Source organism: Narcine bancroftii, chromosome 2, assembly GCF_036971445.1.
Source record: "Narcine bancroftii isolate sNarBan1 chromosome 2, sNarBan1.hap1, whole genome shotgun sequence".
Classification (NCBI taxonomy): Eukaryota; Metazoa; Chordata; class Chondrichthyes; order Torpediniformes; family Narcinidae; genus Narcine; species Narcine bancroftii.
In genome coordinates, this window is record NC_091470.1 from 278,208,197 (window position 1) to 278,331,023 (window position 122,827).

At 41.7% G+C, this 122,827-nt stretch overlaps 2 protein-coding genes across 2 annotated transcripts; one reads left to right on the forward strand and one right to left on the reverse strand.

Moving 5' to 3' along the window:
* Positions 1-45,389: 45,389 nt before the first annotated feature.
* epdr1 (ependymin related 1) lies at positions 45,390-56,241 on the reverse strand. Its single transcript, XM_069921066.1, has 3 exons — positions 55,925-56,241; positions 51,072-51,280; positions 45,390-46,404 (listed from the first exon to the last, which is right to left on the reverse strand). The coding sequence occupies exons 1-3, from the start codon at positions 56,224-56,226 to the stop codon at positions 46,214-46,216; spliced, it is 702 nt and encodes a 233-aa protein (XP_069777167.1). The 5' UTR covers positions 56,227-56,241; the 3' UTR covers positions 45,390-46,213.
* A 14,733-nt stretch (positions 56,242-70,974) lies between these two features.
* Positions 70,975-118,291, forward strand: LOC138755305 (secreted frizzled-related protein 4-like). Its single transcript, XM_069921065.1, has 6 exons — positions 70,975-71,416; positions 71,696-71,767; positions 72,461-72,526; positions 86,676-86,874; positions 105,509-105,572; positions 116,847-118,291. Exons 1-6 carry the CDS (start codon positions 70,975-70,977, stop codon positions 117,027-117,029), a joined length of 1,026 nt encoding a protein of 341 aa, XP_069777166.1. The 3' UTR covers positions 117,030-118,291.
* Positions 118,292-122,827: the final 4,536 nt, after the last annotated feature.

A 122,827-nucleotide genomic window follows, 5' to 3' on the forward strand; every position in this document is an offset into this window, starting at 1 on the left:
CATCGCCTTCCCAAGATCGTGTTCTGTGGTGAGCTCTCCACTGTGAACCGAGACAGAGGTGCACCAAAGAAGAGGTACAAGGACTGCTTAAAGAAATCTCTTGGTGCCTGCCACATTGACCACCGCCAGTGAGCTGATATCGCCTCCAACCGTCCATCTTGGCGCCTCACAGTTCAGCGGGCAGCAACCTCCTTTGAAGAAGACCGCAGAGCCCACCTCACTGACAAAAGACAAAGGAGGAAAAACCCAACACCCAACCCCAACCAACCAATTTTCCCTTGCAACCGCTGAAACCGTGCCTGCCTGTCCCGCATCGGACTTGTCAGTCACCAACGAGCCTGCAGCATACCCCTCCATAAATCTTCGTCCGCAAAGCCAAGCCAAAGAAAAAAAAAGAAAGATCAATGAATTATGGACATTGACTCTCCAGATATTGTATATTGTTTGTGTTTAGTCAAACTTCAATAGTATGTCTTCACTTAACTCTTCTGCAAACTCATTCAACTAGGTTCAGAGTTTGCAAGCTTGATGAAAGCTCACTTTTTTTTCAATAACTTGATTTGGAAATTCTAAAACTGATTTATTTGTCATCAGAAAACCCACTGGCCAAAAAGCATAAACAAATTTCTGTTGACTACAAGTTAGTAGGAGAAGAAGGCAGTGGGGGAGAACTGATGACAATAAGAAGCTAAAGTAACCTTTCTTTCAATACCCCACTGTGCTTTTAGATCCTGGATTTCATAATTTCCAGACCCCATTGGCAAGAACTTCTCCACAATTTCCATCAGCACTGGAGCACCACCATTGAGAACATCTGCACAGACATTTGCTATTGGAGAGCACCAACAATCATCAATGATTCATACCATCCAGGACATGCTCTGTTCTCACTGCTGCCAGCAGGAAAGAGGTACAGGTGCCACAGGACTTGTACCATAAATTTCAGGAATAGCTGCTAGCCCTCAACCATCAGACTTCTGAACAACAGATTCATTTAGAAATTAATTTAAGGACTTATTCTTTGCTCGTTATTTATTACTGAATATTTATATTTCTGTATTTGCACAGTCAGTTTGTTTAAATTTCTTTCTTCTTGAGTACAGTTTACAATTGCCAGTAATTAGAAATTCTGCCTGGCCTGCAGGAAAAAGGATCTCAGGGTTGTATGGAATGTGATGTATGTACTCTAATAACAAGTTCAAACTCTGAATAGATTCCATTTAGAAAAACTACCACAATATCTCAAACATAATTCATGACAAGTTATCTTTTTTATTTTCTTAGAAATTATACATGATAGGCTGGTTTTAATTTCTCCGCATCTTTTCTTATCAGCATTAAACAGCAACATATAGACATTCAGCTGTAACTTTAACAGCCACTCCTTAGTAAATACACATGACCTATCCTTACTTTAGCCACTGGATGGTGCTATTTACTGGTAAACAAGAAACTAGCAGTAGATGAGCATACTGACCGGTAACTCCTGTAAGCAGGAAGGGACATTGGGTTCAGTGGGTGAGTGGTCACCCATATTATACAAGGGAGAATAGTATTGTGTGCAAGTGGGACAACAAACACTCCAGGATTCTTTGCAGCTGACACTGGCAGGAAATTCTTAGGGAAGTGTTTGATGGGATCCCATTTCCTGCACTTTTCACCTCAAAATAGTAAAATTATGTTCCCTTTGCTCTGTACCAATTATGTAACTCTGCATACTTGGTGTGCTATGTATGAGATGTCTACTGGACTGCTCTCAAAACATCTGTCACTGCATCTTGGGATATGCGACAATAATGTGAACTTGACCAGTATTGAAAAAAATGGTGATAACTTTACAAGATTTCATATATTTAATCTTTTATTATGATATGAAGTTATTTCGTTCATTGTGTCTATATACCACATATATAGGTTCTAACAAGTGCTGTGTGATATGTCCACATGACGTCAACAAATTACATGGTGTTTTCTCAGAATTGTACAATATTACAGCATGTTGTCATGGCATGCACATTTGCATAGGTAGAGCCAATGACCAAGGAATTGGGATGCTTTTGGAAATAGAAAGCTGATCTCCCATTATTGATTATACTGTGAGGTGCCAAAACATCAATATGTCTTTGGTATTTCTGTTCGAAAACAAACTGTCATTGAAAATATGTTTGAGGAATCCCAGCGGAGTAAATATACATATTATTTTTATGTATATATTTGTGTGTATGTTTTAAGCTCATAGATGCACACCTTCAATGTTATCATGCTAAATATCCATTAGTATTGAAAAATATAAAGACGCATATGTTGGGATCTTGAGCAAACAAAGCTACAAGAGGAACTCAATGGGTCAGGCAGCATCCATGGCTAGACATAGTCAGTCTCTTTATGGAGAAAGGGTCCTGATGGAGACTCAATGAAGGGTCTGCATCTGTCTGACCATTTCTTCCAATGGATGCTGCCTGACCTGCTGAGTTCCTCTTGCAGCTCGATGCTTGCTCAAGATTCCAGCAACTCCAGTCTTTGTGTTTCTCTCTGTACACCGGCTCCATCTTCCGGTCATCTCTACATTATCTGTTTCTGCCTATCATGTATCAGCCTTTTTCCTCACACCTTACTCTCATTTCAATATACTGGTTATTTCCCCTTTGTCTCCACAAATGGTGCCTGACCCACCAAGTTGTTCTGGCATTTCAGTGCTTTCTTTTAGAATACTTACCTTAAAATTGGTCAAGAATTGCAAGCTTAAAATTAGTATTATAATGACTCCTTGGGAAGGGAAAGATGAACACGGCACACTTAGAGAGCAGACATTAGACAATTACAGTGAGGATGTGCAAACACCCAAATGCAAGTTCCCTTAAATGAGCACCTGCAACATTTGCAAATGGGAAGAACTGCCTGCATGAAAGTGTTTAGTTTCTGAGATTAATTCTAGATATAGGAGGCACTAGATTTGAAAAAAAAATGAAGTCAGCTTGTAAATCATTTGTAAGGCAAATAAATTCAGAGAATTTAGTCTTAGAATTTGGAGGCTTCTGAGAAAGTCTTGTTACAAAGTCCAGTTTAAACAGAAAGCTGAAGCAGTAGTTTAGGCTTCCTGTTTTTGATAGAAGTCTGCATTCATTTTGTTAATATAATTTTTTTGAATTTATATATATACAATGGCTGTAGGGTAAGGTATACCAAACTCATGAATAATTGGAAGATTGTGTGGTGCCTTAAGTTACCATGCACTGTACAAGTGATTGAAGAATTAATGCAGGAAGGGTAATGTCAGAGAGTTTGAGAACCTGTCCAGGATAAAACTGCACTATTGCACACCCAGAAAGGATAAGTAGTGCACATTTTCAACCTCAGGAGCCTTCTCTCTGTTCCTTTAGCTCCCCCTAGTCATCCTACTAGTGTGTGCTCACCCTGTTACTCCTCATGCCTTGACAGCAGTTCCTCCCTGTGTTCCATCTCAGAGTCAATGGCTGATCTCACCTGATGGCCAAACACAACATAAGAAACCTTGGTTGGTGAGTATTTGGCATGACCCTTTCACAGTGTGATACTAAGTCTCCACCATACTTGCAGTAATGGCCGTGAGAAATAGCTGTGACTGGCTAAGAATGAATGAAAAATTCAAGCTCTATCATTCTTGGAATTGACCATTGCAAGGAACCTATGACATTCTACTACTGACTGGACATTGAGAGAAAGCACTCCCTTCTGCTAATGGGTATTTATGAATTATGAAGAGAAGCTCCAATGTCTGTGATTGCTTCCACTTGGAAGAGTAAGCAAAAGCAGCAAGTGTCCATGCCTATTTTGCCTGCTTCTGAGGGCTCAAGGAGAAATAGACAGTCTCATCATCTGGTGTAGGAGTTATCAGTGACCTCCAAAATGGTAAACAGGAAGTTGTCACAAGGAGCATACATCACCATGGATGACCTGGAATAATTTTTTAGGTTGAGGGAGATGAGTGCGACAATGACCTGTCCGAGTAGTCAAACGACATGTGCAAACATACATTTGAGATCTTATGAGATAACAGGTATCAGTGATAACTACCTTGTGGTAGTATAGCCAATTAACCTGTTGGTTCTCTGAGGTACCAATGAATGCTGGGTAATTAAGCTTTTTATGGTGATCAGGTTGGAAAATGCAAACTTAAATTCAAATTTGGATCCAAATTTGGCTTGGCTATAGGAAACAGGGGGTGTGGTAGGGTTTGCTTTTGTGACATCTCACTTGTCCGGAAGGTGCAACAGCGATTACATTTCCTGAAAAGTCTGCAGTGGGCAAAACTACTGGCCACCATCCTGTCAACTTTTTACAGGATCTCTATTGAAAGTGTCCTGGCTGGCTGCATTCCCCCCCCCCCCCCCCCCCACCCTCACTTCATTGATATGATCTACTGGGTTGTTGTCTGAAGAGGGCTTGCAAAATCATTAAGGACCCCTACCACAGCATCTTTCATCTACTCCCATTGGGAAAGAGATACAGTAATATCGGAGGCAGACCACCAGGCTGAGAAACAGCTTCTTCACATGGGCAGTGAAACTGCTGTACGACTGCTGAACTACTTATACAAACCCCTTAGCCACTACTATTTATTTAACAATATTTATTTATTTTTATATATGTATGTATTTATCGTTTGTATGTGTGCTATACCAGTGTGTGTTGGCCTGTTTTTACACCATGGACCTAAGAATGCTGTTGTACTTATACAATTGGATGATAATGAATATGAACTTGATTGGATGCCTGTGACTCAGGTGTTACACAGGTTTTCACTGCTGAGACCTTTACTGTTTGAAATAAAAGTACTTTCTGGAATAATGTGATACTGAACACAGCAGTGACTGGACGTACAAAATAAAGGGGAATGCTTGAAAAAAAATTATCAACCTGTAATTTTAATGCTATTTCTTCTCCAACAGATATTGGTTGAATGTTACAAATGACTGCTCATGGAAGAGCCCTTCTTACTTTATCAGGAATAATGTGACAAATAAACATAAACTTTAAACCTTTCCCAATATTCTGTGTAATTTCAGATTTCTAATACCTATTGTGATCAGTATTTCTCAGAATTATTGGTTTTTATTTTTTCTCTTTCCCATGTTCTCCCTCTCTGCATTTGCTCCCAACAGATAAACTGCCATTAACATGCCTTTATTTTGAAAAAAAAACATGCCTTTATGGCCTTCCCTCAATTTATACATCCATTTCCTTTTAGTCTTTACCATAACACAGAGACTTATATTTTCCCCTCTTTTCCTTTTCTGTGACTTTAAAACATATTTGCTGGCACAGTTAGTGTAGCGGTTAGCATAATGCTGTTACATTGCCAGCAATCAGGACTGGGGTTCAAATCCCATGCTGTCTGTAGAATTTTCCTTCCTGTGTCTATGTGAGTTTTCCCCAGGGGCTCCGGTTTCCTCCCACCATTCAAAATGTACTGGGGGTTGTAGGTCAAGTGGATGAAAATGGGCAGCACGGGCTTGTGGGATGAAAGGGCCTGTTACTGTGCTGTATGTTTAAATTTAAATTTTACATTTTAAAGTTCCAAATTCTGACAAAGAGTCATCAAATTTAAATGGCGAGAGAAAGGAGCCCAACAAAGCAGAGAAGTCAGTTATAATGTCATCTACTTGGATGGTGCCCACATAGAATAACAGGTGTTGTTCTTCCAATTTGCAGGTGGTCCCAGTTTGGTAGGGCATGAGGCAATGGACAGACTCATTAGTGTGGGAGTGGGAAGTAGAATTAAAATGTTTGGCCACTGGGAGTTCCCTGCTATTGTAGAGTGAAGATGGTCAACCAAAGAATTTCAGATTTATTGTTAGAGTATACGTATATGACATCACATACTGTGCAACCATGAGATTCTCCCCATGGGCAAGGCAAAATAAACTGTACTCAACGTACACATGTAAACAAAAAAAGAAATGTAAAGAAACTGTGCAATACAGAGAGAAAAAAATCGATAAGGTGCAAAGAAGTCCCTCAATGGTTCCCTGACTGAATATGTTGTTGAGGAGTCTGATGGTGGAAGGGAAGCAATTCTTCCTGAACCTAATGGTGCGAGTCTTGTAGGGCCTATACCTCTTTTCTGACGGTAACAGTGAGAACTGGGCATGTGCTCAATGGATCCTTGATGATTGCTGCTGCTCACCGATGGCAGCATTCCCATAGGTGTTCTCGATAGTGGAGAGGGTTTTGCCTGTTGTGCCCATTACCTTTTGCAGGGCTTTAGGCTCAGGATTTTGGTTCCACATACCAGACAATGATGTAGGTGATCAGCATACTTTTCACCATACATCTCTTGAAATTTGCCATGGTTTCCAATGTCATACTACAAACACCTGAGGAAATAGAGCTACTGACGTGCTTTCTTCACCATGACATTAGTGTGTGGGTCCAGGAAAGATCCTAAAAGATTGTGACTCCTGAGAACTTAAATTTGCTCACCCTCTCCACCTCTGCTTTCCCAATGATCAAGGGATCATACAACTCTGGTTTTCCCTTAATTAAGTCAACAATCAGCTTCTTAGCTTTGGTGACATTGACTGTGAGGCTGTTGTTGGTGCACCATTCAGCCAAGTTTTAAATCTCCCTCCTGTATGCTGAATCATTGCCCTTTTTACATCACCCACTACCATGGTATCATCAGCGAATTTGCTGATGGTGTTGTTGTCGTACTGAGCCACACAATCAATGCTGTATAATGAGTAGAGCAGGGGGCTAAGAATGCAGCCCTGTGCTGCTCTGGTACTGATGGAGATTGTGGAGGAGATGCTCTTACCAATCCTCACTGATTGTGGTCTGGAGCTGAGAAAATTCCAGGATCCATTTACACAGTGGGTTGTTGAGTCCTAGGTTTTGGAGTTGGCTGATTATGTTTGAGGGGTTGATGGTGTTAAATGCTAGAGCTGCAGTCAATAAAGAACATCCTGATGCATCAATCTGTGCTGTCCAGGTGCTCCAGAGGTTTGTGTGTAGAGTCAGTGAGATGGCATCTGCTGTAGACCTGTTGCTATGATAGGCTAATTGAAAAAGATTCATGTCGCCGCTCAGACAGGAGATGATGTGCTTCAACACACCATCACTGTAGATGAGTGCCATGAGTTGATAGTACCAGTCTGCATCCAGTCTCTCTGATGTAGGGAGGCCATAAAATCCAAATGCAGTGGATGGCCTCTGTAGATTTGCAAGTGAAGTGTTGCTTCACTTGGAAGGACTGTTTAGGGCCCTGAATGGTGGTGAGGGAGGAGGTTTGGGGTTGTGTCTTGTAATAGCCAGAAGATTTTGGCAGATTAGGAAGTGAGTTATTCACTGTGGAATCTCCTAACTCTGAACCAATTCCACAATTAAGTTAAGCATTTAAGTAATGAATTGTCCAGAATTTTGATGATTTTATCATGGGAATGCCATTACACATCAAGAAGAAGTGACTAGATTTCTCTTAGAGTAATAGAGGTACACAGCATGGAAACTAGCCCTTGGGACAAATTCATCCATGCGGACTAAACTGCCTGGTCCCGCTTACCTGCATTGGACCCATATCGCTCTAAACCTTTTCTATCCATGTCCATGTCTAAATATGTTTTAAATGTCATAATTGTAATCACCTCTACTACTTTCACACAATGTCTGTGTGAAAAAATTCTCCTAACATCACTTTTAAACCCTTTCCTTCTTACTTTAATTTTTTGGTCTCTATTTTTATACCCTGTGAAAAATTCTGTAACCATTCACCTTATCATCAATGCCCTTCAAGATTTTATAAACCTTTATAAGGCTCTCTCATCTTCATACACTGCAGGAAAAAGTGACAGTCTATCCACTCTCTCCTTACAACACAAATCCTTCAGTCTCGGTAACCTTCTAGTAAATTTTTTATCTACTCTATCCAGATTAATTAATCCTTCCCTATAGAGCCAAACTGCACATATTACTCCAGGTGCTCACATCTCGTGCAGTTGTAACATGATATTCCAATTCTTAGACTCGGTGCCCTAACCAATGAAAGCAAGCATGACAAATTTCTTCTTCATCACCCAGTCTCCAATTTCATGGAACTATGAACTTGTACTATCAGTTCTAAAACACTTACCAGAGAACTGCCACTTACTGATTTAACTTCCCAAAATGCCACACATTTCACTTGTTTGATTCAAGTTCCATCAGCATTCCTCAGCCAACTTCCACAGTTGATCTAGATTCCACTGTAATCTTAGATGTTCATTTGGTAAAATGTATGTTTAAAAACAAATCAGAACATACTCTGGATCTTCAGAGTTATCCATTCAAGGTCTGTTCAGTTGTGCATTCAACAGTTGAAGTTCATTTACTGTCATTAATCTTGTGGCTACATTAATCTACACAGTCAAAATAACATTAAAATGGAACAGACTAAATATTTTTTTACCTTCCAGTGGTGTACCCTTTAAAAATTATTTGTATTTTTTACATCTGTAAGAAAGAAATTGTCATGTAGTAATCAAACAAAGAATCCACAATAAACCTACATAGACTGCAGCAAAAGAGTACTTAAGTGAAAGCTGAAATAATCCTATTCATGGAAAAGATCTTTAATAGGAGGGTTGAGAACTGAAATTATATTAGCTATCTGTTAATGTTAAATGGTATGATTTATTGTGAATGTTGTCCTGGTTACGACTTTTCAGTAACTGCAAACCTTGATTGGCACTTTAGATGTAGTAAGCTTAATTATTTCACATTAAAAGCATGGGATTTTGATATTTTTACTGGAACATATTACCTGACCACTGTCTAATGGGTTGTGATGCCTGATCAGCAAGACACAAGTCCACATTGATAAAGATATTGCAGCTAGTGCCCAATGCACCTGCTCCACCCGTCACCAGAGGTTAGGTTTGTAAGAATTTTAAAATAACTTTGGAGTTTAATAATTCACTTTGACAGCTTGTCAACTGAACTTATAAATGTTACTGAAACTCAGAGTCTGAATATAATTTCTTCAAGGTTTAATCAAGACATGCATAGATGATGGAATTGAAACAGCACACAAGGAGGCAATTCAGTCCATCAAATCTGTGCCAGCTCCTTTTAGGTCATTCCCATCATACTCAATTTCCTGAACTTCTCCATCACCCAACAAATTATTTTCCCTCAGCTGCCTATAACAATTCCCTTTTGAAAGCCTAAATGTCTCCCTGTTCAGAACCCAGAAAGACATTGAATTCTAGAACACTTCAATAAAAAAATTCCTCTCACCTCCCTTTATTGTTTGCGTGAATTTTTAAACCTGCCCACAGAATCCTTCTCTTTACTCTTAAAAGTGTTATGATTTTACCCACAGAGATCAAACCTTCCCTCAACCTTCCTATTAAAGTGGTAGCGTGATTTAATAGGGTGGTGGTAAATGGAGTCATTGACGTCCAGGAATGATGACTATTCAGTATGGAACCAAATAAAAGAAGTATTATTGTAAAAGCAGATGAAAACACAAACATTAGCAGGTAAAACTAAATACTGTATAAAAGATTAACACACGTGACTATAGTTATTTGCCCCTTCTCTTTATTCTTGTTCCACTAGTCGTATAGTTTATGACATTCATCAAGCTGCACAGTTCAAATCCAAAACCTCTGGGTGAAATGTCAGTTAATCCTCACTCATCACTGGTCATTTGCTATCAATTGTATTGATGTCGAATCTGCATTTTTGCCTTTAATTTTAGTAAATGCTCATAACTTGCAAGCCACCTACCCTTAATTGGACAATATCGCTATATGTAGCAAGGACTTAACTGATCATGATCGGAACTAACAAAAATTTGTCCAGGTGGCCAAGCATCTTCACTTAACCCACGGGGTAATGGTCAAGTGGAGTGCAGTAATGGTGTTCCTTGTGTGGTGAGATGGCGGTGTAGGAAGAAGACGTGCAAAACCACCTCTCCCCAGCTGAACTATTTAATGCTCGAATTAACAAGTTTAGAAAGACTGGAAAAAGTTTCTGAAGATATCTGAAGACAGAAGATAGACAATGGCTACAAATGTGAAGAAAGCTAAGACTCAATTACAAAAGAAATTACCTTTTAAAAGTGCCAAGGAATTGAGGCCTAGTTACCAGAAAGAAGCCACGGAGTCGACTGAATCTGCTTCCAAGCCACAACATACTCATGGCAGGCCGAGTATAATGCCAGCGCCTGTATTGCAGCCACAAGATGGCGCCGGCTCTGTTAGTCGCTCGGTTGAATTGGAAACATGGGTGCGTAGAGAAGCAGCTGAGTGGCGTCTAGCGATGTCCTCCGTAAGCCAGTGCGAACCCGCTAGCGTGGTTGGCGGTTCAGCGGTCTGCAGTGGTGTGTTGGAAGACACACTTATGCGGCTGTTGGGGTTCCGAGCATGCGCGGAAACATGCGCGTGCGCGACCTGTTGGAGCGGGTTTGGACTGTGGGGGGACCCAATCGGCGTCATGCCGAGGAAATCGGCCAGACATTGGCAGGGTCCAAACCCGCAGTCGAACAGCACGTCCAGCAGCAACTGCAGGTGAAGAGGAGGAAAGCCCTGCTCTGCTGGGACAGAAGAACAAGAAATTTTAACTACAGCAGCCACAGTTAAGGAAGGTAGGCCTCAGAGAGGTACTTTAACTGAGATGTCTCAAGGAGTGGAAGAATCAGGAATTTAAGCTGTTTTTACTGTTTTAGAAGGTATTGCTAAACATGGAGAATGTCTTTTCAGATGACTTCACAGATGAATCAAGGATTTATGGACATGAAGGCTAGAATGAACAATATCTGTGAGGAAGTGTTATCTGTAAAAAAGGATGTGTCCACTGTGAAGACTGATATTAATAAATGTTTGAAGGCAGTTGATATAGTGCAGGATTATTTTAAGAAAATTGAAGGGGCATTTCTTGAATGTAGAGATCAAGTGGAACAAAATAGAGAAAAAATGGAGAAAGTGGGTTGGGAAATTCAGAAGAGAAAATTGTTGAAGAAGATTGATTCTTTGGAAAATCAAGGTCAGCGTAATAATGTGAAGATAGTGTGACTTCCAGAAGATATTGAAGGCTCGGATCTAATTAAGTTTTTTAAGAAGTGGATTTGAGATATTCTGGATGCTGAATTTTTCCCGGATGACTTGAATTGGATAGAGCACACAGGGCATTAAGGAAAAAACCTTATCCAGGTCAGCCGCCTCGGGGTGTCCTAATTTGATGTTTGAGATATCAGGATAGAGAGCGCAGTAATGATATAATCTGGAAAGCTATCACTCTTGCACTAAAATCAAAAGGTCTCCCCACCAGCCGCTGGCAAGAGATGCTGCCAGAAGCTTTAACTCTATCCATACACGGCTTTGTCCAGCTCCCAATGAGACCTCTCACCAATGTCTTTTTGTTTTCCCTAGAAAATCGAAAACTGGATCGACTTTGCCGACTGGGCCCAGAGAAGTTATATTAAAAAAGTATGTTAGACCCAGCAAAGCTGACCCGCTTGTAGAGTGTGTTCAACTGCTTCATGCTAATCCGTAGTATGCTAAAGTTATTTTTCCTGATGGAAGAAAGGACAGTTTCCCTTAGGGATGTAGCCTCGCCTGGTCTACAAGCTGCTAGCCCTTCCATCGACCTGACTCCCCTCCCCGTCATGGGAAACACTCGAGGAACAATACCCTCTTAATGGGAATGTTTCCTCGTGCTCTCCACTCCCTTCCACACCTGGCAACAGAAGTCCTTCGGTTAGATATAAGACTCCTCCATCTGTGCCCTTACCAAGATTAACACGAATTTCAAAGCTTCCTCAAAGGCTCTGTTATGACCATTTCTAATCTTAGCCATAATTACGGTGAGTGGGGTCACCCTATATTATCTCAGGCTTGCAGCCTGTTTTTTTTTTGCTGTGTTCTCATTAATTCTGTTTGTAACTCTTGATCTTGCATGATTTTTTTTTTGCTTTTGCTTTTGCCATTATTGTATTTTATTAAAATTGGTTAATTTGGGGGGTTGAATCTAATGATGTAATGCAGGGGGGGCTTATTATACTGACTGCTTGCTATTGGCTATGGCTGTCGAGATACTCCACCCTACTGGAATAACAAATGGAGATGCTGTCCCACTGGCTAGTTTAGTGGTGGTTATCTTCTTTCTTTCTTCTCTTTGGCTTGGCTTCGCGGACGAAGATTTATGGAGGGGGTAAAAGTCCACGTCAGCTGCAGGCTCGTTTGTGGCTGACAAGTCCGATGCGGGACAGGCAGACACGATTGCAGCGGCTGCAGGGGAAAAATGGTTGGTTGGGGTTGGGTGTTGGGTTTTTCCTCCTTTGCCTTTTGTCAGTGAGGTGGGCTCTGCGGTCTTCTTCAAAGGAGGTTGCTGCCCGCCAAACTGTGGTTATAGTCTGTTAATAAAAGCCCAGTATTAGTATAACATTTGTCTGGTCCATGTCTATAGCATATCAGTGCTCCACAGTTTTAAATTTGTAATCAGACAATTCACATATAATTAAAGGGCACATTCCAGATTTTATTCAAGGTTATTGGTTATTTTTATACATTTTGGATGGATCATGTAGAAATTACAGCACTTTTTATACATAGCCCCCTCATTTCAAGGTATCATAATGTTTGGGACATTTCACTTCACAGGTAAACACCTGTAAGTACTCAAGTATGTTTAATTGCTTCATTGGTGCTTGCTTCTAAGCTTTTAATCAATTTTTGAGTCTGTAGGTGCCATTTGTCAACATGAAGATCAGAGTCAAAGAAGCCATTATGAGGATGAAAAACAAGAAGAAAACAGTGAGAGATATCACTCAAACCTTAGGATGACCAAAATCAGCTGTTTGGAAGATCATTAAAAAGAGCCTACTGATTAGCTCAACAATCACAAAGGGACTGGTATTCCAAAGAATTCTTTTACTGCTGATGACAGAAGAATTCTCCTCATAATAAAGAAAAATCCTCAAATGGATGTCCGGCAGATCAGAAACATTCTTCGGGAGGCAGGTGGGGATGTGTCAGTAGCCCCTTTTCCATTGGCACCCTGTCCCAGAAATTAACTGGGAATTTACTGGGACAGGGACCAGTGGAAAAGGAACACTCTCCGAATGCCAGCATCAAATTACATCATTTCACACTGGAGATTAACTGCCTCTATCCCTACTCACATATTCCCGCCATTTGCTGATGCTGATGTGGTGACAAAACCAGTGGAAAAGGGACAGCAGAAAGTTGCCCATTTCCATTTGAAGGTAGAACACTCCGATCCCTGGAGATGAGTTGTGTTCAGTGGAAAAGCAATTAGTGTCCCAATTGAGAGTGGCTCAGTGGAAACAGCACAAAGGGCTTCCTATCCTAGAACACTGTACTGCCAATTAACTGGGATGCCAGTGGGATGCCAGATCTTGCAGTGTAGCCTCTGTATTTCTGTTCATGAAGTTTTCTGAGTACAGTAGTCATTGACACATCCCCACCTGCCTCCTGAAAAGTGTTTCTGATCTACCAGACTTGCGTTTGAGGATTTTTCTTCATTATGATGAGAATTTCTTCTGTTATCAGCAGTGAAGGTCTTCCTTGGAATACCAGTCCCTTTGCGATTCCTGAGCTTACCAGTACACTCTTTCTTCTTAATAATGTTCCAAACAGTTGATTTTGGTCATCCAAAGGTTTGGGCGATGTCTCTTACCATTTTATTCTCGTTTTTCAGCCTCATAATGGCTTCTTTGACTTTGATCGGCACAACTCTGGTTCTCATGTAGAAAAATGGCAACTATAGCATCCAAATGCGATCAAAAGCTTCAAAGCAAGCTGAGCCCTCATACCTGCACAAATGAAGCAATTAAACATACCTGAATACTCACAAACACCTGTGAAGTGAAATGTCCCAAACATTATGATGCATTGAAATGAGGGGGGCTATGTATAAAAAGTGCTGTAATTTCTACATGGTCATTCCAAAATGTATAAAAATAACCAATAACCTTGAATAAAATCTGAAATGTGTCCCTTAATTACCTATGAATTGTTTGATTACAAATTTAAAACTGTGGAGGACGGGAGAAAATAAAAGGAAAAAAAAGGTGTCTTTGTCCCAAACATTATGGAGGGCACTGTATAAACATACACGTACACATCTTAAAGTTTGAGCAATGTCTCTTGTTGCTTTATTCTTGTTTTATAGCCTCATTGTAGCTTTTTTGACTTCTGTCCTCATGTAGAAAAAGGACAGACTCCAAAGGTGATCAAAAGCTGAAGCAAGCCTAGCTCTCTTATACCTGCACTAATGAAGCAATTAAACATACCTGAGTACTCACAAACACCTGTGAAGTGAAATGTCCCAAACATTATGGTGCCCTGAAATTAGGGGATTATGTATACAGTAAAAAGAGTTGTAATTTCTACATAGTCAAAATAACCTTGAATAAAATCAGGCAAGTGCACTTTAATCACATATGAATTGTTTAATTACAAATTTAAAATTGTGGAGCATGGGAAAATAAAGGAAAAAAGTGTCTTTGACCCAAACATTATGGAGGACTGTGTGTGTGAGTGAAAAGCTAGGGTGAGCAATACTGTAATATAATGATCAGCATTTATGTGTCAGTTGACCTCCCTCATCAAGATCAGTGATGAAATCCCAACTATCAGATCCTCCCCAACAGCACCTTTCCACTCAACATCCTCAGGTTCTGACATTATATAATGGTACTGTAGTGAGTGATGCAGTGAATAAAGTTGTCTGTGAGCTGAACTGACAGAATTGTTTAATAGAACCTTCGCGGCAGTTTAAATAATTACTGTTGGCAATCACAGACTTCTGAAGTCTCACGCCTCCCAGAGTTCTTTGTGCCACCCTGGCCACGGGAACTCGATCCTGCGGGAGCCCACAACTATGGGCGCTGGTTTGATAATGGAGTGGCAGGGTTCACCAATGTACATACTTTGTGCCCATTCTTGGTGACTGAGGGCTGGAGAGCATCATACTATCTGGGTTGGCTTGCACCAATGATACACCATGTTCCTTCCCTCTTGTCCTCACATCAGAGGAGAGGAATAACCTTGGTGGAAGTTCTTTATGGGGCTCTACCCTTCATATGAAATTGTGCATGCATCTCAAGAACTGACAGTAATTGCCTTCACTATCGAGAAGCTAGCTAATGAAACAACTCAAGCACTGATGAGCTAGAATTGTCAGTACCACAATTGTTGGCCGAACTGGTGGTGATCTGTGCAGTGGCCCTACAAAATAGGATGACATTGAATTTCCTCTTGGTCCAACAAGGAGGCACATGTGCTGTTGTCAGAAAGGAATGTTGTACCTTTATTCCTGACCTTGGCAGTGCCCTTTCTCAGTCTGCTTGGCTGAATGGTCATGATATTTTGTGTGGCTAATTAAGAGATTAATTCCTCTTATTTTTTTTTTCACTCTGTGCTTGATAATCACTTTGTCTCTTTAAATGCACTTGCTGTCAACTTGCTGCTGTCCATTTGAAAGATTATCATTAAATGATAAAAAGGAGTAAATGTGGAAGTGTCTGCTTTTACAGTTGGTTTTACAAGTCTTGCAAGGACTGAGGTGAATGGAAAGTTGCTTGGCTAACAATAAAACAAAATGAGCATGGCTATGCAATGGGCATGATAAGAAAATGAGACATTGTGTCTTGGTGGCAGATGGGAATAGAAAACAACCCCTTTTATGATAAGAGGGTGGCTTTGTTGAGAAATACTATAATTCATGCTTTAATTTGACCGACAACTACTGAACTGCCAATTCTTGCTCATCAAGAGCTTGAGTTGTTTCGCTAGCTAGCTTCTTGATAATGGAGGCAGTACTGTCAGCTCTTGAGATACATGCACAATTTCATATGAAGGGTAGAGCCCAATAAAGAACTGTTCCACCAAGGTTATCCCTCTCGCCTGATGTGAGGACAAGTACACCTCACTTCCTGTGAGGGCTGGCTGGTCTTAGGAAGTGACATCAGCTCGTCGTGGCGTCACTCCTCGTCCAACAGCACGCATGTCCCCCAGGCAACACGTGTTGCCAACCGTGGGCTTCTCCTTGGAAAGGAAGGGGGGGCTCGTGCTATCTTGTGTCGGATGACTTGGGCAGCGATTCAGCCCATCTAACTGTGCAGTTGCTCAGCCCACTACACTACCTCCCCCAGAATCGCTGCCACCCTTTAAACAAGTTACCGTACTGTCTTTGGGCAGGCGGCCCCTGTGTCTGACCTGGGGATCTGGGGCGGGCTGGTTTGAGTCCAGATGCACAGCCTTGAGGCAGTCAATGGTAAACCTTTCCTGCTGCTCGCCAACGTCCAGTGTTAAAATGACACCATCCCGCTGCAACACCTTGAATGGACCTTCGTAGGGGCACTGTAGGGTTGTGCCTTGCTGTCCTCTCCATACGAAAATGAATTTGATGACTGTAGTTTCACAGGGATGTGGCAGGGTGGAGAGCCCTGTTGGAAAGGTGGCGGAGGTTTCTGTCTACCCGTTTGTTCCCTCAATCACTGGAGGACATCTAGAGCACTGGGTTGTGGGTTGGGAGGGTTGAAGTGAATGTCCCCTGGATGGTAAGCATGGAATCGTACACCATCTCAGCTGACAACGCTGGTAGGTCTTTTTTTAGTGCTGTGCGAATTCCTAACGGCACCCATGAGAGTTCATTCAACTATTTAGGGCCTTATTGTCAAGCTTTTAGGGCTGCTTTCAGGTGGCGGTGAAAACGTTCGATAAGACCATTTGTCTGAGGATGGTAAGCCATGGTGTGGTGTAACTGGCTGCCACAGAACTTGGCTAGGTTGGCCCAGAGCGAGGACGTGAACAGGGGCCTTCGGTCCAAGTTGATGTGGGTCAGGACTCCAAAGTATGCGACCCAAATGGACAAGAAAGCTCTGGTGAAAGCCTCTGTGTCGCATGTGGGCAGGGGTATTCTGGCCAACGGGTAAAACAGTCGATTACTGTGAATAAATACCACATATTTTGGCTCACGGGGAGTGGGCTGATGATGTCTACATGCACATGGTCGAAAAAGCGCTGCACCAGGTCAAAATTCTGGAGTGGGGCCTTGGTGTGTCTATGCACTTTGGTGCATTGGTAGTCCAAACAAGTCTTAGCCCACAGTGTTACATCGCGGTGGAGGCCGTGCCACATGAACTTGTCAGAAGCAGGTGGACCATGGACCTTATGGAAGGATATGACAGACTGTGTATTTGGTCAAAAACCCGCCATCACCAGGTCGCAGGAAGGATGGATCTGGGGAACTCCAGTGAAGGACAGAAATTGCTAATCTTCAGGCTGCTGATGGCAGTCTAATAGGGCTGGACGTCCACATCCTCTGCTTATTCTTTAACTAGCTGAGCAACATCGAGCCCTCCTGTAGTGGTGATGGCCAGTCTGGAGAGCGCGTAAGACACCATGTTGGATTTGCCTGTGACATGGTGAATGTCTGTTGTATACTTAAAAATGTAAGAGAGGTGTTATTGTTGCCTCACTGATCACATGACGCTAAACCAGCACATGGCGTGGAGCACCACATTGTGATCACCAGGCCCGCAGTGTATATATGAGCATGGTGCCTACAGCAGGACAAACCTTGCCGAGTGCATGGGTGAGTGGTTTGTAGTCTGTGTAGGTGATGAAAACCTTTCCTTCTAACATATACCGGAAATGTTGTATTGCCAGGTACAGGGCCAACAGTACATGGTCAAATGCGCTGTACTTGAGTTCTGGTGTCCGGAGATGTTTGTTGAAGAAAGCCAGGAGGAACCACTGTTCATCAACTCACTGCTCCAGCACCGCACTGACCGATCTGTCCGAGGCGTCTGTTGTAAGGGCCAAGGTGGAGGAAGAGATTGGATGGGCCAAAGATATGGCCTCCACCTGTGCCGCTTTGGTTGCCTGGAATGCTTCAAAGGTTTTGCGTGTCCACAGAGTGCATTGTCACTCAGTTTGATGAGGTCAAATAGGGGTTGCATAAGGGTAGCTGCTCCCAAGATAGAAGTTCACCATCCCTAGGAATTCTTGTAGGCCTTTGATTGTGCTTGGATGGGAAAAAGTTGAATAGTTTCCACCTCATCCGGAAGTGGTGTGGCCCCCTCTTGGGTGTCCCAGGAAATCGATAGTTTCCAGGCTGAATTGGCACTTAGCCAGGTTCACCGTGAGTCTGAACTCCTGCAATCTGTTGAAAAGGTGAATCAGGTGCATCCTGTGTGTGCTGGCGTCAGGGCTGGCAATGAGAATGTCATGCAGGTAGACGAAGATGAATTGAGGTCCCTGCCAACCACATCCATGAGACACTGAAACATCTGGGCTGTGTTCTTTAGATCGAAAGGCATCTGAAGGAACTCGAAAAGGCCGAAAGGTGTAATAATGGCCGTATTTGGGACATTGTTAGGAAGCACCAGAATCTGATGGTAGCTTTTGATGAGGTCCACCTTGGAAGAGATCCAGCAGCCCTGGAGTCTGGTGGCAAAATCCTGGAAGTGTGGGATGGGGTATCTCTCAGGGACGGTAGCATCATTGGGTCGTCTGTAGTTGCCACATGGGCGCGAACTGCCGGAGTTCTTCTGGACCATGTGCAACGGGGATGCCCAGGGGCTGTTTGAGTGGTGGACGATACCCAACTCCGCCATGGCAATGAATCCGTTCTTGGCTTGAAGGAATTTGTCCTGCTGTAGGCACCGTGCTCATATGTACACTGCGGGCCTGGTGATCTCAGTGTGGTGCTCCACGCCATGTGCTAGTCTAGCATCATGGAAGTTGGGTGCCAACAGTGACGGGTACTTGGTCAGTAGGAGGGCATATTCTATATGGTTCAGAGCGTGGATTCCTAACAGAGGAAATGAACATTGCCGTAGAGTGAGGGGATTGATTGGAACATGGTAGTATTGACTAAACAGCATATGTTCATGCCCTGAGCAAATCTGCTCCAAGTAAGGCTTGTCCCACGGATGCAATCGTACACTTCCAATGGAAAACTGTGTCCACGGTGTGGATTGTGACCAGGCGGGTGCCAAAACTCGGAATGGAGGAACCATTGGCTGTCTGTAGGGGTAGGCCCTTGGGATTGTGTTTGAGTTTGAAATAACTTGGTGGAATTAGGCTTATCTCTGTGCCCATGTCGACTAGGAAATCTCTCTTTGTTCACTGGTTCCTGAGGCAGAGTAGGCCTTTATGTGTGCCAACTGCCGAGGCCATTATCGGTGGCCTGTCCATTTCCTACTGCCGCACTTGACTTGGCGTTAAGGTTCGAGCATGGAGGGATGCACTGCTGGATGTTACAGCCCCATCTGTGGTGGTAGAAACAGTAATTGCTCTGTTTGTCTGAGTGCTTGTTACAATGTGGCTGGGGAGCCCAGCGGGAGGGGGGGGGGGGGCTGAACCGGCAACACTGATGGCGTAGATCGGTTGCTCATGTATTGAGCTCTATTGTAGGGTGCGGAAAAGGCTGTCTGCTTCTTTGGCTACCAGATGTGGGGCACTGAAATCAATGTTGGATATTGCTGAGGAAACGACATCAGTAGCTTGGAGAGGAACAGGGCCTCAAACAAGAAACAGTTTGTGTGTCCGTCCGCTAAGGCCACCATTTTGTGCATGAGCTCGGAGGGGTTCCTATCACCAAGGCCTTGCATATTAAGGATGCAGATGGCACATTTGTGTCGGCTGAATTCCAGGGAATCGAGGATGATTTGTTCATACTTACGCTCCATTGGAGGATTTTCCATGAAGGAGCTTACTTTTGCTGTGGTAGTGGTGTCCAGGATGCTGATGACATGCCAGACCTTGGTAGCCTCCAAGACAATGCCTCCAACCTGGAACTGTGACTTGGCTAGTTGTAACCAATTCCTTGGCTGATTTGCCCAGAAGGGCGGCAAATGCACACGCACAGCGTTGGTTGCAGCCATTGCGACTGTAGTGGTAACAGCATCTTGCATTCTGTGGATTTTGAGGAGGGCTCCAAAGACGTTGGAACTGTTGGGGTCACCACTGTAGCATCCGCTAACGGCAGCGCTACTGAAATGACAGACGTCCACACAGTAACTGAACCAGTAACCGAACTTTATTTTGAATTGCTCGTGCTGTAAGAGGAGACAGCCTACTTCCTGTGAAGGGCACGCTGGCCTTAAGAAGTGACATCAGCGCATCACGACATCATTCCCTGTCCAGTGGCACACAACATGGAAGCGGCGTTTTCCCCTGGGCAATGCATGTCGCCAACCTCAGGCTTCTCCTTGGAAGGGAAGTAGGGCCCGTGCCATCTTGTGTTGGATAATTGGGGCAGTGATTCAGTCCATCTAACTGTGCGTTTGCTTGGCCCACTACAAATTTACTTTATTTATCAATGTTCAATGTTTTCTTATAGTTCAAGAGAAGTTTGGAAAGCAGCACGGTATGACAATGGTACCAACCAGAGACTGCAATCAATACTGGATCACCTATTAGGGAATGAAACAGGATAGGTGACATAGTATGTATAGGGGAACACTTTGGGTCCAGTGATCATACCATTAGTTTCAAGATAATTATGGATAGGATAGTTCTCATCCTCAGGTTGAGAGTCTAACATTGCACAATGCTGTTACAGCACCAGCAAACGGGACCAGGGTTTAAATCCCATGCTGTCTGTAAGGAGTTTACATGCTCTCCCAGTGTTTGCGTAGGTTTTCCCCAAGTGCTCCAGTTTCCTCTCACCATTCAAAATGTACTGGGGGTGTAGGTCAATGAGATGTAATTGGATGGCACAGGCTCATGGGTGAAAAGGACTTGTAACCGTGCTGTAAGTCTTAATTTTAAAAAAATTGGAGAAATGCCAATTTTGAGGAAATGAGAAAGGATCGAGAAAGTGGCTTCATGATATGAGCTGCTCCCAGAAGAAACTGACAGTAAAAATTTACCATTCCCAAGAATTTCTGCAGTTTTCTAACCATTGCAGGTCTTGAGTACTTGGTGATGGCCTCAACTGTGGATGGCAGCGGAGCCACTTCTTTCTGAGTAATCCCATGCCCCAAGAAATCAATAATTTCTTGTCCAAAAACGCATTTATCCAGATTGATGGTCAGTCTAAATTCTTGAAGATGAATAAAAAGTGTACAAAGATGTTCCAAATGTTCTTCTTTAGTCCCACTGTTCACTAAAATGTTATCGAGGTAAATGAAGACATTGGTCATACCACATCCTAAAGCATCTGTTACCTGTTGAAATGTCTGAGCGGCATTCTTTAATCCAAATGGCATTCGTAAAAATTCGAACAACCCAAACGGGGTAATTATTGCTGTTTTGGAATGTCTTCTAGCTCTACTGGTACTTGGTGATGGCCACACACTGTCTATATTGAGGAAGATCTTCATTCCATGCAAATTAGCCAAGAAATCCTGAATAAGAGGTATTGGATAACGATCCGGGATGGTGGTGTCACAAACTCCATTGTGTTTTGGGAGCATATATAATCGAGTTGCCCAGGGACTGTTGGACCTACAAATTATGCCTAATTTCTCCATCTTGAAAAAAACACTTCCTTAGCTAAGTGCAGCTTCTCTGGATGCAAGTGGCACCCTTTAGCATGGACAGGAGGGTCCTTATTAGAAATGCAATGAGTAACACCATGCTTTGCAGTGGAGGCAGAAAATTGTAGGGTAGTAATCTCAGGGAAATCTCCCAACAGTTCGGAGAATTCATCTACTGGTTTACTTAATGTTTGAAGATGCAGAGCAGGGGTATAGACATCTTTCAGAGGAAAAGTCCTAAAAGTAGTTCCAACTATTAGCAGACACCCTTAAATTGTGGAGGAATGAATGAGCCCAAAGAAAATCTGCACCAAGCAAAGGTCGGGATACTGTTGCTATAATAAATGGCCAAGTACAGAGATGATTCTCGAACTTGACATTCATCTTCCTGGTGCCAAAAGTTGGAATGTTGGAATTGTTAACTGCTCATAGTTGCAGGTCCGGGGTAGGATGGTGTGTGTCAAAACCGGTGGGCAGAAATACACTAACTTCTGAACCCATGTCCACCAGAAATTTTCATTGGGACAACTGGTCCTCTACATACAGTAGGCTTGGAGGTTTCTTGCCAACTGCCGCAGCCCTTACTGGCAGTTGGCCTGGACGTTTCCCGCAAACGGGCAGGGTAGAAGGCACTTGTGGGCATTTACTCCTTAAAGTTTGTAGTAATAACACCAAGATGAGGTGTCCACAGGCTGCTGGGACATTGCCTGCTTGTAGGGAGTGATGTGCTAAAAAGCACTAGACTGTGACACGGGGTCAATATTGGAAGGATTGGAATGTCAACTTGGAAAGAGAGCCTGAGAGTACAGCAATGGTACATAGAAATGAATAAATGTATTCCATTGGAAAAAATAACATATAATTTAAAAAATAAAGTCACATTATTTGAACAAATTTGGGGACTGTACATGGAACACAACAGAGAGGGCCTACCGCGGACCTCCACCCCCTAAAATGATAACATTATAAGAAGACAAATGAACTGACCCAGTGTGTAAAAGTAGATGTCACAATTTTCTTGTTTATTTTCATTGTGTGATGACATTGTTTAATGGTTTTATTGTATTGTGTATGTTGAACGTTTAATGGGTTTGGAGGGGGGTGGGAAGGGGGGGAGGGAAGGTAGGGGGAAAAAAGGGGGAGAAAATGCCACTGTGTATATTTAAGAGGGAAATGTTTGTATGTATTTTGATTGATATGGTTCATAGTGTGAAAAATTTTAAAAATTTAAAAAAAAGTATTGAAGGGATTGGTTGTGCAGGCTTGTCTTTCCTTCATGTGCTTTTTAGCCAGCTATAGAATGTCTGCCTCCGTCACTACTGCCCTTGAATTGCCAACCAAAGTTCTTTGATTCTCCAAAGGAAGCTATAGCATTTGCTCAAGAGCTGCCAATTACTCAGTTTCAACAGAGACATAGTCCGCCGCGATCTCTAAGGAGACAAGAGATGGAAGAAAAGAGCCGTGCTCCAAGAAGGAATGGTTGTAATGGTGACTTGGCAGTTGGAGCTGATTAAAAGAAGAGTTGTCCTTTTTTTTTCTAATTTTTTTTTAAAAAAAGGGATATTAAATAATGATGATGTTAGTTTAAGATGAAGTGAGAGTTGGGGGAGAGAACTGGATAGGCACTATTTCCTGAAAGTCATCTGCTACATGTGAGTTATCTCACACCCATTTTTTTTTTGGGACTTACCGCATTGCGCGGTTTAGACAGGAGGGGGTATTTTTAACCTCCTACCCGTTTTTTTACCTTTTTTTTGTATTATTAGATTAAAGAGTGAAGGGGTTTTTTTTTGTTTAAATATAAAAAAAAGCATAAGAAAGTATTTGATTGTTTAAAAAACTAAAAATTGATGTGGTTTTTTTTGTAAAGTTTATTCAGTAGATAAGGAATATTTGAAATTTAAATGTGAATGGGATGGATAAATTTTTTTTATATTTTTTCTTTAACTTTAAAGTGAAAGGAGTGGTAATTCTGGTGTATATTATTTTGTTATTTTAGTTATAGAACAAAGGGAATAATGGTGAAAGTTATAAATTGAATTGTACAATTCTTAATGAGGCTTGAATTTTGTTTGTGGTTTATGCTCCATTTGTTGAAGATATAGATTTCGTTGTAGATGTGTTTTTATTATTTGGATATCTGAATTTTAACGTAATGATTGGGATATTTAAATGTGGTATTGGAGCTTTTATTGGATAACTATTCAAGAGTAAAAGGGAAAAATGGTGGATTAGTACTAAAATTGAATTGTACAATGCTTAATGAGGTTTGAATTTTGTTTTAAGATGGTGGTTTATGTGACTAATATGATGATAGATGTGAAGTTAGTTGATATTTGGTGAAGGTTTATCTCTATAGAGAAAGTTTTTTTTTCATGCTACAATTTTTTTTTAAGAATTGATTATTGTTTAAGAATTTTTGATAGATAATGTTACTAACTTTACTAATTTTTATATTAAGTTTGAGTTAAATATATGTTTCATCTTAACTCCATTTGTTAAATATATGCATTTAAGTTTGATTTAAATATGTTTTTTAAGTCTGATATCTTAGTATTAATTACTTTTCTTTTTGTTAGTATTTTAATCGGTTATGTTTTTGTTTTTTTTTGTAAGTGGGTTTTTTTCTCACATATTATTAACTTTATTAATTCTTCACTCTTTATTTTGGGGGGGAAAGGGGGGGTTGGACTAATTTGAGTTGGATTATTAATGTGTAATAATTATTGGGGAGAGTATAGTTTATTTAGATTACTGATACTGTATTGTAATTTTATTATTTTATTCTTAATTTTTTTTAATGTAATCCTATATGTTATTCATATTATAAAATCTTAAATAAAGTTTAAAAAAAAACTACTGCCCTTGAAATTTGGATAACATGAGCCTAATATCACCTGGTGTTCACTCTAAAAAGAGCTGCTCAAATAACATACTGGGCCTTTCGCCAGCTTCTAGGAACAGCATTTCTTCCATTAGTTCTGAAGGGACGCGATCTCCTAACCCATCAAAATGTAGTAGTTCGGCTGTCCTTTACCTACAAGACATACCATATACATGTAATAAAAGTGCTTTTAAAGCGTTATACTTGCTGGTATGTGGTGGATCCTGGAGGAAGTCGCTGACCCTCTTTGCGATGCCCTGGTCAAGGGCACTGACAAGATGGTAATAACAAGTGCTGTCCAATTTGACTTTGCGAAGGTGAAATTGTCCTTCAGCCTGTTGGAACCACAGTTCAGGCTCAGCTGTCCAGAAAGGTGGTAGCTTCACAACAACGGCTGCAGAGTTCATGTTTGTCCAAAAATATGTTTTGAACTCGTCGGGGTCACCAATTGTGGCCACTGGAATCACAGTGGACACGATGAAATAGCCACACAAGGCATTTCAAGAGTTAATCAAATGGATTTACTCTTCATCACCCGCACAACCTTTTAAAAGCCAGATTCACATGCTCGACGCGTGTTGACGACATCATGCACTAACATCACATGGCCAGTTCAATGCCTCCTGGGAGTTGTAGTGCCACTGTAGTGCCACCATAGTGCCACTACAAAGGCTCTAAAAGTAACCAAGGAAATTGTAGGCTGGTGAGCTTGACCTCAGTAGTAGTAGATAAGTTATTGGGAGGTATTTTAAGAGATTGGATATACAAGTATTTGTATAGTCAGGGCCTGGTTAGGGATAGTCAACATAGTTTTGTGCATGGTAGGTTGTGTTTAACAAATCATAGAGTTTTTCGAGGATGTTATCAGGAAAGTATTTTAAAATAATTGTTTACTTAGTATTTCACCGTGAACCACGTCAGTAACAATACATACAAATATTCAGTATTAAAATATACACAGTGACATTTTCATTTTTCCCCCTTCCCCCACCCTCCCCACCCGCTATAACTTAAAACAGGAAACAAAAGAAAAGGGAGAAATAAATAAACGATAGAGAAGAAAAAGAAAAAGAAACCATGTTTTCCATTATTTCATATTTAATTCTTTTCAACTTGTAACTTATCACGTCAAGAGATGGAGGCCTGAAATGGCGGTTTCTAATAAACTCTAGGTACGGTTCTCAAATTTGTTCAAATAGAGCATATTTGTCTTTTAGATTGTAGGTGTTTTTTTTCTAATGGAATACACTTGTTCATTTCTATGCACCATTGTTGTATTTTTAAAGTTGCTTACGTTTTCCAAGTTATCATTATGCATTTTCTTGCTGCTGCAACCACAATCATAATAAATCTTTTTTGAGCCCTGTCTAATTTTAGACCTAATTCTTTATCTTCTATGTTATTTAACAGGAAGATTTTTGGGTCTTTTGGTATCCTATTTAATATTAGGTTTAAATCCTTCCAAAAGATTTTCACTTTTATACATGTCCAAATTGTGTGTAATGTTCCAATTTTTTGTTTACAACAGAAGAATTTGTCTGATATTGTTGGATTCCTTCTTTTAACTTTTGAGGTGTAACATATAGTCTATGGAGCCAATTGTATTGTATCATACAAAACCGAGTATTCACTGTATTAATCATTGGTACCTGCACTTAGTTCCTTCTATGTTTCATTTTTTATTCTTATATTTAAATCTTTTTCCCAATCTTGTTTGGGTTTATATATTGCTTCATCATTTTCCTTGTATTGCAATTTTCTATACATGTTTGTGATAATTTTTTTTTTAATGTCACAGTGTCTGTAATTAAGTATTCATAGCAGCTACTCTCAGGTAATCTTAGACTAGTTTCCAACTTTTCTTTTAAATTAGTTTTCAACTGATAATATGAAAATATTGAACCATTTGATAATCTGTATTTATTTTTTAACTGTTCAAATCTCAATAAATTATTTCCCAAAAAGCAATCTTTTATTCTTTTAATTCCTTTTCTTGCCCATTTCTTAAAAAAATAAATTGTCTATTGCAAAAGGAATTAATGGGTTTTGCGTTAATAACGTTTCTGGTATTTGATAATTTATCATCTTTCACTCCAGATGTATTCTCTTCCATATTTTTAGTGTATGATGTAGTATTGGTCGATTGTTATGTTGCATCAGTTTCTCACCCCATTTATAGAGTAAATGTTCAGGGACCTTATCTCCTAATTTATATAATTCTATCTTGAGCCAAACTGGATTTTCTCCTGTATGATAAAAATCTGATAGATAGGTTATCTGTGCTGCTCTGTAATTTACCTCTGTATTTTATTTTTATTTCCTTTACCATAGGTTATTTTCTTATCAGCTCTGCCAATGGTTCTATAGCCAAAGCAAACAGGGAAGATGATAATGGGCATCCCTATCTTGTTGACCTACTCAATTTAAAGTGGTCTGAAACATAACTATTTGTTACCACTTTTGCCAAAGGACAGTTATACAGTGCTCTAATCCAATTAATAAATTTTTCCAGTAATTTGAATTTCTGTAGTACTTTAACAGGTAACTCCATTCCACCCTATCAAAAGCTTTCTCTGCGTCAAGAGCTTCTGCCAGAGTTGGTGTTTTATTTATTTGCACTGCATGGATTAAATTAATAAATTTACTAACATTATCTACCACTCTTCTATTTTTAACTAATAACTGAAATAAATTTCAGTGCACAATCTGTTAATCTATTCGCTAGTAATTTTGCAATTATAGTCTGTATTTAGTAAAGATATTAGTCTATATGAGCCAGTGACAATGGGTCTTTTTCTGTTTTTGCCATTTTACATGAATCAGGCAAATTCTGGGTCTCTTCTACCTGTTTCATTACCTCTAAGAGGGGTAGAATTAATAGATTATTGAATATCTTATAAAATTCTGTGGGAAATCCATCTTCACCTGCTGCTTTATTATTTGGTAATGTCATTAGTGTATCATGTATTTCTGTAATTGTCAGGGGCTTTAGTAATTTATTTTGATCTTTGAATTGTAATTAAGGTAATTCAGTGTTTGACTAAAACTCATTTATTTTTTCATTCTTCCCTGGGTTTTCGGTTTGATACAATTGCTTATAAATTTTTGTAAAAATTTCCATTAATCTCTGTTTATCCTCCTTCCTTGTCGCTATGATAGTTCTTGTTGCTTGTTCTGTTTTTTAGTTGCCAAGCCAATATTTTGTGGATTTTCTCTCTTAATTCATAATATCTTTTCTTTGTTTTCATAATATTTTTCCCCACATTGTATGCTTGCAACGTTTCATATTTAATTTTTTTCTGTCAACTCCACCCACCTGCTTTTTACCTATATCCCTTAATTCCTTTTTTGATGTAAAAATCTATCTAACTGAACCTGAAATATGCTTAATGAAGTAACCTCAACAGCTTCCCTGGGTGGAGGATTCCACAGGTTCATTATTCTCTGGGAAAAATAGTTTTCTTCATCTTTGTCTTGAATCTAATCCCCTGAATCTTGAGGCAATGTCCCCTAGATCTGGTCTCACCTACCAGTGAAAACAATTTTCCTGCCTCTATCTTATCTATCCCTTTCATAATGTCATGTTTCTATAAGATCTCCTCTCGTTCTTCTGAATTTGAGTAAGTATAATCCCAGACGATTTAGTCTCTCCTCATTGATCAACCCCCTCATCTCCGGGATCAACCTGGTGAACATCCTCTGGACTGCCTCCAAGGCCAGTATATCCTTCCTCAAGTATGGAGACCAGAACTGCACACAGTACTCCAGGTGTGGCCTCACCAGTACCTTGAATAGTTGCAGCAGAACCTCCCTGTTCTTGAATTCAATTCCTCTAGTGATGAAAGCCAATATTCCATTTGCCTTAATAACCTGTTGTACCTGCAATCCAACTTTTTGCGATTCATGCATAAGTATTTCCAAGTCCTTCTGTACTACAGCATCTGAAGTATTTCACTATTTAAATAATAATCTGCTCTTCTATTTTTCCTGGCTTTCTGGGAGAAGCCAGAGAGTGGTGGTGGATGATTCCTTCTTTGACTGGAAGCCTATGATTAGTGGTGTGCCTCAAGGATCAATGTTGGGCTCCATTGTTTGTCATATATATCAATGATCTAGATCAGGGGTGTCAAACTCAAATTCACAGAGGGCCAAAATTAAAAACTTGGACTAAATCCTGGGCCAAACTAAATATTTATTGAAAATTTTCAACAACATCTGCATGTTTTCTCTTCTTTCAACATATGTAATGCTAAACTTTTTCTTATTAAAATAAATGTTTAATAATAGTTTTGGTTAAACTCTTTCCAGAAGAAGCATTAACAAATGAGAAATAAAATATTCAATAAATAATATTTCTCTATAGCCTTTAAGCTCCTTTTAAATGTATTTTTTTTCACAAGCCAACAAGTCAAAAAAATAACAACGCTTCAATGACAAACAGGTTTGTCTTTTAAAATGATGAACATATAGTCTGCCTCCCACCTGTCTTGAAAGGTCCTGTTTTCTGTCTTTCGTTTGGCCATTTTCCGTAAGGGGTTTATTACATGTGAGTTGGGCGACAGGTCGCAGATGCTAATGAAAGTAAAGAGAGGAGGTGGGGGCGATTAGCGGGCTGACGGGCCGGCGCCAACACATTTGCAAAGCATTCTGGGATTTGTAGTATTAGCTGTGCATGCACTATACTGGCATGGCGGCCAGCGGGCCAGCTCTACTACATATTTGATATGATCTTGTGGGCCAAATATAATTATATCATGGGCCAAATTTGGCCCATGGGCCTGAGTTTGACATGTGTGATCTAGATGATTACTGCTACAAAATAGTGATCCCACCAGAGCTGCTGCAACAGCAGCACTGTCGCCGGTTGGGAGTGGAGACACAACACTCCAGGTAAAACTGTCTGGTCCTAATGCTGATGGGAGCATACAGGCTATAAATAGCCTGTTAAAGAAGCCAATGGTGTTTAAAATCCTGCTACCGTGAGTTCTGTGCCCAAGATGACAGCATCTCTGCTGGCAGCGGCATCAAAGGGGTTGCAGACTCTGGGGAAGTAGCAGATTGGCATACGGCACCAGAAATGGGTAGAACACCTCCCGTGAGGAGAAGCATTGGAGACAACCCTACAGGACTGTGACCACAGTAGCAGACCAGCAAGGGGCTTGGTGGCTGAAGCACCCACACAGACTGCTGGAAATTGTCTTATGGGAACCAGATATCGGAACTGGGATTCGAGACGCTGTTGAGGGCAATAAAGGCTCATGAAGGGCCGATTGTAAGGGAGGTTTCGATCTGGAGCTTGGTTTGCCAATGAATAGAACAGGTCTCTGTGCGGTGGCAGGAGTGCAGGAGGTGAATCCACAGTCACTCAATGACTCTGAAGGGACTCTTTTTGCTTCTCTTTCTCTGACTCTAAGAGGTACCAGGCAATACTAATAACGACTTATGGCAGACTGAGGAAATTTCATATCATTGCATGACAAAAAAAATTGATTGGATCAGTAAGTTTCCTGATGATGCAAAGATTGAAGGTGAAGTGGACAGTGAGGAAGGTTTTCAAAGCTTGCAGAGGGATCTGGATCAAATGGAAAAATGGGCTGCAAATTGGCAGATGGAATTTAATGCAGACAAGTGTGAGGTGTTGCAGTTTGGATGGACAAACTAAGAAGAGACATACATGGTAAGTTACAGGGCACTGAGGACACTATCAATCTGTGCAACAGCTTTGAGTATCCTATGGACATGGACCCCAAGATCTCAGTTTGTCCAAAGCTCAAAGCCCTCTAGAGCATTAACATTGTATTCTGCCTTCAAATTTTATCTTACAAAATAAACCATTTCACACTTTTCTGGATTAACTCCATCTGCCACTTCTCAGCTCAGTTCTGCATCCTCTCAATGACCAGCTGGCAACCCTCCAAACCATCCACAACATCTAGTTTTGTGTCATCTGCAAATGTCCTCATCCAGGTCATTTATAAAAATCATAGAGGTGTAGCCAACCACTACAAAGAAACACACACACACACAGTGTGGCAAGTTAAGCTCACTCACTTTATTAGGGTTGGAAAGGCTGTTTTTATACTGTTCAAGTTCCAGCCATTTTTTTTGCTGATTGACTGATCCATATGAATAACAATAGCAGGTGGGAACAGCCATGCATATGAATGCCCTTCTTCCCTACCCTGTTTCTACTGAGTTAGCTGGGCAGCTTGACCAATGCCATTTTAGGGCTGTTAGTCTGATCCTGCCCCAGCTTCTACCCCCCCCAGGTTCGTTGTCCCAGGAGTCGCTTTAGTGATCTCTGTCCATGTCTGCTGCCACGCGATGTGATGACCCGATCTCTGCAATTGCAGGCCGCCACATGACCCCTCCCCTAGAACCGGCGTTAGTCAATAGTGTCCGTAGGTATAGTCCCCAAAATCTTTTGTGGTCTGCCTCTGCATCAAGGTGTTGGTCTCTCCACGGGTTCTGCTGGGTCTGTGTGGGCAGGCTTGAGTCTATCTGTAGTGAAGACCTTTGGTTTACCACCGATGTCCAGCTCGAAGGTGGCTCCATTGTTCAGATGACTTGAAAGGGACTTTCATATGGCTTCTGCAGTGGTGAATGGTAGGGTCCTCTGCATACAAACACGTACTCATAGTCCTTGAGTTCTTTGGGGATGTTGGACTTGGCTTGTCCGTGTCTGGAGGATGGGATCGGAGCCAGGTTACTGACCTTATCGCGCAGCAGTCCAGGAAGGTGGTTGTCTCCTCCTGCTACCCTCTGGCCTGTGGAACGAAATCCCTGGGAACCGTGAGTGGGGCTCCATAGATGAGTTCAGCAGAGGATACGTGGAGATCTTCTTTCAGCACTGTTCGGATGCCCAGTAGTGCCCATGGTAGCTCATCCACCCAGTTGGGGGCCTTGAGTCTGGTCATGAGGGCGGTCTTGAGGTGCCTGTGGAAACACTCCACCATGCCATTGGCCTGTGGGTGGTATGCTGTTGTATGGTGTAGCTGAGCGCCCCACAGTTTGGCAATATCGGTCCACAAATTGTGCGCCTCGGTCAGAAGTGATGTGCTATGGCAGTCCGAATCTTGCAATCCAGGACGAGAGGAGTGCTTCGGCACAGAACCTGGTGGATGTGTCGGCCAGGGGGATTGCTTCTGGCCACCGGGTGAAGCGGTTGACCACTGTGAACAGGTAGCAGAAACCCTGAGAGACTGACAAGAGTCCCACTATGTCCACATGAATGTGGTCAAACCTGCATTCCGTTGGCTCGAAGGGCTGTGGGGGGGGGGACCTTAGTGTGTTGCTGCACTTTGGCTGTTTGGCACTGCATACGCGCCTTGGCCTACCCCTGGACTTATTTCTGCAATCCATGCCACACATACTTGCTGGCCACCAGTCGGACGGTAGTCCTGATGAATGGGTGTGCCAGCCCATGGATGGAGTCAAAAGCTGAGACAATAGGTCGAACCTGCCTGGTAGCCACGTCGCACAGGAGGGTGGTAGTACCTGAGCCGACTGGAAAGTCCTGAAGCCGAAGGCCTGTGACAGCGGTCCTGTACTATGGGAGCTCGTCATCCTGCTGCTGTGCCTCTGCCAGTACTGCAAACTCCAGACCATTGACCAGGGAGTGGATGCTGTGTCTTGACAAGGCGTCCGTGACCACTTTGTCTTTGGCGAGATGTGCTGGACATCGGTGGTGTACTCTGAGATGTAAGACAAGTGTCTCTGTTGGCGGGCCTACCAGGGATCGGAGATTTTAGCCAGGGCAAAAGTCAGTGGTTTGTGGTCCGTCAAAGCCCTTCCCTCAAGAAAGTACCGGAAGTGGCGGATGGCTAAGTACAGTGCGAGCAGCTCTCTATCAAAAGCACTGTACATTAGTTCAACGTGGCCGCAGATGTTTGCTGAAGAAAGCTAGTGGGTACCAACTTTCTTCTATCTGCTGCTCCAGGACTCCACCAATTGCTGTTCCTGAGGGCCGTGGGTGCATCTAGTCTGCGGTGGGCCAGGAGTGCAGCTTTGGCCAGGGCTTCTTTGGTTTCTACAAACAGATTCGTCATCCCAGGTCAGGTCCTTCTACTTGCCGGACATCAGGATGAACAGAGGGCGCATCACTCGAGCAGCTGCTGGGATAAACCTGCAGAAAGTTTATCATCCCCACAAACTCCTGCAGACCTTTGGTTGTACTGGGCTTCGGGAAGCTGCGGATGGCCTCTACTTTGTCGGGCAGTGGTGTGGCCCTGTCCTTTGTAATCCTGTGGCCCAGGAAATTGATGGTGTTCAGCCAAAATGACACTTGGCCAGGTTGATGGTGAGGCCAAACTCCTGCAGACAACTACAGAGATTTTGGAGGTGCTGAAGGTGTTCCTGTCGGATTCTACTTGCCACGAGGATATCGTTGAGATAGACGAAAGTGCCGTCCAGGTCTCGGCCCACTGCGTCCATCAGTCGCTGGAATGTCTGTGCCACATTTTTAAGCCCGAACGGCATCCTCAGGAACTCAAACAGCCCAAATAGAGTGATGATGACCGTCTTAGGGATGTCATCAGGATGCACCGCGATCTGGTGATATCCTCACTCAAAGTCCACTTTTGAGAATACTGTTGCCCCATGCAGGTTTGTCGCAAAATCCTGGATGTGTGGCATGGGGTAATGGTCCGGAGTGGTGGCTTCGTTGAGCCGACAATAGTCACCACATGGACTCCAGCCCCCAGTTGCTTTAGGCACCATGTGCAGGGGCGAGGCCCATGGGCTGTCTGACCATTGAACACCCAACGCCTTGAGCTTACGGAAGTCTTCCTTGGCCAGTCGGAGCTTCTCCAGGGAAGTTGTCTCGCCCTTGCGTGGAGAGGTGGGCCCTTGGTCAGGATGTGATGTCTGATGCTGTGTCGAGGCATCTCCGCTGTGAACTGAGGGGAAAGGATTGCCAGGAATCCCACTAACACCTCCGAGCTGTGGACAGAGACCAGGTGCATTGCTGGAAACCTAGATCCCCTCAGTGTGATGGTCTGGTAGGTCTTGGTGTGGATGAGTCGCTTACCCTTAAGGTCCACTAGGAGGCTGTAGGCTTGTAGGAAATCCGCTCCGAGGAGTGGTTGTTCCACTGCAGCCAGCATGAACTCACACGAGAAGTGACTGCCCTGAACTGCATCTTGGCCCTACAAGTGCCATAGATCCGTATACTGCTGTTGTTGGCAGCCCTCAATGTGGGTCCCGCTAGCCTGCGCCTAGTGTCCAATCCTGAAGGGTGTATCATGCTGACCTCTGCTCCTATATCCACCTGGAAGCATCTGCTGGACAGGCAGTCCCAGGCGTACAGGAGGCTCTCTTGGTGGCCAGCCGTCGAGGCCATCAGCGACGGCTGGCCTTGTCGTTTCCCTGGAACTCACAGGAGGACGGGCATCGGCGGGCCTCGGTACTCCATTATACAAATGGTATAAGCACCATTTGTCACATCTGCCTCTCGTCTGCTGTTCCTTGCTTGGGACTGCTCTGGTCTGATTGCGGGGCTTCTTTATGAGTCCCACGGTAGCCAAGCACTTCTGTTTCTGTTTCCACAGAATGTCTGCTCATGCTGTGACTTTCTGGGGGTCGGTGAAATCCTCATCCTCCAGGAGCAGTTGGAGGTCTTCAGGCATCTGTTCCAGGAACACCTGCTCGAACATGATGCCAGGCTGCTCATCTCCCAGGAGGTCCAGCATCTCGTTAATGAGTGCCAGTGGGGATCTGTCTCCAAGTCCATCTAGTTAGAGCAAATGTGATCATCGCTCTCATCGCGAGAGTCTGAATGTCTCGGTTAATAGCTTCTTGAAGGCAGTGTAAATGCCTTCCAATGGTGGCCTGTGGATAAAGTTGGCCACTCTGCAGTCTGCGGATCCTGGGCACTGACCACATGGTAGTACCAGGTGGTCTCTGCTGTGATGCCCTGGATCTGGAACTGAGCCTCCGCCTGGTCGAACCACACGCCGGGTCTAACTGTCCAGAAGGTTGGGAGCTTCAGGTCGACTGCGCTGACTGCTGCTTCGTTCTCCATCATTAGGTTTAGCTTCCTTCTAAACCATCGGAGTCACCAATTGTAGCTGACCATCGGAGTCACCAATTGTAGCTGACCATTGGAGTCACCAATTGTAGCTGACCGCTACAAAGAAACACACACACATACACACAGTGTGGCAGGTTAAGCTCACTCACTTTATTAGGGCTGGAAAGGCTGTTTTTATACTGTTCAAGTTCCCACCATTTTTGCTGATTGACTGAGTCAGCCAAATTAATAACTATAGTGGGCAGGAACATCCATGCATACGAATGCCCTTCTTCCCCAGCCTGGGCAGCTTGACCAATGCCATTTTAAGGCTGTTGGTCTGATGCTGCCCCAGCTTCTACCCTCACTGGTTCATTGTCCTGGGAGTCACTTTAGCGATCTCTGTCCGCGTCTGCTGCCGCGCGATGTGATGGCCCGATCTCTGCAATTGCGGGCCGCCACAGAGGCATCCCAGAACAGATCCCTGAGAACACCACTGATCACTGATGTCAATGCAGAATATGAACCATCTATGACTGTCCTCTGCCTTCTCTGAGTAAGCAAATTTTGTATCTACCAAGCTAGTCCTCCTTGGCTTCCATGTATCCTCACTTTCTGAATGTTCCTTACATGGGAAATCTGACCAAATGTCTTACTGAAATCAATATACACTACATCCACCACTCTAACTTCATCAATGTGCTTTTTTACCTTTCAGAATTTAATCAGGCTCATGAGACAGGACCTTCCCTTGACAAAGTCATGTTTACTGTCTCTAATCAAATCATGCCTCTCTAAATGTTTGTAAATCCCATTTCTCAGTATCTTCTCCAACAGCTTGCCCACTACTGAAGTCAGATTCACTGTTCTATAACTTCCTGGGTTGTTATCTCTATTTTCTTTCTCAAACAGAGAAACAGCATTTGCACACCATCAATCTTTTGGAACTTCTCCTGTCCCCAGTGACAACGAGAAGATCATTGCCAGTGGCTCAGCAATCTCATCCATCACTTTCACAGTAGCCTTAGTTAAATCTTGTCTGGTTCTGGTGATTTATCTAACATCATGCTTTTCAAAAGCTTCATCTCATCCTCCTTCTTAATGTCAACATGATCAAATGTTTCAGTTCCCTTTAAGACATCCTTACAATTGCCAAGGTCCTTTCTCTGGTGATTACTGAGGCAAAGTATTCATTAAGGACCTCCACTACCTTCTCCTACTCCATGGATACATTTCCATTATCATTCCTGATGGATCCTTTGACACGACTCATCTATTTGTTCTTCAGATTTGCATGGCACTCTGTCGAATGCTTTGGGGTTCCCCTTAATCCTGCTCACAAACGCTTTCTAATGGCCCATTTTAGTTCTCCCAAGTCCTTTCTTAAGCTCTCTCCTGGCAATCTTGTAATTCTCTAGAGCGCTATCAGTTTTAATAATATAACATGCATACAGCATGGTAACAGGCCATTTCAGCCCACAAGTCCATGCCGCCCAATTACACCCGATTGATCTACTTCCCCAGTATGTGTCTGAACGGTAGGAGGAAACTGGAGCCCCTGGGAACAACCCACATAGACACGGGGAGAACATACAAACTCCTTACAGATGCAAAGGATTCGAACCCCGTGGTCCCAATCATTAGCGCTGTCAAGACATTGTGCTAACCGCTATGCCAAACATGCTGGCCTTCTTAAATTCTTAAACCTCTCAGAAGCTTTACATTTTTTTCTTAACTAGACTTTCAACATCCTTTGTACATCATGATTCTTTCACCTTACTGTCCTTTCCCTGCCTCAATGGTGCAGAGTGCCACGCAAATGATCTCTGAACATTTGCTACATTTCTGCTTTATTTTTCCCCCAAGTACCTCTGCTCCCAAGCTCCTGCCTGCCCCAATTAAATGTTTTCCAAAATGGTTTATTCCTGTCCTTCTCCCATGCTGTGGTAAAGGTGAGAGAATTGTGATCACTTTCTCCAAAATGTTTGCCCACTGACAGATCTGACACCTGTCCTGGTTCATTTCCCAATACCAGGTCAAATATAGCCTCTCCTCACATTGACCTATCAATATATTGTGTCCAAAAACCTTCCTGAACACAACTAACACATTTCACTCAATCTAAACCCTTTGCTCTATGATGGTGCCAATCAATATTAGGTAAGTTAAAATCATCCATCACTCCAACCTTATTACTTTTGCACTTTTCTAGAATCTGCTTCTCTATCTGCTCAGTGATGTCTCTGTTACTGTTGGGGAGTCTATAATATACATCCACTAAAAGTTATTGCCTCCTTCCTATTCCTGAATTTCATCCACATTGACTCAGTAGACAATCCCTTCACTACTTTCCCCTTTTCTGCAGCTGCGATAGTATCCCTGTTCAGCAATGACACCTCTTTTACCTTCCTGTCTGTACTTTTGAAACATCTCAAGCACAGCACATTCAGCAGGCCATTCCTGCTTCCGAGGTAGCCACGTCTCTGTGATGGCCACAATGACGTCATTCCATGCATTGACCCATATTCTAAGTTCATCTGTTCTATTCCTAATGCTCCTTTCATTAAAGTACCTGCATTTCAACTCATCCAATTTCCTGCATTTATGTTTTATCCACCACCTGTTCTTCCTCAGTCTCACTACACATGGCACCTGCCAGTTCACCAACCACTCCATTATTTGACCTAATACTATGGTTCCCATTCCCCTGTCTAGTTCATTTAAATCCTTATCTAATCTGCCCACAAGTATATTTGTCTCTTTCAGGTGCACCTGTCCTTTTTGTACAGGTCATACCTTCTCCAGAGGAGATCCCAATGGTACATAAACCTGAACCCTTATCCCCTGCACCAACTCCTCAATCATATATTCATCTGCCATAACTTCTTATTCTTGTCCTCACTAGCACGACACAGGCAGCAAGCCCAAGATGACCACCTTTGAGGTCCTGCTCTTTAACTTCCTTCCTAACACCTTATAGACACACTTCAGTACCCCATCAGTTTTCCCATCTATGTCATTGGTACCAGGATATAGTACAACATCTCACTATCCCTCTCAAGAATTCTGTGGACTTGATCAGTGACATCTCTGATTCTGGCACTTGGGAGAAACATACTATCTGAAAGTCTCAATCTGTTCCACAGAATTTGTCTATTCTCCTCACCAATGAATTCCTTATCACTATTGCTCTCCTCCTTTCCTCCCTTCCATTCTGAGCCACAGCGCCTGACTCTGCACTAGAGGCCTGGCTACTGCAGCTTTTCCCTGTTAGGTTATCACTCCAACAGTATCCAAAATGGTCTATTTAATATTGAGGGGAACAGCCGCAAGGGTACCCTGCACAGACAGCCTATTCCCTTTCCCTATCCTGACAGTCACCCAGCTACCTGCTTCCTACCTCATAGGTGTGACTCTCTCCCAATAACTAGTTATAAGATAGAGATAAGGAGGAATTCTACTTTCAGTGTTATGTATCTTTGGAATTCCAGGCTCTAAGCACAATCAGTAAATATATTCACAGCAGCCAATTCTAGCAGATATTTAATCTCAGGATAAAGGGTGAGAGCATTATTGGTAGTATTGCGCCTATAAATGCCTGAACCACGAAGTGAATCTTTTTCAAAACTGAAATTAATTAATTTTGCCAAAGATTAATAAGAGTAAGCTTGAACTGAACCAAAGATTAAAAACTGAACAACTCTGCACAATACAATGTCCATAGATTCTGATTATACTTCAAGGATAAATTTTAGATCATTAGGATCTACTATTAGACCTACGACTGTGTGGCTTGGTATGACAATAACACCACGAGTCAGCATACAGGTTGGAGACTGAAAACTTGTCTGAATGGTGCACCAACAACCACCTTGCACTCAATGTCACCAAAAAAGGAGCTGATTGTTAAATTTAGGAAAAGAAAGCCAGAGGTATACAATCCAGTGATCACTAGGGGATCAGTGGTGGAAAGGGTGAGCAAATTTAACTTATTGGAAGTCACTATCTTAGAGGATATTTCCTGGACCCAACACACCATTGGCATCATGAAGAAAGCACGTCAGCGGCTCTACTTCCTCAGAGTTTGTGGTGATTTGGTATGACATTAGAAACCCTGGCAAATTTCTACAGAGGTCTGGTGGAAAGTGTGCTGACTGGCTGCATCATGGTTTGGTATGGAAACACCAATACCCCTGAATGTTAAGCCCTCCAAAAGGTAGTGCACACAGCCCAAGACATCACAGGCAAAACCTTCCCCACTATTGAGTACATCTACAGGGAACACTGCCGTCAGAGAGCAGCAGCAATCATCAAAGACCCTCACCACCCAGCACACACACTATTCTCGCTGTTGCCATCAGGAAAGAGCTATAGGTGCGACAAGATTTGCACCACCAGGTTCAGGAACAGCTGCTACCCCTTCACCATCAGACTCAACAACAAACTCAACCATTTAAGGACTCTTACTTCTGCCCTTTATTCATTTTATTTTTGTTTTCTCTCTCGCAACTAGTTTACAATTGTTATCTGTTTACAGTTGTTTGTTTACATGTTTAACGCTGTGTAGTTTATATTTTGCACTATCGATTAATGGTAATTCTGCCACACCACAGGAAAAAGGAATTCAGGGTTGTATGTGATATCATATATGACATTAAATTTTAAATCTGAGTCGGAGAATAGCAAATTAACATTAGGTCACACCTTGGTAGCATTATATGTTATCACTGATATGCCATACTGGAGTAATCTTAGAGGGTGGGGGGGGGGGAGGGGGATTACTAATTTTTGCTTATGCCTCTTGTACATTTTGGCTTGTTTATTAGATGGTTTTACTGACTTTTCCATTTCCCTTCTTGCTGTGATTCACAGCTCTCTGCGACAGAGTTCAAAATGTCATAATTCTCAGAGGAGTTGGAGAATCTTTGTGGGCTTTTGATCAATGGTATCAAACAGATGCATATTAGTTCTGCTCTTGCTATGCAACTCAGTTTCTATGGAATGTAAGGCAATTTGGTTCTATCTCTAAACCCTTCCCCTGCATTTTCTGAGCCTCCCAACCAAAATGACCAATTGCTGCACCCATTTATACTTTTCTATTGAGGCAGTCCTGGAATTTGTCACCACTAAACACAAGAAACGGAATAGGAGTAGGTAACCAAGCCTGTTCGGTATGATCACATCTGTTCTATGATTCTGTGACAGATTAATACTCCTTCAATCCTCTGATCATTCAAAATTGTACTTATCTTTACCTTAAATGCTTAATGATGAATTCCTTAATTCTCTGGGGCATCAAATTCAGAGATTTGCCATTCTCTACGAGGGTGGGCTGGTGAAATTCTGCAATTGACTTCAGAACATGGGAATTTCTGTTCACCTCGGCTAATTACAATTTTAAGAGAAAATGTAAGATATTAAGTTGGTAACTGTTGTACAGATTTTACTTTGAATGTAGAGTTCTTTCTGGGTCCTAATTTCTAACTTCGGGATCCTCATGACTATATTCCTCTTTAAAATACATATGCATTTGAAAATGTGTTTAATTATTGCAAAAGAACACACGGCAGTCCCCACCTGTTGATGAAATTAATTTCTATTTTAGTACTGCTTTGTAATAAATTCCACACTAAAATCAGAGAGTGTAACTGTTGTGATTCTTATAAACACCCTGTTTAATGACTTTGGTAATAGAAGACTTTTTATTTGAATTAGTGCAATCACAGCAGGAGTCCTCCTTGGTTAAACACTCTGCCTAATCCCTTGGTGAAAGTTCCGCAGATGGTGTGAGCTCATTCCTTTTCATGCTGAGGTGTTGCCTTGTTTCCACAGGATATAGAGTATGAGCTGATGTGAAGAAACCAGTGCAATCGGAGCTACTGCCCAAAAAAGAACCACAAAGTAGAACATTTTATGCTGCCAATACATAAAATAGCTTGGATTCTGAACATTAACGTGCATCAAACTCACCTGATAAATCCACATACTAAATTCAGCTTTTTCAACATTTATATTATTTGTGTGGAAATATTAAGATCAGCCTTCATTCAAATTGATGTCTAATTGTCCATGTTAATAATACCTATAAACTTCCAATTTCCCGGCCCCCACTGCCTCATCTTCACCATGGATTGCAATCCCTATTTACATTCATCCCTCATTAGGAAGGTATCAGGAGCCTCTTTCTTTCGTGAAATCAGATTATTCAGTTCCCCGTTCTTGACCTTCACAATTTCTTTCAATTCCTATTTTTCCAAATCCAAGGTGTAGTGTTGAACACATGCATAGGTTCTAGCTATGCCTGAACTTTTGTAAGTTATTGGAATCCTATTCTGATATCACTCCTCAACTCCTTTCTCCGCTACATTGGTTCTGGTACCCATGCAGAGTTCAACAATGTTATTAACTTTGCTGCCAGCTTCCACGCCACCCTTAAATTTTACTGAGACTATTTCAGATACCACTCTTCCCTTTCTAGACTTCTCTGTTTCCATGGAAGGAGACAAATTATCCACGGGCATTACAAGCCCACTGAGACCCAATTACCTGAACTATTTTATCCCACCCTAAATCTTACTAGGCCACAGTGCTGCTCCAAAGGGTTTTTTTAACTAATTAGTCTTAATGCTGGAAGCTCCCCACAGGCTTTAAATGGCCTGTTAAAGGAGCTGCCCCTATAGGTAGTGGAGGCAGATTCTCTCACACCATTTAAGACAGATCGAGGTAAGCATCTAAATTGGCAAAATTTGAAAGACTGTTAGTAAATGTGATCCATATGGATAGGTGCTTGATGACTGGTGGACCAAAGGGCCTGTTTCTGTGTTGTATGACTGAAAAATTGACATTTTAATTCTAGCCTCCCTGCTTGCTGCCATTTATTGTTTTGCTAACTTCACCAAACATATTTGCCAAAATAGTCTAAAATTATTTTCAACATTCAAACTATAAAACTACTTGGGGTTGTTCATGTGCCAACTATATTGAATTAGTTTCCTGGAAATGGTATCTTATTATCACTATTAAACAGTACCTTAAAGAACCATGGACCTGCAAGAGCAATGGATCATGCTAGAAAGTGGCTCTATTTTTCATTATCTAGTCATCGTGGGTCTCCTTTCACATAACTTTATTGTGATACTACAGTGATAATAAAAGGAACTCATTTAGAGATGACTGTTCATGTGGACTCCTTTGCATTACTACTAATGCAAGTGCTTTTTGTCATTGCTATCTGGTTAGTTACTCTTGTCAAATATCATTTCTTTTCATCCATTTTCTTATTGTTGTAAAGCAAACTGTTCACTAAATGGCCTTGATAAAGGGTCACAACCCAAAAGATTGACTCACCCTTTCTACCCATGGATGCTGCCTGACCTGTTGTTTGCTCATTGTGTTTGCATTCTACTCAAGCTTGAATTGAAATGTCAACTTTAAAACCTTTTCAACTCAAATTACCACCTACTGCTGACTGACAGTGAAAAATCATCATCCAGCTCAGCCCACCTTCACTCCTTGTTTTGATTTTCTTGCCAACATCTTAAAAGTTTAAATTCCACTTTTACAATGCTCCCCTTAGTGAGCCTTGTGTTCTCCATGACATGCGTTTTCCTCAGCTTTCCTTTCCGCATTTCAAAATAATTGCTTCCATTGCAATTTCCTTGTACATTCCTATCACCCACTTCAGCTGGCACTTTTTTTCCTTGTGATCTCATGAGATACAACACCTGTCCTTTCACCTCTTACCAGCTAGGAGGGACCCAGTCTTTTCCAGATGAAGCAGCAATTCACTTGTACTTCTTAATATTCCGTATTCACAGTGTGGTCTCTTGCACTGGAAAAACCAAGGGCAGATTGGGTTATTGTTGTATGGAGCATCAGCAATCAATTGCAGAAGTGACCCCAGGCCTGTTACTTTGATTCAACATCTCATTTCCATTCTGACCTACTATCTCCAGCCTGTACTGTTAAATTGAAGCCCAAAGCAAGGTCAAAAAACAATATGTCATCTTGCGTCTGGGCAAGTTGCAGTTTACAAGCCTCGACATTGAACTGTCCATTATTTCACTCTATCAGAGAAGTTCCTATTGCTCCACTTAACAACCTCCCCCACTTTCCTTGCCTCCTTGGCCGACTTGTTTCTTTTCTTCTCAGTTCTGATGAAGGGTTCAAAAGCTGAAATGCATCCTGACCTGTTTTCTTGGCATTAATTCAAAACCTTCATTCATGATCAAGTTCAACTCTTCCAAATATTTGTTCACATATTATTATCATTTATCCATTGACTGTTCTACTCATTCCTAAGCTTTCAATTTACTCAATCATGTGTTTGAATTCTGCAACTCTTCCTCCTAATTTTCTTCCAGCCTCATAAGCTTTCTGCACTCTCCTTCCATCTCGGACACTTTTTAAAAATCATCTAATATTCCCTTCATATATATATATATATACATCCTTCTTCACTCCATCACTGGCAGATTAGTGCTCGTCAACACTTTTTTTTTCCCCCTAAACCTCTCAATCTTATTTGATCTTTAAAATACATCTATTTGGTTCAGGCTACATGTAATGCAATTATGTCTGCTTTGCAGCATAGGAATCCTTTTCTAAATGATAATGCAAGTGTTATGAGTTTGTGATGAGATTGGCAATTGTGCTATCTTGATATCTCTTCTTGGCTTTGTATATTACTCTCCCAGAAATAAATTTACCTAAGCAGTATTACCACATACATATAAAGGTGCTATTTTACCTTATAAAATACCTTAAAAACTTTTTCAGTGTTCTCCACTTCCAGCACTGTTTTTTCTCTTTTCCTGTCTGTCCTTCTCTATCACTTATCTTTTTCTATTTACACCTCCTCCAGCTAGATCACCCCATCTGCTTACACCACGATGCCTTATAGTCTCTCTTGGTCTGAACTTCAAGGACATTTCCTTTCTACTTTATGGTGCTCTTTGCAAGTCACAAAGTTTGATTTCTATCTTTCCTACGTTCTGATGAAAGATCAGCAAGGTGGAATTTTAATTATATCTTACTATATTGTGTCCTCTATAATGTTTGGGACAAAAACTTTTTTTTTCCTCTTTATTTGTCTCTGTGCTCCACATTTTTACATTTGTGATTAAAGCACACATTCCAGATTTTATTCAAGGTTATTTGTATACATTTTGGTTTGAGCAAGTAGAATTACAGCACTTTTTATACACAGTTTCCCTATTTCAGGGCACCATAATGTTTGGGACATGTGACTTCACAGGTGTTGGTGATTATTCAGATATGTTTAAATGTTTCATTGGTGTAGGTAAGAGAGAGCTAGGCTTGCTTCTAAGCTTTTGATCACCTTTTGAAGTCTGTCGTTGCAACTTATTAGGACTAGAGTTGTGCCAATGAAAGTTAAAGAAGCCATTCTGAAAAACAAGAATAAAACAGCAAGAGACATCACCCAAACCTTAGGATTACCAAAATCAACTATTTGGAACATCATTAAGAAACAACGTACCGGTGAGTTTAGTAATCATAACGGGATTGGTAAACCAAGGAAAACCTCCACTGCTGGTGACAAAAATTCTCATTGTAAGGAAGAAAATATCCCCCAAATACCTGCCCCAGATCAGAAACATTCTTCAGGAGGAAAGTGTCTACGTGTCAATGACTACTATCCACAGAAGACTTCATGAACAGAAATAGATTACATTACAAGATGCAAACCACTCGTTTGCCACAGAAACAAGATGGCCTGATTACATTGTGCCATGAAGTATTTAAAAGAGCCTGCAGAGGTGTGGAAAAATGTCCTTTGGACAGATGAGACCAAGATCAACTTGTATCAGAGCTGTGGCATAAGCAAAGTGTGATGGTGTAAAGGAACTGCCCAAGATCCAAAGCACAGCACTTTTATCTGTGAAACATGGTGGTGGGGTGTTATGGCCTGGGCATGCATGGCTATCAAAGTACTGATGCACTTATCTTTATTGATGATTTAACTGTTAATAGCAGTAGCAAAATTAATTTTGAGGTGTATAGAAGCATCTTGTCTGCTCAAGTTCAAGCAAATACATCCAACCTTGTGACAGCACTTCATTCTACTTCATCTCAAACATAGTGAAAAACACAAAGGAGATTTTCAAAGCTAAAATCTGAAAAAAAAAATTGACTGGCCAAGTTAGTCACCCGATCTAAATCCATTTGATCATGCCTTCCATATGCTAAAGAGAAAACCTAAGTGGATAAGCCCTCAAAACAAGCAAGAGCTGATGATTGCTGTAGCAGGGGCCTGGCAGAGCAGTTACCAGAGAAGATACTCAGCACCTGGTGATGTCTATGAATCACAGACTTCAAGCAATCATTGCATGCAAGGAACATGCAACAAATTGTTAAACATGACTACATTAACAGACATATCATTGATATGTCCCAAATATTATGGTGCATTGAAATGAGGGGACTATGTGTAATTTCTACATGATCAAACCAAAATATATGCAAATAACCTTGATTAAAGCCTGTAATGTGCACTTTAATGACAGTGTGAACAGTTTGATTACAAATTTAAAACTGTGGAGCACAGGGGCAAATAAAGGAAAAAAGTATCTATCCCAAACATTATGGAGGGCACCGTAGATGCTACCTGATCTGAGGAATTTACACCATTTAACTATGATTTCTGATATTTTACTGTATGGTTCAACATTTACAGTAATTTCTCTAAGCACATTACTAAATAGGTTTCTGTTTACAGGAGCCTCGATCTTGGGAGAATGAAATCCAATATTAGAACGTCACTTCACCTTACTGTGAACACAGTGGAACTGAGAGTTTTAAAGAAATAATGCATGGAACAAAGAATCATGCAAGTTTAAAGAACTTCCTTCATCCATTCATGTCCAGCAGATAATGAAAGCTGTCTGCTGAGAGATCAAATATGCTCAATATGAATCTTTAAATTATTTAAAACACAACTTGATAGATATTTACCCATACATAGCCTAAATACAAGAAAAAAATATCTACAGCAGGAATCCAATCATGGTACTTAGAGATTTATTTTATAAGGTCATCAATCACCAGCACCTCAATAAACACAAAAAAAACCACTTGCTTGTACCAAGCAACTCAAATTACTGGACAGGAGGTATCCAGTCAGAATCGATATGAAGTTCATTACAGCTTTGCTTCAAAGCAATAAACTCATGACTCATGAGAGACTGGACTACGTGAAAATAAAGCAGGTATTGAATAACCTTCATGAGGCACATAAATTAACTCCATTCAGAATTATAAAATTTAAACTCCTAAATAACAACCAAATTGCAAATGATTAGAAAAACTAATGCATATTCTCATACAAGCAGGAAAAGACCAATGGAGAAACTTTATTAAATGTGTGATTATTCAGTGAAATGTGGATATTGTTTGCATACTGTGCAATATTTTCCATTCTTGAACACATCCTATATACATTAAAACATCATTTGTAATGCCCAAGCATTTTAATATATTAATTGAAACTAGCTGCAGTTCTCTGTTGGGAGTTACTTTATTTGAGTAACAATTAGGCAGATGTAAAGAGCCAAAGACAAGATGAAATTCAGAAGCAATTTTGTTAGTGTATTCTTGGTAATTAATAAATAGGTTTTAATAGACACCATCCCAGATCCAAGGCATGATTACATAAACCTGCTTATCGTATATCCAATTTTTCTTGGAAATAACATCTCAATTAGCAGATTATTTGTGAGAGAAATTAACCAACAGTTTCCTTACACATCAGCATTCAAAAAGATTGTTAGTGACAGGAAAATTTAATAAATGATGGCTATATTCTAAAAGTCAATACTTATACTCAGCAGTCATTGCTCATCTCTTCTGAGCTAGCTGCCTGGCAGGTGCTGGGTGGTATGAACACAGATGGGTCTCTAATCCCCAACTGGAGATCAAAAAAGCGTGTGGAGCTTGTTACATTGTAGCTCTTGGTGTAAGTTTCTTGAACCGGATAGCAGTCCTTTACTGTGTAAACTCCAACCCATGTTTCAACTGTGGAAAATAAGCAGAAATACAAAAATATAAAAGTTGCCTGACATAATTGTTTTTAATTTTAGAGATACAGCCCAGTTACAGGCCCTTCTGGCTCACATGCCCATATGACTAAATAACCTACAAACTCAGTACACCTTTGGAAAGTGGGAGGAAACTGGAGCACCTGCAGGAAAGACAGTTAGTCACAGAGAGAACGTACAAACTCCTTACAGGCAACACTAGATTCGAACCTGGATTGCTTGCACCGTAATAGCATTGTGCTAACTGCTACGCTAAACATGATACCCAATATTTCAGAAATGTAATTGTGCCTTATAAAAAACAGGAAATATTAACCCAAAATAAAATGATGATCAAAATCTGGATGTGTAAATAGAATTTGACACTCCTGAATCATCTCAGATAAAACATACATGTTCTATCTGGCTGGTGCAAAATGGATTGAAGATGAAGAAGGATTGAGAGATGCCAGAAGAATAGGAAAGCAAAGCATGGGAATACACAAATGGCATAAGGAAAAAAAATTGGTAGGTATGATATTCTCACTAAAGACACACTTTCCTGATAAAGCTATGTGATACAAATATATACACAACAATAAAGGTATTATTTATAAGTGAAAGTAAGAGGTGGAGAAAGACCAAGTTAGAAACATCTGCATGCAGGAAAAGGAACAAATGTTTTGGGACTGGACCATTTCTGGATTTGGGAAAGGTATCTATCTCTTTCTACATAGAATGCCTGAACTACAGAGTGTTTTGATTATTTTGATTCTACTTCAGTTTTCCATCCTCTACAATTGCTAATTTATTGGCATTATTCAAGAACACATATCCCTTTAACCACCCTCCTTACCTCAAGTACATTCTCCTGCCCTCGGAAAGAATTCAGACTATCCCCCTCATAAATTTATAATCCTCTATAAGGTCATCCCTCAGCAAAGGACTCTCATGTCTAACAACAAATACATTTAAAATTTGAGCAGAGGTAAAGAGCAGGACATCCAAATCTTGAGCCCCCTGAATGTCAAGGTGCACTGAGGCAACCGAAAGTTAAGCATGTGTCATGGCCTAGCGTATCCTCTATAATGTTTGGGACAAAGACATTTTTTTCCTTCATTTTTCTCTGATTACAAATTTAAAACTGTGGAGCACAAACAATTCACATGTGATTAAAGTGCACATTCCAGATTTTATTCAAAGTTATTTGTATACATTTTGGTTTGACCATGTAGAAATTAGAGCACTTTTTACACATAGTTCCCCCATTTCAGGGTACCATAATGTTTGGGACATTTGGCTTCAAAAGTGTTGGTGATTTCTCATGAATGTTTAATTGTTTCACTGGTGCAGGTAAAAGAGAGCTAGGCTTGCTTCTAAGCTTTTGATCACCTTGAAGTCTGTAGTTGCAACTTTTCAATACGAGGACCAGAGTTGTGCCAATGAAAGTCAAAGAAGCCATTGAGCTGACTCCTGCCCCTATTTCTTGTGTTCTTTGTAATCACAATATGGGAATCAGCCAGTGATGGGAGAATGGTTGCAGAACTCGTGCATAGCATATACATCAAGAACAGATGACAGGCAATGTGATTTGATTGCTGCATCAGAAGAATACTTAATTTGGATGTGAATGATTACATGTTGTTTTGTGAAAGTCCAGAAAAAAAAAACACATTGTAGTTCCTGGAGATAAATGACAGAATAGTGTCATCCTAGGTGGGGTAGGATTCTCCATAAGGTCCATTTAGAATGATGTATAAAATTATTTTTCTAACTTTCAAGACAGAAAAATGTCAACAATTTTAATATCCATGCTTTTTTCTCTCCAAGGATTCTAAAATATTTCCATCCCACACATAATTTCTAAAGGAGATATTCTTACACCACAATGGCTAATTACTTAAAAGAATGAAAGAGGTTATCATACAAGGAGTGTTTGACAGTTCTTGGTCTGTATTCATTGGAATTAGGAGAAAAGGGGAGGATCTCATTGAAGCATTTTGAATGTTGAAAGATATGGACAGAGTAGATGTTGATAGGTTGTTTTCCATGGTGGAAGAGTCCAGGACAAGACATCACAACTTCAGATTAAAGAGCGTCTGCTTTAGAACAGAGATACATAGGAATTTCTTCAGCCAGAAGGTGGTAAATTTATGGAATTTGTTGCGACAGGCAGATGTGCAGGTCAGGTCATTGGATGTATTTGAGGCAGAGATTAATAGGTTCTTGAATAGCCAGGATATCAAAGGTTGTGGGGAGAAAGCTGGCCAGTGTGGATGAGTGGGAAAATTGATCAGCTCATGACTGAATGGCAGTGCAGACTCAATGGGCTGAATAGCCTATTTCTGCTCCTATGTCTTATGGTCTAATGCTGGAGACAAAGTGAAGCCGTTACTAAATTCCCTGCATCGGAGAAAAATCTAAACTACCCATGAAATGGGAAAGTTTGGAAATGTAGTTGAAGGGATTAGAAGCAACCATGTTAAGCAGTCCTCCATTACCAGGCTTCCAAACAGTATACCACCAGTCTTGTTTGGCAACCATTCAATTTTCAAGAAGTGCAATGCCAAGACCAGTCATAAAATGCAACTTACCATCACTAAATGAGCATTTTATGAGTCTAAAAATATTGTTCCAAGTGGATCATTTGTAATTTCAACATTCAATCTAAAATTTTGAATTCATCCTGAGAGAATGTCAAATCCCAACACTGCAAATACTGTAAAAACTTTGGTTCCAAACAGCCACACAATTCTAATTCCAAGGTTTTCACAGCAAAATGTCAAAATAAAATTCTTATATCAGACAGAAAGTAGAATACATGTAAATTCTATTTGTATAGTACAAATGATTTATTTAGTTTAAATATTTACAAAACAAGCAGAACTGTACAAAGTTTGAAATCAAAATCTATTTTGGACGGACATTGACATATCCCAGCTTTTGCCAACAGCTAGATGAAAGATCATTTATTTACATGCCGATTTAAATTATCTTCCACTGCACTCTCATTTTTAGGAAATGTTGTTGGATCCAGAAGTCAAAAAGTATATTCAAAAATTGAAAATGTACACAGAAAAATGGGATACAAAATAGAATTCTAGTCAATTTACATTCTGGATGTTTCAGTCCATGCACATATGCGCAAGTTCATTCTGATTTGTAAAAACAATGAACAAAATTATGATCTTTTATGCCACATTTGTCCTGAATAATAACATACATTTTAAAATATTTATCTTTGAGATTGAGGGGTGTTTTAAAGGCTTATAAAACCATGAAGGGCACAGATAAAGTAAAATCATAGGCTTTGTTTTCCAGGCTAGGGAATCTAAAGAGTAGAAGGCATAGATTTAAGGTTATATTTTTAAGTTAAATTTAGACATACAAGCCCATGCCACCCAATTAACCTACAACCCCATATGTTTTGAAGGGCGAGAGGAAACTGGAGTACCAGAGAAAACTCATACGGACATGGGAAGAAAGTACAAACTCCTTACAGACAGCACAGGATTCGAACCTGGATCTCTGGCGCTAACCGTGGGGAAAGATTCAAAATGGAGCTGAGGGGCTCTTTCTTCACCAGAGATCTGAATAAGCTGCCAGAGAAAGCATGAACAATTATAACTTTCAAAAGGCATTTAAACAGGTCCAATGGATAGGAAAAATTCAGAGGGATAAGGAATGAACTCATGCATATGAGACTTGCTTGGTCATAAAAAAGGCGATGAATCAGCATACAGGAGGGAGATTGAAAACTTGGCTGAATGGTGCACCAACAACAACCTTGCCCTCAATGTTACCAAAACTAAGGAGCTGATTGTTGACTTCAGGAAGGGGAAAGCAGAGGTAAACAATCCAGTGATCATTGGGGGAAATCAGAGGTGAGAGGGTGAGCAAATTTAAATTCACGTGAGTCACCATCTCAGAGGATCTTTCCTGGACTGAGCACACTAATGCCATTGTGAAGAAAGCATGTTAGCACCTCTATTTCCTCAGGTGTTTGTGGAGATTTGTTATGACACCAGACACCCTGGAAAATTTCTATAGATGTGTGGAGGAGAGTGTGCTGATCAGATGCATCATGGTCTATTCCCACGAACGTAGAACTCTCTAAAAGGTAGTGGACACAACCTTGGACATCACAAGCAAAACCCTACCCACCATCGAGATCATCTATAGGGAACGCTGCCATCTGAGAGCAGCAGCAATCATCAAGGATCCACAGCACCCAGCACATGCTTTGTTCTTGGTGTTACCATCAGGAAAAAGGTATAGGTGCTCCAAGACTCACCACCAGGTTCAGCTGCTACCCCTCCACAACAAACTCAATCATTTAGGGACTCTTTAGCACTTTATTGATTATTTTTATCTATTCTCTCTGAATTGTAGTTTGTTTACATTTCATTATATGTTTACAGTCCTTTATTTGTTTACATGTTTAAGTTGTGTACAGATTTTTTTTGCACTACCAATAAGTAGTAATTCTGCCTTGCCTTCAGGGAAAAGAATCTCAGGGTTGTATGTGATATCATTATGTACTCTGGCAATAAATCTGAAATCACAGGCAAGTGGGGCATAAGTGCCCATTTCCATCCTGTAGAATTCTATGACTCTAAATCTTGTATCATTTTATATTGACACATAGAATACTACTGTACTTACATTTACGAGCAGGTTTTCTATCTGACCACTCTTGAACCTCAATCTGGTCTCCTGGGCCACCAATGCTGTAATGATCTTCATAGGTAGAATTATCAGGAATATCATATGGGTCCCATGGCTGAAGAAGAGGCAGTTTGGAACACTGCTTTGTCACTTGCTCGATCTTGAAAAGGACTGGGTTTTTAAACAAATAAATGTATTCATAAAATCTAGAAGAAGAAAAAAGTAAAAATATCAATACCTTTCCAACCAAGTAATCCAACTCACATATATAAAAGCCAAAAATTGGGGATGCTGGAAATCTCACATTAAAAACACAAAATTATGCAGATACACAACAGGTCAGTCACCATTCACAGAGAAAAAGAGTTTCCGTTTTAGATCAATACATTTTCATCAACCTGAAAAATTTATTTTAGTTTTGCACCTCATCTGTCTTGATGAGCATATTCAGCATTTTATGTCTATTGTACTTAAATACTCAATTTAGATGAGTCATCAAAGCAGAATCATTTCCCTTCAATAGTGTCAACTGCTACACATCATGAGAACACAAAAAAGAGCAGGAGATCTGTCAAGCAGAATCTGCCCTTTCTGAATCTATGCTACATTTGCTCGATAGAACAATTTCTATTCAGATGTCTTGCTATTTCTTCCTCAAAGATTTTCAAGTATTTCACTGACTACAGATGTTAAGCTAACTGCTCTATAGTTAGTTAAACTATCTTTTGCCTACATTCTTTTTTTTTTAAAAAACAGAACTGTGACAATTTCAAACTTCCAATCCACTGGGACCTGCCCAGGTTATTTTAGTAAACAATCATAAATGCCTTTTCTGTAACGTTTGCCATTTCTTTCAACACCCTGGGCTGCATTCCATCAGGACCATGAGACATCTATATTTAGGCCCACTAGTTTGCTCAGCATTACATCTTTAGTGATAACTATTCAAGGTCCTCACCTTCCATCAAATCCATGATATCTCTCTGTGGCTTTTAAGACAAGACTTCCACCATGAATACATTCACAAAATAAGCATTCAAAGCCTTGGTAATTTTCTCAGAATTCTTTGGTTTTAAAGCTTCATTTATCTCCCTGGATTTTCATATAGTTAGCAATCTGGTTCTGGTATTGTTCAGGTTCAGTCCATCTAAATGAAATAGCCCTTTTTCTCTAATATTGATGTCAATGCTCCATGAAATTAAATTCATCCATCCTTCACCAATTTATGTGCCAGCAATTCATCACTCTACCATCAAGACCTCTTTTCAATCCTTACCCATGTACCTTGCTCACAGTGTCAGGATCGTCACCTTCACATTCCAAGTTCCTTCTGGCACAGAGGAAACATTAATCATCCTGCCACTGCATAGCAAAAGAACCTTTGGGTTTCTTTCTCTTGCTTGCAGGAAACAGTATCCATAACTATACTGTCCCTCAATATAGCTAGAGATATTCTTTATAACCTTCCCAATTTGTATAGCTTTACATACTACAATGTCAGAGTTAGTTTGCTCATCACTGTCAGTCCTACACATATCCATGAGAGCCCAAGGACTTCAAATCTATTGGACAAGTGCAAGAACATGTCCCTGTAATACAATTTCTTGGATCCCTGCAGCAGCCTCAATTGAGTTGCATTCTCCTGTCCCTTACCACAGGTCAATTTCAAAGTATTCAAGTAGTATGACCAGCCTCTGGATTGAAGGAGCTATGAAAGTTTTGAGTCTTTTAGAAAAGAAAAATCAACTAATTTACTCAATATTAAATATTTTGAGCCATAAAGCATTGAAAATTCTCTAAAAGCAAAATATTCTTACAATCATATCAACATCTTTAATGAACCTAACAGAAAAGCAGCGCAATTGTTAAATAGGGGAAGACTGAGTGGTTCTGAATTTCAAAGGGAAATGTCAACATGCAACCTCAGCAGGTGATTGGAGGAGTAAATCAGATGCTCATCCTTTTTTTTTAAAATTTTTTTATTTTTCACACCATAAATCACATTAGCCATGATATACACTATTTCTTTTCACACATATACAGTGACTTTTTCTCCCCCCCCCCCCCCTTTCCTCCCAAACCATCCCCCCACCCCCCCCCTCTCATCCATTTTAGGTATACAATCTAGGTTGCATTAAGCCAGTCAGACAATGTTGTCATTCAACAAAATTACACCAGAAATTCTACTGAGTCCATTCTTTTCTTTCCTTCTCCTTCCATCAACTTAGGTAATGTTTGTCCCCGGTAGGTTTTCGCTATTGTATTTAATGTAAGGCTCCTATACTTGTTCGAATATTTCAATATTATTTCTTAACCAATATGTTATTTTTTCTAATGGAATACATTTATTCATTTAAATTTGGTAGTTTCTTCCTTTTAATTTGGTTATGTGTTCCATTAATATTTAAAGACATATAGTTCAGCGTAGCCCTTTTATATTTTGTTTATCTTCTCTTTCCGTTTTTCCATCATTACCTTTCCTCCTTTTCCATTTCTGTTTTCTTATTTTCAACTCTTTATAAGACAACATTCCTACAACATCTAACATTTTCCTTATTCTCCTATTTCTATCTTATTTATCCCCAATCTCCCCTTCACCTCCTGAGTTGTCCTTTATCCCTTGTCGGACAACCACATCTCCCCTCTCCATTTGGATTTGCGAATCCACTCGCAAGCGTCAACTGATTTTGCAGTGACCGCTATTTCCCCCCACCCCGCCTCCCCCAGAAAAGATTTCACTTTTCATATGTCACAAAGGTCCCTCTTTTAATTCCCTCCTTATTCTCTCTATTCCATTACCTTCCCTTATTAATTCTTGTCTATACTATCTATATTTTCCTCTAAGTACAGATACATTCATGTATGCTCATTGTCTCTATTCACTCTTATACCTTTTTACCTGCATACATATCAATCGTGATCATTTTTACTCTCATTACCCGTCTTCATCCCTCAGTCTATTTTTGTCTTTACCCACATACATATCAGTCGTGATCATTTTAACTCTCATTACCCGTCTTCCTCCCTCAGTCTATTTTTGTAATTGTTCTGCAAATTTTCGTGCTTCTTCTGGATCCGAGAATAGTCTGTTTTGTTGTCCTGGAATAAATATTTTCAATACCGCTGGATGCTTTAGTATAAATTTATACCCTTTCTTCCATAAAATCGCCTTTGCTGTATTGAACTCTTTTCTCTTCTTTAGGAGTTCAAAACTTATATCTGGATAAATGAAGATTTTTTGCCCTTTATACTCCAGTGGTTTGTTGCCCTCTCTTACTTTTTCCATTGTCTTCTCCAGTACCTTTTCTCTTGTAGTATATCTTAGGAATTTTACTACAATAGATCTTGGTTTTTGTTGTGGTTGTGGTTTAGAGGCCAATACTCTATGTGCCCTTTCTATTTCCATTTCATGCTGTAGTTCTGGACATCCTAGGGTCTTAGGGATCCACTCTTTTATAAACTCCCTCATATTCTTGCCTTCTTCATCTTCCTTAAGGCCCACTATCTTTATGTTATTTCTTCTGTTATGGTTTTCCATTGTATCTATTTTTTGAGCTAGTAGTTCTTGTGTCTCTTTAGTTTTTTTATTAGATTTCTCCAATTTCTTTTTTAAGTCTTCTACCTCCATTTCTGCTGCTACTGCCCGCTCTTCCATCTTGTCCATTTTTTTTCCCATTTCTGTTAAGGTCATCTCCATTTTAATTATTTTCTCCTCTGTGTTGTTTATTCTTTTTCTTAAATCCTTAAATTCCTGTGTTTGCCATTCTTTAAATGACTCCATGTATCCTTTAATAAGAGCAAGTATATCCTTTACCTTGCCTATCTTTTCTTCTTCTATTTCACCATACTCTTCCTCTTCTTCTTCCTCTGGGTTGACCATCTGTTGTTTCTTTGTTGCCCTTTCCTCCTCTTCTATCTTGTTTCTATTGTCTTCTGTGGTCTCTTCTTGCTGCAGGTGTTCTGCAGCTGTCGTTGCCGGCTGTGGAGATCGACTCCCCAGCTGGTCCCCCCTCCCGTCGGTGTGTTTTTTTTCATTCGCATCGCGCCGCGAAACTTCGCGCATGCGCGGTTGCGCACTTTTGCTCGGCTCTGCGAGCCATTTTTGTAGTCCATTATTTACCGACCTGAGGGAGCGGGTTTCTCTCTCCGCAGCGGGCCTCTTCGGACAGGTAAGGCCTTCACCTTTTTCCTCCTTTGTCTTCTCTTCCTCTCTTCTTACCGTTGCTTTCGACTTTTCTTTTTTTGTCGCCATCTTCTTTCCACCTTTATACTCACTTTTCTGTAACTTTTATTTCTGTGCCTTTGTGTTTTCTCTTGTTTTTCCCGACTTTTCTGGAGAGGGCTGGAGTTCACCGTCCGGCCACTACTCCATCGCGTGACTCCTCCCCAGATGCTCATCCTTAGAGCAAGGAGATCTGATGACAGGATCCAGTAACCCCTACTAAACTGTATAGGGTCTTATTCAGAATGAATCTAAACTCTAATTATACTTATTGAGAAATACACAGTTCGTCAGTAAGGAACTTCACCTAGGTCTTTGGCTCCCACTTGAAAGCAGTACCCAATGTATGACTGTAACCTGACGCATTATCTATGGGCAAAATCAGGGCGTAGATCCTATTAGAGATGACATTTCTCCCGCACGCATGAAACAGCCTCCCGCAATTTTGGGGAAGGCATATACTTTTAAACGAAACGCCCTCGGGCTTATTATAGGTGAGAATCACCTTATTACACTCACAGCTACCCTTGAAAAGGGTTTAATGGCGGCTGCCGGGCCATTAAAGAATGGAGGCCCGAAGACTGTGAAACGGCTCCAAGGACCGTGCAGAGCGAGGGATTGCACCTACTTTTTGCAGGGGATGTGGCCTTTCTTCTCATCCAGGATCCGGATGCGCTGGTTCTGCCCATCATACGACATCAGCACTCGACTGTTCCTGCCCGTGCCGTGATCGTACACGACGGCCCTGCCTTCCCATTGCTGCGGGGCCTGGCACGGCTGAGGCTGAATGGGCACCTGGGGATGAGAGATACGAGCAGGGCGAACGGCGCAGCAGACGACCATTAACCAAACACAGAACCACACCGAACCGTCGACCGCCACCAGCCGGCCGTTCCCCATGGTCCTTCGAGATGTGCACGTGACGCGCATGGGGCCAAAGGGCGGGAGGAGGGGCGGCGGCTGGCCGTGACGTAAGCGCCGGCAGGAGCGCCCACCTGAGTCCAGTCAACCTCAGCACCTGAAGGTCGACCTCTGAACTCTTGCAGTCGTGAGGGGAGGTGAGCGGCAAATTCATTCCCTTCTTCCCTCCCGAGTAAGAACGATTTGTTTGCGGAATTTCCATGGAAAGATCAGAAACGTTTATATCCCCAGCAAAGCTGAAGAGGGAGGTTGGAGGAGGTGATGGATTTCAAGATTCCATGTTTTAATCATACTCATAGTGTCATATTATATGAAATTTCTTTTTTGCCTCTGCAAGGCAGTCAGATTTGCCACTGGCAGGGATTGCCTAAGTGCCTCTTACAGTCAGAGAGAAAGAGAGAAGCAAAAGAGAGTGTCCCCCCAAAGTCACCAAATGTCCATAGATTCGCCTCCAGTGCTTCAGCAGCTACATGGTCCAGTCCAAATCACTGGCAAGCCAAGCTTCAGATCCGAACCACCGACACGGTGAGGGACCCTTCAGCCCCCTTGGCACCTCCTCGCATCCTGGTTCCCCTCCAGCCAGTTCGAGCCCGTCTCCTGCAGTCCACAGCCTGGCTCGTCTCCTGACAGCAGTCTCCAGTAGCCCACGGCTTCCGCGGGTTCCCCGCCTCCAGTCGCCAGCATCCCGCCACATGCTCTGATCCCTCAGCTGCAGAGCCCCCTCACTGCTCCACTGCCATGGTCATCGTCCCCATGTGTCATTTCCTCCTCTTCTCATTCTCAGATGGGGGGGGGGGGGGGTGATCTTCCTGTCCTCTGGTGTCCTGCTCCAGTCCTCTGCCTCCCTGGAGTCTGCAGTCCCTCGTGGGTCCTGCTGATTAATAGGTGCCACTACCTTGGGTGCAGTCCCACAGTCGCAGGGTTTCAGATAAAACCACCATCGGCTCCCTCAACAGGCCGTTCAAAGCCCTCACTTCTCGCAGGTCCACACCAGCGGCAGCGCTGCTGCTACACTAGCTCCGGCAGCGCTGCTATCTTTCAATTGTTTTTGTAATTTTCTGTAATCCGTCTTTAAACCAGTTTCAAACAGTGAAGATCAAAAGTGGTCATTTAAAAAAAATTAAATCCCAAGATGCAGTTCCTTTTAACGAGGAAGGGTAACTTTTCAGAGATATTTAGGATTGGAAGGTGAACCTTCTGAATCCTGGTTGCCATTCTGTAGGAAGGTTGAGATTGCTCTGGACAGGGTGCAGAGGAGATTCACCAAAGGTTGTCTGAGTTGGAATGTTTCAGTCATGAGGAAAGACTTGATAGGTTGGTTTCTTTGGAGTGGAGAGTGGAGTTGATCTGATTTCAGTGTTTACAATCAGAGACAGGGTAGATAATGAGGCACTCAGAAGACTGTTTTGCTGAAATCTGGAGCCACAAATGACCTGCTGGAGGAACTCACTCAGAGAAAAATAATGATCAACATTTTGGCCAGGAAATCTTCTCTCCCAAGATACATTTACTGGGTCATTACTATCACTCTTATTTTGTGTTTTATGTTGTCTTTATAAATTCATCCAGAAGGGTCCTCATCTGAATTGATGTATGTCATGATTGGCAAGTGTCGTGACTTATGAGATGCGGAATGTGGTATGCATTATGGAAGGTCATATGATCCCTCCATCTGGAATATGGTGGGAATGTGGATTACGGAGGGGCATGTGACCTCTCCATTTGAAACCTGATCGGAAGTCACCTCAACTGCCAATCAAGGTCAAGCCTTGGTCATTGGCCCCTTTAACTGTGCCGGACTCTTCAGCTGATGTCACTATAAAGTGCACCACATATGAGTCATCTTCCTCTTTCTCTTCTGGGATGAACCCAAGCTTCACTCCAGGTTGGGAACCATGGGTTATGCTGGAGGATTGTTGCTAAGATGTGTCCAGATTTGGGTTGGGAACTGTTGTATTGTGTGCCAAGTGTCCCTAGTTTAGTTACATGAGAGCCGTGCCTTCCCAGGATACAAGGGGTGGTGGGTATTGTATGTTGTAACTTGATTGTAAAGATTTCTACCCATGACTAGTTAGTGAGTGTGTATATGCATGTGTCTCTTTTACTCCTGTTGAGACTCCCCTACACATGTAAATAAAACACTACTGTTCAATAAGCTGCATTCAAACTCATTACTCTTGGTTGAACCATTTTCACACATAACATACATGGAATAAGGGATTTTCCTGAGAGGAATATATTAGTGAGGCTGGGACATCTTTATTTGGATAGAAAAGGCTGAGGTGAGATTTGATAGTTACATAAAAAGTTAGGGGACTTTACTGAGTGGATATGAAAGGCTGATTCTTTTGCTGGGGGGGGGGATAAAGAATTAGAGATCACAAGAACAAAATAAAGATGAAGGGAATTAAGAGTAACATGAGTCATAAGAAGGGGGTGAAGGTGATACACTCACAACATTTAAGAACAGACATATACCTGCCACCACAACCAAAGTAACAGACCTCAACAACTACCACCCAGTTGCATTGGCCTCAGCTATCATGAAATGCTTCGTGCGTCTGGTAATGGAGCATATAAAGTGAACTTCCCAGAGACACTGGACCCATTTTAATTCACCTCCAGATGGAATCGTTCCACTGACAATGCTTTAGCCTTGTCCCTGCCCTCTGTCCTGACCTACCTTGAGAATGACAGCTCATACGCCTGGCTGCTGTTCATTGACTTCAGCTTGGCATTTAAAATGATCATACCTCAGAGGCCGGTGGAGAAGCTGTCTTCTCTGGGACTCAACACCCCTCTCTGTATCTGGATTCTGGACTTCTAACTGAAATCCAGAATCCGGTTTGGCAGCCGAACATTGAACACCAGCATGCTGAGCATTGATGCACCTCAGGGCTGTATGCGCAGCCCACTCCTGTTCACACTACTGACCCATGACTGCACCGCCAGATTCAGCTTCAACAGTCATCAAGTTTGCAGATGACATAACAGTAGTTGGCTTCATTCGTGATAATGATGAGCCTCTCTTTCAATCTTTTTTATTGAGTTTTATAGAACAAGCACATATTGTATAGAGAACACAAGGTTACCAAATATATTTCCAAAAATGAAACCGTAGCAAAATGCCCCTCCCCATACAATGTTGTCAGAATGACAAAAAAGAAAAAAACCCAAAAGAACTCTAACCCCCTACCAAAAAAAACCTGGGATGTTTTGATATAAAATTAAAGGTAGTATAATTCTTCTGAATCCATAAAACATTCCTAACTGAAGGAAAAACCATGTACATAAATAAATACATTAAATTATCAAGATAAACAAATTTAATGAGCATGAAAATAGTCCATAAAAGAACTCCAATTTTATGAAAATTAGTGTTACCATACAATGCAGAACACCTGATCTTTTCTAAATTAAGGCAAGACATGACATGACATGAGTATTAGTGGGTGGAACAGGATCTTTCCATCCAAGTAGGAGAGCTCTTTGTGCCATGAGTTGTAAATAGCATGATTTGGCAATCAGATTAAGAAAATAGCATGTTAATATCATCTAAAATTCAAAACAAAGCTGTTAAAGGAATAGGTTCGAGATTAATATGTAATATTATTGACAAAACACAAAAAAAATCTTCCTCCAATAAGGTTCAAGAACTCGCCAAGACCAGAATGTATGTATCAAGGTTGCTTCCCTGTCATTATATCTGTCACATCGGGGATTTAGATTAGGAAATATAATGGATAATTTGTCTTTAGACATACAAGTCCAATGTACAACCAGGGTCGGTGCCAGAATGTATGTTGGGAGAGGGATTAGTGTGTTGGGGGGCTCATCCAGCAGCAGGGTGGGGGAATGCTAGCTGGGACCTACCTGTCAATGGTGGGGGGGAACCTGATATTAAAACCAAATGCCCCTCTGATGTGGGACAGGAGGGAGCTCTTTTTATTGCGTCAAGGATCACTAGATGCTATGATGCTTGATGCGCGCTAGTGATGGAGCCGGGGTGGGTGGAAAGTTTCTAGCATGTGTCAACCTCGACGCTAGTAATGCAGGAGGGAGTGGGGGTGGGTGTCTGACGGCCAACGATGGCCGTGAGGGTATGGGGGGGGCGCAGCACCTCATTTGGGAGCAATGGCCGTGGATGCCCCTGCTTGGTGCTGACCCTGTGTACAACATTGAACTGAATAAGAGAATGTCATACACATAATGAAGAAGTGTTAACTAATTTAAGAATCAAATCCCAATTTTTGTCTGAGATAGAAAACTATAGATCATGCTCCCATGCTCTTTTAATCTTTTTGAGGGAAACCTGATGCGATTTTGAAAGTTTATCATATATAAACGTTATTAAACCCTTCTGGGAGGGTTGTAATTTGAAAATTACATCCAGCATGTTAGATTCACAAGTCATGGGAAAATTTGGAAATTGAACCTGTAAAAAATTTCTGATCTGAAAGTATCAAAAAAAATGTGAATTTGGTTAATTAAACTTTGCTGATATCTGTTCATGAGATAACTGTCAACAAACAAATCTCAAAAACACTGAATACCATTATTATACCAATTGACATATCAAATCATATAAAGAAGGAGGAAATACATAATTAGATGATATAAAACTTGATAAGGAAAAACTTTCTAAATTAAAAAAAAATCCTGAATTCATATCTTTCATTAATGCCATCAATTGTTTAGCCATTTTAGTCCTCACTACTGATTTTGGAGATTTGTCTAATAATGGATCAAAACAACAATTTAAATCACCTCCTATCATAATTTTTTCATATGTCTGATTTAAATTAAGAAAAGAATCCAACATAAATTCCTCATCATCTATATTAGGAGCATAAATATTAATTTAAGTCCAACACAAAAATTTTTTTACAATTAACAATCAAAAGTCTATCAACTGACTCAATAACTGATTCTAATTTAAAAGATAAGTTTTTATTAATCAAAATAGCTACTCCTCTTACTTTTGAATTAAACGAAGATGCTATAACTTGTTCAACCCAATCTTTTTAATTTCTGATGTTCCTTCTCAGTCAAATTTGTCTCTTGCAAAATAGCAACATCAACCTTTGATTTTTTAATGTACGCCAGTACTTTTTATCTTAATCAGATTATTAAGACCGTTAACATTAAAAGTAGCAAAATTTAAATTAGCCATCATTACAAAACGTTTCAATAACCACCTCACCACACATGGTGAAGCACCTCCCTATGGCAACCACACAAAAAGGTCCAAAGGTTGTCCTCAAAGAGAAAAGAAAAGAAAGAAACCCCATATGTAAAAAACCCAAACAAAATAAAACTGTACTACAGCATTACCCACCCTCCCTCAATTATACGGGAGTGACCAATGCCACAAAGTGGCAAATGACTTCGGAAGGATCAGCAGCCAACCACCTCCCCCAAACAGAACAAAAAAAAATAATGAACAAATCATTTCAAGTATGATATGATTCCTCCAAGTCTCTATTGACTTGATCATCATCAATATCAATCAACTGCTGAGATTCCTTCTCTAGCCTTCCATTCTTCCTCTTTGGAATGAGAACAGGCTGTTGAAGAAACCTTTCTTGACTTTCCATCTGTTTATTATCCAGTACAGAATTAGCACATGTAAGAGCTTCAACATCATCACTAAAAAACTGAGATTGAATGTCTCCATGAAAAAACTTTAATTACAGCAGAAGAACGGAAGGCTTTAGGTGAATTAAATTCTTTACGATGTTTAATAACAGTTTGACTCAAATCAGCATAAAAAAGACTATCATTTTTAACTACCAAAGGGCCTTGATTGTTTCTCACATTCTGAACAGCAACTCTTAAGATCAATTCTCTATCTTGATAGCGTAAAACATCTAATCAGGATAGAACGTGGAGCTTTACCTGGAAGAGGTTTCCTTCTTATCGCTCTATTTGGAAAATATTCTTCCCCCAAAACTTCAGGAATCCACTTTTGAAAACATTGAACCAGATCCGGACCTTCAAAATCCTCCGGGAGACCAACAATTTTAACATTATTCCTTCGACTTTGATTCTCCAAGGCATCTATTTTCTTCAGGGGAGGTGTCTCTCCACATCTTCTCCCTATGCCATCACACCCCTCCCCCCTCACCAATATGATTGCCCAGTAATAGTATCTAAAATTTGGCAATGCCAAGCCTCCATTCCTTTTAGATCTCTGCAAATGAAGGTTATTCAGCCAATTTCATTTGTTTTTCCAAATTTAGGAAGATATAATAGAGTCAAGGGAATCAAAAAAGTGACTTGGGGATGAAGACTGGAATTGCATAAAAAAAGGTATAAAGGTTTGAGTAAAATAATAATTTTAATAGAGTTAATACTAATGAAATAGAGAAAGGTGAACATCTGGACAAGGTCTGCTTAATTTGTTTTAATAAATTAAGAACATTTTTTAAAAATAAATGTTTATGGTTTTTGATGACTATAATTCCTAGGTAAGCAAACTGATTCTTAACAACCTTAAAAGGGATATTGGGCAACAATGATGAGTCACACTACAGAGGTGGAAAATCTTGTGAAATGGTGCAAAAATAACAACTTGAGAGGACCAGGGTCAATCACACTCCATTACACATAAACAGCTCAGTAGTGGCAAGAGTGGAGAGCACCAAGTTTGTCGGAATCCACTTAAGAAGTGACCTATCCTGGGTACACATCTCCTCACTTCACATGAAGGTGCAGCGGTGACTTAGAAGGCTGAGGTGAGCAAAGATACTAGTGACCATTCTATCAACTTTCTACAGGAGCTCTTGCAAGAGTTTTCTGACTGGCTGCATCACAGTGTGGTACAGTTGCTATAGAGAATTGGATTAGAGGTCCATCCAAAAGCAGGAGAGAGGATCACTGGGGTCTCCCTTCCCCCCACCATTGATGTGATTTACTGATTAATGTTTTAAGAGGGATGGCAAAAATCAGGGAGGATTTTCCCCTACCACCTTGAACACAGCATCTTCCAGCTATTCTATTAGGAAAAGATCCAGGAGGATTAGAGCCAGAACCACCAAGCTGAGGAATAGCTTCTTCCACGGCCAGTGAGACTTCTGAATGATTGTTGAATAGCTAAAACAACCCTTCATGACTCTACTAAATATTAATAATATTTATTTTAATATATGTGTGTATATATATTTTGTGCATATGCATAGTTTATCAAATGTGTGTTATGTCTGTATGTGTGTTTGCACTGTTCTGCACCATGGACCGGAGAATGCTATTTCTTTGGGTTATACTTGGACAATTGGATGATAAATAAACTTGAACTTGAACTCAATAGAAGGTTATGGGCTGAGTGCTGGAAAATTAGATGAAATTTGGATTTCAGTTTTCCTGATATTAACTGAAATTACTCAAGCATTGAAGACTGTGGAGACGGGGTGGCAGATTTTTTTCATTGTGCCCAGGAGAGCTTTTTGATGTAATTTGTGGATAAACTGAAGGAAGGAGAATTACTGGACTTTATCTTGGGGAATAAAGCTAGGGAACTGGAGGGAGGGTCAGTGGGAATCATTTTGGGAATTGCAGTGATAATCATATCTTTCAAAGTTGATGGGGATGGAACAGTAATAGAGGTCTTAAATTGGTGGAAAGCCTATTTCATTCTAGTGCCATTGAGAAGAAGAAACAGAAGAGACGACATTACAGCATGGTGACCATGGCAGCAGACCAGCAAGGGGCTCAGCTACACAGGCTGCAGGTAAATTGTTCTCAGGGAACCCACACAGGCTGCAGGCTGCTGGAGACTGGTTCATGTGAACCAGGTATCAGAACTGAGGTTCAAGAGAGTGTTGAGAGCAAGAAGGGTCCTGAAGGATCTCAGGCGCTGAAGGCTGGCTTATCGTGTTAGAGATTAGGATCTGGAGCTTGGGCTGATGATGCAGCTGCTGATGCTGTGAGAGCATTGGAGGCAAATCCAGTGACTGAAGGGACTCCCTTTGATTCTCTTTCTCTAAGGTTCGCCAGGCAACTAATGGTGACTCTTTGTCTGCCCTGTGGCAGGCAGAAGGCAATTTTGTGATATGTTCTGTAGTATTACATGACATTAAAGGAATCTTGATCTTCATGAACAGAAGAAAAGATCAAGCAAAGATATATTGGAAGCATTTACTTGTAGGCAAATCTATATTTCTCATTCAAATGAGAAATAACAAGAGTTGAAAGTCAACATATTCCTGGAAGGGTGAAAGTCAAGGGTATCAAGTAGAAGGATCCCTGGATATCAAGGATTACTGAGGGTTGAATAAAGATAATAAAAAAGCATATAACAGGTATAGTGAATTAATGATGAGAAAGGCCCATTAAGAATATAAAGTGCAGTGAGGTGTTCTAAAAAGAAAAGAGGGGGCCATGAGAAATCATTGGGATCCAGTATTAAGGTAACCCTGAAGGCATCCAATAAGTCCAGTGAGGATAGTCTTGCTGGATTGTCCAGGAGGCTATTTCCTGAAAGTGGCAATACAGATAGTCAGGGTGGTTGAGGGGTTTGGATAGGATAAATGCAAAAATGCTTTTTCCACTGAGATTGGGTGAGACAGAGACAAGGGAACAGGATGGAAGGTGAAATATTTAAGGGGAACTTTAAGTTGAACTTCACTCAGAGGGAGGTGGGAGTGCTGAACAAGCTACCAGTAGAGGTGATGGATGCAGATTCGATTTTAACATTTAAGAGATATTTGGATAGGTAACATGGATGGGTACAGGTCAATGGGACTAGGCAGAAAAAGAGTTTGGCGTTTTCTATGGATTTTAACTGGACAAATGTTCGTGAGACCACATGGCATTTTGAATGTAATTTTGGACATCTGCAAGAAGGAGGTCATGAAGATCAATGGTGGTAAATGTCACATATACAGATGGGTACAGATGAACATGATGGGCCAAAAGATCTGTTTCTGTGCTTGGAGCCTCTTATCAATTGTAACTTTACCCCTCTCCTTATTTCCCTGCAGATACAACTTTTCTCTCTTGCATAACCACCAATTTCCCTTTGAATTTTCTGCAAATCCTGACAAAAAGGGGAAATTTACATTTGTCATTTAATCTACTTATAAATCTCTGGAATGTGGGAGCACATTAGAGCTCCTTAAAAACGCACGCAGTCTCAGGCAAAACCTGGAAACTCTGGAGATAAGGATGGAAATTAAGTCATTGGGCACTGCTGCACCACTGAAAGATGCTACACTTATTTTTAACATTTCTAATTTTTAATGTAATACTCCTATCACCTTATTGATTGAGCAACATTTGTTAATAAGTTTTGTTAATCAATGGATAATGCCACACACATTACAATGCTGTGTTGAACATGTATGAAATGAGCAACAACTCCCAATTCAGGATTCATTGCTTGCTTAAGTTTCCCGCATCTGCAGTTTTTCTATTTCTCTGCAATGGGGACTAGTCATTTAATCAGTCTTTGGATAATTTTCTTCATCTTTCTCTTTTATTTTTATCCCTTTTATTTTATTTTCTGTTCTTATCAGTTCTGCCAATGGTTCTATTGCTAAGGTGAACAGTGAGGGAGATAGTGGACATCCCTGCCTAGTTGACCTGCTTAATTTAAATTGGTTCGATATATATCCATTTACTGTCACCTTCGCCAATGGTCCCTTATATAATGTGGATAATTTTCTTCATCTGATTGCAAACTATTTTTCCTTTAACAAAGTTCCTTCAACTGTCATTTGTTCTCTGAATGCAATATTCTATTTTTAGCATTTCCTAATATGCTTGTATGTAAATACAGCAACTGTCACTGCACTATTAACTTTCTTTTACATCTTGCTCATTACCTAATAAAAATGTATTCTGCACATTTTTAACTCATTTAACATGATACACTGTACTTTGTTTTATTATTTCACTACCTGCAGTATTTTAAGTATGGGCTGATTTGCATGCAAAAATAAGCTATTCTTTGTAGTTAAGTACAGAATCAAATCTAAACAAAATCAAAATGAGCCTGACAATTATTAATATCTCAAGTCAAGTCGTCACCTTTATTTATCATTCATACCATGGCTCACATGGTAAAGACAAGATAGCCTTTCTCCAGGACCACAGAGCATATTTACATAAACAAAAGTTAGAAGAGAAGTTAAACACATTGAAATATTAAAATATTAAGATATATTCAGTAAAAGTCCACGATACACTATCGTCTTATGTTCTGGGAATTCAGTTTTGACCAGCCCCTCCTCACCTACATGCCCTCCATCAGTTCAACAACTTCCAGTTCCCTGAACTCAATCGTCTCATTTTTACCATGGACATCCAATTGCTATACACCTCAAATTCCCCCACACCAATTAAATACATTCTCTCCTCATATCCAATTAATACCTTTTGGCTTTTGGACTGAACTCCTTCCCCTTTTTTCTTTCCAGATGCCTTTCTGTTTTTGGCATACCTTGAAGAAGGCCTCAGGCCTGAAACGCGCTGCAGGACTGGCTGAGTTCCTCCAGCATTTCTGTATGTTTTTATTACAAATCATAAGAGCTGAGGATGTGAATGCAGTACACCAATTCGCAGTTAATTATGGGTGCGTGGTCTGTCCTGTGGCGTATAGATGGTGAGCAGGAAAGAAACTCGCCATGGTAGGCAGCACCCCTTTTCTAAAGGTTACCTGAACACAATCATGAACCACTGTGTTTGTCTGCTATTTTTATAGGTACATGCCCTCCATCATAAGAAAATCCCAACATTGCGTCTAATCTAAATTATCTACAAACCTGTAATTGTCTAATTGTATTTGACATAAAGTGACGGCATGTTAATTGTTACAAATATTTATAATATATCATCCCTAGTAACTTGTACTTTAACAAGTTGGAAATCGGAATAAATCTGTGGAGCAGCAGGTTATTCCCAGCGCTGGGGAACCATAGATTGTCTTAGTTTTGGTCATCTATGAAGAATGTACATAAGTTAATATTCACGCGACTTCGGCAGACATTCGAATCAAACGTTGCTCTCATTCGAATACAGTACCCATTTCCTTTCAAGTCTCTTTGCTGTGCTTTAAAATATATTGGGCTCAGTTTGACCAACAGCAAACTGACCTTTTAGATCGTGCATTCAATCCACCCTTCATGACGGCTGAAACTAAACATAAAGAGGGAAGCTGTATTGCTGCATCAGAGGTTGGTTCTTCATTTCATTGTGCTGCGATGGCATATTTATAATTGCATTGTAGGACAATATTGCTTTGTCAAGTTACGGATAGCGAGAACAGATAGAAATGGTCTCTCAGTAGAAACGGATGAATTGTTAGCATGGGGGCCCAAGGGAGACATTCCTTCTACCACCATCAACTCGGCCCAAACCTTCATATCCTCCATGTGCTAGAGCAAGATCATATTAAATATATATTAGAGTTGGCCCGCTGGCCGCCGCGCCAGTATAGCGCATGCACATTGAAGGTGAAAATGAAGACGCCGGAGGTGTGGAGGGATCTCAGAGTCCCGAATCCCGGGGATCGGAGCGCCGCACTCAGCCCGCCCGGCTCCCGGACACACAGACGCGGCTGGAGTTGGGGACCATCCTCGCTGGGTCTGCGCTTCAGCGGCGACGCCGGACCAAACGTCTCATTGGCGATGCCTTCCCCCTCGCTCCATGCGCGGCGGACCCTGCCTCCTGCTCCTTTTGTTGGAGATGAGCCCGGTGCCGTGAGATCGCAGTTTAATCCCTCTCCAACCATGGGAGGGGGGTGGGCATTTCATCGGGGGGTTGACCCGTCAGGTGACCGACCAGTTGGTCCAAGACAAGGGGAGAGCGTACAAACTCCACACAGACAGCACCTGAACTCGGGTGAACGTGGAGCTGCGACCCCACATTCCACATCAGGACTGTGTGTAAGATTGGGAGCAGTGAGACAGAAGCTTATTTTGTTCCTGTGATTTAAGCCTTTCTTGGGGTTGGGGGGGGGTCCTTCTCTGACCACTTGCCTAACAATTAACTGAATCAGATGTGGAGTTACCACAATACAACAGTTCTCAACTTTTTTCTTTCCACTCATGTCCCTGTGCCATTGGTGCTCTGTGATTAGTAAGGGATTGCTTAAAGTGGTCTGTGGGTGGGAAGAAAAAGTTTGAAGACCACTGCTTTAATCATCCCTCATTGACTCGTCATGTGCACGGTTTCAGAATGCTAAAGGAAATGGGCCAATGACAATTTTTCTCAAGCAAAATATTTCAGTAACAATTGGGTCTAGAGCAGTGATTCTCACCCTTTCCTTCCCACTCACATCCCACCTTAAGCAATCCCTTACTAATTACAGAGTTCCGATGGCATAGGGCACACATGTCAAACTCTGGCCCGCAGGCCAAATTTGGCCCGCGATATAATTATATTTGGCCCGCAAGATCATATTAAATATATATTAGAGTTGGCCCGCTGGCCGCCGCGCCAGTATAGCGCATGCACACTGAAGGTGAAAATGAAGACGCCGGAGGTGTGGAGGGATCTCAGAGTCCCGAATCCCGGGGATCGGAGCGCCGCACTCAGCCCGCCCGGCTCCCGGACACACAGACGCGGCTGGAGTTGGGGACCATCCTCGCTGGGTCTGCGCTTCAGCGGCGACGCCGGACCAAACGTCTCATTGGCGATGCCTTCCCCCTCGCTCCGTGCGCGGCGGACCCTGCCTCCTGCTCCTTTTGTTGGAGATGAGCCCGGCGCCGTGAGATCGCAGTTTAATCCCTCTCCAACCATGGGAGGGGGGTGGGCGTTTCATCGGGGGGTTGACCCGTCAGGTGACCGACCAGTTGGTCCAAGACAAGGGGAGAGCGTACAAACTCCACACAGACAGCACCTGAACTTGGGTGAACGTGGAGCTGCGACCCCACATTCCACATCAGGACTGTGTGTAAGATTGGGAGCAGTGAGACAGAAGCTTATTTTGTTCCTGTGATTTAAGCCTTTCTTGGGGTGGGGGGGGGGGTCCTTCTCTGACCACTTGCCTAACAATTAACTGAATCAGATGTGGAGTTACCACAATACAACAGTTCTCAACTTTTTTCTTTCCACTCGTGTCCCTGTGCCATTGGTGCTCTGTGATTAGTAAGGGATTGCTTAAAGTGGTCTGTGGGTGGGAAGAAAAAGTTTGAAGACCACTGCTTTAATCATCCCTCATTGACTCGTCATGTGCACGGTTTCAGAATGCTAAAGGAAATGGGCCAATGACAATTTTTCTCAAGCAAAATATTTCAGTAACAATTGGGTCTAGAGCAGTGATTCTCACCCTTTCCTTCCCACTCACATCCCACCTTAAGCAATCCCTTACTAATTACAGAGTTCCGATGGCATAGGGCACACATGTCAAACTCTGGCCCGCAGGCCAAATTTGGCCCGCAATATAATTATATTTGGCCCGCAAGATCATTTCAAAAATGTATTAGAGGTGGCTCGCTGGCCGCCGCGCCAGTATAGCGCATGCACAGTAATACAACAAATCCCAGAATGCATTGGCGTCAGCCTGCTAATCGCCCCCACCTCCTCTGTTTACGTTGCAGGGTCTCACCGTGGACTCTGGTTTTGGGGCCTGGCCGGTGTCAGGGGAAGCCAAGGCCGCTTCCCAGCGCCCAGAACCGGAGGCCTCGGGCCTGACCTCGCCAGGACCGTTGCCCACTCCCCCTCCATGCCGCAGGCCGACCCGCGACTCACGGTGACGGGGCCGCTGATCCGCCGAGATGCCGCCCTGCAGCGAGAGCCGATGCCCCCGCACTGTCGTTGTCCAACCCGATCGCCCGCAAACCCCGCCCTCTCGCACACAGACCTGAGTAAGGATTATGAACTTTAATCTCAGGATAAAACGATCTTCCAATAGTTTCATGTCACAGTGATAAATATATTCCTGGTTAAAAATGGTCCTGCACCTGGATACAAGCTCATTAGGCATAAAACTTGAAAAGTGTGTAAATCAAAGGATATCTGTACCAATGGAAAAAGGGCATGGCAAATAACCCTGCTAGAGTTCATGCCCACAATCAGTCACCCATTTGATTGTTTCAGGAATCATGTTATTCTCCCACATTCTCAATAGCCCTCAGATTTTACTATTCCACAGCACACTAGCAACATTTGACAAATCCTCTATAGAGAAATATTTATTGAATGTTTTATTTCTCATTTGTTAATGCTTCTGGAAAGAGTTTATCCAAAACTATTATTAAACATTTATTTTAATAAGAAAAAGTTTAACATTACATATGTTGAAAGAAGAGAAAACATGCAGATGTTGTTGAAAATTTTCAATAAATATTTAGTTCGGCCCTCGACTTAGTCCAAGTTTTTAATTTTGGCCCTCCGTGAATTTGAGTTTGACACCCCTGTGCTAGAGGAACTCAGCGGCTGGAGCAGCATCGGTGGGGGAAAATATGGTCTGAACTCTTCCTCAAAACTGAATTATTGGCATGATGAATACTGAAGAACAAGAGCACGTCATTTTGTAACTCAATAAATCAGAATTTGCCTGATTCAATGGCTTCATTTCCACTGGCACGTTTTTGCGTCAATCTGATAGCTCCCGAGCGCCGGAGGTTAACGGCAGGACCTCCTTTCGCTCGTTATCAATTTCTATGTCAGCCCTTAATTGGTCGCTCCATTGAAATGCAAGCAATTGAATGATCATCCCCACCTACTTGAAGCGATGTTTTTTTAAAAACTTTTACATACTACGGTATATATATATACTGTGTTAGAGCTGCCGATTTGCTCACACTTTGCAAGATGTTACGACTGATCGCTGCTATCTGCCTTTGGCTTGGTGCAAGAGTCTTTGTGCAGGGAGCACTCTGTGAACCGATTAAGATCCCGATGTGCAAGGAAATGCCCTGGAATATCACGAGAATGCCCAACCATCTCCATCACAGCACCCAGGAGAATGCTATTCTGGCAATAGAGCAATACGAGGAGTTGGTGAACACCAGATGCAGCCCAGTGCTGCGCTTCTTTCTCTGTGCAATGTACGTGCCCATCTGCACATTTGAATTCCTCCACGATCCCATCAAGCCATGTAAATCAGTTTGCCAGAGAGCAAGAAGTGGGTGCGAGACTATTTTGAAAAGGTACAATCACAGCTGGCCCGAGACCCTGGCATGCAGTGATTTGCCCGTCTACGACCGTGGAGTCTGTATCGCTCCCGAGGCAATTGTCACCGATTTACCAGAAGGTGAGATTCTCCCTGATTTTTGGCCAAGTGCTTTACGTATATTTAGAACAGAACAGTTAATCACTAAACATTTGGTTGACCACTTTTAAAAGGTAGGAATTTTATTTACAAATCGTGTTAAACAAAAAAAATTATAATTTTCATCAGAAAGAATCGTGATAACTTTTTACTAACATTGGTTGGTGTGCCAAGGGGTATTGCACCTCAGCTTTCAATTATAGATGGAGAAAGCGGTTTGTGGAATAAAATCAGCCTTACGCTCTTGTTCCCAACTTCCAGATGCAAAGTGGGTGGAATTCACCGGAGACATGGTTGTCCCGAAGGCTTCTGACTGTAAGAGCTGGAATTCAAGTGAGTGCTGGGTTTTAAAGTCATGCAGATTGATTTAGTTGCTGCATGAACTAATTGTGGAAGGACCCTTCCCTCGGTCTTGAGTACCGAGAATTTTTTTTTAAGGTGGAGTTTTTCACCTGTTCGGCCCCTGCAAACTATATTGTAATTGTAACCATTGTACTGCAGCTGATAATGGATGTCTTTCTTTTTTGTTATAACATGTAGGCAAGCACAATGAAGTATAAACTTAACTGGGCAGGTGGAGTTGTTCGCCAATGGATTGATGTGGCGCACAGCCCCAGGGGAGCTTTGTATGCACCAGAGAACTGCAGACTTTCTCGCTTGACCTGACTGTTTTCAAGCGAATCCACCCGTTATTTCATTCGACAGGGTTCTCTTAAGGAATTCCATTAATATTGTAATATTTCAAAAACATATTCTATGGATTTGGAAATAATATATTTTGGTTTACACGTGGCTTCTTATATTATTACCATAGTGTTCTATAGTGTTGTAGCATTTATTGGCTTTTCGGCCAATATGTCTATTGGGAACATTTATTGACATCTTTAAACTACATCAAGAAAATATTTGCTGCCTTTTTTCTGTGGTTGATCCTGAAAGCTCAGATGTAGGATGCCAATACTTTTATTGTAAATGTTCATTATTAAAATGTTCCTTTTAAAAATGTTGCGTCTTATTTTTCAACAGATCGGTGTAAATGCAGGAAAATTAAACCAACACTAAAAACGTATTTGGGCAAGAATTATAACTATGGTAAGGGATAACTACCTATTATCACATGGTATTTTGTTGTGAAATGCATGATAGTGGATTTCCTTCTGAGAAAATTTATTTTAAAATAATGGTTTCTAGATCTTGAAAGATCTGTGACTGCATTCAAATTTGACAATTCCCAAGCAACTCTGGGTTCAATCACACTTCTGTCTTTGTTTGATGCTCTGGTGCACTATTCCATTTTATAATTTCAGAAACTAACAACTGAGGGCATCTTCCTAAATTTTCAAATACATCCCAAATAGTTCACAAATCTCTTTCATTTCCACCAAACTTTTGTTGTAGTTTGAAATTAATATATGAAAATAATCAAATTTAACTGACTATATTTTGTAACTTCAACACTAAGTATTTATTTTCTAAGCCTAGTGACATTTCATCCTTTAGACCGATATGTTAGTTTTCAGACAGGTTTAAAATTTTCACCACAGACTGCAAGGCTGTCAAACTCCATTGGTTTGACCCCATTCCAAATTAATGGTTTAAAAAGAATGGAAATTTACTGCACAGCATTTCATTCAAAATAATTATGCTGGCCAATTGGATTAATTTAACAATTAGATTAACCCTATTACTTAATCCTTTGCCTTCAAAGTTATGACTCCAGGAGTGTTCTTCCAAATATTTCTGCCTCCCATCACTCTTGTGCGGCACACTCCCATCAAACACTCTTTGGGTGAATTCTTTTTCTTCAACTCCTTTCCAGTCTTTCTCCATTTTTCCTCATATCCCCTCACTATGCCAAGGGAAATGGACCTTTTTGTAGGCTAATATCTTATTCTCATAATTTTATACACCTTAATTAACAGCCTTCAGTGTCCTTAATTCCAAAGAAAACAAACCCATCCTAGGTGACTTCTCCTTGTAACTAAAATTCTTCACACGAGATGGTACAATCTTAAATCTCTGCACCCATTTTACAAAAAACAGAACAGTGCAATGAAGTGTTTAATTTGGTTCCAGCATGATCTTGTTGATTTTGTGTTCTGTGCCTTACCAATAAAATTGCACATTCTTTTTGCTTTCTTGAGCACCTTATGAACCGATCCAGTCACCTTTGAGAATCCATGGTGTGCAATCCAGCAACCCACAATTCTTTATCACTTTTTAAGATTAAAATGAGCTTAATTTAAAAAATTAAAATGAGCTTATTGTTTATACAGAGAACATAAAGCATTATAGTACAGCCCCATTGGCTCACGATGTTGTGCCAACCTATAGAAACCTACTTAACAATCTGAACTATTCCTATCTCATAGCCATAACTCCTCTACACAAGTACAATGTTCTCATGCACTGAAATTCTTACTTGCTAGAGTCAAAACTCCAATAGTGTACATTAAATTACCTAAGTATGGAAAGAGACATGAAATATCAAAGAAAAATAATAAATACTCAGTTAAAGTTAGTGCAAGAAAAAGAGTGGTGTTTCAGAATCAGAATTTATTGTCATGAACATATGTCATGAAATTAGTTGTTTTGAGGCAGTATTACAGATATAGAAACTGCTATAAATTTAAAAAATAGTGCACTAGAAGAGAAAATGTGAGAGTGTTTTTGGGTCCTTTGTTCATTCAGAAATCTGATGGCGGAGGGTAAGAAGCTAGTTTTGTACCTTTGGCCAATAGTCTTCAGGCTTCTGTACCTCCATGGAGGTCTTCCATGCCAAATCATTAGTGATGTCCTCCTTTTTCAAATAATGTGACTTCCCCTCTACCACTATCAACATGGCTCTCACCTGCATGTCCTCCATTACCCACACATCTGCCCCAGCCCCCTCTGCCCCTACACACAAAGTCAGGATTCCCCTTATCCACACTTACCGTCTCAACAGCCTCCAAGTTCAACAACATATCATTCGTCCGCTATTTCCAATACCCACTACATGATCCCACCACCTATTCCTCTCCTCCCTTCTCTGCCTTCTGCAGAGACTGCTCCCTCCTGATTTTTTCGTCCACTCCTCTCTCCCCGCTGATCATTCTCTTGGCACTTAACCCTGTGAACATGCAGGAGATTCTCCACTTGTGCCCACATTCCCTCCCTCACAACCATTCAGGGCTGCAAACAGTCCTTCCAAATGAAGCAACATTTCGCTTGCAAATCTGCATGGATCATCTACTGCATTCGGTGCTTCCATTGTGGTCTCCACTACATCAAAGAGACTGGGGACAGACTGGGCAATCACTTTGTTGAGCACTCTGTCAATCTCTCAGTGGCCACCCATTTCAATTCTCTGCCCCAATCTCTTGCCAATATATCTGTCCATGGTCTCATCCATAGTTAGATGATCACCTGCAAATTATAACCATAGATTACAGCACAGAAACAGGCCATTCGACCCTTCTAGTCTATGCCAAACTATTTTTCTGCCTTTTCCCACTGACCTGCACCCAGTTCAGAGCCCTCCATATCATCTCATCTATATACCTGTCCAAATTCTTCTTAAATTTTAAAATTGAGCCCACATTCACCACTTCAGCTGGCAGCTCATTCCACATTCCTACCACTCTGTTTGAAACAGTTCCCCCTAATGTTCCTACTAACTTTGCCCTTTCACTCTTAACCCATGTCCTCTGGTTTGTATCTCACTTACCCTCAGTGGAAAACATCTATCTACATTTACTCTGTCTATACCCCTCATAATTTTAAATACCTCTATCAAATCTTCCCTCATTCTTCCATGCTCCAGGGAAAAATGTCCTAACCTGTTTAACCTTTCCCTGTAACTGAGGCTCCAATTGCTCAGTGGTTAGAGCACTGGCCTTGTAAACTAGGGGTCATGAGTTTGTTCCTCACTGGGGCATCATTCCTGTGAGGGGTGCTAGACAAAGTGGTGACCCTCTGTCTTCCTTATGGTAGACAAAGTTAAAGAATTTCATGTATGTTAGATTCTAACTGTATTATGTAACAATAATGGAACCTTTTCCTTTAACATCCACATAATTAATTTAGATGACAAACAATAATGGTCCCAGCACTGATCCCTAAGGTATACCACTAGTCCCAGGGCTCCAGTCTGAGAAGCAATCATCCACCACCACTTTCTGGCTTCTCCTGTATAGCTAATTTCTAATCCAGTTTACCACCTCACCGAGTGTCTGAACCTTCCTAACTTCCCATGTGCAACCTTGTCAAAGGCCTTTCTAAAGTCCATTTAGGCAACATCCACAGCCTTTCCTTCATAAATTTTCCTGGTAACCTCCACGAGAAACTGAAAAACGATTGGTTAAACAGGACCTACCATGCACAAAGCCATGTTTACTATCTCTAATCAGTCCTTGCCAGTACAAATACTTGTACATCTGATCTCTTGGAACACCTTCCAATAATTTACCTATTACTGATGTCCAGCTCACTGGCCTATAATTTCCAGGGTTATTTTCTGAGCCTTTTTTAAACAACAAAACAATATGAGCTACCCTCCAATCCTTCGGCACCACACCTGTGGCTAAGGATATTTAAAATATTTCTGCCAGTGCCCTTGAAATTTCTACAACCTCTTTCAAGTTCCAAGCGAATATCTTGTCAAGCCCTGGGAAATTATCCTTATTTGCTTTAAGACAGCAAGCAACTCCTTCTCTTTAATCTGCATCAGTTCTATGACCTCACTGCTTGTTTTCCATACTTCCCTAAACTCTGTGCCAGTTTCAAGGGTAAATACATACAAAAATCTCATTTAAGATTACTCCCATCTCTTGTGGTGGCATAGATATTGGAAGACTTCAAGCTATTGCAAAAGTTTGCAACACATATCTTCAGCATCATCTTTTGAATATATTAACCATTGACTGCTCACTTCTTCACCATTTCCTAGACTCCTCTTGTAGTATATAGGTGAAAATCTTCTACTCCACTCGACGTTGACAGGCTATCTGAAGTGCTGCCCCCATCTGCGGACCCATCACGCACGCACCAACCAGCCCAAGTAATTAACCCACCATGCATGTGCCAGCTGGCCCTGCTCCTCCAATCTATTGCGTATGCACCAGCAGGCACTGGTGCATGTGTGCAAGAAACATAGCTGCGCACGGCCTATGAACCCTGGGTCACCGTGTTTAACAAGGTAAGTGCCCCCTCCCTTGTCCTTTCTGTCCCTATATCCCTAAATGGAGGACAAATTAACGTCTGGCTTAAGGTGGCACCAGACAAAGGACACAAAACTCAAAACTGAGTGCCTCAAAATCCGGACAGTCCAGCCTAAAACTGGATGTAGTGATTACTATCAACAAAAGCTGCTTGGAGGCTGGGTGAGGCTCTTCATTTGTGATGCATTTCAATTATTTCTAATACAAGTCCAGATGTATTTAAATCCTTTATTTTAAAACTTGTAACCATCCTCTTTCCACTCTCAATGGAAAAAGCCTATCCACATTGACTCTATCTTTCCCCCTTATAATTTTGAATACTTCTATCAAATCACCCCTCAATCTTCTATGCTCAACCTTTCCCTGTAACTCAAACTCTGAAACCCTAGCAACATTCTTGTAAACCTCCTCTGCACTCTCTCTCTATTCTATAAATAATGTTCTATGATAATGATCTGTAATAACAAACATCTGTGTTAACATTTCATATAAACTTCCATGTAAATGAGAGTTTCACTCATTCTCACTCCTCTGCCACCACCATGTTGTACAATACTCTTAACAATCCGAATTCATGCTCTTGACTATTGCACATGCGGTAACTGAACTACCATATGTGAATCCACCACGCATGCTCCAATCCACCCCAGAATGCCAACCTACCACGCATGTGCCAAACCAGCTCTCATGCATGCACATGAGAATAAAGATGGCTGCACTCAGTCAACAGACCCCAGGGTGGTGACTAATAAGGTAAGTAGACTTTTTTTTCCCACATTTGGCCCCTGCACTGGATGTCTGGCCACCCTGACAGTGCCCCTCTGAGGTCTGTACCCTAGGTGGCTGCTTAGTTGGCTTAATGGAAGCACCGGTCCTGCCAATATCTCTCAAAAACCAAGGTTCCCTATGCCTGCTAACCTTGCTTTTAATCCTGACAGAAACATACAAACGTACAAAATTTCACCTTTGAAGGTCTTCCACTTTTTTTTTAGTAAATATTTTATTTATCTTTTTTAAATATATTTAACAATCAATAATCATACCAAATACAAAACATCAAGAGAACCCCTTCCTGCACACCTCCCCTCTATACAAGTCCTAGAGAAAGTATGAAGAAAAAGAAACAGAAAAAAGTATCCCATTGTCAGTGTGTATAGTAAAACATATGGAGACATGATAATACTGCAGTGTAAAATCTTTACTGGCTAGCCAGTAGATATCGTAACCTCATATAGGTACCAGTGAGATACCTACATGCTATAAATAAAGCTGCTAGATATTTAGGGAGGTGCAAAATCCCTTCCTGAGATTGTATGTTACCTTTTCAAGTGTGATGCCCCTATTCTTCTTCAAAGATCACCTATCCATGTGTAGATGGGAGTCAGACTTCCATGTTACTGCTAAGCATTACCTGGCCATATACAAGGCAATTTCTGTGAACTTGAGAATTAGTTAGTGATCTACCAATCATGGTAAAGTTCCCCTTCCACTGGGAAGGTGACTCATGTGATCTAGATAAGGGCATCAGAGGTCATAGATCTAGATAAGGGCATCAGAGGTCATAGATCTAGATAAGGGCACCAGAGGTCACAGATCTAGATAAGGGCACCAGAGGCCACAGATCTAGATAAGGGCACCAGAGGCCATAGATCTAGATAAGGGCACCAGAGGCCATAGATCTAGATAAGGGCACCAGAGGCCATAGATCTAGATAAGGGCACCAGAGGCCATAGATCTAGATAAGGGCACCAGAGGCCATAGATCTAGATAAGGGCACCAGAGGCCATAGATCTAGATAAGGGCACCAGAGGTCATAGATCTAGATAAGGGCACCAGAGGTCATAGATCTAGATAAGGGCACCAGAGGTCATAGATCTAGATAAGGGCACCAGAGGTCATAGATCTAGATAAGGGCACCAGCGGTCATAGATCTAGATAAGGGCACCAGCGGTCATAGATCTAGATAAGGGCACCAGCGATCATAGATCTAGATAAGGGCACCAGCGGTCATAGATCTAGATAAGGGCACCAGAGGTCATAGATCTAGATAAGGGCACCAGAGGTCATAGATCTAGATAAGGGCACCAGAGGTCATAGATCTAGATAAGGGCACCAGAGGTCATAGATCTAGATAAGGGCACCAGAGGTCATAGATCTAGATAAGGGCACCAGAGGTCATAGATCTAGATAAGGGCACCAGAGGTCATAGATCTAGATAAGGGCACCAGAGGTCATAGATCTAGATAAGGGCACCAGAGGTCATAGATCTAGATAAGGGCATCAGAGGTCATAGATCTAGATAAGGGCATCAGAAGTCATACCAGAAGGGCTTCACCTCTGTGCGAAGCAAGTCTTCCACTGACCTCGCACATCCTTGTCAGAAAACAAGTTAGCTCAATCCATGCATTCTAGATCCTTTATCATTTTCTCAAAATTGGCCTTTTTCCAATTGAGAATTGGAATCTGAGAACTAGACCTATCTTTCTCTATAATTAACAAAACTAATGGTATTATAACCATATAACCATTTACAGCACAGAAACTGGCTAGTTCGGCCCTACTAGTCCATGCTGAACATCTTCTCCCACCTAGTCTCACTGACCTGTATTTGCCCCATAACCCTCCACACCTCTTCCGTCCATATACCTATCCAACTATTAACATCGATCTTGCTTCTACCACCTCTGCCAGAAGTTCATTCCAAATCCCCACCACCCTCACATTTCCCCTAAACATTTCCCCTTTTACTCTCAATCCATGCCCCTTTGTTTGAATCTCCCCCACTCTCAATGGAAAAAGCTTATCCACATTGACTATCTTTCCCCCTTATAATTATGAATTCTTCTATCAAATCACACCTCAATCTTATACGCTCAACCTTTCCCTGTAACTCAAACTCTGAAACCCTCCTCTGCACTCTCCCTATTCTGTTTATATCTTTCCTATAATTCGGCAATCAAAACTGCACACACCATTCCAAATTTGGCCTCACCATTGCCTTATACAATTTCAACATAACATCCCAACTCCTGTATTCAATATTCTGATTTATGAAAGCCAACATACTAAATGCCTTCTTCACCACTCTATCCACATGTGATTCAACTTTCGGGGAATTATATACCATGACTCCTAAATCCCTTTGTTCCACTGCACACCTCAATTGTCTACCATTTATCATGTATGACCTATGTTGATTAGTCTTACCAAAATGTAGCACCTTACATTTATCAGTATTAAACTCCGTCTGCCATCGTTCAGCCTACTCTTCTAACTGTCCTATATCACCTTGTAAGCTTTGATAATCTTCCTCGCTGTCCACAACACTGCTAACCTTTGTATCATCTGCAAATTTACTAATCCAATTCGGCACCCTATCATTCTAGATCGTTAATATATATGACAAACAGCAGTGGACCCAGTACCAATCCCTGAGGCACTCCACTTGTCACCAGCCTCCAATTTGACAAACATTTTTCCACCACTACTCTCTAGCATCTCCCATCCAACCATTGCTGTATCCATTTCACTACCTCATCATTAATACCTAATGCTTTCACCTTCCTACTAATCTCTTACAGGAAATCTTGTCAAAAGACTTACTAAAGCCCAAATAGACAACATCCACCACCTCCCCCTCATTAACCTTTTTAGTAACCTCCTTGAAAAACTCTAAGATTTGTTAAACATGATCTGCCACATACAAAACCATGCTGACCACTCTGAATTTATCCCTGTCTTTCCAAATAGTTGTATATACCATCTCTAAGAGCATTTTCCATTAGTTTACCCATCATTGACATCAGACTTACAGGCCTATAATTATCAGGCTTACTTTTGGATTTTTTTGAACAGCAGAACAACATGACCCACCCTCCAGTCCTCCGGCACTTTCCCTGTGGCCAGTGACATTTTAAATATTTTTGTCTACACCCCCACTATTTGTTCATTAACCTTCCTCAGGGTCCTAGGGAATATTTTGTCAGGGCCTGGAGATTTATCCACCTTGATTTAAAAAAAAATATATAGTCAACTCTACCTCCTTATTAATATATTATCCATGACCTTCCTACCATTTTTCTTCACTTCATCTGGCTCAATATTCTTTTCCTTAGTGAATACTGAAGAAAAAAAAAATTTAAATTTCTCCCATCTCCTCTGACTTCTCACGGGATCTACCCAGATCTTCAAGAGGTCCAATTTTATCCCTCTCTATTCTTTTACTTTTAATATACCTATTAGCAGGCAAAGTAAAAATAAATCCAAAGCAGCTTCATATCTCCTTTTAGCCTTTCTAATTTCTTTCTTAGGATTTTCTTTTATACTCCTTGTATTCCTCAAGCAATTCACCTATTCCCTTCTGTTTATACCTGTTCTATACATACCTCTTCCTCTGAACTAAGTTCCCAATATCTTCTGAAAACCAAGGCTCCCTACAGTTTCTAACATTTCCTTTAATCCTCACGGGGACATACCAACTCTGTGCTCTCAGAATTTCTCCTTTGAATATCCTCCATTTATCTGCTGCATTCTTCCCAGAAAATATCTTTCCCCAATCCACACCCTCCAAATCTTTTCTCATCCCCTCAAAATTTGCTTTCTTCCAATTAAGAATCTCAACCCTTGGCCCATCTCTATTCTTTTCCATTACTAGCCTAAAACTAATAGTATTGTGATCACTAGACCCAAAGTGTTCCCCAGCACAAACTTCTGTCACCTGACCTATCTCGTTCCCCAATAGGAGATCCAATAAGGCCCCCTCTCAAGTTGGTTCTTCTACGTATTGATTAAGAAAACTTTTCTGAACACACTTAACAAACTGCCCTCAAACTGTATGGGGCATCCCAGTTAATGTTCAGAAATTTGAAATTCTCCCATAACTACCACCTTATGTTTATTACACATACGTGCAATCTCCTTACGAATTTGCTCCTCTAATTATGATCACTGGACTCAAAATGTTCCCCTACACATACTTCCTGTCCTGTCTCATTCCCTATTAGGAGATCTAGTATTGCACTCTCTCTAGTTGGTACTACTAGATATTTATTTAGAAAACTTTCCTGAACACATTTGACAAACTCCAAGCCATGAGTCCCAGTCAATATGTGGAAAGTTAAAATCTACTATCACAGCCTTGTGTTTCCTGCAGCAGTCTGCTATCTCTCCACAGATTTGCTCCTCCAATTCTCATTTACTATTGGGTGATCTATAGTACAACTCCATGAGTGTGGTCATACCTTTTTCATTCCTCATTGTTATTTATATAGCCTTAGTAGATGAGCCCTCTGGTTTGTCCTGTCTGGGCACGACTGTGATATTTTACCTGCTGAGCATTGCCACTCCTTCCCCTTTCATGCCCCCTGCTCTATCACTTCTGAAATAATGGAAGCTTGGAATATTGACCTCCCAGCCCTGCAACTAAGTTTCACTAATGGCCACAATGTCATAATTCCACATGTTAATCCATGCTCTAAGCTCATTTACCTTTCCTACAATACTTCCTGTATTGAAATAGATGCACCTGAGAACATTTCCATCTTGTACAACCCTTTGACTTCAAATGTTACACGCAAGTTTCACCTCATATTTTCCTTCCTCCACTCCCCTATTTTTTCTGGCACTGTGGTTCCCACCCCCCGGAAATCTAATTTAATTCCCCCCTCCTCTTCCCCCACCCCCCCTCCCCCGGAGCTGGACTAGCAAATCTTCTGGCAAGTATATTAGTTCCTTCTCTAGTTCAGGTGTAAACTGTCCTGTTGGAACATATCCCACCTTCCCTGGAAGAGAGCCCAATGATCCAGAAACCTGAAGCCTTCCCTCCTGCACCATATCTTTAGTCAAGTATCAAGCTGCATTATCCTCCTATTTCTAACCTTACCAGCACATGGCATAGGTAGCAATCCTGAGATCACAACCCTGGAGGTCCTGACCTTCAACTTTGTGCCTAACCCCTGAACTCTCTTTGCAAGATCTTATCACTCTTCCTACCCAAGTGATTGGTCTCTACATGGACCATGCCATCTGATGGCTCACCCTCCCTCCTGAGAATGCTGTGAACTCAATCTGAGATATCTTAAACCCTGGCACCAGAGAGACAACATACCATCCGGGAATCTCAATCCCTTCCATGGAACCTCTATCTGTCCCCCTAACTATGGAATTCCCTATCGCTACAGCTCGCCTCTTCTTCCTTCCCTTCTTAGCCATCAGACCAGTCTTCGTGCCAGAGACCTGACTACCATGGCTCCATGGCTTGACCCTGGTAGGTTCCCCCCTAAAAAACAGTATTCAAAATGGTATACTTGTTATTGAGAGGAACAACCATAGGGGTTCCCTGCATTGGCTGCCTGTTATTTTTCTCTCTCCTGACTGTCACCTAGCTACCTTCCTCCTTGGTGTGATTACATCCTCATGGAAGAACAACATCCATCTGGGTACCTTTCAACCAGATGACATTAACATCGACTTCTGATTTCTGTTGGACCACTCCGCCCATCTATATTTCCTTTCCCGTAACACACTCCCTCTCTCGCTTTTCTCTTCTTTCCAAAATCAATTCTCACTTTCCTCTCTCCTGTCCTCTTGTATCCAATTAACATTTCCTGTCTGTTGGTCTGCCCTCCTCCCCTTCCATTTTTCCCTTTTTCCTCTGCCTTTGAATACAGACATGTCTCTTTTTCTACTCATACTGTGAGGAAAAGGCTCAGGCCCAAAACATCAGTCATGTATCTTTACCTCCTATGGATGCTGCAAGACTGGCTGTTCCTCCAATATTTTTGTGCTTTTACTACAATAGCAATTAACTTCTGTACCTCCTTTCTGATGGTAACAGTGAGAAGAGGGCATGGCCTAGATGGTGAAGGTCATTAATGATAGACAGTACTTTCTTGAGACACCACCTCTTGTAGATTTTCTTAATGGAGTAATGCCCATGATGGCACTGTTGAGTTCACAACTCTGTAGCCTTTTCCTATCCTGTGCATTGGCACCTCCATGTACACCATGATGCAACCAGTCAAAATGCTTCGATGGTACACTTGTAGAAATTTGCAAGTCTTTAGTAACATTTTGTTAACGTTATTGTTGTGACACCACTCGACTAGTTGATCTGTCTCACTCCTGTATGTTTGCTCATTGCTGTCTATGATTCTGTCGACGACCATGGTGTCATCGGGAAATGTATATATGGCATTTGAATTGTTCCTAGACACACAGTCATTGGTGTGGAGAGAGTAGAGCAGTGAGCTAAGAACACATCCTTGAGGTGCGCCTGCATTGATTGTCAGTGAGGGTAAGACATTATTACCGATTTGCACAGACTATGGTCTTCTGATGAGAAAGTCAAGGATCCATTTGCAGGGGGAGGTGTAGAGCACCAGGTTTTGAAGCTTGCTGACTGAGGGTATGATAGTGTTGAAAGCTGAGCTGTAATTGATGAAATGTAGCCTGATGTACATGTTGCTGTTGTCTAGGTGATCCATGGTTGAGCAGAGAGCCAGTGAGATTGCACCTGTTGTGGAGCAATTGTCATGGTAGACAAATTGCATTGGCTTAGTAGTGCAGACTGGTCTTTTTGTGCTGGACTTCAGGGTTCTTTACCTTCTTCCTGAAGGTAGCATTGAGAAGAGGTTGTGATTAGGGTAATGGGGGTTCTTTGTAATGCCAGCTGCCTTACAGAAAAGGAGAAGAGGAGAAATTGAAAATATGGAAGAAACATCCCACCTGTATTCAACTATCATTTGCCAACCTGCACTACCTACTCCCCCACCATTTTATTCAGGCATCTGGAATGAAATACCATCTGTTGAGGAACTCAGCAGGTAGAGCAGCATCAGTGGGGAGAAAAGATCTGTTAATACATATTTTGGATCTGAACCCTTTATCAAGACTGAGATGCATGGGTAAATCAACTAATAAAGTGTTGACAAGGTGGGAGTGGTTGGTCAGTGGCTAGTAGGGGATTGGAAAGGAATGATGGACAAAGGCAATTGATTGGGAGGGGTCAGACAAAGGGAGAAAGAGGCAAGTGAAACAAAGGGTTTAGGTGGTGGAAGATGGGTCATACAGGATGGGGTGGGAGATGTGCAGAGAAAAATGCAGTCATTGCAGCAGTTTGAGAAGAATTGGTGTCCACAATGGAAGAATGAGAAACTAGATGGAACCGATGGGGTGAGGTGGAGAGAGATGATGGAACCAAAGGGAGGGAATGAGAATGAGTGGGGGGGGGGGCATGGGGGTGGGTGGGGAAAATAGACAAAAATGGTGGGAAAGAGGGGAAAGGGGGGAAGAACACAGGTAGTTAAGATAAACGTTAAAACCTTATGTTTTTGATTCTTAGTTAATTTTGTGCTGGTCTCTAAGAAAAACTATTGTTTGTAGTGTTACCATATTATGTCTTAATATCCATGCAGACTAAGAGCTTGCATCTCATTCTTCAACAAACCATGAAGGAGACGTGAGCTCTGGGTAATTTTCTTTGAATTCATCTTATTTCATCTCATTTCTTCTTGCACATCTCTTTAAAGTTGAATATCGTTATATCTTTAAACAAAGGATATACTGTATCTATTCTTTGAAAATCTTAATGCGAAGCTATGCAAAATGTTCTTCTGTTTTATCAACAAATTAAAGCTACATAAAGCTGCATCTACAAAGTTTGGTTTATTGGATTAATAAGATAGTAATTTGGAATATCATCCCCACCTTTTCTTGAAGATGACACAGTTTTAAATTAGGAAATACTAGAACCTGGATAGTGTTGTTTATAGAGGGTACATAGAACAACAAGATCAACAGCATAGCCCACAGTGTTGTGCTGAGCTGATAACCTACTCTAACAACTGCCTGGCATATCCTTACTGCAGATCCCTCCATTTTTCCTCCATTCTATGTACCTATCTATAAAAGATCCTATTGTAACTGTTTCCACCACTGCTGCCGGCAATGCATTACCTGCACTCACCACACTGTCTGAAAAAAATATTTAACCCTTGTATCTTCCCTACACTTCTAAACACCTTTAAATTATGCCCCCTGTGTTATCCATTTCACCCCTGAGAGAAAAGCCTCTGGCCATCCACACAACCAATGCCCGTGACCAATTTCGTTCAACCTATTATTACAAGGTTTACGGCCCTTGAACCCAAGGCCAAATCAATATACACCTTTTCAACAATATAATCAACCTATTCAGCAGCTTTAGTGTCCAATGGACATGGACCCCAAGATTTTTCAATTCTTCCAAACTGCTCAGAATCCTTGCATTAATACATGTGCATAACCTTTTATCCAGGATTCTGAACACTGGCAACCTCCAAAACCGGCAACCTCCAAAACCGGCATTTTCTTTGTTAATGAAAACGCCTGACTGCCTTCCTCCTCACCTCCTGCCCCCGGCTGTATCCCCCACACCACCCCCAGCTGTCTCTTAGTTGCCCATCAGTCATCCCACACCCTGTACAACTGTTGGTCGCCCCACCCCTGGCTGTCCATCCATCCATTGCCCCCCCCCCCCGGCTGCCTGTCCATGATTTTTTCCAATTTGTTATTATTTATGCAAAATTTGAGCCGGATGTTAAAAGACTTAGATGCCTATATTCATTTCAAAAAACTGTTCTTTTGGGCACAAAGAAGAAAGAAATGATTATGGTTGTATTGGAGCTGATTTCAGAATTTTAATAATCCATCATATCTGTGCATTTAAAATTATGGATTTAAGGATCATTATAGTAGATTATTATAACATCATAAAAAAATCTAAATTATATGAGCTTTATATTTTGATAGCTGTGCAATATTTATTGAATAATTGTTGATATTAAAGTTACTGAAGATTTCACAAAGAATAAAGTTAACTTGAGTTTATTGAAGTTGAATGGAATTGTTTCCAGGTAATAGTTAAATAGCTGCTTGACTATTAATTGACAAACATTACAAGAAGTCTTGAACAGAACCTATAAGTTATTTGAAGACCTGACCTCAATATTTTGCTGGAAAATAATTTGAGTTTTCATTATTTCTTTTTATCTTCACTGAAGTTATTCGGGCCAAAGTAAAAGAAGTGAGCCGAAGTGGCTGTAATGAAATTACCACAGTAGTGGAGGTGTTAGAGACATTCAAATCATTAACACCTATCCTGCAACCTTACGTGACCATCCTCACCAATTCTTCATGCTCATGCCCTCAGCTACCGCCCAACCAGGATTCACTTATCATGTGTTATGTTCTACGCTCACGGTAAGTGGCATTATTCTTTGCTGAAACTTCATGTACATGGAAAGGTTATATAACCAGACCTGGCAAGCACCAGCTTTGTGACAGACATCAGTTGTCTTTTGCAGCAGATCATTTTATGATTCAACAACAAGCCAGAATCAGGTTTTCTTACCAAGAAATAATAATAATGTGCAATAATGATGAAAATTTCTCTGAAGCTTTTGAACTACAGTTCGGTTTGTGTAACACAAATAGTCAGTCAATTGTCAGTTAAATGACAATGCGACAGGATTGAAAAAAAACTTTGTGTGTCATGCACTTATCCATTATTGAACTTTAAATTTTAGTACTGGCTATCATCCCAAAAAATAAATTTTACAGACCAAAATGATCCATACTGTTTGTGGGAGGCATTTTTAAATAAATGATCTGTTTAAATTTAAGCTCATGATATTTAAAACACAATACATTTTCGTTCAAAATGTTGCATTTTGGGGTATCAAGTACTAACATGTAGTGAATGGCCTCGACTTTAGGCGTGTTGATATAGACAGTTCATAACTCTCTGAAAATTGGAACACAGTTGGATACAGTAGTCAAGAAAGCATTCAACATTTTTGCTATCATAGGCCAAGGTACTAAATGTAAAATTCTCAGCCTTACAAAACATTGGCCAGATTGCACTTTGCATGCTGTGTGCAGTTATCGCTGTTGCTCATCAGGAAGTGTGTGGATGTTGCCTGGAATGGAGGGTTATAGTTACAAGAAGGATAGGCTAGGTTTATTCTCACTAAAGCAGAAGAGGCTTACAAAATTATGAGGGATACATATAATATGAATATAATAATAACATTATATAGGGTAGATAAGTCAGTCTTTGACTAAGAGAAGGTTTAAGATAAAGGCAGTGGTGGATTAATTTCCACCTGATTCTAGGCTAAGCTTTAGTAAGCCCCCTGCCACCCTGCCCCATGCCCTTCATCGGATGCTGTAACTGTGGTAAAACACAGAAATGCTAGAGGAATTCAGCCAGTCTCGTAGTGTCCACAGGAGGTAAAGATACCTTGAAGAAAGGCTTAGGCCCGAAACATAGGTTTACCTCCTATGAATGCTGCGAGACTTGCTGAGTTCCTCCAGTGTTGTGATTTTACAACTCAATTTACAAACCTGAGTTCAGCTTCTGGTTTTCATTCAAAACCATTTAGACATTACACATTTTCTACAACAGTCACACGAATAATAACAGACCAAATATCCCTACAGCCAAACAATGAATTAGGCTTTCAATTACTAATAAAACTTGATTATGCAAAATCACAGTACAATTAATCTGATTAAAACAGGCATATTAAAGTTCAAAACATCACTATCATATTTGGTTGTATTCATTGAAGAGAAATCACTGATTTAGTTTAATATACAAATCGATATGTACAACCTTTTTGCTAATCCTGCAATTTAATGTTCAAACGGTGGGTCTGTCCCCCGTCTCACTGGGCAGGGAGAGGTCGCTGTCCCCCATCCCAATGGGCGGGGAGAGGTCGCGGTTCCCTGTCCCCTGTCCCTCTGGGTGGGGAGAGATCATGTCCCCTGTCCCCTGTCCCTCTGGGTGGGGAGAGGTCACGTCCCCTGTCCCCCGTCCCTCCTGGCGGGGAGAGGTCACATCCCCTGTCCCCCGTCCCTCCGGGCGGGGAGAGGTCGCGTCCCCCGTCCCTCCGGGCGGGGAGAGGTCGCGTCCCCCGTCCCTCCGGGCGGGGAGAGGTCGTGTCCCTTGTCCCCCGTCCCTCCGGGTGGGGAGAGGTCGCATCCCCCGTCCCTCCGGGCGGGGAGAGGTCGCGTCCCCTGTCCCCGTCCCTCCGGGCGGGGAGAGGTCGCGTCCCCTGTCCCCCATCCCTCCGGGCGGGGAGAGGTCGTCATCCCCAGCCATGTCCCTCCGGACGGGGAGAGATCGCCATCCCCAGCCATGTCCCTCCGGGCAGAGATAGGTCGCCATCCCCAGCCATGTCCCTCCGGGCGGGGAGAGGTCGTCATCCCCAGCCATGTCCCTCCGGGAGGAGAGAGGTCGCCATCCCCAGCCATGTCCCTCCGGGCAGGGAGAGGTCGCCATCCCCAGCCATGTCCCTCCGGGCAGGGAGAGGTCGCCATCCCCAGCCATGTCCCTCCGGGCGGGGAGAGGTCGCCATCCCCAGCCATGTCCCTCCGGGCGGGGAGAGGTCGCCATCACCAGCCATGTCCCACTGGGCGGAGAGAGATGGTGTTTCCATCTCCCATCCTGCTTGGCAGGGAGAGATTGCATCCCCATCCTGCTGGAAGGAAAGGAGAGGTCCCCATTCCTCATCCTGCTGGGAAGGAAGGGAGAGGTCCCCATTCCTCATCCTGCTGGGAAGGAAGGGAGAAGTCCCCATTCCTCATCCTGCTGGGAAGGAAGGGAGAGGTCCCCATTCCTCATCCTGCTGGGAAGGAAGGGAGAGGTCCCCATTCCTCATCCTGCTGGGAAGGAAGGGAGAGGTCCCCATTCCTCATCCTGCTGGGAAGGAAGGGAGAGGTCCCCATTCCTCATCCTGCTGGGAAGGAAGGGAGAGGTCCCCATTCCTCATCCTGCTGGGAAGGAAGGGAGAGGTCCCCATTCCTCATCCTGCTGGGAAGGAAGGGAGAGGTCCCCATTCCTCATCCTGCTGGGAAGGAAGGGAGAGGTCCCCATTCCTCATCCTGCTGGGAAGGAAGGCAGAGGTCCCCATTCCTCATCCTGCTGGGAAGGAAGGCAGAGGTCCCCATTCCTCATCCTGCTGGGAAGGAAGGGAGAGGTCCCCATTCCTCATCCTGCTGGGAAGGAAGGCAGAGGTCCCCATTCCTCATCCTGCTGGGAAGGAAGGCAGAGGTCCCCATTCCTCATCCTGCTGGGAAGGAAGGCAGAGGTCCCCATTCCTCATCCTGCTGGGAAGGAAGGGAGAGGTCCCCATTCCTCATCCTGCTGGGAAGGGAGAGGTCCCCATTCCTCATCCTGCTGGGAAGGAAGGGAGAGGTCCCCATTCCTCATCCTGCCGGGAAGGAAGAGTTTCCATCCATCCTGCTGGGAAGGGAGAGGTCCCTGTCCCCTGTTCCCTGTCCCACTGGGCAGGAAGAGGTCACTGTGCTGCTCAGGCCAGATGGGCGACTGCAGAAACCTGCCATGGCCCTGGGTGCAGGTGCAGGGAGGAAGGGACGCAAATGTCCCACTGGGTTCTTGCAGAGCTGTGGCTACGGCTCACCATTCCCCCAGTGCTCCTGCATGCTCTTCTCCAACCTGAAACAATGTGGTCCATTTCTGTTACTTTATAAATAGTTTTGATGACTTGATGATTGGTTAGCACAACAGAAAAGAATTGCCCAGCTGACCCACTCGCCCAGAACTTTTCATCACCTGGAAGTCTAATTGCAATTTTTAATGAAATCAAAAAAGCACAAAGGATGGAGAATAATGAACCTCATTGCTTTTGTTAAGTCGGTTTAATCAGACCATAATGCATTGGGCCCTCTCATCTTCTGAGCCCCTAGATTTTAGCCTTCTCAACCGTATGGTTAATCCACCATTGGATAAAAGTGAGAAATTTATACAAGATCTGAGGAACTGGCTTTTCACCCTAATGGGGGTGCCAGAGGAAGCATAAGAGGCAGGGGCAATTACAAAGTTTAAACAGGCACTTGGATATGTAGAGTTGTGACCTAGTTTGAATAAATGGTATTTGCATAGATAGGCATCATGATTAGCTTAGATGAGTTGGATTAAAGGACCTATTACTTGTGCTGCACTTCTCTTAATCTCTTTCTCGATCTGTAAGATCTACTGTAACAATTTTCATATTTCATGAGATTTTGGTCATCTTTATTCAGAGTTGAAGGATCCTAATCCAATATGAGAAAAATGTGAGCAAGAATACACAAAAAAAACCAAAAATTAATTGTGCAATTAAGGACGTATTGGTGGATACTAGTTATGAAACACTAACAGTGAGAATTTGGACCAAATACTGAAGTTTTGCATTCTAATGGACTTGGAACAAAATATTCCTATCAGGTTAAACTTGATTGTCATGTGCACTGAGGCCCAGTGAGTCATTTCTTTTTGCAAGCACGCTACTGATCAATTCATATAGCACAGCAATAAATCCGGTATATTGTCATGAACATGTGCCATGAAGTTTGAAAGGAAGCAGGGAAAGGGGAGAGACACAAGAGCTAGAGGAAAGGAGTTGGGGATAGTTGGGGGTGGGGGAGGAGGCTAACAGAAACTGGAGAAGTTGATGTCAATACCATATGGTTGGAGGGTACCCAGATGGAATATGATGTGTTCTTCCAATTTGCAGGTGATCTCAATCTACAGTGCATGGACAGACATTTCCACCACCCACTACGTGATCCCACCACCACACACCATTCCCTTCTGCACTCCTCTCTGCCTTCCACAAGGATCGCTCCCTCCATGACTCCCTCGTTTGCTCCTCCCTTCCCATCAATTGCCCCTTTGACACCAACCCCTGTGACAACAGGAGGTGCTGCACTTGCACCCACATATCCTCCCTCACCACCATGGTGTGGTCCCAAACAGTCCTTTCAAATGAAACAACACTTAACGTGAATCTGCTAGGGTCATCTACTGCATCCAATGCTCTCATTGTGGTTTCCTTCACATCATGAAGGCTGGGGAAATTGCTTCGTTGAGCACCTTGGCAATAGCAGGATCTCTCAGTTACCACCCTTTGCAATTCCCTGCCCCATTCCCTTGTTGACATGTCTGTCCATGGTCTCATGCATGACCAGACTGAGACCACCCACAAATTGGAGGAAAAACACCTCATATTCCATCTGGGAACCTTTCAACTGGATGGCATTAATATTGATTTCTTTAGTTTCTGTTAGCTCCCCCACCCCACCTTTCCCCATGTCTCCTTTCCTCTAGCTCGGTCTCTTTTTTCCTGTTTTCTTTCCTTTATTATTTAACAGAGTCAAAAACACCCACTCTCCCCCAATTCATGCTCACCTTTCCTCTCTCCTGTCCATTTTCAATGAATATATTTTGACTGTTGGTCTGTACTCCTCCCATTCCCCATTCTTCCCTTCTCCCCAACCTTTTAATTCAGGCACCTGCCTGCTTTTTACTCATACCTTGACAAACTCATGCCAAAATGTTGGTTATATATCTTTTCCTCCTATGAATATTGTAAGATTTGCTGAGTCCCTCCAGCGTTTTTGTGTTTTTACTCTTCTTCAATCTTTGGCTTGGCTTCGCGGACGAAGATTTATGGAGGGGGTAAAAAGTCCACGTCAGCTGCAGGCTCGTTTGTGGCTGACCAGTCCGATGCGGGACAGGCAGACACGATTGCATACAATTACAGCATCTACAGACTTTCACGTTTCCCTCCCTTCAGGATAAGGAAAGTGTTGGTTAACGTAGACTGGGAACATATTGGGTCAGTTGAGGAACAGTGAAGGACTTTCAGAGAGATTTTCCAGAGTTCAGCAAAAATATCTTCCAATTATAAACGAGGACAGTATAGGGCAAGCCAGCCATGAATATCTAAGGAAATAAAAGATGGCATCAAATTAAAGGTTCTTCCCTACAATGTCGACAAGAGTAGAAGGAAACTGGAAAACTGGGGAAAATTTAGAAAGCAAGGAGGCACTACTTAGGAACCAATAAAGAAAGGAAAGCTTGATTATGTAAGTAAACTAGCACAGTATGAAAACAGATAGTAAAAGTTATAAATATATACAGCAGGAAAGATGAACATAGGGACCTTGGAAGATGATGTGAAGCACACCACCTAACCTGTTTTTACAAAATGCTGAACTGCCAGTTTGATATAGACTTCCAATCCTACACCAAACCCAAGCCTGCTTGGAGCAGATGAGGGCATGCAACCCAATTTGTAGTGCCATCTTCCAAGACAGATGTGTGCAGTGATTCATTCTTCCCCCGCACAATTAAAGCATGGAATAATCTCCATCTTACCATGCTCACGCAACCAGACCCAATTACATTTAAGACAGCTCTTCTTCAACATTCTCCTCCTTAAGCACATCCTCCCCCACCTCCATCTTAAATTCCATACAGAATATTTTGGAGGATTAAGAAGTAAGAACCAAGTCCTTTACTGCTAGAATCCTCTGCCATGGGGGGAAAAAAGATTGAGCATTCATTTTATCCATGTTCTTCATGATTTTATAAACCGCCATAAGGTCACCCCTCCTCCTTCTCAACTCTAGGACCCAGTCCTTTCCTGTAACGTAACCCCTCAACATGATTATCCAACTGCACAAAAACCAACAAGGTCGGGTCAGATACAGCAATGAGCTCTCTGAACCCTTCTCCATTAACAATGGCGTGAAGCAAGGCTGTGTTCTCGCACCAACCCTCTTTTCAATCTTCTTCAGCATGATGCTGAACCAAGCCATGAAAGACCTCAACAATGAAGACGCTGTTTACATCTGGTACCGCACGGATGGCAGTCTCTTCAATCTGAGGCGCCTGCAAGCTCACACCAAGACACAAGAGAAACTTGTCCGTGAACTACTCTTTGCAGACGATGCCGCTTTAGTTGCCCATTCAGAGCCAGCTCTTCAGCGCTTGACGTCCTGTTTTGCGGAAACTGCCAAAATGTTTGTCCTGGAAGTCAGCCTGAAGAAAACTGAGGTCCTCCATCAGCCAGCTCCCCACCATGACTACCAGCCCCCCCACATCTCCATTGGGCACACAAAACTCAAAACGGTCAACCAGTTTACCTATCTCGGCTGCACCATTTCATCAGATGCAAGGATCGACAACGAGATAGACAACAGACTCTCCAAGGCAAATAGCGCCTTTGGAAGACTACACAAAAGAGTCTGGAAAAACAACCAACTGAAAAACCTCACAAAGATTAGCGTATACAGAGCCGTTGACATACCCACACTCCTGTTCGGCTCCGAATCATGGGTCCTCTACCGACACCACCTACGGCTCCTAGAACGCTTCCACCAGCATTGTCTCCGCTCCATCCTCAAAATTCATTGGAGCGACTTCATCCCCAACATCGAAGTACTCGAGATGGCAGAGGCCGACAGCATCAAGTCCACGCTGCTGAAGATCCAGCTGCGCTGGGTATGTCACGTCTCCAGAATGGAGGACCATCACCTTCCCAAGATTGTGTTATATGGCGAGCTCTCCACTGGCCACCGTGACAGAGGTGCACCAAAGAAGAGGTACAAGGACTGCCTAAAGAAATCTCTTGGTGCCTGCCACATTGACCACCGCCAGTGGGCCGATATCGCCTCAAACCGTGCATCTTGGTGCCTCACAGTTCGGCGGGCAGCAACCTCCTTTGAAGAAGACCGCAGAGCCCACCTCACTGACAAAAGACAAAGGAGGAAAAACCCAACACCCAACCCCAACCAACCAATTTTCCCCTGCAACCGCTGCAACCGTGTCTGCCTGTCCCGCATCGGACTTGTCAGCCACAATCGAGCCTGCAGCTGACGTGGACTTTTACCCCCTCCATAAATCTTCGTCCGCGAAGCCAAGCCAAAGAAAGAAGAACCCCTCCTGTACCAGCAATATCCTTGTGGATCTCCTGATATCCTTCCAAGAGTTGGGTGCCCAGAACTGCACACAGTACTCTCGTAGTTGTACCAATGTCTTGTGCAACTGAATCCTGAAGTCTCAACTTTTGTACTCTGTACCCTGTCCAATGAAATCAAGCATGCTAATCACCTTCTTCACCACTTTGTCTACGCAAGTTGTCACTTTAAAGAACTATGCACCTGTGCACCTGGGTCTCTCTGATCCATAACACTCTCCTGAGCCCTACCATTTACTGTGCAAGTCCTACCCTGAAATGATTTACTCAAGTGCAGCACTTCACATTCAAATTCTGTTTGCCACTTATTGGTCACCTTCCCAACTGATCTGCATCCTAGTTAGATTTCCTCACTGTCCACTGCAATAGCAATAATTTTCTCTTGACGCTTCAGTCCAAGAATACCTTGCATTTGAAGTTGATCTCCAGTCTCATCAAATCAATGCTAATGCTTTCTGTTCCAGATGGCTTGGCCATCTTGTGGTTCCTGTATTTATGGAGTCATCGGGTCGGTAGCAAGGTTCTATTTGCTGCTGCTGTTTTGAAGCTAAATTGAAGATAAAATGATCTAACAGTTGTCTGACAGGCATTGGTACTCTCATGGGGATAAAGCATGTGGATTTAATGTCGACGTTGTCTATCCAGTGCAATGTTCGTATGAATCCATAGCTTAGCTAGAGCCTTGTGTTGTAATTTAATATATGGAATGGTTCAAAGGCTTTCTCAAAATCCAGCTAGGTAATGTCTCATCCCTAACAGTTTGGCCTACATTCTTCTCAAAGTAGTCCAATAAATTAATCCAGCCTGAACTCCCATTCCCATAACCCTATTAGTTTGTGCCCCTTGAGATATTTTATAAAAATACTTTTTATAATTTTATAAGAAAACTTTACCAATATTTGTAATGAGGTTACAGAAATGAAATTTAATGTTTCAACTCTTGTCTGTAATTCGCTTTTTCATGTACCATAGTAATTTGGTTGATTTCAGTAAAATAGGAGAACTATGCACAATAGAGCTTGCATTTGTCTCAAGAATATGGCATGTAAAAAGAATCTTCCTATCCACCTTTCATAGCAGAATATTCATTATCCCACATCATTTGTTCTTTCTTTGGCTTGGCTTCGCGGACGAAGATTTATGGAGGGGGTAAAAAGTCCACGTCAGCTGCAGGCTCGTTTGTGGCTGACCAGTCCGATGCGGGACAGGCAGACACGATTGCAGCGGTTGCAAGAGAAAATTGGTTGGTTGGGGTTGGGTGTTGGGTTTTTCCTCCTTTGCCTTTTGTCAGTGAGGTGGGCTCTGCGGTCTTCTTCAAAGGAGGCTGCTGCCCGCCAAACTGTGAGGCGCCAAGATGCACGGTTTGAGGCGTTATCAGCCCACTGGCGGTGGTCAATGTGGCAGGCACCAAGAGATTTCTTTAGGCAGTCCTTGTACCTTTTCTTTGGTGCACCTCTGTCACGGTGGCCAGTGGAGAGCTCGCCATATAATACGATCTTGGGAAGGCGATGGTCCTCCATTCTGGAGACGTGACCCACCCAGCGCAGCTGGATCTTCAGCAGCATGGACTCGATGCTGTCGACCTCTGCCATCTCGAGTACTTTGACGTTAGGGATGAAAGCGCTCCAATGGATGTTGAGGATGGAGCGGAGACAACGCTGGTGGAAGCGTTCTAGGAGCCGTAGGTGGTGCCGGTAGAGGACCCATGATTCGGAGCCGAACAGGAGTGTGGGTATGACAACGGCTCTGTATACGCTTATCTTTGTGAGGTTTTTCAGTTGGTTGTTTTTCCAGACTCTTTTGTGTAGTCTTCCAAAGGCGCTATTTGCCTTGGCGAGTCTGTTGTCTATCTCATTGTCGATCCTTGCATCTGATGAAATGGTGCAGCCGAGATGGGTAAACTGGTTGACCGTTTTGAGTTTTGTGTGCCCGATGGAGATGTGGGGGGGCTGGTAGTCATGGTGGGGAGCTGGCTGATGGAGGACCTCAGTTTTCTTCAGGCTGACTTCCAGGCCAAACATTTTGGCAGTTTCCGCAAAGCAGGACGTCAAGCGCTGAAGAGCTGGCTCTGAATGGGCAACTAAAGCGGCATCATCTGCAAAGAGTAGTTCACGGACAAGTTTCTCTTGTGTCTTGGTGTGAGCTTGCAGGCGCCTCAGATTGAAGAGACTGCCATCCGTGCGGTTATTATCCCACATCATTTGTTACTTTTAACTTAACTATAAAACATTACAGCACAGAAACAGGCCCTTTGGCCCTTATAGTATGTGCTGAACAATTATTCTGTCAAGACCCCCTGACCTGCACCCAGACCATAATCCCTCCATTCCTCTTCCATCATGTACCTGTCAAAATTTTTCATAAATGTTAAAGTTGAGCCTGCATTCACCATTTCAGATGGCAGCTCATTCCATACTTCCGCCACTCTCTGTGTGAAGAAGTTCACCTAATGCTCCCTTAAAATTTTTCCCCTTTCACCCTTTACCCATCTCCTCCAGTTCTTGTCTCACCCAACATCAGTGGAAAAAAAATCATACTTGCATCTAGTCTATCTATGCCTATCATAATTTTAAATACCTCTATCAAATCTCCCATCATTCTTCTATGCTCCAGGGAATAAAGTCCCAAACTCTTTAATCTTTCCCTGTAACCCAGTTCTTCAAGTCCCAGCAACAATCTCCTCTTTTCTCTCTCTCTCTCTCATTGATATCCTTCCTGTAGTTAGGTGGCCACAACTGCACACAAAGCTCCAAATTTGGCCTCACCAAATTCTTATACAACTTCACCAGAACATCCCAACTCCTCACTCCTGTGCTCAATATTTATGAAGGTCAATGTGTTGAAATTTTTCTTTACAACCCTTTCTATATGTGATGCGACTTTCTGGGAATTATGTGTCTGTTTTCCCTGATCCCTCTTTCTTTCTTTTCTTTTTCAATCTTTTTATTATTATTGATCCCTCTGATCTACTGCACAGCTCAGTACCTTACTGTTTATATGTCCTACCTTGGTTTGTCCTTCAAAAGTGCACACCTCAGATTTGTCTGCATTAAATTCCATCTGCAGTTTTGCAGCCCATTTTCCCAGCTTGTCTAGATTCCTTTGCAAGATTTGAAAGCCTTCCTCATTGTCCACTACACTCCAATCTTTGCAATATCAGTGAACTTGCTGATCTAATTTAATTCATTATCATCCAGATCATTGACATAGATGACAAACAATGGACCCAGCACTGATCCTTGAGGTGCATCACAAGTCACAGACATCCAGTCAGAAGGGGAATCATCCACAACCACTCTCTGGCTTGTCCTGCAAAGCCAAGGTCTAATCCAATTGATTACCTCACCATGAACTCTGACCAACTGGACCTTCCTGACTAACCTCCCTTGCAGTAACTTTTCAAAGGCTTTACAAAAGTCCATGTACACAACATCTGCAGCCTTTCCTTCATCAACTTTCCTGGTAACCTCCACTGAAAACTAAGATTGGTTAAGCACAATCTACCACGCACAAAGCTATGTCGCTAATAAGTCCCCATCTATCCAAATACTATTATGTCCGATCTCTTAAAACACTTCCCAATATCTTACCTACTACTGATGTCAGATAATTTTTAGAGCCTTTTTAAAAAATGGAACAATATGAACTACCCATTAGTCCTCTGGCACCTCAGCCGTGGTGAAGGACATGTTAAATATTTCTGCCAGGGCCCCTGCAATTTCTACACTAGCCTCCCTCCAGGTCCAAGGGAATATCTTGTCAGGCCCTGGAGGTCTTTCCACCCATATTTGCCTTAGGACAAAGAGGCACCTCCTCCTCTTTAATCTGTATAGGTATACCTTGCTTGTTTGACTCACTTGCATAGGCTCTGTGTCAATTTTTTGAATAAATACTGATGCATAAACAAACCTTTAAGATCTCCCCAATCTCTTTTAGCTCCATGCAGAGCTGACTACTTTGATCTTCAAGAAGACCAATTTTGTCCCTTACTACCCTTTTACTCTTAATATAATATACAAAAGCCTTTAGGATTTTCCTTACTTTGTCTGTCAAAAGAACTTCGTATCTTCTTTTAGTCCTCCTGATTTCTTTAAGAAATTTCTTGAATTTTTTTTATACTCAAGTGCCTCATTTGCTCCTTGTTGTCTTTTCCTGCTATACACCTCTCTCTTCCTCTTCTTACCCAGATCCCTAATGTCCCTCAAAATCCAAGGTTCTCTATGCCTGTTAAGTTTGCTTTTAATCCTGACAGGTGCATACAAACTCTGAACTTTCAAAGTAAAAACACAATATGAAGCAACTCAGCGTGTCAAACAGTGTCTTTTATATAGTAAAGATACATAACTGATGATTCAGGCTTGAGTCTGTCATCAAGGCATGGGAAAATGTTGGCAGGCCTCTGAATTTAAAAAGATAAAGGGGAGAAGTATGTTAGCAAAGGCGGGAGGTAATAGTTGGAGAGGGGAGGGAGAGCACACCAAGTAAGCAAGGGGAGGAGGGATGGCTAGGTGAATAGAGAAGGAAGTAGGTGAAGAGATGAGGGAAAGAAGATAGGGTGAAGGGACAGCAGGTTAGCAGAAACAAGATGGAGAGTCCCCAGATGGAAAATCAGGTGTTGTTCCTCCAATTTACGGTAGGCTTGGTGGGATAGTAGGAGGCCATAGATAGATATGTGAGTATGGGAGTGGACACAGAACTGAAATAGTTGGCCACTGGGAGATTCCTGTCACTGGTGTGGACAGAGTGAAGGTGCTCAGCGAAGCAAACTCCTAGTCTGCATCCATTCTCTCTGATATAGAGAAGGCCACAAAGGGAGCACCAGATACAGTAAATCAATCCTGTAGATACATAAATGAAGTGCTGCTTCACTTGAAAGGCCTGTTTGAATTTCTTGTCTAAATATCCGGCACTTGCTACAGGATCCTATTTCCAGACATATCTTCCCCCTCCTCCCACTCTCTGCATTCAATAGGGACCACTCTCTCTGTGACTCCCTCATGAAGTCATCACCCTGCCCCCCTGTGGCCATAGGAGGTGCCAGACTTGTTCCCTCACTACAGTCTAGGGCCCCAAACCACAGTCTATGGCCCCAAATAGGCCTTCATTACATTTTCTACTTTTCTTGTTTCTGCTAACCTGCTCTCCATTCCCCCTTCCCTCTATCTCCTTTCCCTCAGCTTTTCACCCCTTCCCTCTCTATTCCCAGAGCCATCCCTCCTCCCCTTGCTTACTGCTATGCCCTCCCTCCCTTCTCCACCTATTACCCTCAGCCTTTGCTACATCCTCCTCTCCCTTATCCTCCGCCCTTACCTTTTAATCCAGATGCCTGCTGACATTTTTTCATACCTTGATAAAAGGCTCAAACCTGAAATGTCGGTTATGTATTTTTATCTTTGCTATATGAAATACCCTTGTTGGTTTTGGTTTTCGTGCAGTTGGATAATCATGTTGAGGAACTTTGGGGGACATCCGATGTGCTCTAGTATTTGCCAAAGCCCTTTCCTGCTCACGGTGTTGAAGGCTTTGGTGAGGTCAACAAAGGTGATGTAGAGTCCTTTGTTTTGTTCTCTGCACTTTTCTTGGAGCTGTCTGAGGGCAAAGACCATGTCAGTAGTTCCTCTGTTTGCGCGAAAGCCGCACTGTGATTCTGGGAGAATATTCTCGGCGACACTAGGTATTATTCTATTTAGTAGAATCCTAGCGAAGATTTTGCCTGCAAAATCCAACTGCACGAAAACCAACAAGGTCGGGTCAGATACAGCAATGAGCTCTCTGAACCCTTCTCCATTAACAATGGCGTGAAGCAAGGCTGTGTTCTCGCACCAACCCTCTTTTCAATCTTCTTCAGCATGATGCTGAACCAAGCCATGAAAGACCCCAACAATGAAGACGCTGTTTACATCCGGTACCGCACGGATGGCAGTCTCTTCAATCTGAGGCGCCTGCACGCTCACACCAAGACACAAGAGAAACTTGTCCGTGAACTACTCTTTGCAGACGATGCCGCTTTAGTTGCCCATTCAGAGCCAGCTCTTCAGCGCTTGACGTCCTGCTTTGCGGAAACTGCCAAAATGTTTGGCCTGGAAGTCAGCCTGAAGAAAACTGAGGTCCTCCATCAGCCAGCTCCCCACCATGACTACCAGCCCCCCCACATCTCCATCGGGCACACAAAACTCAAAACGGTCAACCAGTTTACCTATCTCGGCTGCACCATTTCATCAGATGCAAGGATCGACAATGAGATAGACAACAGACTCGCCAAGGCAAATAGCGCCTTTGGAAGACTACACAAAAGAGTCTGGAAAAACAACCAACTGAAAAACCTCACAAAGATAAGCGTATACAGAGCCGTTGTCATACCCACACTCCTGTTCGGCTCCGAATCATGGGTCCTCTACCGGCATCACCTACGGCTCCTAGAACGCTTCCACCAGCGTTGTCTCCGCTCCATCCTCAACATCCATTGGAGCGCTTTCATCCCTAACGTCAAAGTACTCGAGATGGCAGAGGTCGACAGCATCGAGTCCATGCTGCTGAAGATCCAGCTGCGCTGGGTGGGTCACGTCTCCAGAATGGAGGACCATCGCCTTCCCAAGATCGTGTTATATGGCGAGCTCTCCACTGGCCACCGTGACAGAGGTGCAGCAAAGAAGAGGTACAAGGACTGCCTAAAGAAATCTCTTGGTGCCTGCCACATTGACCACCGCCAGTGGGCTGATCTCGCCTCAAACCGTGCATCTTGGCGCCTCACAGTTTGGCGGGCAGCAACCTCCTTTGAAGAAGACCGCAGAGCCCACCTCACTGACAAAAGGCAAAGGAGGAAAAACCCAACACCCAACCCCAACCAACCAATTTTCCCCTGCAGCCGCTGCAACCGTGTCTGCCTGTCCCGCATTGGACTTGTCAGCCACAAACGAGCCTGCAGCTGACGTGGACTTTTACCCCCTCCATAAATCTTCGTCCGCGAAGCCAAGCCAAAGAGAAAGATATGAAATACCCTGTTTGATTTGCTGAGTTGCTCCAGCTTCATCTTTTGACTTCAATCATGGTGTCTTCAAAGTTTTGTAATTTACTTCTACACTCTCAAAATTCCACATTTGAAGTTCTCCCTCTTTCTAAGCATTGTTGGCAGAAAACCACCTGTCCCAGTCCATGCTTTGTAGAATCTTTCTCATTTCCTAAAAAATGTCTTTCTCCAATTTAGAATTTCAATCCAAGGACCAGACCTACCCTTTTCCATAATTAAATTGAAACTAGTTGCACATGATCATTGGACCCAAAGTGCTCCCCACACATACTTTCATCTCCTGTCCTGTCTTGTCCCTAATAGGAGATCTAGTATTTTACTCTTCTTTGCATTTATATCAAGAATGAAATTGCATCAACTCTTTGACTTCAAAATCTGATAATTTACCGGCACATAACATTCTTTATTATTCAATATTTTAAATGCAAATATTCCCAAAATAAGTACAAACATGAAAAAGAATTAGCAGGGCTTCATTTCCAACCCTTAAGTATTCAAAGAAAATGGAGGTCAGTTAGATAAATAGAAATAACAAAAGTACCCAATTTAGGAGATTTTAATTAATCACTCATTGATTTGATGAGAGTAAATGGGGAAATCAATAACACTTAGACAAGCCCTTTTTTTTCCAACCAGTGTGTTGATATTGCTGGAAGAAAAATAATGTTAACTAATATACAAATCATAGATAAAAAGAAAATAATTAGAATTCAAATCAGACAGCAGGGATCTCAGAACAAAGCTCAGACATTCATTCCTCAGAGGGATGGTAATACAATGGAATGGGAAGAATCAGATGTGGTATACAAGGACTTGCATAGAACATTTAAAAAAAGACTTGAAACAGGTAACCAGTGGAGAAGATTTGTGGGTATGGAAATATATTGGGCAAGAGCAATAAATTGGATTAAAACTGGTTGCAAGAGAAGAAACAGGTGGTGTTAAAGGGCTAAGAGTTGATGTCAATATTTCACAAGGGCTGGAACTTGGTAATGAGATTGCAACATTGAGATTTGCAAATGAAACCAAGGTAGGAGGCACAATAAGTAAGTCTGCAGAAAGCAAATGATTACTAAGATGTTTGAGTCAATCCATTCATCTTATTTCTCCTATCTTGCAAATTATTTCTGCCCCTCTCCTGAATCACTAAAAATGGTTAACTTTATGCCAATTCTATCAAAACATTTGTGATGTTTAATTTGATTATTGCACACAGCATAATAATTTATTTTGTGTATTTAAAAAAAATACAATTCTGAAAATTTCAAGACTATTTTCCACTTAAAAATTATTTATTAGTTTAAAACAACACAATTAAATTCATAATTAAATATAATTCAAAGCAATACAAATACATGTGGTATATAAAAGAAAAATAAGAAACTTCCCCCATATACCATCCCCCTACTAAAGAACAGGGCAAAGGACGTTCAGCAGGGGTGCCTATTACTTGAAAGTCTCTTATAATATACTAAGACCTAAGGAGAAAGGAATGTCAGAGCTTCATTTAAATATTAACATGTAACAGCTTGTGCACAGAGTTGTGGATTGGCTCACAAAATGGCCAATGAACGTGGTGACTGCATAGACCTGGAGGTGATACCAGGTGTTGTCCCAGGTGACCTCCCACATAGTGGGAAGACAGTGAACTGTGGCAGGAATACCGGCCAATCCCAGCCTGGCACACTGATGATGCGGTGCTCTGATGTCAGTACCTGAGGTCCATATAAATGCAATGGCCAGTGCAATATACTTCAAGACTTTGGTGTGCGTGTCATTCTTCTCCACACCTGTGTAGTATGACTGCTACATTGGTGACCCCAACAGGTCCAACTGGCAGTTGGACCTGAAGATGACGGGCCAGGCCGAGCCAGCAACCATCCATGGGGTCTCATTCAGGCTCCAAGCACTTTGGGTGTCGCAGCCACATGTGTTGTTCAAGCAGTCCGAGGCTCAGTTCCAGCTTCGACATATCGCCATTGATGACACCCAGTACTTCCCAGTACTTCTATATTGTGAGCGCTCTTGACCAAGACACAGCGGCAAGGGTCAAGGACTTCCTACAGCAGCCTCTGGAGCAAGGCAAATATGTGGCCATAAGAGCTGGTTACCTGCACTTTTGGGTTCTACCAGCATAAGGACACTGCCCAATTGCTGCACATGGATGGATTGCGGACAGGGCCCTGTCCGCCCTAATGAGTGAGATGCTCGCTTTGACAGATGGCCACAAGCCACGAGCAGATCTTTCTGGAGCAACTGCCTAGGATATCTGACTCTTGCTCATAGATGAGGACATCAGTAACCCCAGAAGGTTGCAGCCTGGGCAGACATATTCTGGAGAGAAAAGAGGGATACCACCACCATCGTAGAGTACATCAGCAAGCTCCATGAACAGCCGACAGCTAAACTAAGACCAGTGGAGAGGCGTTAATAGCCTGGGACAATTTTGCTATCATCATCCATCAATGCTGCCCACCCTGAAGGTTTCGAGGAAACGGCCTAGCCAACAGCAATTGATGGCTGTGGCGCTTAGCCCATGTGATAGCTTCCTCTATGTTTGGAACACTTTGTCAGGCAGGCTGATCGACACCAGCACCGAGATAAGTGTCTTGGGCTCCTGCAGACCTCGACACCCACAATGGGAAGCAGGGTCCTGCACCTGAAGGCAGCTCTGATGGCCTGGCTCAAGGGTTCCAATTGGGTGGATGAACTGCCTTGGGTCCTGCTGGGTATTCGCACCATGCTGAAGGAAAACTTCAATGCCTTGGCAGCAGAGATGGTCTATGGCGCACCTTTAATTATTGCAGGAGAGTTCCTGGCCCCTGACAAATGCCCAGAAGTCCCTATGGCCACCCTTGAGAACGTGGCAAAAACTGGGGTCCCTGGTCCTGCAACAACTCCCACCACACAGCCAACCCAAACATAACATCCCCGGGGAATTAAAGACTTGTCAATATGTGTTTGTGTGAAGGGGTGTACACCTGCTGCCCCTACAATGACCCTACAGGGTCATCTGAGTCAATGGCTCCACTTTCATCCTCTTTGTTGGCAGTAAGGAGGAGAACTTTACCATCAACGGCCCGACACTGGCATATCTGGACTGTAATCAGCCAGTCTCCACTCCTCCCCGTGATACAGGGAGACTGCCTAAGTCAATGGACAATGGCCTGATCCCCAGTTCTTGGGGGGGGGGGGGTTGCGTAGCAGCCTGCGCACAGAGATGCTGACCAGCCCACAAAATGGCCAATGAATGCGACAACCGCATGGACTTGGGGGGGGGGGGTGGGGGGTGGGGGGTGACACCAGTAGTCATCCCAGGTGACTTCCTGGATGGCAGGAAGAGAGTGAACTGTGGTGGGAATGCTGGCCAATCCCAGGCTGATGCCCTGATGATGTGGTGCGCTGACATCAGTGCCTGGGGCCCATATAAATGCGATGGACAGTGCAATAAACCAGTCTAAACTTCACACCTGGATAGTGCGAACGCTACAAGCACCCATATTTTGTGAATAGGGGCTCCATATTCACCAAAATATATTTGGTTATTAAATTATAAGTAATTTTCTCAAGTGCTATACAACTGCAGACTTCAGCATGCCATCTTTCTATTCGCAAATCCTTATCAGACTTCCAAGTTATCGCAATACATTTTCTTGCTATTGCTAAAACAATTTAAACAAACTTCTTTTGATACACATTCAATTTCAACTTAGGTTTAATATTCTTAATATCACTCAATATAAATATCATTGGATCCTGTGGGAATTTAATCTCCATTATTCATTCCAATAGTATATCCATTTCTAACCAAAAAGGTTCAACTTTAGGATATTGCCAAGTAGAATGCAAAAATGTACCAATTTCTTGTCCACATCTAAAATATGAATCTGAAAGAGTCTAATTCAATTTTTAAAATTTATCTGGTGTTAAATATAACTGATGGATAAAATTATATTGCACCTTTCTATATCTCACATATTTTTCACAAATTTGTTTAAAATTTAGTTATTGAGTCATTTATGATTTTTTTTTATAGATTGATGCTCTTTAATGGCTGTTTGGTTGAAAAATGGAAAGATCAGTGGACCAAAAAGTTAAAGGTAAGGTATGTGTGATAGATCCCTCAAAGTTGCCATTCAAGTTGAAAGGGTGGTTAAGAAGGTGTGTGGTGTTTTGGCCTTCCTTAGTCAAGGGTTTGAATTCAAGAGCCATAAGGTAATGTTGCTTCTGTATAAAACTCGGGTTAGACCAAAGTATGGTGTTCAATTCTGGTCATCTCATTATATGAAGGATGTGAAAGCTTTGGAGAGGGATTTAGAGATTTATTAGGATGGCACCTTGATTAGAGAGCATGTCTCATGAAGAAAGATGACACCTTGAGGAGTCACGTGATGGAGTAGTGGCTGGTCAGGGAATTCCAGCCCTCTCCGGAAAAGTTGAAAAAAAATACACAAAACACAAAGGTACAAGAATAAAAATTAAAACAAAGTAAAAGGTGAGAAGAAAATGGCAGTGAAGAGAGAAAAGTCGAAAACAACGGGAAGAAGAGAAGAAGAAAGAACGTCGGAAGAAGAAGGTGAAGGCCTTACCTGTCCGAGGAGGCCCGCCACAGAGAGAGAAGCCCGCTCCCTAAGGTCAGTGGAAGTCCCGAGCTCGGGACTACAAAAATGGCTCGCAGAGCCGAGTAAAAGTGCGCAACCGCGCACGAAAAAAAACACACTGACGGGAGGGGGGGATCAGCTGCGGAGTCGATCTCCACAGCTGAGAGAGACACCTGCAACACAGCAACAGGTGCAGAGCATGGAAAATAATGACAACAAGAAAGAAGAGGGTAAAAAGAAAACAAGGAAACAACAGATGGTTAACCCAGAGGAAGAAGAAGAAGAACAGAAAGAAATGGAAGAAGAAGAGAAAGGCAAGACAATGGATATATATTTTTTTAAAGAATATATGGAATCAGTGAAAAAATGGCAATTACAAGAATTTAATGAGATAAAAAGAAGAATTAAGAATGCAGAAGAAAAAATGAATAAAATAGAAATGGTCATATCAGAGATAGGAAAAAGAGTGGAAAATGTGGAAGAACGAGAAATAATCGTAGAAATGGAAGTAGAGGACTTAAGAGAAATTAGAAGAATCTAATAAAAAAGTTAAAGAGGCACATGAGCTGTTAGCTCAGAAGATGGATATAATAGAAAACTATAATAGAAGAAATAATATAAAGATAGTGGGCCTTAAGGAAGATGAAGAAGGCAAGAATATGAGAGAATTTATAAAAGATTGGATCCCCAGGGTCCTAGGAAGACCAGAATTACAGGAAGAAATGGAAATAGAGAGGGCACATAGAACATTAGCCCCAAAACCACAACCGCAGCAAAAACCAAGATCCATTTTAATAAAATTCTTAAGATATACAACAAGAGAAAAAATATTGGAGAAAGCAATGAAGAAAATAAGAGAAGACAAAAAACCACTGGAATACAAAGGTCAAAAAAATTTTTTCTATTCAGACATAAGTTTTGAACTCCTGAAGAAGAGGAAGGAGTTCAATACAGCAAAAACGATCTTATGGAAAAAAGGATATAAATTTATGTTAAAGTACCCAGCGGTACTTAAAATAGTTATTCCAGGGCAACAAAACAGACTATTCTCGGATCCAGAGGAAGCACGAAAATTTGCAGAACAACTACAAAACAAGCAGAGAGATGAAGACATGTAATGAGAGTAACATATATGTGTGTATATGTGTGTATATATAAAAATATGGATGTGTATGTATGTGTGTATACATGAGTGTATCCGTAATTAGAGGAAAATATATAGAGTATAGATAAGAATTAATAAGGGAATGAAAGGGAATAGAGGGGATAAGGAGGGAATTAAAAGAGTGACCTTTGTTATATATGAAAATTGAAATCTTTTCCGGGGGGGGGGCTGGGTGGGGAGCAGTTACGGTCACTGCAAAATCAGTTGACACTTGCGAGTGAATTTGCAAATCCAAATGAAGAGGGAAGATGTGGTTGCCCGGCAAGGGATAAAGGGCAACTCAGGAGGGGGAGGGGAGAATGGGGTTAAAGAAGTTTTAAGTCGGAAAATAAGGAAAATGTTTGAGTTTTAGAAATGTTGTCTTATAAAGTGTTCAAAACAAGAAAACAGAAATGGATAAGAAGGAAAGGTGATGATGGAGAAACGGAAAGGGAAGATAAACAAAGTATGAAATGGCTACGTTGAACTATATGACTTTAAATATTAACGGAATACATAACCAAATCAAAAGGAAGAAACTGCTAAATTTACTGAAAAAAGAAAAAAATGATATAGCATTTGTGCAAGAAACACATTTAACTGAATTGGAGCACAAGAAATTAAAGAGAGATTGGGTAGGACATGTAACAGCAGCGTCGTATAATTCAAAAGCAAGAGGAGTAGCTATATTAATCAGTAAAAATATGCCAATTAAAATAGAAGAGGAAATAATAGATCCAGCAGGGAGATATGTAATGATAAAATGTAAGATATATTTGGAGTTTTCGAATCTACTCAATGTATATTCACCTAACGAAGAAGATTTAAAGTTTATGCTAGATATTTTTTTGAAGATAGCAGACACGCAAGGGAACATATTAATAGGAGGGGATTTCAATCTTAATTAGGATTCAAATATGGACAAAACTGGGAAAAAAAATTAACAGAAAGAACAAAGTAACCAAATTTATAATTAAATCGATGCAAGAAATGCAACTTTTAGATATATGGAGGAAACAACACCCAAAGGAAAAGGAATATTCATATTATTCGGGTAGACATAAAACATACTTGAGAATGGACCTATTTCTGTTATCAGCTCATATGCAAGATAGAGTAAGAAAAACAGAATATAAAGCTAGAATATTATCGGACCATTCACCCTTGATATTGACAATAGAGTTAGAGGACATCCCTCAAAGAATGTATAGATGGAGATTAAACTCCATGCTACTTAAAAGGCAGGATTTTAGAGAATTAATTGAAAGACAAATTAAAATGTACTTTGAAATAAATACAGAATCAGTGAAAGATAAGTTTATATTATGGGATGCAATGAAAGCGTTCATTAGAGGGCAAATAATAAGTTATGTAACCAAGATGAAGAAGGACTACAATTAGGAAACAGAGCAGTTGGAAAGGGAAATAGTAAATATAAAAAAGAATTAGCAATGAAGAGAATTGGCAGATAAAAAAATAAAATATGAAACACTACAAACATATAAGGTGGAGAAGAACATAATGAAGACAAAACAGAAATATTATGAACTAGGGGAAAAAATGCATAAAATTCTAGCATGGCAGCTTAAGACAGAAAAAGCTAAGAAAATGGTATTGGCATCAAGGAAAAAAGACAAACAAATCACAAATAATCCAACGGAGATTGATGAAAACTTTAGAGAATTCTATGAACAATTATACCAAACTGAAAACGAAGGGAAAGAAGGCAAAATAGATGAATTTTTAACTAAAATTGAACTACCAAAATTACAAATAGAGGAACAAAATAAATTAACACAACCATTTGAAATAGTAGAAATACAAGAGATAATTAAAAAACTACCAAATAATAAAACACCAGGAGAGGATGGATTCCCAATAGAATTCTATAAAACATTTAAGGATTTATTAATTCCTTCCCTCCTGGAAGTAATCAACCAGATTGACAAAACACAAAGCTTACCAGATTCATGTAAAACAGCAATAATTACAGTAATACCAAAGCAAGGGAAAGATCCACTCACACCAGCGTCATATAGACCAATATCATTACTTAACACAGATTATAAGATAATAGCTAAACTATTAGCAAACAGATTAGCAGAGTATGTACCTAAAATGGTAAATCTAGACCAAACTGGATTTATTAAAAAAAGATGGACAACAGACAATATTTGTAAATTTATTAACAATTCATGCAGTAGAAGGGAGTAAAGCGCCAACAGTAGCAGTTGCTTTAGACGCAGAGAAGGCCTTTGACAGAGTAGAATGGAATTATTTATTCAAAGTATTGCAAAAATTCAGTTTATCAGAGAAGTATATTAATTGGATTAAAGCATTATATAAGGGGCCATTGGCGAAAGTGACAGTAAATGGATATATATCAAAGCAATTTAATTTAAGCAGATCAACAAGGCAGGGATGCCCACTATCACCCTTATTGTTCGCGTTAGCTATAGAACCACTAGCAGAATTGATAAGAACAGAAAATAATATAAAAGGGATAAAAATAAAAGATAAGGAATATAAAATCAGTCTATTTGCGGACGATGTTATAGTATACTTAACAGAACCAGAACTATCAATAAAAGAATTGTATAAGAAATTGAAGGAATATGGAGAAGTGTCAGGTTACAAGATTAACGTAAATAAAAGTGAAGCAATGCCAATGAATAATGCGGATTTCTCAAAATTTAAGAAGGAATCACCATTCAGATGGCAAATGCAAGCAATACGATACCTAGGTATACAAATAAATAAAAATCTCGGCCATCTATATAAACTCAATTATTATCCACTAATGAAAAAATTACAGGGCAATTTAGAGCATTGGAAAGATTTACCATTAACGCTACTAGGAAGGATAAACTGTATTAAAATGAACATTTTCCCAAGGATATTATACCTATTTCAGGCATTGCCAATACACTTGACAGAGAAATTCTTCAAGGAGTTTTAGAAAATAATAAGGAAATTTTTATGCAAAGGGGGGAAACCGAGGATAGCACTAGATAAATTAACAGAATGGTATAAACAAGGAGGATTACAATTGCCAAACTTTAAAAATTATTATAGAGCCGCACAATTAAGATACCTATCAGATTTTTATCAAACAAGCGAAAAGCCAGATTGGACTAGATTAGAATTAGATAAAATGGGGGAAAAGGTACCTGAACACATATAAATGGGATGAAAAATTGGTACAACGTAGGAGTTCTCCAGTATTACATCATCTGCTCAATATTTGGAAGAAGATTCATGTAGAAAGGAATAAAACAAATTACCAATTACCAAAACTAATAATGACGCAAAATCAGTTACTCCCTTTTACAATAGATAACCTTTCCTTTAGAGAATGGGAGAAAAAAGGGATGAAAAGAATAGAAAATTGTTTTTCAGGAAATAGATTATTATCCTTTGAACAAATGAAGGATAAATATAATATAACTCAAGATACAGTGTTGGCATATTACCAATTGAGATCCTACTTGAAGGACAAATTAGGAAGTAGTCTGAGGTTACCAGAGGGAAGTAACTTTGAATATGTGATTACAGTTACAATGACAATCAAAAGATTTATAACAAATATGTATATTAAACTGCAAGAAAAGGAGAATGAGGAAACAAATGGTAAAACTAAACAAAAATGGGAACAAGATTTAAATACAAAGATAAAGAAGGAAACATGGGAGAAGTTATGCTCTGGAACGATGAGAAATACAATAAATACGAGGTTACATATGATACAGTATAACTGGATACACAGGCTATACATTACACCTCAAAAGTTAAATAAATGGGACCCAATAGTATCTGACAGATGTTTTTGTTGTAAAAAAGAAATGGAACAACAATTCATGCAATCTGGACATGTGAGAAAGTAGAAAAATTTTGGGAAGATCTAAACCAGATATTAAATAAAATTACAGAAAACAATATACCAAAAAACCCAGAGATCTTCCTCCTAAGTAACATAAAAAATAAAGAATTTGGACTTGATTTGGATGGTGCACAAAAAAGATTTGTTAAGATAGCTCTAGCCATAGCAAAAAAATGTATTATGTCAACCTGGAAATTGGAAGATAATTTGAGAATACAACAATGGTATGTAGAAATGAATAAATGTATTCCATTAGAAAAAATAACATATAATTTAAGAAATAATATTGAAATATTTGAACAAATATGGGAGCCATACATGAAACACAATAGAGAAAACCTACCGGGGACATTTACCACCTAAATTAACGAAAGGAGAAGGAAATGAAAAGAATTGACTCAGTGGAACTTCTTGTTTATGACAACATTGTTTGACTGGTTTAATGTGTCTTAGATTTTGTACTTTAAATGAATGGGGGGGAGGTAGGGAGGGTGGGATGGGAGGAGGGAGGTGGGAGAAAATGACACTGTATATATTTGAAAAGGAAAATGTATGTATCTTGGTCAGTGTGGTTTATGGTGTGAAAAAAAATAAAAAAAAAAGAAAGATGACACCTGTAATGATCATGAGAGGTAAAAAAAGGATGCACAGGCAGAACCTTTCTCCCAGGTCAGCAATGATCAATACCAGAAAACATCCATTAAGGTGAGTTGAGGAAGGTTTATGGGAGACAGATTGCAGTTTTCAAAAAATATACACAGAGTGGTGGGTGCCTGGAAAGCATTGCTAGGGATTGTGGAGGAGGCTGGTTCAATAAGGACATTTAACAGATAGGAACATGGATATAAGATAATTGAAGAGTTATAAGCTGCAATGAAGGGAGGTTGAATGATGTGGAGTGGGTTGTATAGGTCTGTACAATATCATGGGCAGAAAGGCCCATGCTTTGCTGCATTGTTCTGTGTTCTGTCATTTTAGTTATTCAAAAATTCAAATTATCCAGTCTCTCACCAAAAACTCTATCAATTCCTGACTTTAGAATAATCCTGGTCTTCAGAACTTTTCAATACTACAGATAGATTAATTGGTCTCCAATTATCCTATATCCAGCTTATCCCTCCTGCCTTTATTGAATAAAGTACCATAATTGCAGACATCCAATCATCTGGCACTTCATCTGTTGCCAGCAAAGATTTAAATATATCCATGAGGGTAACAGTATTTTCCCCCTTGTCTGCCTTAGGCTGGGATACATCTCAACAGAGCTGGAGATTTTTATCCACCATTATGTCTGCTGAGACCTCTAATACGTCCTTTAAAAAAAAATTAAACATTCTCTTGAATTTTTTTTTTATCCCAACTGAAATCTCCAACCACAATAGTTTTGTGCTTAACGAATGCAGATGAATGTACCCACTTAAGATAAAACACCTCTGGATCCACTGCTCCTTTGGTTCTCAATGAGTTTCACACTTGGTTACCCTTTTTCTTTTATAATAAAAATATGCCTTGGGGTTTTCTTTATTCTTGTCTCTTACCTGCCAATGATATTTTGTGATCCTCAATTTTTTTTAAAATCTCTCCTTTTCCCCCCTCCTCCTCCCCCTCCCCCCAGCACACACACTCTCCCCATGCCCCTGAAGGATTCCCTCCATTTTCAGTTCTCTATACTTGCCATCTAATCCCCAATATCTCCTGACATTAGGGGTTCCCTGGACTTGCCTATGTTACCATTCACTCCCAAGGGCTCTGTCCTTCATGGTCAATGTCAATGTCCTACCATTATTAGACTTGTCAAAATGCATCACCTCACATTCATCAGGATCATTGCCCTTATCCTTCAGAGCCTCATGTGTCGCTTTTGTTCCTCAATGCTCCCTCGAGCCTGAACTTTCGCATTTTCTTTTAAACATTAAAAATTCCCATCTGCTGAATGAAGGGATTTACTTGCAAGTTGCTTTTCTGTGGTTTTGTTTTTCAGGTCCCAAGTTATGATTTGGCATTTCCACATTTCAGAGACTTAATTTTCTGACCATCCTTGTCCATTTCCATATATACTTTGAAACTTGGACATGGTCATTGTATGCAACATGCTTACCCACTGATACTTCAAACATTCTGCTCACTCAATTCCCTTGGATTAGGTTTGGCACTGCTGCATTCTTAATAGGTTTCTACCTATTAGCAAAGAATGTTCTCTGGACACATTTTTTTAAAATTCTTCCCTATCTAATTCTATTTCCCTTAAGCCTTTCTATGATTGGCCTACATATTATTTCCATCTCCTGCTGACTGTTGTGAGGCCTTGTATGATCTCAGGAAAACATTAATATAGACTTCTCCAATTTCCATTAACCTTCTCTCCTGGCATCACTCTTTCTCTATCACTTTGTCTCCCACCCTCCAGCTCCCCATCCCTTCTATCAGAGCTAGCCCTCTTAGTTCTCTTTCCTCAGCCCCTTACTCTCAGCTTCTTTCTCTTCAATGCTCAGTCTACATTTAACTTGCAGAGAGACAAGACCTCTTAGGGTACATATTAGTTTATTAAATTGTACTGACAATAACCACACCAGCAGTGCGAGTATAAGACAGCTTTAATAAACTAATATGTACCCTAAGAGGTCTTGTCTCTCTGCAAGACAAACCTGGAAGGCTAGACTGTAGCTCTGGACTGCTTTATATACAAGGTCACCAAGATGACCCCTGGTGACCTAGTCTTCTTTCTTTGGCTTGGCTTCGCGGACGAAGATTTATGGAGGGGTAAATGTCCACGTCAGCTGCAGGCTCATTTGTGGCTGACAAGTCCGATGCGGGACAGGCAGGCACGGTTGCAGCGGTTGCAGGGGAAAATTTGTTGGTTGGGGTTGGGTGTTGGGTTTTTTCTCCTTTGTCTTTTGTCAGTGAGGTAGGCTCTGCGGTCTTCTTCAAAGGAGGTTGCTGCCCGCCGAACTGTGAGGCGCCAAGATGCACGGTTTGAGGCGATATCAGCCCACTGGCGGTGGTCAATGTGGCAGGCACCAAGAGATTTCTTTAGGCAGTCCTTGTACCTCTTCTTTGGTGCACCTCTGCCACGATGGCCAGTGGAGAGCTCGCCATATAACACGATCTTGGGAAGGCGATGGTCCTCCATTCTGGAGACGTGACCTACCAAGCGCAGTTGGATCTTCAACAGCATGGATTCGATGCTGTCGGCCTCTGACATCTCGAGTACTTCGATGTTAGGGATGAAGTCGCTCTAATGAATGTTGAGGATGGAGTGGAGACAACGCTGGTGGAAGCGTTCTAGGAACCGTAGGTGATGCCGGTAGAGGACCCATGATTCGGAGCCGAATAGGAGTGTGGGTATCACCACACTCACATCTGTATTTAACCTGTTAGATTGTGATCCTCCCCTCCTTCCCACTGTCTTTTTATTCAGATATCTGCCTGAATTTTGACATTCTCAACAAAGGACATAGGTCCTAAATGTTGACTCCTTTGGTTCCCATTGATGCTGTGCATTGCATTCAACCCCAGCATTTGCATTTTCTTGTTTACTACTTGAGGTTGTCATCTTCACCCAGCGCCAGGGCAGTTGCTAAGATAGACTCCCAATTAAGCAAAACCTCATTTGAAATTTTCATCCTTGTTTTCAAATCTCTCCATAGTCGCATCTCTCATTTTCTCTGCAGTCTTATAACCTTTTAGTTCCCTTATTTCTCTCTCTTGCTCTTCGCTGAAATTGATCGCTGAACAAGAGGTGGCCGTGGTTTCAAAAGGCAAAATCCTGAATTCCAGAATTTCCTGCTTTGATATCTTTCTTTCCACTTTGAATATTAATTTTAAAAATGAGATACTGTATAATAAGCAACCCTATTTTAATACAGTAACATTAACCACAAATGGCCAAATTCTATTCCAAATCTTGGGCCCGATTCCTCCTCTACGAGTAAACTGCATTTTCCTAGTTGGGATTATTACTCAGTAAAGCACATTCAGACAACTTGAGGAGAATGCCATCAATATTACTAGAGGAAAACCCGTTTTTGGTCAAATCTTTGAAGTCAGAAATAGGAAGGGAGCGATCACTGTGCTGGGAGTAGTCTATAGGCCTCCAAATAGCCCTCAGGACACCGAGAAACAGATAAGCAGGCAGATCTTGGAATGGTGCAGAAATTATGGGGTTGTTATGGGAGACTTAAGCTTCCCTTATATTGACTGGCACTTCCTGACTGCAAGGGATAAATGGGGCTGAATTAGTCAGGTATATCCAAAATGGATTCCTGACCTAGTATGTGGACCCAGATGGGATTAGAGGCCATACTGTATCTAGTACTGGTTAATGAACCTGGTCAGATGGGTGATCAGTGAGAGTGTCCATAATTCCCTGAGCTTTAGCTTCACTATGGACAAGGAAAAGTCAAGTCAAAAGCAAATAAAATGGGAAAGTGTTTAATTGGGGAAGGGCAAATTACAATGGGATGAGGCAGGAACCAGTGAGAGTAAATTGGAGACAGTTGCTCATGGGGCAAAGCATAGAACTAATGTGAAGGAAGTTCAAGGAGCACTTTCAGGACAGGTTTGTCCCACTGGGACAGGAAAAAGATGGTTGGAAAAGGGAAAACAGGTGAGGAAGGAGGAAGCAAACATTAGATTTAGGAAACAGGAAGGGCTCATGAGAATTATATGGTAGCAGGAAGGAAATTAAGAAAGGATTTAGGAGAGCCCAAAGGGGTCATGAAAAGGCCTTGGAATTATTGACCGGTGAGCTTTACGTCAGTGGTGTGCAAAATATTGGGAAGGATCCTGAAGGATCAGATTTATGCACACATGGAGAAGTGAGACAGCATGGCTTTGTGAAGGGACAGTCATGCCTCATGAGCTTAATAGAGTTTTTTTGAGAAAGTAACAATAGGAATTAATGAAAGTAGGACAATAGATGTGATCTCTATGGATTACAGTAAGGTGCTTAACAAGGTCCCTCATGGGAGACTCGTTCAGAAAGTCATGAGGCATGGGATTCACAGAACCTTGTCTGTGTGGATTAAATACTGGCTTGCATGTAGAAAGCAGAGAGTCGTAGTGAATGGACTATATTCTGACTGGAGGTCAGTGGCTAGAGGAGTTCTGCAGGGATCTGTTCTGGGACCCCTGCTCTTTGTGATTTTTATAAATGACCTAGATGGAGAAGTGGAAGGATGGGTCAGTAAGTTTGTGCATGATAGGAAGGTTGGTGGAGGTGTGGATAGTGGTGAAAGTTGTCGTTGGTTACGAAAGGATGTGGACGGGATGCAGAGTTGGGCAGAAGAGTAACAGATGGCGTTAAAATCTGGGTAAGTGTGATATCAGCACCCTTTTACTTGATTATAGAGTTCGGATATGAAATATTGACTGACCATTTCTACTCGGGGATGCTATCTTACCTGCTCATGCCTCTTGGAGTTCATTGTTTGCCTGACTCCAGCTTCTGCAGTCTTTGTGGTTTTTGTAAATGGGGAGAGTTGACATGCTGGAGAGTATGGGTTACAGAGCATTAAATGGGAAGCTAGCATGAACTCCCTGGGTCAAATGACCTCCTTTGAATGGGGTAAAAAAAAATGACATAACCTTGCTAATTAAAAATGTCAAAGCTAGAATACCCAAATGTGGTCATTATTTTAAAACAGGTACAGTACAGTGGATTCACCCGTCACATATCAATTATAATAAAAAAATGCTAATATCCACCTAGTAACAATTGGTGTCTCTCTCTAAATTTTGTGTTCATTAGCGCTGGGAGCAAAGATTAAAGCAGCAGCAGAAGAAGCATGTTTCTGCAGCAAGAAACCAAAAGGCCGGACAGAGCGAACGGGGTGGCAGTGCAAAACTAAGCTCGAAGGACCTAAACCAAGCTCCTCGCAACCCTGGGAAACAAAACAAAATTAAAAGCAAGAAGGAAGCCAGAAAACTATGAATTGAAGTTTATACAACAACTAATTTTCATTCTGAATATCACATTTTGGCTTCAGTGGTTTGCAGCAAGCTACAGATCATTTCACTCCAGTTTTTAAAAAAAAACAAATATCAACACTAAAAATTTGGATTTTCATAATTCGAGCACTGCTAACCATAGCCATTGGTTTTCTCCATAATGAAAGCCCTCCATTTCTAATTTGTCATGTTTCAAAGCAGGAAATAAGTCTTTGAAGCATTTTTGTTCATCTCATACTTTTATGAGCTTAGCTGCCTTGCTTCTGACTGTTTGCTGTACTGTTTGTTAAGAACGTACCTTTTGCAAATTAATATTCCTATATGAATTATTTCTTCCCATAGTTTAGATTGCATTACTTATTTAAAATATTATTCTTCCAATAGGTCAGTTTCACAGAAAGAACTGGTAAATTATCAATAAATTAGAATTATAAAATAACTGCAGTACTGGAGATGTGATATAAAAGCAAAAAAAAAAAATTCTGTAACAACTCATCAGGTCAGGCAGCATTCTTGAAAAGGGAAGTGGTTAACCTTACAGTTTAAAGACTATTCCTCAAAGTGATTCGGCAGATTATCACCCTAGATTCTGTCTTTTTAATTAAAATTAGGTTCTCAAAGGTTTTTGAGATTCACACCAATTAAAATTTTTTTTTGACACTTTAATGAAGGCCGGTGACACTAATGAATGCCAATGACTCAAGATTCATGGAAATTGTATAAAATGACATTGGTAATAAAGTTAATGAGATGAAAATCAAATTTCAGTATCTTTGTATTCAAAAATCTGAGATGAAAAATCATAAAGCAAAGTGGCTCAAAAACAAAGGTTTGGTTGTGGTGGTTTTCTGGCAATGGTGATATTTGCCCAGTGGATTTGCTGGTACAAAGTCTTGTAGGTTTCCTTTTTATAAACAGTATAACAAATACATGGCTGACACTTTTTGTACTCAAAAGATTAAGTATATTTTTGTCTACATGACAGCAGCATTCCTTTATCTTTTAAATTCCGATTAAATATGAAATAAACTTTAATAGCAAATGTACCCCTTTCCTTTTGTTTTTTTTTTCCTGTGGAACACTGCTACCTAAACAATAAATCTTGAGTCTATTATTCAACACTATTAATATTGACTGATCTTGATAGTGTGTGGTCAATAGAACAGATGTTTCCTTTGGAAATGCAAGAAAAGATTTCATAACAATTAAGTAATTAAGGGAAGCTCTTCATTTACTTAAATTTAGCTGTCAATGTGGATTGGTATTCATCATTTAACATTTATGAACCAATTTCTTATAATTACTATCTGCAAATAAAGTTGAAAAATTCATTAATACTTGGAGAACTGAAACAGAATGTCTGTTCCAAACATATGATTGCAAAAAGGAATGAATGGCAAAGTCCATCATGGAAATGTACTATTAGGGGACTAGAACAAAGTATATCCCAAATTACCTGTTATTCGAGAATGTATAAATTACCCCCGAGTCAAAGATGCTGAAACACATATCAGATCCTGACACTGAGGTTCCTCTATCCATCCTGTACCATCCCGGTGAGCACATCTCTATTTCTGCTTACCATTTCCAGAGACATTTCAGAGCATGTCTTGAGATTTGTCTGGAAAATTCTATACCACATAACAAATTAACACAGGTTTAATCCATCCATCCATAGGCATACTTATACCACATAACTAAACACATGAATCTGATCTCCAGCATTGCCACTGCTCGGGATTCAGGGCAGACCCATTGCAGTTGGTTCTCTGGAATTGTCTGTAGCTCACAGCCTGGAGTTCAAGAATGATCACAACTAAAGAACACATACGCAGTAATAATACGCAAATGACTACACATCAGATGCAAGTGAATCACTGCTAAACATTTGCAATTCCCGAATGGGAACACAAGGGTTCAACATACAGTACACACCAACCCTCTTCATTTCTAGCAGCCGTAGCACACTAATGAGTATATCAAATTAACCTGATCTTCAACACTCTACATGGCGAGGGATCCGGGGCACATGCATTAGAGTTGGCCTCTCCATCTGAAAGCAGGTGGGAATGTAGATTACAGAGGGTCACATGACCTCTCCATCTGGAACCTTGTCAGAAGTCACATCACCTCCCAATCAAGGTTGGGCTCTGCCCACCCATTAGGACACACTTGATCATTGCCCCCATTATCACTTACTGACTACCATTGGCTCCTTTAAATCACTTAGTGATTACCTGGCCCGGACTCCCCAGCTTCCTGCATTTTAAAAATTTGGTCCTGACTACAAATACTGCTCTATGCTAGGTTGTGAACATGGCTGAAGGAATTGTTGGTAAGGTGCACACTACACTTAGAAATAGGACAGTAGTATTGTGTGGGAATACTTAGCAATGAGCTACACCCTATTGGTACAAGGAATCTGAAGTGAGTGTTGAAACCCCTGTCTTGTAAGAATGTGCTAGTTAGTGAATATTACTGCACATGTGTAATAATAAAGAGAGAGTAGGTGACCACTGATATTGAAGATTGCTGTATCTGATGTGAATGCCTATGTAACTTTAGTATCAAGTGTTGTTTTGTGTCTTTCCGTTTATGATTTCCCTGTTTCTACGATAAAAATCATTCTTTATTAGCCTGTATCTGGACTAACTTCTCTGCTAACACACCAAACCTGATTTAAATCTCATGTAACAATTGGTGGTGTGAGCAGGGTTCAAGGAGTCTCAGCCAGACGTACATTCAGTAACTAACTATGCCAGAGATTATGCTAACCAATGTGTGAGTGGTGTTCTGTTGGGTACATATGTGATAGTGCAATACCAGTCAACTGGGTTGACAGGCTGGACCCCTGCAGGGAGAAGATTGGGCATTATGTGGGCTTCCTCTTGGATGAATTGTGATTTCCTAAAGCCAGGGGGAGTTGTGGGGGAGTCCTATGGTTGCTGATACCCCTGCTGAGGTGCCAGTGGGATATCACCCAGAATTTAACAAAACAAGATGCTTAGAAGGTTGAGAAGATTGAGTCCCTGAGGCACCACTGGACACTTCCTGGGCATGTATCAACAGCCCCAAGGCTAAATATACTGAGGCTGCCTGCCGATTTGTCAAAGTATGGCAGCTTGTGGTGATACGCCACTAGCCTACTGCAGGGGGCAATCTCTGTACCTGCAGGAAGATCACTGGAGGACAGACCACACCTGGCTGCTGTCAATCAATCACCTGGGATATAATCCTGAGCTTGCCCCTCCCAAGCCAGTCACTCGGGAGCCACCAGTACAGCTACCCCTGTAGCAGAGACTTTTAATTGAATAAAGCCTACTGCACAGTATTTCTTGAGTTTTGTGTCTGCTTACTGCTGCAGCAGTGCATCACACAGTTGCAGGCAGCCCATTTTAAAATGAGGGCCATTATCATGCATGGAAGAGAGGGCAACATGTGGTTGTGGATGGGGATGTGGGTGGGTGATGACGACTGTGAAGATGCTGAGTCCCATTGCATATGTCCTCTCCTCTGCAAGCCTGACCAGTGACCAAACAGTCACAGACCTGCCACAAGGACCCCTTGCCAGCCCTCCAAGAGTGGGGAGAAGATGGGTGAGTGGACGTTACAAGGTCATAGAAACCTGGGACTACTCCACCAAGGAGTTAACTGGGCTGGGAGATGGATATTGCCAGCAATCAGGCGAGCACATAGCCGCATGGCTGGCCCGGCTGTGGGATGAGGGGTTCCATGTTTCTGACTCCCATCTGGAGCCCAGTGCTCTGGGCCGACTGTTGGCACAGCAGACAGTGAGCAGATGCCTCCTGAAGGAATTGATGAGGGCACCACCCTGTGGGATGGGGTACACTGCGGGCCAGGTTCCCCATGGTCCTGGAATGGGACCTGAATGGCTGGTTCCACTGGCACATGGTCAATGAGGGCACAAAGGTGATCAGGGTATAGGCTCTCATTACCAGCACAATTTTCCTGAGGATGCAGGGTAATAGCTGCCTTGGTTGACCACCTAGTGGTCACAGCCTGTCCCATCCTCAAGGGGGTAACTGCTCTTGATGGGACCAGTGACCGGTAAGACTGACTGGGAAGCTATTACCCTTCTGGAGAAGCTAGAGTACATGGAAATGGGAGCACCCATTCAGGTTTGCAGAGCTGAGGTGAGGTTTTGTGACATCACCCTGCCAGTGACTAACAGAGACATATATGCTCTCTGGAGGGAGAATTGTGTGGGGAAGCCCCGTGGGGGTGAAGATTCCCATGCGCTGCCCACTCCAATCCAGACCAGCCTCCTCTCTGTTCCTCCCCCACCAGAGGTGGGCCCTAATTAATCTACCTTGAGTTCTCCCAAATTCCCCCCAGAGACCTTCTCTCACCATCCCTCTCCCCCTCCCAACAGAGGACTACCCTTCAAGCTGCTCCTCTTCTTGCCTAGGCTGATTGGTGTTGTGAGAGCCTATGGGTGTGCATGCAGCATCACTCTGCCAAATTGTGGCACCTGCATCACTGCTCCAGCACACAAGAGTCTTCTACCATGCTGACCCCACACCACCACAGTTACAGGAACTGCTTGTATGGATCCTTGTACAATATAACCTTTCAGAAATGACAGCTTTCCTCTACTCCCCCCCCCCACCCACCCCGCCATAACACCACTCATAATAATTCCTCATGGAGTGGGTCCTTCAGGAACCTTTTTAAAAATGCTCTTAATTCAGACAATGCACAGCTTTGAGTTTCCCTGTGAGTCCATTAAGGGAGCCAGAGCAGGCACTGGTCCACACATAGTGAGAAAGCGAGCAGTAACGATAACATGGTGCCAGATAGTAGGCCAGAAAATGGGGGGCTCCCAAGGAAGTACCGGCACACCCTGAATGCATGCTTGCCGGACCGACACCTGCTTCAAGGGATGACAGGAAGGGATATCTGGGTTGCGTATCGCACAATGATGGGAGGGTGCCCAGATGGATGGTCAATGCATGGGAGGCACTGGTCAAGGAAGGGCTATGGCACTTGCACGATGGCACAGAGGTGTCACTGGTCCTGATGTTGGTGGCAAAGGTGCACATACATGCCAGATGAATCAGAGACCACATTTGTGAGTCAGTGACTAAAAAAGAAAAAAAAATTTCCCTGTCTTCTCACACTAGGGAGCAGTTTCTGCAGCACCCAGCTCCATCGGGATCACAGAAATCCTGTTTGGTTGGGGGGATAGCTGGTAGAGCATTGTCATTCCCAAAAACATCACTTCTCCCTGCTGATGTACCTTGTCCCTTATTTTAAAGGCACTTGTGTCACCTCTATTTATTGTATATTTTGATCTGTGCAGTTTATGTATTTGTCATTTAGTACAAGTATCGTAATCTCAGTTGAAAATTTCTTTTTTGTTAACCATTGTATATAATGTTGCTGATCATGTTTGTAGATGATTGGTAAATGGTGTGACTTCGAAGAGTAGAATGTAGTGTGGATTGTGGAGAGTCATGTGGCCTTTCTGTCTGGAACTTGGTGGGAATGTAGATCTTGGAAGGTCATGTGACCTCTCCGTCTGGTACATCGTCAGAAGTCACATCATCTGCCAATCATGGATTCTGCCCACCTATTAGTGCACACATGACAGTTTGTCCCTTTAAATAACTTAATGAATACCATTGGCCCTTTTAAATCACTTATTGATTACCTGGGCCAGACTTCCCAGCTTACTGCACTTTAAATGCCCAACATGCGCAACTCTTTACTCCTTGGCCATGACTACAAATGCTGCTCTATGCCAGGTCGCAAACTGAA

Coding starts and splice junctions, on each gene's coding strand:
- LOC138755305 (XM_069921065.1), top strand. CDS start 70,975: ATGTTACGACTGATCGCTGCTATCTGCCTTTGGCTTGGTGCAAGAGTC. Junction 71,768..72,460: donor CTGTAAGAGCTGGAATTCAA/GTGAGTGCTGGG, acceptor ATTTTTCAACAG/ATCGGTGTAAATGCAGGAAA. Junction 86,875..105,508: donor TGTTATGTTCTACGCTCACG/GTAAGTGGCATT, acceptor TTTTTTTTATAG/ATTGATGCTCTTTAATGGCT.
- epdr1 (XM_069921066.1), bottom strand. CDS start 56,226: ATGCGCGTCACGTGCACATCTCGAAGGACCATGGGGAACGGCCGGCTG. Junction 51,281..55,924: donor GGCCACATCCCCTGCAAAAA/GTAGGTGCAATC, acceptor TTCTTCTTCTAG/ATTTTATGAATACATTTATT. Junction 46,405..51,071: donor TAGAAAACCTGCTCGTAAAT/GTAAGTACAGTA, acceptor TATTTTCCACAG/TTGAAACATGGGTTGGAGTT.